At 37.3% G+C, this 144,179-nt stretch overlaps 2 protein-coding genes across 16 annotated transcripts in view; both read left to right on the top strand.

The window, feature by feature from the left end:
• The window catches only part of LOC308551953 (eukaryotic translation initiation factor 2 subunit 3, X-linked-like), a 59,389-nt gene extending 13,560 nt beyond the window's left edge, over positions 1–45,829 (top strand). For 2 of the 4 annotated variants that reach the window (XM_081126872.1, XM_081126870.1), the window contains 8 exons: positions 4,768–4,862; positions 7,098–7,256; positions 8,497–8,631; positions 14,202–14,296; positions 14,650–14,794; positions 18,120–18,289; positions 21,428–21,600; positions 45,414–45,829. In XM_081126872.1, the coding sequence (XP_080982998.1) occupies positions 4,768–4,862; positions 7,098–7,256; positions 8,497–8,631; positions 14,202–14,296; positions 14,650–14,794; positions 18,120–18,289; positions 21,428–21,600; positions 45,414–45,477 (1,036 nt within the window). In that variant the 3' untranslated portion in view covers positions 45,478–45,829. The remainder of the gene's footprint in view (positions 1–4,767; positions 4,863–7,097; positions 7,257–8,496; positions 8,632–14,201; positions 14,297–14,649; positions 14,795–18,119; positions 18,290–21,427; positions 21,601–45,413) is intronic. The other 2 variants (XM_081126871.1, XM_081126873.1) reach the window with 2 other exon arrangements.
• A 31,120-nt stretch (positions 45,830–76,949) lies between these two features.
• LOC308551978 (zinc finger X-chromosomal protein-like) lies at positions 76,950–138,001 on the top strand. Of its 12 annotated transcripts, XM_081126914.1 has the most exons (11): positions 76,951–77,500; positions 79,780–79,910; positions 82,615–82,726; positions 84,464–84,559; positions 111,003–111,096; positions 117,201–117,770; positions 128,663–128,812; positions 129,039–129,179; positions 132,778–132,936; positions 133,415–133,555; positions 134,327–138,000. In XM_081126914.1, the coding sequence occupies exons 5-11, from the start codon at positions 111,036–111,038 to the stop codon at positions 135,508–135,510; spliced, it is 2,406 nt and encodes an 801-aa protein (XP_080983040.1). In that variant the 5' UTR covers positions 76,951–77,500; positions 79,780–79,910; positions 82,615–82,726; positions 84,464–84,559; positions 111,003–111,035; the 3' UTR covers positions 135,511–138,000. The 12 variants fall into 12 exon arrangements, with proteins under 12 accessions (XP_080983038.1, XP_080983040.1, XP_080983044.1 ...); XM_081126918.1 differs by lacking the exon at positions 82,615–82,726 and having other exon boundaries at positions 111,008–111,096; XM_081126913.1 differs by lacking the exon at positions 82,615–82,726.
• The last annotated feature ends 6,178 nt before the right edge of the window (positions 138,002–144,179 follow it).

Here is a 144,179-nt window from a genome sequence, read left to right as displayed (position 1 = left end):
GGAATCTAAAGAACTTAATAAACTGATGAACAGAATAGATTCAATGACATGGAAGCATAGATGAGACTGACGAATGTCAGAGGGATGGAGGAGGGGATGGGTGGAGCGGGAGAGAGTAACCAAAGAATTTATATGCATATATGCACAACCCAAGGACATGGACAATGGTGGGGAGAGGGACTGGGCGGGGAGGGATGGGGTAGAACGGATCATTGGGGAGAAAAAGGGGACATCTGTAATATTTTAAACAAAAATAAAATTTTTAAAAAAGAGAGGAAAAAAAACTACACATGTAATAAATATAAACCCAAAAAATGTCTTATAAAATGTCAGCATATAAAATTTCACAATGTCTAACAGTATTAATATATATATTATGACCACACGGGGATTTATTATAGGGGTACAACAAGGCTGATAAGGCTGACTTAGTGTTTCGTGAAAGGGCTCTGTATGAATATATCCTGACAGTATCAAGTGGATATAAAATGCAAAGTGGTATCCAAATGGCAAAGGAGCCGAGAAGCTAGAGAGTGATGTAGACAAGTTTAGCTTGTCGGTTTAAACAGTTTTAATAGGGAATTTATTTACAGAGACACAGTCCTAGGAGGCAGCAAAACAAAATGGATCCCCCACACATTCCAACCCACAGATCATATGTTGTATATCCTTCTAAGACCTATGTATTCAGAAAGGAATGCAGTGGTATTAAAGGGGACCGAGGAGACCACATACCCCTGGCTTTTGCTCCAGGGTTAAACTCTGAGAGTGCCTTGCCCCCATAGGCCTAAATAGTGGAAGAAGTATTAATGGGAGTTTTTGATTAATCTGAAGCTTCTACACATTCCATAGTCCATGGGGTTGGGGAAATACAGGGGTTCCGGTGGGTTAGTTTTTAAATGGAGTCGGCCTTGCCCGGCTAAGCGTGGCTCAGCAGTTGAGCGTCGACCTAGGATCCAGGCGATCGGGGTTTGATTCCCGGTCAGGGCACATACCTGGGTTACGGGCTCAATCAGTGACTCTCTCATCATTGATGTTTCTATCTCTCTCTCTCCCTCTCCTTTCCTCTCTCTGAAATCAATAAAGATATATTAAAAATAAAAAATAAATGGAGTCAGCCTTTTAAGATGAAGTCAGTTGTACACTTTTAGTATATTTACGTCATTTTTGTTCTATAGTCAGACTAAAGAAAAACATTTACATTTTTATAAACAGGAAAAACCCACTGTGATACCTAGGAATATAGGTGAATTTTTTTTCAACTTGATAAAAAAAACAGTACAACAAACCTTCGCCTAACATCAAATGATGAAAGAAAGAATGAATTCTTTACCCTAAGTTCAGGAATAAGGCAGGAAATAATATCTCTTCTCCCCATTTATTACACATAGTACTAGAAGTTCTGCGATAGGGCAGAAAAGGGTAGTTTTTCCTAAGTAGAAAGAAACTTTTCATTTTTAGATGTATAATTATCTACATAGGAATCTCCAAGGTATCTACTACCATGTTCAGCAAGTTTACCAGGATTGTAGGATACGAGGTCAATGTACAAAAGTTAATTGCATTTCTTTATACTGGCATTGAATGCATACATACCAAATTTTATGTACTCTACTTAAATCTCCTAAAAAGATGAAATACTTAGATATAAAACACATAGAATTTATTCTGTGAAAGTTACACAGCTCTGAAACTCAAAGAAGATCTAAATAGAGATAATGTTCATACATTGGAAAACTCAACACAGTAAAGAGGCTAATTCTGCTCAAATTTATATATAGGTTTAACAAAATACCCATTAAAATCCCAGCAAGGCTTTTGTTGGTATAGATAAAATTATTTTACAATTTACTTGGGAAGAGAAAGGAACTAGAACAATTTTATGTAACAATTTTTTATATATAGCAATTTCATATAAAAAATAAGTGGCAAGAATTGGTTTGCTTGATTTGAAAAATACAGCATTGATGGCTGGTGAAAGGATGGTGGATGAGTGGAACAGAATTAGAGAACCCAGAAATAGACTAGCTTATATATGTCCAACTGAGTTACAGACAAAGGTAACAAATCAGTTTGCAAGGGATGCCTTTTTTTTTTTTTTTAGCAAATGGTACTAGAGCAATTTTTTTATTTTATTTTATTATTGTTTAAAATATTACAGATGTCCCTTTTTCTCCCCAATAACCTGTTCCACCCCGTTCCTTCGCCCTCCCCAGTCCCTCTCCCCACCATTGTCCATGTCCTTGGGTTGTGTATAGATGCATATAAATTCTTTGGTTACTCTCTCCCCTTCCACCCACCCGCCCTCCTCCATCCCTCTGACATTCGTCGGTCTCATCTATTTTTCCATGTCATTGAATCTATTCTGTTCATCAGTTTATTAAGTTCTTTTAGATTCCACGTATAAGCGAGACCATATGATACTTGTCTTTCGCTGCCTGGCTTATTTCACTTAGCATAATATTCTCCAGGTCCATCCATACTGTCCCAAAGGGTACGAGATTCTTCTTTACAGCTGCGTAGTATTCCATACTGTAAATGTCCCACAGCTTTTTTATCCACTCATCTATTGATGGGCACTTGGGCTGTTTCCAGATCTTGGCTATTGTAAACTGTGCTGCTATGAACATCGGGGTACATATATCCTTTCTGATGAATGTTTCAGGATTCTTAGGATACATTCCTAGGAGTGGAATCACTGGGTCAAACTGCAGCTCCATTTTTAATTTTTTGAGGAACCTCCATACTGTTTACCATAGTAGTTGCACCAGTCTGCATTCCCACCAGCAGTGTACTAGGGTTCCCTTGTCTCCACACCCTCGCCAGCACATGTTGTTTGTTGATTTGTTTTTGTTTTTGTTTTTTTTGGTGTGTTTTTTTTTAATATATCTTTATTGACTTCAGAGAGAGGAAAGGAGATGGAGAGAGAGATAGAAACATCAATGATGAGAGTCATTGATCAGCTGCAGCCCGCAACCCGGGCATGTGCCCTGACCGGGAATCAAACCCTGATCTCCTGGATCCTAGGTTGATGCTCAACCGCTGAGCCACGCCCGGCCAGGCTTGTTGATTTGTTGATGGAGCCATTCTGACAGGTGTGAAGTGATACCTCATTGTGGTTTTAATTTGCATCTCTCTGATGATTAGTGAGTTTGAGCATTTTCTCATGTGTCTCTTGGCCATCCGTATGTCCTCTTTGGAGAAGTGTCTATTTAAGTCCTTTGCCCATTTCTTAATTGGGTTGTTTGTCTTCCTCTTGCTGAGTGCTATGAGTTCTTTGTACACGTTGGAAATTAGCCCCCTTATCAGATTCATCCTTGGAAAATATGTTTTCCCAGACCGTGGGGTTCCTTTGTATTTTGAGGCTGTTTTCTTTTGCTGTGCAGAAGCTTTTTAGTTTGATATAGCCCCATATGTTTATTTTTTCCTTTGTTTCTCTTGCCCTAGGAGATGTATCAGTGAAAAGTCCACTACGTGGGATGTCTGTGACTTTACTGCCTATGTTTTCTTCCAGGATTTTTATGGTTTCGTGACTTACACTTAAGTCTTTTATCCATTTTGAGTTTATTTTTGTATATGGTGAAAGTTGGTGGTCTAGTTTCATTCTTTTGCATGTATCTGTCCAATTTTCCCAGCACCACTTATTGAAGAGACTGTCCTTACTCCATTGGATACTCTTGCCTCCTTTGTCAAATATTAACTGACCATAATGGCGTGGGTCTGTTTCTGGGTACTAGAGCAATTGAATGTTCCTAGGGAAAAAAAGAAAAGATTTAAATGTAACACTTTATATTCAAAATGTACCCTTTATACTCAAGATTTGTGTATTCTCGTACATTTTGAATGCATATTCAAAATATACAATCGAATATTAAATGGATCAAATTAACTTTCAGAAGAAAATGCAGGCAAAATTATTTTATGATCTAGGATTTATTGAGGTGTTTTTACATATTATGGTAAAGAGCATTACATTTTTAAAAATGAAAAAGTTGCAGGTCATCAAAATTAAAAATAATTGCTCTGCAGAAGATCTGTTAAGAAAATTAAGGCCTGGCTGGTGTGGCTAAGTGGTTGAGTGTTGTCCAGTGCACCAAGAGGTCACCAGTTCAATTCTCAATCAGGGAACAAGCCTGGGTTGCCAGCTTGATCCCATCTGGGGGCATGCAGAAGGCAGCCAATTGATGTTTCTCTCTCATGGATGTTTCTTTCTCTCCCTCTCTTTCAAATAAATAAAACCATTGTTAAACAAAAAACAAAAAACACAACAGGTCAATAGACAAACTACTGACCCATAGTCAGTATTTTTGAATCATGTCTCCAATAAAGGACTAAAATATAAAGAACACAAAAAAATTCTAACAGCTAAAAAGCAAATGATCAAAAGGAAATGATACAACTAGAACATGGACAAAATACATGAGCATATATGGTAGACAAATAAACATGATTCTTCTCTAATTCATTCGTAATTTCATAAAGTTTATAATTTTACTTTAATTGGAATTGAGTGTTTTCCCAAGCTGATTAGAACCTTGTATTTAGGTAAGCACTATTTGCTCATAGCTCATTTTTATCTGCTTTGTAATGATCTTTGTTTTAATTTTAGCTAGTAATCTCACTTCAGAATTCTGGAAGCTTCAAGCTTTATAGCCACTTCAGAGCAAGATTAATTACTTTTGCGGTGGTTTAACTTTAAGCAGTCTATGGTTTATATATTTAAGTATTAATTGACCTGAAATCTGGTTGTTATGTCTTGATTGTTAGACATGTTTCCTTTGTTGACTGTCCTGGCCATGATATTTTGATGGCTACTATGCTGAATGGTGCAGCAGTGATGGATGCAGCTCTTCTGTTGATAGGTAAATAATATCAGAACTGGTATTACAAATCAATCCAGAATCAATCTAAGATGAAATATTTAAAGGGAACTAGAGTTTTTACTGGACATACTTGGGAAATAACAGGTCATCCAAATTAACATTCATGTCTGCCTATAAATTACCAAGCAAGGTAAACCTGGAGCTGGTATCTTGAGAATTCTTATGGTAGTATACAAGAAAAGAGGAAAGGGGAGAGGAGATATGTCTATGTATATTCAACAGTACATTTTTCCTATTGTTTTCCTTTAGAATTTTTTATATTAGAAGCATGGGAGGGTGGTTAATTTTTAATATCTTTGGGCTGCCCACAGCAATGTCAGTATAATGGTTTTCTTTAGATACAGATCTCATTCATATGAAAATCTGAAATCAAAGCCTGCATGGATGCTTTCAAAGCTAGGGTTATGTTTTCTTCCTTGTGTAAGTTAAGAGATTTTGTTATTGGAGGCCACATGGATTTGGGGGTTAAATGTAGTTGGAGGGCACTGTCTCCAAACAAGATTGCCTTTATCTCTGATACTAGTTGCAAGTTCGGTGAGTTCTCTAAACCATCATTAGCTTTGATAATTTGTTAAGACTCACAGATCTCACTGAAAGCCAAATGGTTACAGTTACAATTTATTGCAGAAAAAGATTGCAGGTTAAAGTCATCTAAAGGAAGAGATGCATAGGGCAGAGTCCAAGAAGGTTCCAAACATATAGTTTTCATTGTCCTCTCTCTGTGGAGACAGGGATTACTCATGGTTTCAGTGTGTAACATTACACATGAAATACTGCCAACCAGGGAATCTCACCTGAGTTTCAGTATTCAGAGTATTTATTGAGGTTGCATTAATAGGCATAAGTGATTCGTTGTCCATGTGGTAGATTTTGATCTCTAAATGACTAAACCTTGGGTTCCCAATCCCTCACCCTACAATCACATTGGTCTTTATGGCTTGGCCAGCCTCTATTGAAAAAGTAGCCCGCCCGGCATGGCTCAGTGGTTAACACCAACCTAGGTTCCAGGAGATCACTGTTCAGTTCCCTGTCAGGGCACATGACCATGTTGCAGGCTCTGTCCCCAGTGAGGATTTGCAGGAGGCAGTCAATCAGTGACTCATCATTGATGTTTCTCTTTCTCTTCCCCCCTCCCTTCCTCTCTCTGAAATCAATAAAGATTTTTTTTTTAAAAGAGTAGTTGCTATTTAGTAGTAGCACTAAAATTATAAAAAAGAAAGATTGGATGATAGCCACACCTGAAATCTGGTGTAGTTAGCCTTGCCCTGAATAAAGACACTCTTATCAAGGATTATATGGTTTATCTTTAAGAAGTCCAAGGCAACTGCTAGACCCTTTTGAAATACTAAACAAAACACTTCTTTACAATACAGTTTTGATTGTTTTTTATAGTGTTTTTCTCTTTTGTTAATAAGTAGCTGTAAAACAAAATATCTTAGAACCTAATAACTTAGAATAACTAACATTTAATCACTATTTCTGTGACTTAGGAGTTTTCTTATCTCTGAAGGTCTTCAGTTACAGAAATTAGACAGAAGTTATGCCAGGATTTATCAAGTTGAAAAACCACTCAAGCCTTGGTTCTTCCTCACATGGGCCTCTCCATAAATTGCCCAACTGCCCTTATAACATAACAACTGTTTTAAGAGCGACAAAGAGCTTTCAAGTTGGAAGCCGAAGTCTAAATAACTTGACAAATGATACCTCATCACTTTTCAGTATTCTCTCAGGAACTGACCTATTACACATTAAAGGGAAGCATTTCGCAACAATGTGAACACCTGAAGATGGGGATCATTGGGAGTTTTTTGCAATCTACATTCTTAGGCTTGAGTAATTATAATTCATAGATTATATTAAGCAGCTTTCCCTCTGAAATATTCTGTTGCAAGACAGGGTCAGAATATCCTAAAGACTGGATAGAACCAGAAGGGTATTTATTATGCCTGAGTAAAAGCTGTGAATAAACTTGAGAGGCCAAATTTCTTAATTACAAGCATTGTGCTTAGGAATAGGAATAGGAGCTAAAAGGCTGAGAAAATCCAATGAAATCAGTCATGGAATTTAAACAAGGGCTTACAAAAAAAAACCACACTTGGCAGTTGGTGCCCAGGAATTTGCTTTGAGTGGGACATCCAAAAGTCTTTTAGGTACCAGCTAATTCTTGTTACTCATCTTATTTGATTTCTTTTTTATTCTTTATCATCATTTTAGCTGGTAATGAATCTTGTCCCCAACCTCAGACTTCTGAACACCTGGCTGCCATAGAAATTATGAAACTGAAACATATTTTGATTCTACAAAATAAAATTGATTTGGTAAAAGAAAGTCAGGCTAAAGAACAGTATGAACAAATCCTTGGGTTTGTACAAGGTAAGAAGCTGTAATATGTAATAAATGTATGCATCACTTTGAGAGGCGTTTAATCCAGATATTTTAATAATGACTTTATGAATTGTAAACCCTATTTCTCTTATCTGTTACTTAACAGCGCTGTTGTTTTTAGACATTTGATAGGAGTGAAATGTGTTTCTGAACAGGAAAGTGCATATTACCTAGAAAAGTTTTTTTCCAAATGTAAAAACATTGCTTTTTAAAAATACAATATAACAACTTTTTTGTTGTTAATTTGCACCCAAGAATATATTTTTCATTCACTTTAGAAAGAGAAGGGAGGAAGTGGGAAAGAGAGGGCCTGGGATTGACCCGCAAACCATTTCCTTGACTGGGAATAGAACCCGAGGCCCTTCAGTTTGTGTTCCTTTGCTCTACCACTGAGCTACACCAGACAGGGCTAACAACTAGGGGTTATTTATTAGATAATAACTATTCAGAAAACTTCTCAGCTGTGCGTGTCATCCTTGCATAGTGGGTATACTAATCTTCTCTGTACTATTTCAATTTTAGTATATGTACTACCAAAGTGAGTGCCAATTAGATGTTTTAAATACGTTTCCAGTGATAGTGTAAGTTAATAACACATCTTTTTTGTTGGTTTGCTTTCTAATTATTTGACTCTTCTCATTGACCACCTATTTCCAGAACTGAAACTGACAATGAATTTAGCTTCCCTTTTTCTAAAATGTACTGTTTTCATTTTGGGTAAGACCTACTGCATATTTTTTTGAAATTTGATTTCTTGTCTTTTTCAGTTAGAAATAATGGCTCTATTCTATATTATCTGGCATAGGAAAGAAAAAGTACACCTATAAAATCTTTTTTCTGTTCAGTCCCTTTGATGGACCAGCTTGTTTGATGTTTAATTAATAAAAGCAAATTTGTGTTCGCCAGCAATTTTTGATTAGCAGTGAGTCTGTGATTTTCTATTGACATGTATTCGGGGGGTAAATACATGTTATTGGAAATCTTTTCAGCTATCAAAGTTTCTTTTTCAGTAATACAAGTATTTATTTCTTTTAACATGCTATTCTTTTTTATTATAGATATTAATCTAACTTTAGAGTATTCAGTTTCAGAAGGATAAAGTATTATAATCTTTCTAAACAGAAGAATTACTTTTTATATGTTGCTGTTTTAATAATCTTATTATTTTACCTAACAGTTGTACAGAACAATTTATAAAATTTTGATCACTCTGAATTTTGTCATATAGGTACAGTAGCAGAAGGAGCTCCCATTATTCCAATTTCCGCTCAGTTGAAATATAATATTGAAGTTGTCTGTGAGTATATTGTGAAGAAAATTCCAGTACCTTTAAGAGACTTTACATCAGAACCCCGACTTATTGGTAAGCTCCCTAACCTATTGACCTTTCTATTTTAAAAAAAATTTATCATAATTGTTGAAAGTATTAACAGATGTCTTCCTTTTTTGCCCCCATTGACACTCTCCCCCCTCTCTCCTCTCCACCAGGCCTTCACCAAACTATCGTCTGTGTCTATGGGATATGCATATAAGTTCTTTGCTTAACTTTTCCTGACACCCCACCCCATGCTCCCAACCCCCACCTCCTTTTTGTCTGAGATTTGTCAACGTGTTCCATATCTCTAGATCTATTTTGTCAGTTTCTTTTGTTCATTATATTCCACATATAAGTAAGATCATTCCTTCCCTTTACTTTCATCCTGTGTGAGTCTTTTGTTCTGAGGTAGATCTCTTGTAGACAGCATATATGGGTCATCTTTTCTTATCCATTCAGCTACCTTATGTCTTTGAATGGAGCATTTAATCCACTTATTTAAATTATTGATACTTAAATTGGTACTTATTGCCATTTTAATTCTTTATGCCTATGTTTATCTCTCTATTTCTACTTATTACAGCAGTCTCTTTAACATTTCTTGCTGCACTGGTTTGGTGGTGATAAACTCTGTTAGCCCTTTTTTTGTCTGGGAAGCTCTTCATTTCACCGTCTATTCTGAATGATAGCCTTGCTGGATAGAGTAGTCTTGGTTTCAGATCCTTGTTTTGCATTACCTTAAATACTTCATGCCATTCCCTTCTAGCCTATAGTGTTTCTGTTGAGAAATCAGCTGACAGCCTCAAGAAAGGCTCCTTTGTAGGTAAGATACTGCTTTTCACTTGCTGCCTTTAAGAGTCTCAGTTTGGCCCAGCCGGACGTGGCTCAGCGGTTGAGTATTGACCTAGGATCCAGGAGATTGGGGTTCGATTCCTGGTCAGGGCACATGCCCAGGTTGTGGGCTGCAGCCGATCAGTGACTCTCTCATCATTGATGTTTCTGTCTGTCTCTCTCCCCCTCCTTTCCTCTCTCTGAAATCAATAAAGATATGTTAAAAAAAAAAAAAAAGATTCTGTTTGTCTTTAATTTTTTGACATTTTACTAATGATGTGTTTTGGTGTAGGCCTCTTTGGGTTCTTTTTGCTTTGGACTCTCTGTGCCTCCTGAACTTATGTGACTTTTCCCTTTACCATATTAGGGAAATTTTCTGCCATTATTTCCTCAAACAAATTCTCTATCCCTTGCTCATTTTCTTCTTTGGCTCTCCTATGGTGCGGATATTGTTACAATTCATGTTGTCCCACAGCTCCCTTAAACTGTCATCCTGTTTTTTAATTGTTTTTTCTTTTGGGTTCTCTGATTTTTTTTTCTACCCTGTCTTTAATTCACTTATCTAGTTCTTAGCTTCCACTAACCTGCTGTTTATTGCTTCCAGTGTATTCTTTATTTCTGCTATGTCATTCTTCATTTCCCACTGATTGTTTTTATAGTTTCTGTGTATTTTTTTGTGCTGTTGTGCATCCTTAAAATCATTACTCTGGGCTCTGTATATGATAAATTGCTTATTTACATTTCATTTATTTCTTGTTTTGGAGAATTCTTTTGTTCCTTCATTTGGGGCCTGTTTCTTTATCTCAGCAGTTTGGCTGCCTGTTTGTGTTTATATCTGTGTATTAGGTAGATCTGCTATGACTCCTAGTCTTGGTAGGGTGGCTTATGTAGTAGGTGACCTGTAGGACCCAGTGGTGCACTCGCCCTGATCACCAGAGCTGGGCGCTCTAATAATGTGCCTTGTTTGCATTGTGTGGGCCTTCCTGTTGTAATTGGGTCTTGATTACCATTGGCTTGTTTGTGCATAGGCTCTACCCTCAGGCTGTCTAACAATGAGGCTCAACCCCCCCCTCATTGTGCAGGCTACCGTGCTGGTGCTGATCACATGAAGCAGAATTCACCTCAGCAAGGTTTAAGCCTGCCAGTATTTACCTGTAGATATACTGCTTAGGAAGCTTATTGTATCCTGCTCTATTGTTTCCTTAAGCTGGCCACTGGATGTATTGGTTTTGGGCCTTTTTGTGGGGTCTCTATGCAGGCCAGTGTCAAACACTGTTTGTGATTGACCCTGAGAAACCTGTCTGGAGCTATCAGTGATCCTCCACTTGTGGCTTCTTCTGCTGTGTCTGGAGACTGTAGAAAGGACCAAGCTGCACACCATGGTTTGCTTTTATTAGCCCTGGGCTAGAAGTAGGTCTGACAAAGACTCAAAACACCCAGAGATCCTCCTCTATCTTTAGGCTGTCTGTTAGTTTCAGTCACTTAATAAGCCTCAGGCTGTGGTCCTCAGTAGGGCATAAGCTCCACAATGGGGTGGCAAGGGGGATTCCAACAGGTGGGGCAATTGCATTGATGGGAAAACTCTGCCTAAGAAAGATAGTTTCTGCAGCATGGGGAAAGGACTTAGCACAGGGATCCTGATGGTTGTGTACTCTTCAGTTCTCCCCAGAGAGACCCAGACCAACCTCAGACTCTCCTTACACAGCCCTAGTCCACTCTTTCCTGCCTCTGCTGGAACCCAAGGTGAGTGGCTCCCAGCGAAATTTAGTGCATTCGCCCTTTAAGAGGGTGCCTGCATTTTCAGCACTCTCCCTGGCAGACAGAAACCCTGCTCCTTTTCATGGCCAGATGTTATGTGGGCACCTTTCTCAGTTCTGGTGTTCTGGTCTAGGAAGCCCAGTTTGGGGTTTAGGTCCCAGAGTCTTCAGTGGGATCCCACTACAGCTGAGATACCCTTCCAGACCCTCTGCTGCTGCCTATGGCAACCCGGCCAGCCTTCTCGTGCCTCCTCACTTCCTTCCAGCCTCTTGTGGTCTCCACTTTTCCTCCTTGGTTATGAGGGTGCCCTCCAACTCATCTTCAGTTGTTTATTGAGGGTGGTTTTTCTATATTTTAGTTGTAATTCTAGTTTGGTCCTGGGAGAAAGTCAGTGTAGCTTTAACTTAACCTGTCTCCATCTTGGAGTCTCTTCAAGGCATTCTGTGAGATTCTTTATTTCTCTCATCCCCCTTCTACAACCACCTTAGAAATCATACTTGTGACAATGCCATCACAAGATAGAAGGAACTCTGATCCATAAGTCAGACTCTGCAACATGCAATTAACTGCCCTGGAGCCACCTCTGCATGCTTGCCCAGAGTTTCTCAGGCCTGACACACAGTGTCAGCCAATCCCAGCTCACTGGGAGCATCCTAGTCTGTCACAGCCTGGGCCTTACTGGCTCATAGATGTACAAGTGCACACAAACGATCTGACAGTGCCCTGCTCATTATTATTTATTCTTTGTGATAATATATTACAATCTTTATATATTTTTTGAATTTAAAAAAGGGAATGAGTTTATGGAAACCAAGGGCAACCAGCCAATTTGAACTTAGTGAAAAATGAAAGTGTACATGTTATATTAAGATACATTAATTCCAAGGTGGTTTTGTCAGTGCAACATTGAATGAGCAACAGAATCCTGAATGAAATACAAATGTTCACCATTTTTGTGCTCGTTGTGGTATACTCTGTGACCAGGATTGGAGCAATAAAGTATTTCTTATGTAGAGATAATGCTTTAATCAGGAATGGAATGATTTTCATGTTTCTTTTACCCTGATTTTATAGTACCAATGTTGATATATTTGATTAAGTTGGGAATTCCTGAAAGCAAGCTTATAGGAGCCTTTCCCAAACATTCAGTCTTTCTAGACCTTCGTTAAGGACTGTGTGTGTTTTAATGGGAAATGTTCTGTTGGGTGATTGGGGAGCACATCTTTTGTTAAGGATCACTGTTTTCCTCAAGGCTTACATAGTCCTAGAATTATTAAATTTTGGGCCCTACCCAGTTTTTCTCAGTGATTAGAGCATTAGCCCGCAGACTGAAGGGTCCCCGATTCAATTCCATCCAAGGGCACATGCCTTGGTTGCAGACTCGATCCCTGGCCCTGATTGGACCGGTGTTGGGGGCAACCAATAGATACGTCTCTCACATCAATGTCTCTCTCTCTCTCTTCCCCTTCTGCTCTTCCTGAAAAGCAGTGGGAAAATATTCTTGGGTGAGGATTTAAAGAAGAAACAAAAACTAAATTTGGGGGGAGGGAGACATCTGTAATACTCTCAACAATAAAATAAGTAACAAAACAAAAAAAACCTAAAATTTTTCTTTTGTCCTCACCCTAGGGTGTTTTTTCCATTGTTTTTCAGAGAGAGTGGGAGAGAGAAACATCGATGCTAGAGAAACATATTGATTGGTTGCCTCCCTCACATGTCCTGATCAGGGCTGGAGTTTGAGCCTGCAACCAAGCTACGTCGTGTCCTTGACTGGAATTGAACCCGGAACCCTTCAGTACGCAGGCCTAGGCCCTAACTACTGAGACAAACCAGCTAGGGCAAAAACCTAAATTTTTAATTACTGAAGTCACATAGAGGTATAGAAATAGAAAGTTCAGTCCTACAACACTGGTGCAAACATGCTTTTCCATAACTCTTTCTGTTCATGTAATCATATAAACATACGTATCTGTACAGTCTATTTTAAGTGAGTACTGTTGTACCTTGGCGAATCATTTTTAGCTACTTTTTTCTTAATAGTATTCAGAGAGTCACTGTATTCATTTGCTATAAAATACCACGTTGTGGGTTGTTTTAAACAACAGAAATTTATTTTTTTACCTTTATGGGAAGCTTGAGATTAGCATGTTGGCAGATTTGGTTTCTTCAGAGGCCTTTCTTTGTCTTGCAGTTTGCGACATGATGCTTTGTCTTCACATATTACCTCTTTGTGTGTGTGTACCTTTGGTATTTCTTGGTGTGTCAAATTTCCTCTTAGAAGGATACCAGTCATGTTGGTGTTGAGCCCATCCAGGGGCCTCAGTTGACATTAAGTACCTCTTATTTATTTGTTTGTTTGTTAATTCTCATCCTAGGATATTTTTTCCATTGATCTTTAGAGAGAGTGGAAGGAAGAGGGAGAGAGAGAGAGATGTGAAACACATCGATTGGTTGCCTCTAACGCACACCTGACAGGAGCCAGGTATGGAACCTGCAACCCAGGTACTTGCCCTTGACCACAATCAAATCTGAGACCCTTGATTTTAGAGGCCAACTCTCTTAACTACTGAGCCACACTGGTCAGGGCTTAATTACCTGTTAAAGGCTCTGTCCTTATATTGTTAGATACTGAGGTACCTGAGTCTATGAGTTAGAATTCAACATTAATGGAGCAGGAATAGTTTGGCCTAGAACAGTCATCCCTTCACGTAATTTTATATATATATAAATACACACACACACACACACACACACACACACAGTGCTTAAGTTCTTTTATAATAGTTGCATTGTATTTCACAGTATAAGTGAAACAACCATGTCACTGATTAGTGTTTTTATTTTTCTACTATAAGTAAGAGTACAGTAAGCACTGGAATAATATTTTCCCAAAACCTCAACTCTAAGGTTACTTAGAAAACTTATATTCTACTCCTGTAGAATATGTAATTTGAAAGAATATTCCTTCTAACTAAAATAACAGGATGAGCTTTATGGTTCCTTCCCTTTTTTCCCTATTCTCTTCCTAGTTATTAGATCTTTTGATGTCAACAAACCTGGCTGTGAGGTTGATGACCTTAAAGGTGGTGTGGCTGGCGGTAGTATTTTAAAAGGAGTATTAAAGGTAAACTGAATTTTATATTTTTTAACCAGGACAAGAGTATGGTAAAATAAGATTAAAAATTCACTTTTATATATATATACACACACATATATGTATAGTTTTATTTATTACTTTGTATTTTAAATATGCCTTATCAAAGTTGTAGATTTCTTACAGTTGATTGCTTAATAATTGAGTAGTTGTTACTTTTTCCTTTCTTCTACGTTTTTAATTTTTATTCTTTTTAAAGTGGTGTTTGAAATTATTCATCCAAGGTATCTTTTCATTTTAACCATCTACCAGTTAGGACTATTTACCCATAAATGGTAATTGTGTTGTTCCAAATATTTTAATTACTTTCTTATATGTTTCAGGTGGGCCAGGAGATAGAAGTCAGACCTGGTATTGTTTCCAAAGATAGTGAAGGAAACCTTATGTGTAAATCAATCTTTTCCAAAATTGTATCACTTTTTGCAGAACACAATGATCTTCAGTATGCTGCTCCAGGGGGTCTTATTGGTATGAAACTTACTTTCATCCATAAGCCTTTATTGGTGTCTAATCATGTCATGTTTTGTTTGAAATGGGTTATCTAAAAGCATATCTCTCTAGTTAGATATTTTAACTCAATATGGAGGAGTGTCATGGGGCAGATACATATACATAGTTCAGTTGTTAATTTTAGAGTACTAAGTAACTAAGTTTTTTTAAGAAATGCTTTTATAAATAAAGGGTATATTTTGGTGACATGCATATGATAAGTTCTGTAATAACAAAGTTTTATGATTTAGCATTTACTATATATCATTGTATTCTTTTTTAAATATGTTTTTATTGATTAAAAATTTTTTTTAATGTAACTTTATCGATTTTAGAGAGAGGAAGGGAGAGGAAGAGAAAGAGATGGAAACATCAGTGATGAGAGAGTCATTGATCAGCTGCCTCCTGCATGCCCCCCCACTGGGGCATGTGCCCTGAAACCCAGGCATGAGCCCTGACTGGGAATTGAACCACGATCTCCTGGATCCTACGTAGATGCTCAGCCACTGAGCCATGCTGGCCGGGCTGTTATTACTGATTTTTTTAGAGAGAGAGAAACATCAATGAGACAGAAACATCAATCTGCTGCCTCCTTCACTCCCACAACTGGTGCCCGGAATGACAATCAGCTGAGCTACACAGGACAGGGCTGTCATTGTACTCATATTTATACTTTTTTTGTTTGCTTTTTATGTAAACTTTTACACATTAAGTTGTCCACAAATACCACTTGTATCAGTATGATAACTTTCATTTTGATGGACTCTTAAGTTATGGCTAATTTCTTACTAAGTTTATTACAAATGTCCAGGAAAAGTTAAAATTTTGTGAGAGGTTCACTAAAGCTTGTTTTTTTTGTTTTATGTTTTAGTTGTATTATTAGGGCATTTTGAAATGTTACCTCGTTTTGTGAGGTGCCCAGTTTCTCATGACAAATCAGTTGTAATTATTATTGAGGCTCCCGTGTGCATTTTGCATTACATCTGTTTTTAACAATTTGGTTGTGACTTCTTTTTATTGTTGACAGTATTAAAGATGCCTCCTATTTTCCTATACTTTACCCCACCTCAGGTCTTCACTTTATTGCCTGCATCCGTGGGCTATGTAAATATGCATATAAGTACTTTGACTAATGTCTTCCCATCCACTTCATCTCCTTTCCCTCTGAAATCTGGCAGTTTCTTCCATGCATCCAAGCCTCTGGACCTATTTTATTACATTCCACATATGAGTGACATCATGTGATAGTTGTCTTTCTCAGACTGGCTTATTTCATTTAGCAGAATCTCCAGATCCATCCATGCTTTTGCAAATAGTAAGAGTTCTTTCTTTTTTACAGCCATGTGGTATTCCATGGACATCCAAAGTTTTTTCCTTTAAGAATTTTGGTTAGTGTCTTATTTTCAGCTTGTTATCCTTCAGCTCTCTGGGTTAAAGACTTCACACTGGGCACCCAGACAGCCTTCAAAGTGGAATCTTCCAGGGAAAGATCAGACAAATCAAATGGTAGTCTTCAGGGAATGAGACTTTAGAAGAGCTTCATCCCTGCTCCCTGTTCTGCTCTCTGTAGTGACTGCCAGCCTATTGGATTTTACCACTAGTTCATGTTGTTTACTGTACTGCCAACTGAGCTGGTGAATGGGGATGGCACTAGGACAAGTTAAAATGTCATATAATTGGTGTTCTTACTGGCGATCCCTGCCTTTTAAAGCGAAATGTCCACAGATTCCTGCAAGCCTTTGGGTAAATTTCTGAGCTTTGAAAGTGATTCTGAGATTTTGACAGTTGGGATTTTTAAAATTGTTTTTGTGGAGAAGAGAGTTATAACAGAGGGCTTTCACTCTATCATTTTACTGACATTTGCTGTGTGTTTTATATGTTCCACTCTACCAATAATACAAGTTTCCTATATATGATTGTGTAATTTTTTTTGGAATCTGATTTTATCTTCACTTGAAGATATATTTATTGACTTGAGAGAGAGAGGGAGGTGGGGGAAAGAGAGAAACATCTGTGTAAGAGACATATCAATCAGTTGCCTTCCCTAAAGACTCTGACTGGGCATCAAACCACACCTAGGTATGTGCCCTTACCAGGAATTTAACCTGCAACTTTTCTGTGTACAGGGTGATGCTCCAACACACGAAACTTGGGTGCTTTTTTTTTTTTTATGAAAAAATTTAGGAAACATTTTTATGTAACTTTTTATTGCACTGTTTTACAAACATGTAAGTAGAATAATATAATGAAAAGATTGTGCCATGATAGTTGTTGGTATCAATTCCACACAAATAGGAATTCCACTTTGGGGTGAGGTGAAAAAGGAAACTTTATTTAGTTGGCTGTGGAATAGGTCAATAATGTTATGGCTCAACTGTGCTGCATGGCTCTACTAGCTTCCTACCTGTGAGGCCCCTCTCTATCTAGACAGCTCTGCCTTGCTGTGCTCTACTCTGCTCTGGTGGTGACACACCTTCATTGTTCCCACCTGGGTAAATGTAGTTTTCAATCTTTCCTGGATATCTGATCCAAAGGGGAGCTGACTTATAGAGAGAAGTCCCCTGGCCTCTCATTTATTTGTCCTCATGCAAATGAGGACTGAAATCCTCAGTTTTATTGCTTCTGAAAACACTATCCTGATCGGTTGAGGAAAATGCCAATGGGGGTATAGTTGTGCTGCTCTAATTGGACAGGGAAAAGACTCAGTTCTAGTGATTGAAACAGGAACTCCTTTATAAGTATTGGCTTAGGTGGCATGAACACAGTGCAGGCAGGCAGTTCAGTTAGGAGGCAGACAATTTAGTTCAAGCTTCTCCTTAAATTGTGGTTTTATGAGAGGCTCCTCTTTAAAATAGCCTTTATTTTTAAATTTGTGCCCAGTTAGCCTCCAGGAAACCTTCTTGGTAGATATCTTGGTCAACACATTGTGTACTGCCAACGAGCAGTAACAATTATCAATTTATTTCTGCAAATTAATTATGAAATTTGTGTCTTTCAGCCTTTATTAAGGTAGACTATCTTATTAAATGAAATTTGTTTTGAGTTAGGGAGGCATCTCATTTGCCCTTATAATTTAATCAAGAGAATCTTTTCTTAAATTTCTAACAACATTTGTTTCCAGTATTCTTATTTTTTGAGCTAAAGCAGGGATTTTATATGAGAATAGTATGTGATTTTAATTATGTAGCTGTTATAACTGGATTAAAATGTATAGATACATGCTGCACTGGTTTGACTGACTTTAACCTTTGCAAAACATTTTAAGAAATAAAAAGATGGAAATATATATCTTATTTATAATCAGGAGTTGGAACAAAAATTGATCCCACTTTGTGCCGTGCTGACAGAATGGTGGGGCAGGTGGTTGGTGCAGTTGGCGCTTTACCAGAGATCTTCACAGAATTGGAAATCTCCTATTTTCTACTTAGACGGCTTCTTGGCGTACGCATAGAAGGAGACAAAAAAGCAGCAAAGGTAACTGCTTTTTGTAATTTAAAAACCCAGACAATGCATGATGTTTCAACAAGTTTTGTTTTCTTTCATAATTAAAATTCCAAAAAAGGACAAGGTGAATAATTCAAAATTTTGTGTATGGCAACCAGCCATAAAGATAGAATTTTCTTACTAAATTTATCAGGATAACATATAAATTTTGGGTGTACAGCTTTATTATACAAAATATCTGTACTATGTTGTGTACTTACAACCCAAAGTATAACCTTCAGTCACTACATATTTGACACCCAATACCCTTTGCTCTCCCCTCACTCCTCTTCATGCTACCCTTCTGGTAACCACCATTTTCTTGTCCGTATCTTGAGTTTATTTATTTGTTCCTTTGTTTCATTTGTTCATTTGTTGCTTTTTGTTTTATATCGCACATGTGAGTGAAATCATAGTTTTTGTCCTTTTTCATCTGACTTACTTCACTTAGCATAATGCTCTCACATAATATCCATGTTGTTGCAAATGGCACTATATCATCTTTTCTTAGGGCTGAGTAGTACAGTATTTCATTATATATAGATACCATGTCATCTTTATTCAGTCCTCTATTGTAGAACACCTAGGTGGTTTCCATGTCTTGGCCACCTTATCAGAGGTATTATTTGCAAATATCTTCTTTCATTTGGTTCGTTGCTGTTTTGTTTGATGTATGCACATTTATTTATTTTTTCCTTTTAATTCCCTTCCTTGGGGAGTCAGATTTATAAAACCCCCTCTAATATCAGTGTCTATAAGTTTATTACCTGTGTTGTTTTCTATGTAATTTATTGTTTGAGGTTGTGTATGTAGGTCTTTGATCTATTTTGAGTTAATTTTTGGACATGGGGACAAACAGTAATCTAGTTTCATCCTTACGCACGTAATTTTCCAACTTTCCCAGCACCATTTATTAAGAGGCTTTCTTTTCTACATTGTGTGTTTTTGGCTCCATTGCCAAAAATTCTTTGTCTGTATAGATGTTGATTTGTTTCTTGGCTATCAGTTCCGTTTCATTCATCTGTGTGTCTTTTTTGCCAGTACCAGGCTATTTTGATTATTGTCACTTTGTAGTGTAATTTGAAGTCAGAGTTTGATACCTCTGGCTTCATTCTTTTTTCCTCAGGATTGCTCTGGCTATTCAGGGTCTTTTATGATTTTGTACAGATTTGAGAATTTTTTGTCAAAAATGAATTAATAAGCGTGGCATATATTAATAAACATTATTTGTGGCATACATGTGAGTTTTAGAAAAGACTTAAGATTTTGTTGACAAAGATACAGGGAAATAAGTATTTATACTATTGACAAAGTATAAATTTATAACATATTTTTATATATCATTTTGGTGACAGGTAACCAAATTTTAAGTGTGCAGACACCCTGCACACTTCAGAGTAGTTTTTTTAAACGGCAGTGGAAAAATGCCATGTAAGAAAGTAGGAGATACAGTATACATATTATAAGTTAAAAGTTCTGAAGTTATAATAAGTCTGGAGAGTAAAATATGTGACAAAACAGCAATGTAGAGTTGTATTTTTTAAACCCTCACTTGAGGTTATTTTTTCCATTGCTTTTCAGAGATAGTGGGAGGGTGGGAGGGGAGAGAGAAACATTGACGTGAGAGAGAGACACCTCTTGATTGCCTCCAGCATGCTCCCCAGTTGGGGCCAGGGATCGAGCCTGCAACTGAGGTATGTGCCTTAGCCAAAATCAAAGGTAGGACCCTTCAGTCCACAGTCCACTGCTCTAGCCACTGAGTCAAACTGGCTAGGGTACAATGTAGAATTTTATATTAACTTTAACAGTGGGCTTTTTTTTTTTTTAATTCTCACCCAAGGATGTTTTAACTTTTAGAGAAAGAGGAAGGGAGAGGCCGAGAGAGAGAGAGACATCAGTGTGAAACAGAAATATCAATGGGTTGCCTCCCTTACACGCCCTGACCAAGAATCAAACCCACAACCTGGGTATGTTCCCTGGTCAGGAATCAAACCCTGACCCTTCAGTGTATAGGATGGTACTCCAGCTAACTTAGCCACACCGCCAGGGCACTAGTAGGCTTTTTATAGTAACAAAAAGTCTTCTTTACCACCATCAAATTCTGTTCTCTAGTTTTTCTTTAGGTTTTACTATAATGATCGGTGTGGGTATTACATTTTTACTTTTCTTTCACTTATGCAACCTTAGATTGAATATATATATTCAGCTTGCAGCACTTCACATTTTGAAAGTCATTTCTTCATGTTAGGAAGAAATTATGTGGATGAAAAAGCAATAGGTCTGCCCTAGCCAGTGTTTCCCACTGGTTAGAGTGTCACAGGGGTCACTGAAGGGTTGTGGGTTCGATTCGCAGTAAAGGGCACATACTTTGGTTGCAGGTTCGATCTCTGGCCTGGATCTAGAAGTGTATGGGAGACAACCAATTGATGTGTCTCACATTGATGTTCCTCTCTGGCGCCCCCTCAAACAACCAGTGAGGAAAAAATATCCTTGGGTGAAGATTAACCAAAAAAAAGCAATAGGAAAGAAATTTTTTGTTTATAAAACTTGTCATTGTTATGCGTTTATCAAACTTACACTTGTCATTTCTGTTGAAGTTCCTTTAATAAAGATTTATTTTTATTCTGACTTTTAGTGAAAACACTGATGTGTATTTGGGCATTGAGGTATAAGTATAGACAACAGCAATAGTGGTATAGCAGTTAACAATTATTTAGTAGTAGGTGTTACCCTATTTTATAGAGGTTAGAAAGTTTAAGTACCTTACTTATGTCACATGAATGGAATTAGATCTCTAAATCCACTTAATTATTTAATTATTGTCTTAATGTGCCTTTGAGGAAATTTTATAAACCCTTCAAATTTTTAGGTTTTATTGATTATTCTATACTTCATAAGCTTATTTTACAGTAATACCATGAGTATATTCATTGAGTGTTAAGTAAACCTTTTGTTTTGATGCCTGCAGGATATTTATACTTCAGATCCCATTACAGTGTAATTAGTGTAGAATTTTATTTTGTTCCTTTATACTTTACTTATTCCCAGTACTATTTGTTAAATGCTCACTGTATATTGGAAAGCATTCTCTCAGTTTTGCGTTTATTTTTTTCTAATTTATTTCTGTAGGTGCAAAAGCTGTCTAGAAATGAAGTGCTTATGGTGAACATAGGATCCCTGTCGACAGGAGGCAGAGTTAGTGCAGTCAAGGCTGATTTGGGCAAAATAGTTCTCACTAATCCTGTGTGCACAGAAATAGGAGAAAAAATTGCACTGAGCCGAAGAGTTGAGAAACACTGGCGGTAAGTTTGTCAGGTTTGCCATTGTTTAATCAAGAAAAAAAGAGCATATGTTCTTGTAGTACCTACAAGGTCTTGTTGGTGTACGTGTATGTGTGCACTCACACACACACTTTCTCTTGAATTTAGTTTTCATGATTTAACTCTCAGTTGTATATTTGGATAACTGAAATCTGTATTTCCACCCCTGATTAAGCTACAGTTTACTTTTCTCCACCTATTGTAGTTGCACTTCCTTTAATCTCAGAAAGTCTATTCAGAATCAGTACTTTAGTTTTCTTTGACTTACTATATATTCATATATATGCACATATCTAAACACATAATTTAGTTTTAATATGGCACTTCCTTAGGTTTTCTTTGTCTTTAATATGAATTGACATTAAAACAATTCAAACCATTTAATTTATGGAACATTCCTCAATTTGAGTTTGTCTGATATTTTCTCTTATTAAGGTGAGGGGTAGAATGCTACCTTGGTGATGGATGTTGTGTTCTTACCTGGAATCACATTCAGAGGCATATAATATCTGGCTGAAACTAATTGTTTAGGTTAATTTTGTTTGTGCAGTCAGTCGGTCTGGTTTCTCTTTTTACACTTAAAACATAAAAGCAATCTGTGGCATTGATATTGTGTAAATATACTGCTCCTCGTCAAACTGCCTCCCTCTTTTACACTTGATTTTTCTTGCCTGAATTGATCTTGAATCAGGATAGCAAACTATTATTTATTTCAAATTCTGACACTTCTCTACATTTACCAATTGGTGTTTTCTTTGTCCTGTTTATTTACTTATTGATATATTTTAAGTGTGGATTCAAAGGTTTTTAGTGGGTTATTTACTGCAGTTTTTATTTTGATGCTTATGATTCACAGTGGCAGTAAGATTCTTTTCCAACTTATTTCTGTGTTCTTTTGAAATGACTGCATCATGTTTTGACCACCTGTTCACATTCTATACAAAATATCAGAGCTCATCTTTTTTTTTTAATTGATAACACTATTACAGATGTCCCCCATTTTCCCATCCTTTGCCTACATCTCCTGTCCTTCATCACACACTTTTCTGTGTCCATGAGCTATAATCTTTTCCAGTCTAGCCTTCCCAGCTCCCTCTGCATTTGTCAGTCTTTTGCATGAATCCATGCCTCTGGTTCTATTTTTATCGTCATTTTATTTTGTTCATTACATTCCACATATATGTGATGTCATATGGTATTTGTCTTTCCTTGACTGACTTATTTCGTTTACCATAATAATCTCCAGGTCCATCCATGCTGCCCCAAAGGGTACAAGATCCTTCTTTTTTACAGCCACATAGTATTACATTGTGTAAAATGTACCACAGATTTTTGATCCACTCATTTACTGATGAGCACTTGGACTGTTTCCAGATATTAGCTATTGTAAATTGCGCTGCTATGAATATAGAGGTGCATATATTCTTTCAGATTGGTGTTTTGGGATTCTTAGGCTATATTCCCAGAAATGGGATCACTGGATCGTAATGCAGTTCCATTTTTAATTTTTTGAGGAACCTCCATACTGTTTTCCGTAATGGATGCACCACTCTGCTTTCCCACCAAGAGTGTATGTACTAGGGTTCCCCTTTCTCCACAGCTTCTCCAGTACATGTCATTTGTTGATTGGTTGATGGTAGCCATTCTGATAGGTGTGAAGTGATACCTCATTGTGGTTTTAATTTGCTTTTTCTGATGATTAGCAACTTTGAGTAAGCATTTTTTCATATATCTCTTGGCCATCTGTATGTCCTTTTTGGAGAAGTGTCTATTCAGGTCCTTTACCTATTTTTTAATTGGATTGTTTTTCTTTCTCTTGCTGAGTGGTATAAGTTCTTTGTACACTTTGGAAATTAGCCCTTTATTAGATACATCCTTGGCAAATATGTTCTCCCAAACGGTGGGGTTCCTTGTATTTTAAGGCTGTTTTTTGTTTGCTGTGCAGAAGCTTTTTTTAAATTTTTTATCTTTATTTTTTTAAACATATATCTTTATTGATTTCAGAGAGAGGAAGGGTGAGGGTGAAAAAGAGATAGAAACATCAATGATGAGAGAGTCACTGATTGGCTGCCTCCTGCACGCCCCATCCTGGAGATCTTACCCGCAACCCCGGCATGTGCCCTGACCAGGAATCAAACCATGATGATCTGGATCCTAGGTTGATGCTCAACTGCTGAGCCACGCTTGGTCGGGATGTGCAGAAGCTTTTTAGTTTGATGTAGTCCCATTTGCTTATATATTTTTTTGTTTTTCTTGCCCTAGGAGATGTAGCAGTGAAAACCCCACTACGTGAGATTTCTGTGACTTTACTGCCTGTTTTCTTTTTTTTCATAGCTACATTTTTTTATTTTTTTATTTTTATTTTTTAATATATCTTTATTGATTTCAGAGAGAGGAAAGGAGAGGGAGAGACAGAGATAGAAACATCAATGATGAGAGTCACTGATCAGCCAGCCCGCAACCCTGGCATGTGCCCTGACCGGGAATCGAACCCTGATCGCCTGGATCCTAGCTCAATGCTCAACCACTGAGCCACCCCCGGCTGGGCTACTGCCTGTTTTCTTACAGAATTTTTATGGTTTCACAACTTACATTTTTAAGTGTTTTATCCATTTTCAATTTATTCTTGTGTATGGAGTAAGTTGGTGATCTAATTTCAAATTTTTGCATATGCCTGTCCAATTTTCCCAGCACTATTTATTAAAAGGACTGTCTTTACACTATTGTATACTCTTGCCTCCTTTATCAAATATTAACTGACCATAATGTTGTGGGTCTGTTTCTGGGATCTGCAGTTCCATTGAGAATTTTCTCCATAAGAAAAATTCTGTTCCATATTTTCTTTGTGTGATCCTTTGTATTTCTGTTGGGTCAGTTGTTATATTGCTGCTTTTATTTCAGATTTATTGATCTATATATCTGGTGTTGTACCAGTAATAGGCTGTTTTGATTACAATGGCTTTGTAGTACATTTGGATATCTGGTAAAGTGATCCCTCCCACTCTTTTCTTTCACAAAATTGCTGAGGCTATTTGGGGTCTTTTTTGGTTCCATATATATTTTTATTTTTTAAATATATCTTTATTGATTTCAGAGAGAGGAAAAGACAGGGGGAGAGAGAGAGAGAGAAACATCAATGATGAGAGAGTCATTGATCGAGCCCACAACCCGGGCATGTGCCCTGACTGGGAATCGAATCACGATCACCTGGATCCCAGGTTGAAGCTCAACTGCTGAGCCATGCCCACCCGGGCTCCATATAAATTTTTAAATATTTGTTCTAACTCTGAGAAATATGCTGTTGGTATTTTAATAGGAATTCAGTTGAATCTATAGATTACTTTGGATAGTGTGGACTTTTTAATGATTCTTAATGTTTCCAATCCATGAGCATGGCATATTCTTCCACTTGTTTATATCTTCCTCTGTTACTTTTTTCAGTGTCCTGTAGTTTTCTGAGTACAGGTCTTTTATATCCTAGGTTAAGTTTATGCCTAGGTATCTTATTTTTCAAGTTGCAATAGTAAATGGTATTTTTTTTTTAGTTTTTCTTTCTGAGACTTCATTGTTGGTATATAAAAATGCCATCGACTTCCATATGTTAATTTTGTATCAAGCTACCTTGTCGAATTCATTTATCAAATATAGTACTACTTTGTTGGAGTCTTGAGGGTTTTCTGTGTGCAATATCATGTCATCTGCAAATAATGACAGTTTTATTTCCTCCTTTCCAGTTTGGATACCCTTTATGTTTTTTTCCTGTCTAATGGCTGTGACAAGGACTTCAGTACTATGTTCTGTAAGAGTGGTGAAAGTGGACATCCCTGTCTTATTCCTTTTTTTAAGGGAAGTGGTTTTAGTTTTTGACCATTGAGTATGATGTTGGCTGTAAGTTTGTCGTATATGACCTTTATTATGTTGAGGTATGTTCTCGCCATTCCCACTTTGCTGAGTTTTTATCAAAAATGGATGGTGGATTTAGTCAAATGCTTTTCTGCATTTACTCATATGATCATATGATTTTTGCACTTCATGTTTATATGAAGTATCACATTTATTGATTTGTGAATATTATACCAGCCCTGCAACTCTGGAATAAATCCCAGTTGGTCGTGATGTATGATCTTTTTAATGTATTGCTTGATCCAGTTTGCTAGTATTTTGTTGAGGATATTAGCATCTATGTTCATCAGGGATATTGGTCTGTAGTTTTCTTTCTTTGTGGTATCTTTATCTGGTTTGGGGGTTATGATGATGATGGCCCCATAAAAAGAACTTGGGAGTATCCCATCGTCTTGAATTTTCTGGAATATTTTGAGTACAATAGGTGTTAATTCTTTGAATGTTTGGTAAAACTTGCCTGTAAATCCTTCTGATTCTGGACTTTTGTTTGCTGGGAGTTTTTTGATTACTGCTTCAATTTCCTTAGTTGTTATCAGCCTATTCAGCTTTTCTGATTCTTCCTGATTTAGCTTTGGGAGATTGTATGTTTCTAGGAATTTGTCCATTTTACCCATATTGTCCAGTTTGTTGGCATATAGTTGCTCATAATATTTTATGATCTTTTGTATTTGTTTGGTCAGTTGTTATATTTCTTCTTTCATTTCAGATTTATTTATTTGGTTCCTCTGTTTTTTGGTGAGTCTGGGTAAAGGTTCATCAATTTTATTTATCTTTTCAAAGAACCAGCTCTTGGTTTCATTGATTTTTTTTTTTTTTTTTTTTAAGTCTCTATGTCATTAATTTCTGCTCTGTTCTATATTATTTCCTTCCTTCTACTTCCCTGGGACTTTTGTTACTGCCCTTGTTCTACTTCTTTTAGTAGTTGTGGTAGATAGTTTATTAGAGTGTTTTCTTGTTTCTTGAAGTATGTCTGTATTGCTGTGAACTTTCAGGACTGCTTTTTCTGTGTCTTACAGATTTTGGGTTGTTTGTTCATTTTCCTTTTTTTCCAGGAAGTGTTTGATTTCTTTCTTGATCTCATTGGTAACCCATTCATTCTTTAATAACATCCTATATTCCTCCATGTATTTGAATATTTTTGAGTTTTTTTATAGTGGTTGATTTCTAGTTTCATGTCACTTTGGTCTGAGAAGATGCTTGATATAATTTTAGCCTTTTCAATTTGTAGAGCTTTGTGTCCTACTATATTGACTGTTTTTGAAAATGCTCCAGGCGCACTTGAGACCAATATGTATTCTGATGCTTTGGGATGAAATGCTCTGTAAATGTCAATTAAATCCATTAGGCTTAGTGTGTTGTTTAAAGTCTGTGTTTCCCTGTTGATTTTGTGTCTTAATGATCTGTCCTATGCTGACAGTGGGGTTTGTTAAAGTCCCCCACTACAATTGTGTTGCTGTCGATCTCCCCCTTAAAGTCCACCAAGAAGTTTTTTATATATTTAGGTGCTCTCCTGTATTGGGTGCATATATATATTTATAACGGTTATTTCCTCCTGTTGGATTGATCCCTTTAGTATTATGTAGTGACCATCTTTGTCTCTTCTAATGGTGTCTATTTTGCCAGAAATCAGTATTGCTACTCCAGTTTTTTTGTTTGTTTCCATTTACATGGAATATTTTTGTCCATCCTTTCACTTTCAGCCTGTGTGATCTTTTGCTCTCAGCTGGGTCTCTTTTAGACATCATATATTTAGGTCCTGTTTTTTTATCTATTCACCTATCCTATGTCTTTTCATTGAAGCACTTATTCTATTTACATTTAAGGTTACTATTGATATATACTTATTTAATGCCATCTTTCCCCTTTGTGACGATGTAGCTTTCTCTTTGTATTTCTTTTTTTCTTTTTCCCCCTGTAATAATTGCCGGTTTTATTCCTCTGGCTAAGAATCCAGAGGTGACTTGAGGTTTACATTTTATAATTTTTTCTTAATCTCTGTTGATTTCAGAGAGAGGAATGGAGAGGGAGAGAGAGAGATAGAAACATAAATGATGAGAGAGTCATTGATCAGCTGCAGCCCACAGCCCAGGCATGTGCCCTGACTGGGATTCTAACCCTGATCTCCCAGATCCTACGTCAATGCTCAACCGCTGAGCCACTCCCGGCTGGGTGAGGTTTACATTTTAATAGTTATTTTATGAAGAGTTTGGATGCCCCCATTGCCATTATAAGCTGGGTTGTAAATTATTTTATTCTCTTACTAAAAAATTTTAATTCTGTCTGTTGACACGAGTTCATTAAAAATACATATAAGCAAAAAGAAAACTCACACCACACAGAAATAAGCACAGTTAAGTTCTTGATGTATGTATACACACGCGCACACACACAATTTGGAATTTTCATCCGACATATGTGAACTGATACTAAATATGTTTTGTAACTTATATTACTTTACAATATGGAATGGACATATTTTCATGCATGTGTGAAACTTCCTAAAAGAAAAATAGACCTGGAGAATGGATCAAAATACAAAATCCAGTAAGATGCTGGTTAACAAGGAAACTATCTAAAACAAAACTCCACCATGTGATTAAAAGTAAATCGAGGTTAAAAGGTATGTCAGAACATGTTAGCATTTTCAGCATTGCAAGAATTGCAGTGCTGGTTTGGTGGTGCTGAACTCCTGTAGCTTTCTTTGGTCTGGGAAGCTCGCTATTTCATGTTTGATTTTAAATGGTAGCCATGCTGGATAAAGCTATCTTGGTGGCAGGTTCTTGCTTTTCACTTTGAGAAGTTCATGTCACTACTTTCTGACCTGAAGTGTTTCTGTTGAGAAATCAGATGTCAGCCTTATGGGGGTTCCCTTGTAGGTCACTGTTTGTCTGTGTCTTGGAGCCCTTAATATCTCTCTTTGTTCTCAACATTTGCCATTTTAATGATGATGTGTTTTGTAGTGGGTCTTCTTGGGTTCCTCTTTTTGGGACCTTCTGTGCTTTCTGAACTTGTGTGGCTTTCTTAATCATCACCTTAGGAAAGTTTTCTGTCATTATTATCTCCATCATGTTCACTGTCCCTTTTTCAGTTTGTCACCCCTACGGTGCATATGTCGTTTCATTTTATATTGTGCCACAGCTCCCTTAGATTGTCTTTATGTCTTTTAAGTATTTTTTCCTTTTGCTGCTCTGGTGGTGTTTTTCTACCTTCTATGTCATTTATTCTATCCTCTGCTTCATTGAACCTGCTTTAATTCCTTTAAGCATTTTCTTGATATCAGATATAGTCTTCATTTCTAACTGGTTCTTATTTAAGATACCTAGCTCTTTTTTTATGTTTTCACTAAGTTACTGGACCTTTCCATTACGAGTCTTGTTGTGGATAATTTCCTTGAGCATCTTTATAACCATTTCTCTGAACTCTATTTCTGATAACTTGCTTAAACTCCATCTCATCAAGGTCTTTTTCTGACGATTTTCCTTTTTATTAATTTAGGACTTGTTTCTTTTTCTCCCCATTTTAGTGGCTCTTAGTGTTTGTATCTGTATAAAAAATACATTTGCTGTCTCCCATTCTTGTGGAGTGACATTTTGTAGTGTATATCCAGAGGTGTCTTTTCCTTATACTTTCGAGGTATTTGCTCCAGGAGTGTCCCTTTTGTGTCTCTTTTGTGGGTTCTTTGGGCTCTTCTCTTGTGATTGGTCTAGATTTTTGTTGACCCATTCTTAGGAGGACTCTCCTCCCAGGTTGGCTTACTATATTGGCTAAGCCCCATCCAGGTCGTGTGAGTGGTTTTACAGGTGCTGGCAAGGGAAATCAAAACACAGCCAAACTGCCAGGAAAAAAGATGTATCTTACAAAATATCCTGACAATCACAATGAAAACATCTGAAGAGAAAGTAGAATTGGGAGAGCAAAGTGAGAACTCAAATGCTAAAGCAAAACAAGAAACAAACCAAAAAAATTGAGAAAAGGATATCATTGCTAATAGGAAAGAAAAATAAAAAGTAGAAAATAGAGCTAGGACATAAAAGGAGCAGAGGAGATTCTGAAAGAAGGGTGGGCAAAAATTAAGGGTAGAGCATAGGAGTAGGATAATTGTTGAATAATAAAAAATAAAAATAAAGAAATAAAATATAAAAAGAGAAAGGAAGACAGAATAAAAGGGGGGAATATGAAAAATAAAGAATAGAAAAAGTTATGCCAGTGGAACAAGAAGAGAGAGAGAGATAAAGCAAGGGCAGGGAGGGATTCCAATAAGAGAGATGGGGGAAACAATAGAGAAAAGCAGTACACTTACTGGTTCTAATGATAAGCAATTAAGCAGAGAATATCAAGAAAATATTGATACTAGGTCAAAAATACAAAGCAAAACAAAGCAAAAAAAAGCAAATTTTAAAAAATTAAAATATTAAAAATAATTTTTTAAAATTTTTTCTTTTCCTTTTTTTTTAAAAAAAAGTCAAGCAGGTGATTTTCGTCTGGGCAGCTTATATTGTAAGAAGCTTACTGTTTTGTATGCTCTTTTTGGTTCTCCTGGGAGGTACTTGTGTATAAGTCAATGTCAGGAGCTTTCTAGGTTTGGCTCTGGTGTCACTAGGTAGTTTGCTGTTCTGAGGCTCTCTTTGGACCACCTCCAGTTGTCAGCTACTTTACCGCCCTGTTGTGGTTGCCTTGTCTTACACCAGGGTTTTCTGAGGTGTCTTTTGGGTGCAGGCCAGGCTAGTGTAGCTTAAGATATTGCTCCCCTTAGAGGTTTTGCATTCAGGCACTCACTGTGGGAAGTAATTCTCTACTTCAAAGCCAACTCCTCAGTCTTTATCCTCTCCTCCAATTCTAGTTCCCCATATAGTGGCCTGCTGTAGGTTCAGATTGACTTCAGTCTGTTGCCTTTTCTGTATGGGCAGTTTCAGGAGCCTGGGCTCAGTGGGTTTGATTATTAAAAATTTCCCTTGAGCACTTTGCCTGCCTAGCCCCTAGAAGGTGTTCTAAGCTTTTCCTCCCTTTCCCAAACAATAGTCCCTTAGTGTCTTATTCTTGTATTGTCTTATGAGTTGTTCTCCCTTCCCTGTCAGGACTGTGCCCTGCAGGGAATATCTGGGGCTTCAGTGAGCTGAACAAGCCTCTTTCCTGTTGTGGGTGGTGCTCCTAGCCAGCAGGAGAGGTAGGCGTGCTCCACCCCCCCTTTCTGGGTTCTGGTTGGCTGATCTCACAGGGTACTTATTTCAAACTCTCCACTGTAAACACACAAATTCCAGCTTTTGCTGGTCTGTCTCCCTAATGCAAGCCAGGAAGGTGCATCCCCATTTAGCAATCAGAAACTCAAAAATGTGCAAAGCAACACACAGGCAGAGAACCCACCCTGTGAGGTTACATAGCCCCGTGCCTCAGTACCAAGCAGGAAGAGTCACAAAGTCAGGCCCATACAGCTCCCCTGCACGGCTGATCTCAGTAAAGCTAGCGCAGCTCTTTGCATGGTATCCTGGCTCCCCTCAGAGGAGGTCAAAAATCTCAGTTTCACCCCAGCAGCAGCTTAATGGCTGGTGACCTGATCCATACCACCAGCAGCTCCGGTCCCTCTCTGGCAGTGGGAGGGCTCTCTTCCTCCCTGCACCACACAGTTCATATGCTTTCTTGGGTTCTACACAGTGCCTTACAGGAAACCAGAGGGTCCCTGTTGGGTGCTTATTGTAGCCTTCTTCCCCTTTATATTGGGAAGCCACACACTGTGGGACAGCCTTTCCCACCATCGGCTTCCAGGGTGAAAGAATCCTGTCCCATCTGCTGCCATTGTTTTGCTGGGAAGGCAGGGTCCCCTCCTCGCAGGCACACTGTTCCCTGTCCCCTTCTGCGCACCCTGAACGAGCTATCCTTCCCTTCTCCTCTGCTACTGGTTTGAGATCCCAGTTTTTGTATACCAGTCCTCTCTCCCAAGTTGAGGGAGCTTTGTATCCTCTAACCCTCAGGCCTCGGAGCCCAGCACTGGCTTTAGGGGGACTCCCCCTTCTTATAGCTCCCCTCTCTTACCAGACTCTGGAGTTTCTTCAGTGCTCCTTACTCGAAATATGTCCACCCAGGTATATTTCTTTGATTTTTCCAAGCTAGTCACGCATTATTTTAGTGGTAAATTGAGTCCATGGCTGGGAGCAAGGGCGCTCTGCTTCTTGTAAGAGTGTCGCCATCTTTCGTCTCTCTGAAGTATTTCTTTTTAGAAATTAGCTGACAATCTAATGGGTTCTCCCTTGTAGGTAACTGTCTCTTTCTGCCTTTAGATTCTTTCTTTGTCTTTAACCTTTGCCATTTTAATTATGAGTATTGGTGTGGGTGTCTTTGTATTGGTCCTTATTGGGACTCTCTGATTTCTTATTTTGTATTGCTTTTTTCTTCACCAGGTTACAGATGTTTTCCGTCATTATTTCTTCAAACAGGTCTCTACCTCTTGCTCACTTTCTTTTCCCTCTTGTATCCCTATCATGTAGATGTTGTCACAAAATTCCCTTAAGTTATCCTCATACTTAATTCTTTTTTTCCCAGCTGCTCTGATGGTGTAAATTTTTCTACGTTGTTTTCTGAATCAGTGATTCAGCCCTCTACTTCATCTAACCAGTTTTTAATTTCTTGCATCATGTTCCTAATACAACATATGGTGTTCTTCATTTCCAACTGGTTCTCGTTTTGGTTTCTAAGTCGTTTTGCATTCTGATGTAATTGGGTTTCTCTTTGTGTTTGTTGCTATGTATTATATAGATCTGCTATCACTTCAAGTCTTCATGGGGTGGCCTTATGTAGTAGATGTCTTGTGGGAACCAGTGGTGCAGTCTTCTTGATCTGAACTGGATGTTCTATAACTGTGCTTTGTGTGGATAATGTGGGCCTTCCTGTTGTAATTGGGTCCTAATTTTTGTTGGCCTGTTTGTTGTTGGTATTTATACTCAGGCTGGTTTTCTTTGAGGCTCAACCCCAACCTTGACTTGCAAGTTGTTCAGGTGTTGGTAACTTTTTTCCAGATCCCCTCAAAGCACAGCCACCACACCAGAGCAGAGAACCCTGAGCTCATCTTATATTCAATTTGTCCTATTCCTAGACCTGGCCATTTATTTCTCCGTGTTTAGAAACTGTCTCTAAGCTTCTGTGTTGTTTCAGTTGAAAGAACTGGGAAACACGTGCACTCATATAGATCCTATATTTTTCATTGTCCTTTTTGCTTCTTCCTAAATTAGTTATTGAATCTTTCCTTTTCATTCTGAATGACATCATCATGATCCAAATCATTAGTCAGCACTTAATTAGTTACTGGCAGAGTCCTCTTTTATGGTTTCCTTTTCTGATGACATTAATGCCTTATCAAATATAATCTTCCTAAAACACTTGTCATACTATTTAATCTCAATAATTTCTCACATTCACCCCATTATTCAGAGCCTTTATACCAGCTTCCTTCATCTAACTCATCTTTTCTCCTGGTTCTTGCATGTAGTGTCTTAACTATAATCTTCTCTGTATTCTTACTGTCCTCATATTTTGGGGATGGGTTATTTATTTATTTATTTATTTATTTATTTTCAATTTATCTTTCTTGTTGAGAATATTACAGGTGTCCCATTTCCCCCCCCCATTGACCCCCTCCACTTTGCTCCCACCCCCTCCCCAGGCCTTCACCCCATTATTGACTGTGTCCATGGGTTATGCATATATGCACGTAACTTTTTTTGTTAATCTCTTCCTACCCTCCACCCCCCTTCCCTCTTTCCTCTGAAATATGATCATCTGTTGCATGCTTCAATGTCTCTGGATCTATTTAGTTCATCAGATTCTTTTGTTCATTAGCTTCTTAAAGAAGACCCTTCAACTTTTCCTGTAGTGCTGGTCTGGTGGTGATGAACTCCTTCAGTTTTTTCTTACCTGTGAAGCTCTTTATCTGACCTTCAATTCTAAATGATAGCTTTGCTGGGTAGAGCAATCTTGGTGTAGTTCCATGTTTTTCATCACTTTGAATATTTCTTGCCACTCCCTTCTGGCCTGCAAGGTTTCTGTTGAGAAATCAGCTGACGGTCGTATGTCAACTTGTAGGTAACTAACTTCTTTTCTCTTGCTGCTTTTAAGATTCTTTGTCTTTAATCTTTGGCATTTTAATTATGATGTGTCTTGCTGTGGACCTCTTTGGGTTCTTCTTGTTTGGGACCCTCTGTGCTTCCTGGACTTGTAAGTCGATTTCTTTCCCCAGTAGGGGAAGTTTTCTGTAATTATTTTTTCAGATGGGCTTTCAATTTCTTGGTCTCTTGCTTCCCCTTCTGGTACCCCAATAATACAAATGTTGGCCTTTTGAAGTTGCCCCAGAGGCTCCTTATACTATCTTCATATTTCTGGATTCTTTTTTCTTTTTGCTCTTCTGGTTGGGTGTTTTTTGTTTCCAAATAGCTGATTTGATTCTCAGCGTCCTCTGCTCTACTGTTGATTCCCTGTAAATTATTCTTCATTTCCGTTCCTATAGCCTTCATTTCAAATTGGTATTTTATTTTGTTATCGATTTTCTCAGTTATTTCCCTAACCATTTGCTTAAACATCCTTATAACCAAAATTCTGAACTCTCTGTTAGCTTGCTTGGATCTATTTCATTTAGTTCCTCTTCTAGAGATTTCTTCTGTTCTTTCCTTTGTGACATGTTTCTTTGCCTCCACATATAGGCTGCTTCCAGGTGTTTGTTTCTATGTATTAGGTAGAGCTGCTATGTCTCCTGGAATTTGTAGAGTGGCTTTGTGTAGTAGGTGTCCTGTTGGGTACAGTGGCTCAGCCTCCCCAGTCACCTGAGCTGGGCCTTCTAGGTGTTCCCCTGTGTGGGCTGTGTGCACTGTCCTGTTATAGTTGAGCCTTGGTTGCTGTTGGTGTCACTGGGAGGAATTGACACCCAGGCCAATCAGCTGTGAGGACCAGCTGCAGCTACAGCCAAAGAGCTGCTGTGCTAGAGGCACCCCTATGGAGCAGGATTTACTTCAGTGGAGCCTTTGGTGTTCACCAGGTGCACCCCTTGAGTGTCACTCATGAATGTGGTAGGGTTGTAATCCAGCATGGTGCACTGTCTCTGGCGCCTCTGGGGAGGTGCAAAGTCAGCCTGTGCCTAAGCCTTGCCCAGGGCCACCCAGCATGAGCTGCTCAGCAAACTGTATTTGGCTGCTACTTGTGCTGGGCTTGGCATTGTCTGGAGAGGCCAAGCTATGAGCCAGTGCAGGCTTCCACTGTTACCAGGCCTGGGGCTGCTTATCAAGCTGTATGGGGCCTGATGCTGCTTGTTTGAGAGATTTTAAGAAAGTCATAAGCATAAGGCTTGAGAGGCCACTTGCACAGAAAAGCCACTGGAAATGGCCTGGATGAGTTTGCAGGTGGGGAAGGGTGGGGTATCTGGGAATCACAGGACGGGGCCAAAGGTGTGAGTCAGGTGGTGGCAATTCAAATATGGCACCTGCCTGCAGGCTGTGTGGGGGAGGACTCGCCAAAGGAGCAATGGCCTCTGCCCCCTCTTCTGCCTAGAAGGAAGCTGCCCTTACACCTCTCGGTCCAATTTCAAGCAGGTTAGTTCCTCCCTGAATGTCCCAGGCTCCTTTCAAGCTGCTTCCCGGTGCTGGGGCTCAGAGGGAGCGCGTCTGAGTGAGTCCGTGTGCGGACCCTTTAAGAGCAGCTACCCGGAGCTCCCGAAGCCTCCTTGACCCTCAGCGACAATCCCTGGTGGTTTCACAGCCTGGAGTTGTGGGGATGTCTCTTCCCGGCCCTGGAACCCTGGGCTGGGGACCTGCTATGGGGCTGGGACCCCTCGCTCCTCCAGGAAACCTCCCCTGCCAAGATTCCCTCCCTGGTTTAAACCACGGCACCGGGTGTGGACCTTCGGCCATGTCTCCAATTCAGTCCCAATCCTCTTTCGTCTCCGCCCCTCCAACCACTCTTGGTGCTTCTTCAGTTCCCTAGTTGTAGGGCTTCTGTGCAGCCACATTTCAGGAGGCTCTTAGTGATGGTGGTTCTGTATTTTAGTTGTAATTTTGATGTGGTTGTGGGAGGAAGCAGGTGCAGCTCTTACCTACACTGCCATCTTGTTTCTCTCTGTTTCTATAATATTAAAGTGACCCTTGGCTCTCTATACTAACCTTCATTATTGAATCTTCCCTGAATACAATGCCCATGATGAGCTCTTAGTATTTTTTTTTAATTTATCATTATTGTTGAAAATATTACTCATATACCCTCTTTTTTCCCCCATTAATCCCCTTCACCCCACATTTGCCCCATGCCATGCCTTCACCACACTATTTTCTGTGTCCATAGGTTATGTATATATATATACGTATAAGTTCTCTGATTATTCTCCTCCTACTACTCTCCCACCCCCTCCTTCCCACAGAGGTTCATCAGTCTGTTCCATGCTTCTACGTCTCTGGATATATTTTGTTACACACTGAATTTTGTTTATTAGATTCCACGTATGAGTGAGATCATGTAAAAGTGAATCAGGAAGAACCAGAAAACCTGAATAGGCTAATAACACCTGATGAAATCAAAGCAATAATAAAAAAAACTCTGAGCAAATGAAAGCCCTGGTCTGAATGGCTTCACAAGGGAGCTTTTTTTTAAAAAAAAAAAATATGTCTTTATTGATTTCAGAGAGAGGAAGGGAGGTAGGGGAGAGAGAGGGAGAGACAGAGACAGAGAAACATCAATGATGAGAGTCATTGATCCACTGCCTCCTGCAAGTTGCCTGCTTGGGGATTGAGCCCGCAACCCTGCCCTGACTGGGAATCGAACCACGATCTCCTGGATCCTAGGTCAATGCTCAACCGCTGAGCCACGCCCAGCTGTGCAAACTTTCCAAATCTTTAAGGTGTAGGGTTAGATAGTTTATTAACAATTTTTCTTGCTTTTTGAAGTAGGCCTGTAGTGCTGTGAACTTCCCTCTTGGGACTGCTTTTGCTGTGTCCCATAGATTTCGAGTTGTTGTGTGTTCATTTTTGTTTCCAGGAAGTTTTTGATTTCTTTCTTGACCTTGTTGGTAAGCCATTCATTGTTTAATTACATGTTATTTAGCCTCCATGTGTTTGAATGTTTTCGAGTGTTTGTACTGTTGTTGATTTCTAATTTCATGCCCTTATGATTTGAGATTCTGAATATGATTTATGGGTTTTGTGTCCTAACATGTGTTCTGTCTTTGAGAATGACCTATGTGCACTTGAGAGGAATGTATAGTTTGCAGCTTTGGGGTGAAATGTTCTCTAAATATCAATTAAACCCATATAATCTTTTTTTAAAAAATATCTTTATTGATTTCAGAGAGAGGAAAGGAGAGGGAGGGAGAGAGAGATAGAAACATCAATGATGAGACAGTAATTGATCGGCTGCCTTCTGCACGCCCCCGACCAGGGACTGAGCCCACAACCCGGGCATGTGCCCTGACCAGGAATCGAACCCCAGTCGCCTGGATCCTAAGTCTACGCTCAACCACTGACCCACCCCCGGCTTGGCTAAACCCATCTGATCTAGTGTGCTATTTAGATTCACCATTTCTGTGTTGACTTTTTGTCTGGAAGATCTATCCAGTGAAGTCAGCAAGGTGTTCAAATCCACAACTATAACTGTATTGCTGTTGATCTCTCCCTTAAAGTCCTTAAGATTATTATTGATAGGTCCTCATTTATTGCCATTTTCATTCTTTATGCCTATGTTTCTCTTCTTCTTATTACAGCAGTCCCTTTAACATTTCCTACAATGCTGGTTTGGTGGTGATAAACTCCTTTAGCCCTTTTTTGGTCTGGGATGCTCTTTATTTCACCATCTATTTTGAATGATAGCCTTGCTGGATAGAGTAATCTTGGTTTCAGATCCTTGAATATTTCATTACCTTGAATATTTCATGCTATTCCCTTCTGGCCTATAGCGTTTCTGATGAGAAGTCACCTGACAGCCTTATGGGGGCTCCTTTGTAGGTTACAGATTCTTTTCTCTTACTGCGTTTAATATTATGTCTTTGACTTGAATTCTTGGCATTTTAATTATGATGTGTCTGGGGATGGGCCTCTTTGGACCTCTTTGCTTGAGACTCTTTGTGCCTCTTGAACTTCTGTGACATTTTCCTTGACTAGGTTAGGGAAGTTTTCTGCCATTATATCTTCAAACAGGTTCTCTAACCCATACTTACTTTCTACCTCCTCTGGCACTCCTATGATGTGAATATTGTTACATTTCATGGTATCCCATAGTTCCCTTAGACCCTCATCCTGTTTTTAATTTTTTTTTTCTTTTTGGGTCTCCAATTGTGTGATTTTTTTTTCTACTCTGCCTTCTAATTCACTGTTCTCATCCTCAGCTTCCTCTAATCTGCTGTTTATTCCTTCCAATGTATTCTTTAATTTCTGCTATGTCATTCTTAATTTCCTTCATAGTTTACATATTTTTTTTTCCTGGTGTTGAGCATCCTTATAATCAATATTCTGAACTCTGTATCTGATAGAATGCTTATCTCCATTTCATGTAGCTCTTTTTCTGGAAACTTCACTTGGTTTTTAATTTGGGGGTTTTTTTGTCTCCAGATTTTGGCTGCCTATTTGGCTTGTTTCTATGTATTAGATAGGCCTGCTAGGACCCTCAGTCTTTTTGGATTGTCGCTGGTACTGGTCAATGTCAGACACTGTGACTGGCCTTGAGTACCCTGTTTGGAGCTGTCAACACTCCATGGCTTGAAGTGCCCTCTGTGGGGGCTGAGTGCATTTATACAGGATCAAGGTGCACACCAAAGTCAGCTTTTCAAAGAAAGGCCCAAGTCCAGAAGCAAATTAGGCAAAAACTCAAAGTGCTCTGAGGTCTGCCTCTGTTTACAGACTGACTAATCTGATTCTCTTAATGAGCCTCAGGTTGTAGAAACTCCATATGGTAGGGCAGCAGGTTTTCCAGCAGGGTGGGGCAGTTGTTTCCCCCTCAGGCAAAAGCTACTTGCAAGGGAAATGTCTGCCTCTGCAGTATGGGGGAATGACTCAGCACAGGAATCTAGAGGGGTGCCATCTGAATTCTGTCTCCAGAATCAACCACCTTAGATTCTCCTCACTCAGCTCCAGCTCACTCTGGTTTACCTCTGCTGAAGCTTAAGGTGTGTGGCTGCACATGAAACTCTGTTTATTGGCCCTTTAAGAGCACCTACATTTCCAGCTGTCTCTCTCAGGCAGACAGAAACCTGGCTGCTTTTCACAGACACATGTTATGTGGGCATGTTTCCCAGTTGTGGTGTCTGGGGTTTAGGCCCCAGAGTCCTCAGTGGGAATCCCCTACAGCCTTTTGTGCCTTCAGCTGCTGCCTGTGGGATCCCAGCCAGCCGTCTCACACCTCTGTACTTCTTACTAGTCTCTGTGTGGTCTCCACTTTTCCTTCTTGATTATGAGGGTGCTCTCCAGCTTGTCTTCAGTTGCATTTGATTATTCAGGATGGTTTTTCTATATTTTAGTTGTAATTCCAGTTTGGTCCTGGGAGTGTGTCAGTGTAGCTTCCACTCATTCTGCTGCCATCTTTAATCTTTCAGCCATTTCCATCTAGAAGATTTATCCAACTTGTAATATTTTAATTTTGTTTATTTTTTTAATGATGTTGTTTATTTTATTATTGATTGAAAGATTGGAAGGGAGAGAGAAAGAGAAACATCGATGGATTGCCTCTCAATCAGCCCTGACTTGGGATTGCACCTGCAATCTTAGTATTTGCCCTGACCAGGAATCACCCCACCACCACCTTTTGGTGTATGCGATAATGCTCCGGTCAACTGATCCTTCAAAAGTGAATGTTTATTTCCTTTTAAGTAACTTCTGCTTGTGGTGGTTTACCCTGATTTGATTTTACTATTTCCTTTATTATAAAAATGATATTTCTCAGTAATAAAATAATTATAAATAATGTAAAATTTTCAAGACCTTTTCCGGGAATATATCATTTAGTTTGAAGTGCACATTGCCTGAATTAGAATTGGTTCTAAAAAGAAAGGATCACTTTGGGTTTGCCCAGTATATTGTAACAGTGCTATCCAAATGAAATTTTACACTTTGCTTCAAAAAAAAATTTTTTTAAACATATCTTTATTGATTTTAGAGAGAAGAAAGGAGAGGGAGAGAGAAAGAGAGAGAAACATCAATGATGAGAGAGTCATTGATTGGCTGCCTAGCCCCCATCCCGGGCATGTGCCCTGACCGGAATTGAACCCCGATCTCCTGGATCTTAGGTCAATGCTCAACCGCTGAGCCACACCCAGCCAGGCTGCTTCAAATTTTTAAAGCATATTTCTTTAAAGAAATAAGGGAATGTCTGAATTATCCCCTTACTTTTAATTGTGTTAAAACACACATAATACAAATAAGCTATATATTGATACTAAGTACATTCACATTGTTGTGCAATCATCACTGCCATTTTTCAGAACTCTTTATCTTACAAAACTGTTTCTCTGTACCCATCAAACAAGAACTCCATTTTTCTGTTACTCAGTCTTGGCAATGACCATCTTAATTTTTGTTTCTTTTTGGTATCTTATAAAAGTAAAGTCATACAATATTTGTCCTTTTTCTTACTAACTTATTTCACTAAGAATAATATTTTTAAGTTTCATGGCTGCTGTAGAATATATACGAGTTACTTCTATTTTCAAGGCTGAAAAGTATTTTATTGTATATATAAACATTGTGTTTATCTGTTTATTTTTCTTTGGACACTTACTGCTTTCAGTTTCTGGCTATTGTGCTTGATTCTGCTATGAACGTGGGTGTATAAATGTCCCTGTTCTCAATATTGTTGGTGGGTATACACCCAGAATTGGTATTGCTGGATAATAGCATAATGCTGTTTATAATTTATTCAGAATCACACATACACTGTTATCCGTACTAGCTATCCATACATTTTGTTGAGTTTTCATTTTCATTTCTCTGAAGATATTTTCTAATTTCTCTGGTGCTGTTTTCTTTGGCCCATTGATTGTTAAAAATTATGTTAAATTCTCACATACAGGCTTACTTTGAAGATATTGAGGGTTCAGTTCCACACCACCACAATAAAGCAAATGTCAGAGTAAAGTGAGTCACTTTAATTTTTTGTGTCTAGTGCATATAAAAGAAATGTTTATACACTCCTGTACTCTAAGTGAATAGCACTGTGTCTTAAATATACATTGTATGTACCTTAATTTAAAGATACTTTATTGATAAAAAAACAATGCTGACCACCATGTGAGCCTTAAGTGAGTTAGAATCTCTTTCGAAGGTAGAGGGTCTTACCTCTTTGTTAGGTCTTCTGACTGATCATGGTGATGTTACTAAGGTTGATGAGCTTGGCAGTTTCTTAACATAAGACAACAATGAAATTTGCCGCATCAGTTTACTCTTTCATTTGAACACCTAAAGGCCATTGTAGAGTTATTAAGTGGCTTGATTTTTTTTTTTTTTTTTAATCCTCACCCTAGGACATTTTCTCCATTGATTTCCAGAAAGAATGGGAAGGAGGGAAAGGGGAAGGAGAGAGAGAAAAACATAGATGTGAGAGAAACACATTGATTGGTTGCCTCTCCCATGTGCCTGGATCCAGGGTGGGTAACCTGTAACCGAGGTACGTGCCCATGACCGGGAATGGAACTCATGACACTTCTGTCCTAGGGCCGACACTAACCACTAAGCCAATTTTGTCAGGGCTAAGTGGCCTAATTTTAATATTGTTGTGTGTTGTGTAATATGGAGGCCTGAAGAGAGAGAGAAAGAGACTGTGGAAGGGTGGGTTGGTGGAATATACACAGCATTTATACAATAAGTTCACTATCTTATGTGGGTGTAGTTTGTGGTGCCCCCAAACAATTACAGTACTAACATTAAAAACCACTGGTCACAGATCACCATAACACATATAATAATTATAAAGAAGTGTGAAATACTGTCAGAATTACCAAAATGGAGGGCTGCCACAGACCGTCAAATTGTGAAAAGCACAGTATCTGAAATAAAATGAGATGTGCCTGTATTTGTAGATTTTTCCAGTTGCCCTACTATTTTTTTCTTTTAGTCTTTACCCAAGGATATGTTTTTTGAGTTTTTCAGAGAGAGTTGGGGGCGGGGGGGGGAGAGAAATAAACATTGATGTGAGAGAGAAACATCGATTGGTTGATTGCCATATGCACCCCGACCAGGAATGGAGTCTGCAACCTAGGTAGTAGTGCCCTGACCAGGAATTGAACTCTCAGCCTTTTTTGTTGTACAGGATGACCCTTCTACCAACTGAGCTACGTGGCCAAGGCTGTCCTGCTGTTGATTTCTAGTTTATTTCATTGTTATCGGAAATGTATGACTTCAGTCTTTTTTAATTTATTGATTTGATTTGTGGACCAGTATTTATGGTCTGTATTGAAAAATATTCCACAGGTACTTGAGAAAAAGATAAACTGTAGTCGTTTGTTAAAGTAATCTCTGTATGCCTGTTAGGTGCAGCTAGTTTATAGTGCTATTTGATTTCTCTGTTTACTTAACAATTTTGTTTCTCCTATTTTATCCATATTGAAAGTGGGTTGTTGAGGTCTCCTTTTAATTAGAGCTATATATTTCTTCTTTCAGTCCTCTCAACATTTTGATGCATATGTTTTAATTATTATATCTTACTGGAGAATTGATTGTTTTATTACCTGATAACAGTTATTGTCTGATAACAGTTTTTCCATTAAATTTTTCTTTTGTCTGATATTAATGATATTAACATAATGATCCCTGCTTTTGTTGTTATTATTTTCATGAAATACCTTTTTCTGTTCTCTTTCAATCCATGCATGTCCTTTGATCTAAAGTGAATCTTGTAGACAGCATGTGATTGGATCCTGTTTTTTACTGCTACTCTGTGTCTCTTTATTGGGGAATTCGATCTGTGTGCAATTGCAGAAGTTATGTATATAGAAAGACCTATTATTTCCATTTTATTGTTTCCTGTATGTAGCATTTTTGTTCCTCATGCCCTCTCTTACTACTGTCCTTTGTATTTACATTGTTTTTTTATAGTGACAGATCTGATTTTAAGATCTGTGCATGCACTTACTATTATTGATATCACAAAAATAAATTACACGTTTACATATTGTATACCCATTAACATAGTTTTATAATTACATTTTATTTGGGTGTTTTTTGTTGTTTTTTTCCATTTAGATTGTGCACCAAAATTAAATAGTACAAGCTACTATATTTGATCGTGTATTTACCAAGTGAACATTATATTTTCTGTATTTTCATAGGTCTTTGTGTTGCTATCATTGTGTTTTATCTTGAAGGAATTCCACTAGCATTTTTTAATGGAGTAGCTCTACTGACAATAATGAATTTACTTAGTTTCCCTTTATCTGTGATAGTCTTCATTTTGCCTTCATTTTTGAAAGTGCTTTTTCTAGATCCAGTGTACTTGGTTGATTTTGTTTGTTTGTTTGTTTCAGCACTTTGAATATGATATCCCATTGTCCTTTGACCAGCAAGGTATCTACTGAGAAATCCATTGAAAATCTTATGGAAACTCCCTTACAGTGTATATTTAGGTTTCTAACCATTGTGAAACACTAGCAATTTTTAAATATTGGATAAAAGTACATTTATCTAAATTGTATGATTTTGGGGGTTGAGGAGAGGTTGCAGGTTCAATTTCCAGTGCGAGAGAAACACATTCATTCGTTGCCTCCTATATACACCCCAGTTGGAGCCAGGAATCAAACCTGCGACCCTTGGGTTCACAGGCCAACTGTAACCAGTGAGCCACTTGATATAGTTCTTTCGGGGGTTTACCCTAGCTGGAGTTTCATGAGCTTCTTGAATTTATGCATTACTTCACTTTGGGGAAATTTTTAGTCATTATTTCTTTAACAGATACCTGCCTTCTCTTTTTTCTTCTGTGACTCTCCAAATTTATGCATTATCCTCTCGGTGGTGTCCATAAGTTTCTCAGTTGATGTTTGCCTTTATTATTCTCTTTTCTTTTGCTTCTAAGAGTCAAGTGATCTGCATTTAAGGTCTTATTTATTTTTCCAATACTCTTTCAATCTGCCATTTTATTCATCTGATAATTTTTTTAAATATCCCTGTATTTTTAGTTCCAGAATCTCTTTAGTTTTTTATAAATTCCATGTTTAATTCTCATTTTGTTCATATATATAATTTTTATCATCTCCTTCAGGTATCTGTGTTCTGCGTTAGCTCTGGCCATATTTAAAGCAGTTGCTTTGGGGTCTTTCTAAAGTGATTCCAAGGCCTGTGCTGCTTTTTTGTAGGATTGGTTTTTAGAGATTTATTGTGTTATTTTGAATGGAGCATACTTCATGTTTCCCTATATCTTTGTATGCCGTATGGTATTTTACTTCAAATTGGGTATTTGTAAAAACAGCTACCTTTTGCAGTCTTTGTAGACTAGCTTCATGCAGGGAAAGAACCTCAACTAATCAACAAAGTATGGAGACTTACAGGTCTTCTCAGGGCAGTTTTGCACATATGTGTTCCCTTCAGCTGTATGTTCTTTTTTTCAATTCTCTCATATATACAGATTCTTTAAATATCTTAATTTCCCCACCTCTCATCCTTCTTTTTGAACCTATACTGTATTTCTCTGTTCATAATCTATCTTGTCCCATGGTCTTCTGTTCCTCTGAAGCTTTTACTCACCCTGGAACCCACCACTGCTTTCAAGGTCTCCAATCTAATATGCATCTATGCTATGGCTCTCTAAGCACTCAAAGTCAGGCAAGACAGAACTAGTCTCTTGAGCAGTCCAGATAGGCCAGAACGTTGAAAATGAGTTGTATTTATTTCCCTCTGTGCCATGGGAGGAATTGGGAATTGATTGGTTTCCTCTTGGGTATGCCACATTGGACATGCAAACTGCCACAAAATTTCCTTCTCTTTTGACTGGCTTTTTCTTAATTGGCATTTGTTTAGTTGCTGCAGATCAACAAAACTTACTTACTTGGTGTTTCTGTGGGAGAACAAGGGCCTATAACCTCGTTTTTGCTACTTTTCCTCCTGTTATATTAAAATTTTTAGGATAGTAATTGTGGTTGACCCCCACCCTCACATATTTAATTGCATTTTGTTAGAGAAGCTGAAGTTGAGGTGAGCTAGCAGTCTAATCTGGTCATCAACTATAGCAGACATTATTACCTAATGTGTTTCTAGTCTATATGCCCCAATTCTTCAGTTATTTCACTTTAAAGTTGTTATAATCTGTGAGATGCTATGAAAGAGGTACTTATCAAGGAAAAAAGGGAATGATAATGAGATTTTATTTTTAAATTGGCTGATCTATTTTTTGTCTTTTGGCGTAGTTTGTTAGGGGGACCTAAAGTGCTCTTATTTGTTGATTCTAAATAGGTAGGTATATTTTTTTAAAAAAAGATGAGCATATTTATGGCTGAACTTTTTGTATGCTTTTTTTTTTTTTAATTTTCTTTTTGTTTAAAATATTATAGATGTCCCTTTTTCTCCCCATGACCCGTTCCACCCCATCCCATCCCCCTCCCATTCCTCTCCTCTGCCATTGTTCCATGTCCTTGGGTTGTACATATATGCATATAAATTCTTTGGTTACTCTCTACCCCTCCACCCACCCACCCTCCTCCATCCCTCTGACATTCGTCAGTCTGATCTATGCTTCCATATCATTGAATCTATTCTTGTCATTCATTCTGGCCAAAACCCATATTATCAAATGAGATAATATGGATTTGTCTTTATATAGAGAAACATGTTATGGGGACAAATTTTAATTTAAAGGATAGCTAAGTAAAACTAGTTATGTCAACATTTTGTGACTAGATGGATTTAAATGCTAACTAGATGGATTTAAAATTCATGACTTCTTTTATTTTCATTTTGCAGTTTAATTGGTTGGGGTCAAATAAGAAGAGGAGTGACCGTGAAGCCAACAAGAGATGATGACTGAAGGATATCAGTTAAAAAATACATTTGGATGAAGTCAGATTTCTCTTACCTACTTTGAGGTGTAATTTCAAAGCAGAGAATACATTTCACAGCTCATCATCTTAGAAATTGTCAGGTTATTCTAATATGTTTTGTGAAGAAAATTTAGTCTCTACTACTAGAATAAGTAATAGGATCTACAGTAAATACCAAAATTGGCATATTGATGGATTTAATCCACATTTTAGCAGAAATTAATCATTGCTAAACTCTCAAATTTGTGCATCAATTCAGGTTTGAAATGAAACCAGCCCTTGTTCATAGCTCACATACCACTCAACCTGTTCGAAATAAAGTTTTTCTTATTTTTTTCATGATTTGTCTTTGAGTTTTTCCAGACCTAAAGGGCTTTTGAACCTGTAAAAACGTGATACAAAATACCCTTGAAAACCAACTCCTTTTTAACCCCATATATTATGTTAGTTTCTCTAAAATCTAGGACAAAAATTGATAGGTTTAAATTAACCCTTTAGAGTGTTCACTTACATGGACAAATCTCTCCCTTTCCTACACTGGAACACAGGGGGCTCAACAGTTTTATTTATCCTGTCCTGATGATGCTTTATAACTTTGTTTTTGTTTTAAACATGTTTTTATTGATTTTAGAGAGGAGAAGGTTGAGGAGGGGGAGAGAGAACCATCCATTGGTTGCCTTGACCCAGGGCTGCGCAACCTGGGCATATGTCCTGACTGGGAATTGAACCAGCAACATTTTTGTGCGTAGAACAAAGCTCAACCAACTGACCCAAACCAGCCAGGGCTGTTTCACTGATTTTCCTGAAACCAACAGTTTTCCCATTGGAAAATACAGTTTTACGAGATAATTCTAGATAAGTAATAAGGGTTTTTCTGGGCCTTATTTTATGTTGTATCTTAACTGTTCAATTGATGTAGATTCTAAAACTGGTCATTTTTTTCCCCTATAAGTTGCAAGTACTTTTGTCTTTGTTCTTAAATACTTGAAGTTATTAATAATAGTGATATTGGCATATTATTTTAATCTACATCTGGAAAAAATAGCTTACAGAAGACAAGGTACTGATAAGCATTTGCAAGGGAAGTACATTGTAATTGTATTTAATGATGTTTTTCTGCCCTCATATATTGAGACTGAATCCACTCATTAATTAGCCAGCCTGTAATAATGTATATTTAAAAACTGATAGACTCAAAGAAATCTTTTGCAGTATGATTCTAAAAAGGCATAAAGACAGTATTACATTTGGGCTTTTGGGGCATGTGGATCATAAATTTAAGAACAAAAGCAGTTTTATTCCAGAAAAATGCAATTAAACAGTTTTGCATATAATACACTGAGTCACTAGAGTACTTTCATGAATTTCATATGAAGAATCCTTGTGCCTAAAAAAAGCTATTTAGCATTTATTGAGACCTTGTGCTTCACACTGTTAAATTTTATTTATATATAATTATTTGTTACAAAATCCCACTGAGCTAGATACCATTATCACTGTTTTACCTTTGAAGAAACTGAGGTACAGAGCAGTTAAATTTGCCCTTGTCTTGCAGCTAATAAGTTAACAACTTGAATTCAAACTTGGGTAAATTTGGCTTCATAGTTTGTACCCTGAACCTTGAAGTTACACTGCCTCTCTTGAAGAGTCTATTTTCCAATTATTTTATGCAGTGGTTTATATTTGCCAATGAAATAAAGCTTCATAAATGTGCCATTCAAAAGCTTTCATTCTTCCGGACCTTTTCTAATTGTTTTAGTACCTGTTGTTATTTTTTCTGCCTGTTGTATTATTATTGTTCGTTATATTACTGTTAAGGTCTTCCTCCATGTTGGAGGACTCTCATCAATTTCCCTGTGTGGTTGTGTCAGTCTTTGCTGTAAAGTTTAGAGTAAGTACAAGATGAGTTGGACAAACTGTCTTTTATCATCATGAAAAAATGTCTAATACTGTTTTGGGCTACTAAAACGTATCTCCTGTTGATATAGCTACACCAGCATTACTGGTTAGTATGTACAAATACATCTTTCCATCTTTAACCTTTGGTTACAACTGTAATCTTAGCCACAATTTATTTTTTTTATTTGTGTGGAAGGTTGTTTGGTTTCTGTAGTTTAACTAGAATAAAGCCTATGATGTGTCATTATTGGTTCTATAAACAAATCAAATATGTTGCTACAGATCATAAATTTTCTATTTAAAGTCTTTATTAGACCACAATAAAGTAATTGGAAGAACATTTAGAACTTTTTAAAAAAATAATCTTTACAAAAAATGTAATAATTCTTCTGAAGTTGGTTTTATATAAAAATCTTTGTCTGGAATATGTAATTGAAGTATGGGGAGTAAAAGTTTTTTTTCTTCACTGATTTTTTTTTTTTAGCCATGTAAATATGGGCCTAAACCTTGAAAAATGGAATGGGTTGGCAGGGCAGAATAATTTCAAAGGATATGCAAATAAGGGGGAAAAAACACTAGCTTTTCTTCCTTAATACTTCCTTACTGAAAAATCACGAGAATTTTTAAAATAGTACTTTGGATGATGTACTGTTCACTATATGTCATTGGTGACCTCTTTCTGACCGAAGAAGTGAACAAAAGATCCCAAAACAAAAGGTTAATAGATACTATTACTGGTAGTGGTAAGAGTGGTGATAATAATTTGGATTCTAAGCATGCAAAATGATAAAATTTCACCAGGGAAGAACTTTTTCATTCTCTTTGAAATGATGCAAGCAAATCTAAAACTAGAATTTAGATATGGTAGTGGAACGAAGTAAAGATAAGAAGTTATATTCTTATTGACCTTCCTCTCTACATTCAGGAGAGGCAATTTAAAATGTGTTTTTTCATATATTATGTGTGCCTAAACTATAGTTAATATTTCTGCTTTTTACAGAAGGGATTTTATTGTCTAAAGAACTGTAACCATCTCTGTTTGTTTATGCAAAGGTATTGAGTGTTCTTTAATTATTCAAAGGACAGGATCTTAGAAATTCTTCCAGGAAAAGGTGGAAAACTAAATTTACTTCGTGTGGAATTTGAAGTATTGAGAGGAGAGGTGTGATTAGGAGTAATGTTTGTAAATCAAATGATTGCTTAAACGGGTTAAGTTTGCTTTAATTTCTAGTTTACTGAGAGTTTTCATCTATTCAGATGATTTTTTTAGTTCATTTTTAATTTTATATTGATTGATTCTTATAATGTTAATTCAGCCCTTGTACTCTTTTTCTTTCTTCTCATATTCCTATTCCTGAAGAGCCCATTTTATGAAATATCTTTTAAATAATTGTTGGCTTTGTTTTGCTAAAACAATTTTTTTGAGGGCCTGTAGTTTGCTTTTTTTATGACAATATTTTTTTTTAAATAAGAGTTATGCTGCCACCTTAGAAAAAGTTGAGGAGTATACCGACTTCAGCATATTAAACGAGTTTGTGTAGAATTGGTAGTATTTCTTGCTTAAATATCTAAAAAATGTCACTGAAAGTCACAGAATTCATCTGAGTACCTCCCCCTTTTGGATTTTTGTGGAAATTTTTTTACCTACAATTTATAGTTTTTTCATACATGTAAAGCTATTCCGTGGGTTTTGTTTTGCAGCTTGTATCTTTCAAAAATATGTCCATATGATACAAGTTATGAATCAGTTATATTTTATTGATATAAAATTATTTATGAAATAATATCATTTGGATGCAGTTTTATTCCTGATATTAGTAACTTGTCTAGAGTTTTATGAATTTATTGATAATAGTTTTGAAGCACAATTGTTTTGATTTGAATGAAATCTAAATACCTATTTTGTTATAACTTACGCTTTTGTTGTTAGATCTAAGAATCCTTTGCCAGATACAAGATCTTGAAGATGTAAGTTTTAGATGTTAAATTTAGGTTGTTGATTCATCTGAATTGATTTTTGTATGTAATGTATGTTTTTCTTATGTCTGCACCACCCTACCTAATTACCATTGCTTGAAATAAGTTTTGAAATCAAGACTGTCCTGCTTTTTTTTTTTTTCAAGATTGTTAGGCACTCTAGGTCCTTGCTGTTCCATGTAAATTTTAGAATACAACTTGTCAATTTCTTCAAAGAAATTGGAATAGGATTGTGATAAGGATTACATTTAGTTTGTAGATCAGTTTACATGTTATCATCTTAACAGTGTTAAGTTACCATTCATGAATATGGTTTTGGTTTGTTTTTTAATTTAGATCTTTAATTTTTTCATAAATGATTTGTAGTTTTCAGAGTATAAGCTTTGTATTTCTTTTGTTAAATTTGTGTAAAATATTTTCCAAGGGTACTGTAAATGGAATTGGTTTTTTAATTTTATATTTGGATTTTTTATTGCTAGTCATTAGAAATACAATTGATTTTCATATATTGATCTTGCTCAACTCACTTCTGAATTATAATAGATTTGTAGAGGATTTCTTAGGATTTTTAAAGTATATGGTTATGGTATCTAATAAAGTTTTAGTTTTTTGTTTTGTTGTTTTAACCCTTGGGGATTCAGGGAGTGAGGATAACTTTTCCACTGAGTTTTAGAAAGAAAGTGGAAGGGAGCGGGGAGAGGAAGAGAGGAGAGAGAGAGAGACATCAATGTCAGAGGGACACATCAGTTGGTTGCCTCTCCCACTCTCCCCTTGGCAGTGAGGGGATCAATCTTACAACCCAGGTACCTGCCCTTAACTGGGACTCAAACCCCAGACACTCTGGTGTGCTCTAACTGCTGAGCCATGCCAGCCAGGACTACTTTTTAACCTAGGAGCCATTTGTTTGCTTGCTTGCCTGCTAGTTTATGGTCTAATTACTAGAACTTTTTCTTGATTAGGTAGGAATTCCAGTACAATGGTAAATAGAAATTGTAAGCGTAAATATTCTTAATCTTAGAATTTTACCCCATTCTTTGCCACTAAATGTTAGTGTTTTGTTTTTGTTTTTAAATATATCTTTATTGATTTCAGAGAGAGGAAAGGAGAGAGGGAGAGAGAGACATCAATGATGAGTCATTGTTCAGCTGCCTCCTGCACGCCCGACTGTGCATCAGCCTCAAAACCCAGGCATGTACCCTGACCGGGAATTGAACACCGATTGCCTGGATCCTAGGTGGATGCTTAACCGCTGAGCCACGCCTGGCCAGGCAATGTTAGTGTTTTTGTTTTGTTTTTGAAAATGTTCTTTATCAGGTGCAAGTCTTTAGTGAATGTTTCTACCATGTTGGATTTTGTTTTTCTGCATCTATTCAGATCACGTAATTTTTGTCTCTTACTCTGTTGATGTTAGTCTAATTCATTTAATATTGTATTACCTTTCTGAGGCTGCCAAATAAAGTACCACAGTGAGGGGGCTTAACAACAGAAATTTATTCCCTTACAGTTCTAGAGGCTGAAAGTCCAAGATCCAGATGTTGGCAGACTTGGTTTCTCCTTAGGCCTTTTTACCCTTCGCTTGCAGATAGTCACATGATGCTTTCTCCTCAGGTCTTTCCTCTGCATGTGCATCTCTTATTTCTGTGTCCATATTTTCTCCTCTTAATATTGACACCAGTCAGATTGGATTGGGGCCCCCAATGGCCTAATTTTGCCTGAATTGCCTTTTTAGAGACTATCAAAATACAGTTGTGTTCTGAGGTTCTGTTATGACTTCAACATGAATTTTTACCTGGAACATATTTCAGACCAGAACTATATGATTTGTTACATTGATTGTTTTTCATATCTTGATTTGTTCTTGGATTCCTCAGATGAATATAATTTGATCATGAGGTTTTTGCTTCTGTTATTCATCAGGGATATTGGTTTGTTTGTTTTTGTTTTTTGTATCTTTTGTATCTTTGGCTTTGGTTTTATGGGATTGTTGGCATTATGGTGTAAAATATGAAGTGTTTCCTTCTCCCATTTTTGGAAAATTTCAAGGAGGGGTTATATGATGTCACCTTTTTTTTTTTTTTTTTTTTTTTGTCTGAGCCTTTCCCTTTTTTTAGTCAGTGTACCTAAAACTTTAAATTTTTTTTTTAATCCTTACCTGAGGATATATTTTTTATTGATCTAGAGACAGGGCGGGAGAGAGAGAGAGACATCAGTGTAAGAGAGAAACATCAGTTGGTTGCTTCCCATACGCACATTGACCTGGGATCAAACCCAAAAGCTAGGTATGTGCCCTGACTGGAAATCAAACCCAACACCTTTTTTGGTGTACCTGACAGTGCTCCAACCGACTAAGCCACTTGGCCAGGACTTTATTTTTTATATCTCAGAGAAGCAACTACAAGAAAAAAATCTAAACACACATGGAGCCTAATATGTTACTATCAATGTTAGGTTAACAATGAAATCAAAGAAGAAATGAAACCGTACTTTGAGACAAGTGATACGTAAAACTGAAAATCTATGAAACAGCAAAAGCAAGTCTAAAAAGGAAATTCATATTACGGATCTTCCAAAAGAAATAAGAAAAATCTCTACACCTAAAAGAACTAGAACAAATTTAAAAGTAATTAGAAGGGAATAATAAAAGAGCAGATATCAGTGTTTTTAAAAATACAGTAAAAATGATCTATGAAACCAACAGCTGGTTCTTTGAAAAAATAAAATTGATAAACCTTTGGCTAGACTCACCAAGAAAAAAAGAGGGCCCAAATAAGTAAAATTAGAAATGAAAGAAGTGCCAGCTGACAGCACAGAAATTAAAAAGTACTGTAAGGAAATACAACAGTTAAGTGCCTATCAATTGGACAACTTGTCAGAAATTGATAAATTTCTAGAATCATACAACCTTCAAAGGGTAAATTGGGAGGACACAAAATTCGACCACAGGTAACTACTAACAATTCAATCGGTAATAATATTAAATATCCCAAGGAAAAAAAAAACTGGACTGCATGGCTTCACAGTTGAGTTTTACCAAACAAAGAATTAACTATCAAAATATTCCAGAGAGTTGGAAGGGAGGGAAGACTCCCAAGGGCTTTTTAGGGAGCCAGTCTTACCCTGATTCCAAAACCAAAGACATAGAAAAAGAAAATCACAGGCCAATATTTCTGATGAAAATAGATGCAAAAATCCTCAAGAAAGTAATTAGCCAAATTGAGCAAAACATTAAAAAGATCACACACCTTCAAGTGGGATTTACCCCTATGCTACAAATCAATTAACATGATATGCCAGAGTGAAAATGAGTAAAAATTACAAGTTCAAATCAATAGATGTAGAAAAAGCATTTGACAAAATCCGGCATCTTTTAATGATAAAAATTCTGAGCAAAGTGGGAAGAAAGGGAACATAAACTTGGGTGTAGGCCAAAGATACAGTGTTCATAGTCTACAGAAGTGTTCAGTAATGTTTAGGCCTTCCCAGTCACACCACTTACTCCCTGCCTCACCCAGAGCAACTTGAAGTCCTGCAAGCTCAATTCATATAAAGTGGCCTGTCTTTATGTACAATTTATTTTTTCTATATTGTATTGTACCTTTATATGCTTAGATATGTTTATATGCTCACATATTGTCACTGTGTTACAACTGCCTACAGTGTCCAGTATAGTAACATGCTGTACAGGTTTGTAGACTAGGAGTAACAGCCCATGCCATGTAACAGCAATTTTCAACATTTTCATCTCATGGCACACAAACTAGTTATTAAAGTTCTGCAGCTCACCAAACAAAATATTCTTTGCTGACCTAACAAAAAATAGGTTTAATTTTGATTCATTCGTACGAGACAGCTATTGTGATGTCTGTTCATTTATTTATTTGAATCTAAGGGAAAAGAGGTTAGTCCCCTGACTAATCAGGTATTGCATGTTTTAAAATTTTGTGTGGTACACCAATGTGCCTGCCACTACACACAAGTTGAAAAGTACTGCCATAAAGCCTAGGTTTGTAGTAGGCAATACCATTAAGGTTTAAGTTCACTCTATGATGTTTGCACAATGATGAAATATGCTAACAATACATTTATCAGAACTTATCCTTGTCATTAAGGGATGCATGACTGTAACAGTGAATATACCTAATATTCACTGCAAACAAACCAGGCTATATAGCAGAGCTTTGCCCAACTTATAAGAAGGCAGTTTTTACCCTAAATTTCCAGAAAACAATTTAAAAAGGAAATGCTACTCAATTCGTTTAATAGGAAATTTAACTGATATCAAAACTAGATACCACATGAAAATTATAAGCAGTCATTACACTAAGAAATCAGAATGTAAGAATTACAGGTGGACTATTGGAACTTTAATATATCTATATGACCGGAAGATTCTAAGATGGCCTCAGAGTAGCCGAAAATCTCCATCCCTTGCTGTCAGCATTGGACTGAACTTGTGGACTTAACTGTGGCAAAACTGCAGAACAATTGGCTTGAAAAAGCAGTTAAAGTGTCGCTGATCTGAAATCCTGAGAGCAATGAAGAAGGAGCAAAGGCAGGAGGAGACGCTGAGAGGGTGAGCTAACTCAGGTACCTACATGGCATGAAAACAGAAGAGATTACAGCAGAAGAACCTCTGCCCACTGGGAGCATGGCGTCTCAGTCCCATGTAGATATCCGCAGTCCAAAGCAAAAGAGCAGGGAAGGGGAGCCCACACAGTATCCGGTGGTGGGCATCAGTGGGTATTATATCCACCTGGGAGACTCAGATTGCACCATCCCAGGCAACAAGCGATTTCTTCGTTACAATACCAGCCTGAAAAGTTTGCTCCAACCTGACTGCGGGATGGGACACACGGCAAAGCTCGGGGCCAGCGGAGGGGTCTGATTGGTACACCCCTACAGTGACTCGTAAGGGCCCTTTTTCTCTGGAAGAACTTTGGGAAGAGCCGGACAGGAGCAGGACTGTATGGCTTAGGAAGGAGGCTCAGTCTTGCCCACCTCAAGTGCCCCCCCACCCCCCCACACACAATCCCCCCCACCACCCCCCCGGTGGAACGGCTAGGTGTGCCTCATCCTGCTGTGATCCAACACAAAGGGGAATGGCGCTGGGCTGGAATTCTGCACCTGTACTGCTAGGTTTGATGGAGCAGGGACATTTAGCAAAATTGCAATCTTGTACAGAGCCTCTCCTTCCGGTGGGTTAGCAACATGGAAAGGTGGGAGTGCCAAGCAGAGCTAATTTTTTTTTTTTTTTTACCCCTTTATATTTGGCGTGTCAGCAAGGGGGTGCCAAAGAGCCAGACAGAGCCGAGGCTTTGCAACTTGTCTTCCAGATTGGCTTGTCTGGGAGTCATGTGGGCATGCGCCGGGTCCCTTGACTGCATTACATGGAACTAGATAAGAGCTCCCCAGCGAAGTAAGCCAGCGCAGTCTTGGGTAGGAAAGGAAGTGCCCACCCCTGTTTCTACAGGTTACAGGCACAACCCCTATCAATACAAGCCTGTTTAAACCACCTGGACACCTCCGGATATCCCGACAGAGTACAGCTCCCTGGAGGGTGGGAGAGCAGCCTAGAGCAGAGCCATTCAAGGTGGAAAACCTGACCCACACCTTGCCTCTGTGCTCGGAGACGTGGCCTGCAGGACAACTTGAGGTTGGCAAGGGCCAGCAAAGGACAGTGAATGACATTAACTTGCACCAGAGAACCTCCTGTGAGGCCTGCGACAAGCCAAATGGCCAGATTCAGAAACACTGGAGCAAAATTCAGTGGTCTCCACAAATAGCTGGTCCAAAAGTTGATTACAGCAGGAATAAAAATCTGTGGAGATGAATGTCACTTTTTTGTTTTCCTTATTTTTTCATTATATATCATATTTTAAAAATGCTTCTCTTTTTCTTTCATAGATCTTTTTTCTTTTTTTGGTATTCCTTTTCTCTTTTACTTTTTTATTTGTATTTTTTCCCCCAGTTTTTATTTTCCCATTCTATATCTTATTCATTATTATTACTTTTTGTAATTATTATATTATCAATTTTTTCTTTTATTTTTTATCTTCCTTTCATATTCTCCTTTTTCTTCTGTAATCCTTTTGGTATCTTGGTTTTTTTATAGTTTTTGTTCCTATTCTTCGGTGGTGGTGATAATGTTGGGGTTTTTTGTTATGTGTTGTTTTTGTTTGCTGTTTTTTTGTTAGCAGCTGTATAACAGTTGGCATGACTGGAGCAAGGTAGAGCCTCAGAATCAGCCAGCCTACTGGCTGAGCACACCCAACAATGAGAAAAGAGCAGTCAAGCCTAATTACCATAGGAAGGCCCACATAACTGACACAAGGGACATTCCTCAGGCATCCAGCTCAGAAGATCAAGAAGACTGCACCGCTGGGTCTCACAAGACACGCACTACAGAAATCGACCCCACCAAAGCCTGAGTCATAGATTTATCTTATATGTAGAAACAAAGACAGAGACAGCCAAAATGGGGGGGAAAAGAAGCCCCAAATGAAAGAACAGGACAAATCTAAAAAAGAGCTAAATGAAATGGAAGTAAGCAATTTACCAGAAACAGTATAAAGAAATGGTTTTAAGAATACGCAATAGCACTCATGATATAGAAACCACGAAAAACAACCAGTCAGAAATAAAGAATGACATATCCAAAATAAAGAATACACTGGAAGGAATAAACAGGTTAGGGGAAGCTGAGGTTTGAATCAGTGAATTAGAAGACAAGGTAGCTATGGCCAGTATGGATTAGTTGGTTGCGTGTTGTCGTGTATACCAGGAGGTTGCCGGTTTGTTTCCAGTCCAAAGACACATTCCTGGGTTGTGGGGTGGATCCCTCGTAGAGGGCATGCAGAGACAGCCATTTGATGTTACTCTCCTCCTCTTCAGCTCTCTCTAAAAAACGTTAATAAACTATTCCTAAAAGAAAAGGAAAAAAAAAAATACAAGGAAGAAAAAACTCAATCGAAGTAGCTAAAAGGAAAAAGACTTCAAGAGCATAAGGAAAAAGGTCACACAATTTCAGGAAAAACAGTGAGTCCCAGTCAGGGTGGCCCCAAAGAGACCCATACCAACATATTTTAATTAAAATGGCAGAAGTTAAAGACAGAGAATCTTAAAGGCAGCAAGTGAGACACAGTTAACTAAAAGGAGTTTCCATAAGGCTGTCAGCAGATTTTTCAACAGAAACACTATAGACTAGAAGGGAATGGCATGAAATATTCAAAGTAATGAAAAGCAAAGATCTGAAAATAAGACTATTTACCAACTATGCCATCCAAAATTAAAGGTGAAAAATATAGTTTCCCAATGGGGGGGATAAAAGGCTAAAAGAGTTCATTACCACCAAACCAGCTGCTAAAGGGACTGCTATAAGAAGAGCTATACATAGAGAAGAACATATGCATAAATAATAAAAAGGGCAATAAATAAGTACCTGTCAATAACAACCATAAGTGTGACACATATCTATAAGAGACCCACCTGAGAACAAAAGAATCACACAGTATGAAAGTGAAGAAATGGAAAAAAATTTCCTTGCAAATGAAAACAAAAAGTTGGGGAAGTGATACTTGTATGTGGCAAAATTTATTTCAAAACAAAGCCCCAACAAGAGAAATAGAAGGACACTATATAATGCTAAAGTAATACATCCAAAACCAGGATATAACCCTGGTAAGCATATATACACCCAATATAAAGGTACCTAAATATATTTTAAAAAAAAAACACAAAACACTATTGGTGGATTTTAAAGGAGACATAAACAACAATACAGTCATATTAGGGGACTTTTAACACCCCATTGAAATCACTAGATGGATCTTCTAGACAAAATACCAACAAGCAAACAGCTACCTTAAACAACACACTAGACTGGATAAATTTATATTTACATACCATTTCAACATAAAGCAGTAGAATATACATTCTTCTCAAGTGTATATGAAACATTCTCAGAGATAGCCCACATGTTAGGACACAAAATAAGACAAATTCAAGAAGATTAATATATCAAGCATATTCTCAGGTCATACTGCCATTTAACTAAAATCAACTAAAATAAAAATACTACAAGATATTCAAAAACATGGAGAAATAACATGTTGTTAAGCAATGAATGGGTTAACAATATCAATGGAGCCCGGCATGGCGTGGCTCAGCAGTTGAGCGTCGACCTAGGATCCAGGTGATCAGGGTTCGATTCCCGGTCAGGGCACATGCCCAGGTTGTGGGCTTGATCAACGACTCTCTCATCAATGATGTTTCTATCTCTCTCCCTCTCCTTTCCTCTCTCTGAAATCAATAAAGATATATTTAAAAAAAGAAAAAGAAAACAGCATCAATGGAGAAATCAAAAGTCACCTGGAATCAAATGAGAATGAACACACAACAATTCAAAATCTATGTGATACACAGAGCAGTCCTGAGAGGGAAGTTCATAGCATTATAGGCATACTTAAAGAAAACAAAAGAAATCTCAAAGAATCTAACCCTACATGTAAAACAACTAGAGAAAAAACAACAAGAAAAGCTCAGAGTACACAGAAGAAAGGAAATATTAAAGATATAAGTGAAATAAATGACAGAAACTAAAAAAGCAATAGAAAAGATCTATGAAACCAAGAGCTGGTTCTAAGGATAAAATAATATTGATTTACCCTTAGCCAGGCTCATCAAGGAACAGAGAGGACCCAAACAAAATCAGAAATGAAAGAGGAGAAGTAACAGCTGACATCATAAATATACAAATAATTGTAAGAAAATAGCATGAACAACTATATGCCAACTAATTTAACAACCTGGGTGAAATGGACAGATTCCTAGAAACACACAATATTTAAAAATTTACTCAGAAAGAATCAGAAAACCTCACAGACCAATAACAACTAATGAAATTGAAGCAGTCATTAAGAACTCCCTGCCTGGCCGGGTGTGGCTCAGTGGTTGAGCATTGCCCTAGGATCCAGGAGATCAGGGTTCCATTCCCAGTCAGAGCACATGCCTGGGTTATGGGCTAGGTAGCCTATCAATGACTCTCTCATCATTGATGTTTCTATCTCTCCCTCTATTGCTCCTTTCTGAAATCAATAAAGATATGTTTAAAAAAAAAAACAAAAACTCCCAACAAACAAAAGTCCTGAACTGAATCTCTTCACAGTCAAATTTTACGAAACATTCATTGAAGAACATCTATCCTCCTCAAACTATTCCATATAATACAAAAGGTGATTAGACTCCCAAGTTCTTTTTATGAGGAGAGCATTATTCTAATTCCAAAACTACATAAAGACAACTATACAGAGAGAAAATTTTAGGCCAATATCCCTGGTGAACATAGATGCTAAAAGCCTCAACAAAATATTTGTAAATTTGATAGAGCAATACATGAAAAGGATCATACAGCATGACCACGTGGAATGCAAGGCTGGTACAATATTCACAAATCAATAAGTGTGATACATCACATAAACAAAATGAAAGATAAAAATCATATAATCATATCAGTAGACACAGAGAAAGTATTTCAACAAAATCCAACACCCATTTATAATAAAAACAGTAAAGTGGGAATGGAGGGATCATACCTCAATATAATAAAGGACATATATGGAAAACCTAGAGTCAACATCATACTTAATGTGCAAAAACTAAAAGCGCTTCCCTTAAGAACAGGAACAAGACAGGGATATCCACTTTCACCACTCTTATTCAAAAAAATAAGGAAGTGAAACTTATTACTTTCAGATGACATGATATTGTACATAGAAAACCCTAAAGATTGGCAAAAAACACACACTACTAGATCTAAGAAATGAATTTGGCAAAGTAGCAGAATACAAAATTAACATCCAGAAATTGATGCCATTTTTATGCACCAATACTTAAGTCTCAGAAAGAGAAACTAAAAATACAATCCCATTTACCATTGAAACACAAAAATAAGATACCTAGTAATAAACTTGACCAAGAAGATAAAAGACCTATACTTGGAAAATTACAAAATGTTGAAAAAAGAGATAGAAGAAGATATAAACAAGTGAAAGGATACATCATGTTCATGGATTGGTAGGTCAACATCATTAAAATATCTATACTACTCAAAGGAAACTATAGCTTCATACAATCCCTATTAAAATACCAATGGCACATTTCACAGACCTAGAACAAAAGCTCCAAAAATTTATATGGAACCAAAAAAGCCCCCAAATATCCACACAAATCTTGAGAAAGAAGAACAAAGTTGAAGAGATCACAAGCTATACTACAAAGCCACTGTAATCAACACAGCCTGGTATGGGCACAAGAACAGGCATATAGACCAATGGAACAGAACAGAGAACCCAGAAATCTACCAAAACCATTATGCTCTATATTTAGTAAAGACAATGGCGTAAAGACAGTCTCTTCAATAAATGGTGTTGGAAAAATTGGATAGGCATATGTAAAATAGTGAAACTACATCACCACCTTACACCATACAGCAGAATAAATTCAAAATGGATAAAAAATTATATGTAATTTGCAAAAATATAAATATCCTAGAAGAATAGAATATTTATTAGGCAGTCAAATCTCACACAGTTCACATAGCAGTCTTTTGCTGATACATTTCCTAGAGCAAGAGAAATTAAAGGGAAAAAGCAAAAACAAATGGGACTACATAAAACTAAAAAGCTTCTTCACAGAAAAAGAAATTGCCAACAAAAAGTAAAGGGAACACACTGTATGGGAGAACATAGTTACCAATGATACATCTGATAAGGGGATAATATCCAAAATACATAAAGAGCTTACACAACTCAACATTAGGAAGACAGACAATCCAATTAGAAAATGGGCAAAGAACCTGAATAGATATTTTTCTAAAGAGGACATACACATGGCCAAGAGACATGAAAAAATGCTCAGTTCTTGGATGGCAGAGCAATAGCAGTGTGAGAGATACCCTTGGCCTCTCCCCCTGAAATCTCAACAAGTTAACCAACTATAATTTAACAAGGTATTCCCTACTCAATACAGAGGCATGCCTGAGAGACACACACTAAAACATCTAAGCATGGGCAACTGGGAATAAGCAGGAAGATGAAAAGGGAGGAAAGCTCAGATGGTCCTCAGACAGCCCTGCATCCTGGAGCTCACAGTGCTGCCAGGAGAGGGGAGGAAGCCAGCAGCAGCAGGGTTTGGGCAGCCCAGCAGGGTGAGCAGAGTGAACAGTGACTGAGCCAGCAGATATCTAATAGAGCTAGGAGTTCTGCCACTATCCACTGTCAGCAGTGGTGTTTTTGACAAAGAAATGGAAACACAGAGCCCTGCCATAGCTTGGATTCCAAAAACTTGCCTCCTGTTACCCTTAGTGTTGGGTTGAGGAACATTACCTGTGAAATAAGAGCTATGGCAGTGGAACTGCCGTCTCCCTCTAACAGATCCTTGGGTTTGGTGCTTGAGGCAGGGCCCCATGGAGGTTCAGGGCAGCCAGTAAAGTGAGGGCAAAACAAACCCCTGCCGCAAGTAGGGAGGAAGTTCTGGCATATGGAAGCCATGAAGGTCAAGTCTGGGAGATCACAGAGGTAAAAAATTTCTTGTGATTCAGCACCATTTACTGCAAAATTGTAAAAAGACCTCTTTAGAGAATGCTGCCATAGGAGGGATAGTTATGTCTAGACAAAGGAGAGGAGCAAATACTATGGATAACAAGGTAACAAGGATGATCAGAAAGAAAATTAAAAATCCCCAGAAATACATGGAAATACAGAGATTTCAAGATTGCAGTACTGAAAATACTTAATGATATGTGAGGAAATACAGAAAGGCAATTCAGTGCACTCTGAAAACAAATCAATGACCAAAACAAGTACTTTACCAAAGAGATTGAAACTTTAAAAAATAACCAATCAGAAACCCTGGAAATGAATGTGCCATTAAAGAGATTAGGAATGAGATACTAAGCATAGAAAACAGAGCCAACCTGTTGGAGGAAAGAATTAGCGATAGTGAATATAGGAATCTAGAAATGACACAGAGGGAAGAAGAGAGAGAGCTGAGCATAAAGAAAAATTAAAGATCTCTAAGAGAAATACCTGACTCCATCAGAAAAAGCAATATTAGAATAAAAGCATTCCATAAGAAGAAGAGAGTGAGAAGGGAGTGGAGAGTCTGTTCAAACAAATAATGGATGAGAACTTCCAAACCTGTGGAAAGAACTAGGTCCTTGAATCCAAGAACTGAACAGAACACCTAGTTACTTCAATCCAAAGAGGCCCTCCAAGGCACACTGTATTAAAACTCTCAAAAATTAATGACAAAAAAACAATTCCCAAAGTAGCAGGAAAAAGAAAGAAATGACCTACAAAGCAAAACCCATCAGAATTTCATCTGACTACTCAGCAGAAATTCTACAGGCCCGAAGAGAGTGGAACCAAATAGTCAAACAAGAGAGAAATTACCAGCACAAATAATATATCCAGCAAAATTATTCTTAAATATGAAGGAGAAATAAAGACTTTCTCAGACATACAGAAGCAGAGAGATTTTATCACAGAAAACCTCCATTGCAGGAAATACTCAAGGGAGTTATTCTACCTGAAAAAAAGAGCATAAGGTCACAACACTAGGAGTACAATCACCAAAACACTTTGAGCATAAACATGGATAATTTGTGATAACAATAGCATAAAAGGGAAGAAGGTAAAAGTCTGAACTGGCAAAGAAGGATGGAGATGAGAAGCACTCAAAAGAAAAAAAATTATTGTATATATGAAGCTTTATTTTTTTTTAATCCTAATGGTAACCACACACAAAAATCCCCACCCAGGACACAGCTTAGAAAAAGAGGACACAGAGGAAATAAGTAGGAAACATTACCAAAGAAAAACAACATATAGGAGTACAAAGGAAAAGAACCAATGGAGGCACAGAGCTACCAGAAAACACAAATTAAAATGGCTATAGGAAATCCTCATACCTCAATAATTACCCTAAATGTAAAATGTCTGAATTCACCAATAAAGAGGCACAGAGTACCAGAGTGGATCAAAAAAATAAAACCCAATCATGTGCTGCCTACAAGAGACACATCTGAGCTGCAAAGACAAAGGTAGATTCAAAAGAAAAGGGTGGAAAATGATTCTCCAAGCAAACATCCACTGAAAAGCAGGTGTAGCCATACTTATATCTGACGAAACAGATTTCAAGACAACAAAGATAATAAGAGTCAAAGATGGACTCTTTATAATGACAAAGGAGACACTACATCAAGAAAAAAATAACACTTCTTAATATATATGCACCCAACCAGGGAGCACTGAAATATATAAAGCAACTACTCACAGAACAAAAGAGAAAAACACATCGAAACACAATCATAGTTGGGGACCTTAATACTCCATTGATGGCTCTAGACACCTCAACAAAACAGAAAATCAATAAAGAAATATTGAACTTAAATGAAATGCTAGACCAAATGGACATAATTGACATTCACAGAGCCTTTCATCCCAGAACATCAGCTATACATTCTTCTCCAGTGCACATGGAACATTCTCAAGGGACAGACCATATGTTGGGTCCCAAAACTAGCATCAACAAATTCAAGACTGAAATTATACCAAGCACATTCTCTGACCACGATGCCTTGAAATTAGAAATCAACTGCAAAAAGGAAGTCAAGAAACCCAAAAGTAAATGAAAATTAAACAACATACTACTTAAAAAATGACTGGGTCAAAGAGGAAATAAAAGATGAGATCAAAAGATATACAGAGGCAAATGAGAATGACAATACTACATATCAAAACTTCTGGGATGAAAAGCAGTAGTAAGAGGGAAGCTTATATCATTACAGGCCTATCTTAAGAAACAAGAGAAATCCCAAGTAAAAACCTAACATCACATCTTAAAGAACTAGAAGAACAAAAGCAACCCAAAGCCAGCAGAAGAAAGGAAATCATAAAAATTAGAGGGGTATTGAATAAAATAGAGACCAAAAAGACTATGCAAAAAATTAATAAAACAAAGAGCTAGTTCTTTGAAAAGATTCATAAAATTGAAACCCCCTGGCTAGGCTCACTAAGGAAAAAAGAAAAAAGACCCATATAAACAAAATCAGAAATAAGAGAGAAATCACCACAGACATCATAGATATACAAAGGACCATACTAGAATATTATGAAAGACTATATGCCACTAAATTCAATAACTAAAAGAAATGGATAAGTTCCTTTAAATATATATTCTTCCTAGACCTAATCATCAAGAACTTGAAAATCTAAATAGAGCAACCAGCAGTGAGGAAATTGAGACAACCATCAAAAACCTCCCAATAAATAAAAGTACAGGACGAGATGGCTTTACCAGTGAATTCTACCAGACCTTCAATGAAGATTTTATACCAAATCTTCTCAAACTTTTCCAAAAAATTGAAGAAGAGGCAATATTTACTAACACATTTTATGAGGCCAATATAACCCCAATACCAAAACCTGGCAAGAATAACACCAAAAAAACAAAACAAACTACACACCAATATCTCTGAGGAATATAGACACAAAAATCCTAACCTAAATACTAGTAAATACAGCAGTACATCAAAAAAAATAGTACACCACAATCAAGTGGGGTTCATCCCAGGGGCACAAGGATGGGTCAACAGATGTAAATCAATCAATGTAATAGACCATATTAACAAAGGAAAGGGTAAAAATCATATGATCTTATTGAGATGTAGAAAAGAATTTGATAAGTGCAACATCCATTTATGATTAAAACACTCAATAAAAAGGAATAGAAGTAAAGTACCTCCACATAATATAGGCCATATATGATAAACCCTCAGCTAATATCATACCCAATGGTGAAAAACTGAAAGTTTTTCCTCTAAGATCAGGAACAAGACAAGGATATCCACTCTTAACACTATTTTTCTTTTATGTTATTATTTTTTTAATTATTAATTTCAGAGACAGGAAAGGAGAGGGAGAGAGAGATAGAAACATCAATTATGAGAGAGAACCATTGATTGGCTGTCTCCTGCATGCCCCCTACAGGGGATTGGTCCCTTAACCTGATTATGTGCCCTGACCAGGAACTGAACAATTCCCTCTTGGTTCACAGGATGACACTCAACCACTGACCCACCCACTCCAGGCTCACCACTTTTTTTAACATAGTTCTGGAAGTCCTAGCCAGAGCAATAAGGCAAGAAAAAGAAATAAAAGGCGCCCAGCCAGGCATGGCGCAGCAGTTGAGCCTTGGCCTAGGACCCAGGAGATCACGGTTTGATTCCCAGTCTGGGCACATGCCCAGGTTGTGGGCTGGACCCCCAATGGGGGTGTGCAGGAGGCAGCTGATCAATGACTCTCTCATCACTGATGTTTCTATCTCTCTCTCTCTCCTCCCTTCCTCTCTCTGAAATCAATAAAGATATATATTTTTTTAAAAAAAGAAAAAGAAATAAAAGGCATCCAAATAGGAAAGGAAGATGTAAAACTGTCACTTTTTGCAGATGACATGATTCTGTACATTGAAAACTTTAGACACACCATCAAAAAACTATTAGAAACAATAAACAAATACAGTAAAGTTAAAGAACACAAAATAGATGTACAAATCCACTGCCTTCCTGCATACTAACAACAAAACTTCAGAAAAAGAAATGAACAAGAAACAAATTACTTTTGTAATTGCAACCAAAAGAATAATATACCTAGGAATAAACTTAACAGAGGATGTGAAAGATCTATATCCAGAAAACTACAAAGCCTTATTAAAACATTGAAAAAGACACAACAAAATGGAAAAATATCCCATGTTCATGGATTGGGAAAATCAACATAGTTAAAATGGCCATATTACCCAAAGCAATATATAGATTTAATGCAATACCCATCAAAATACTAATGTCACTTTTTTAAAAAAATCAGAACAGAAATGGAACCACCAAAGACCCAGAATAGCCAAAGTAGTCCTGAGAAAAAGGAACAAAGCTGGAGGTATCACGCTACCTGACTTCAAATTGTGCTACAGAGCTACAATAATCAAAACAGCATGGTACTGACACAGAAACAACAGATACACAGATCAATGGAACAGAATAGAGGGCCCAGATATAAAACCACATGTATATGGGCAGATCATTTTTGACAAAGAAGCCAGAAACACACAATGGAGTAAAGATAGTCTCTTCAATAAGTGGTGCAGGGAAAACTGGAAGGCCACATGCAAAATAATGACACTGGATTACAGTTTTCCCCATATATAAAAATTAACTCACAATGGATCAAAGACCTAAATGTGAGACCCCAAACCATAAGTCCCATAGAAGAAAACATAGGCACCAAACTTATGGACCTTGGTTGTAGAGAATACTTTATGAACTTGACCCCAAAGGCAAGGGAAGTAAAGGCAAAAACAAATGAATGGGACTATATACAACTAAAAAGCTTCTGCACAGCAAAAGAAACTGACAACAAAACAAAGAGGTAGAAACCAGATGGGAGATGATATTTGCAAACAGCTCCGACAAAGGTTTAATTTCCAAAATATATAAAGAACTCATAAAACTTTACACCAAACAAACCCAATCAAAAAGTGGACCTGAGCCCAGCCGGGCGTGGCTCAGCGGTTGAGCGTCGACCTAGGATCTAGGCAATCAGGGTTTGATTGCCGGTCAGGGCACATGCCCCGGTTGTGGGTTCGATCAATGACTCTCTCATCATTGATGTTTCTATCTCTCTCTCCCTCTTCTTTCCTCTCTCTGAAGTCAATAAAGATATATTTAAAATTAAAAAAAAAAAAAAAGTGGACCTGAACAGACACCTCTCCCAAGAAGACTTATGAACAGCCAATAGATATGAAAAGGTGATCAGCCTCGCTAGCAATTAGGGAATGCAAATCAAAACCAATGAGATACCATCTCACACCTGTTGGAGTGGCTTTTATCAAGAAGACAAGCAATAACAAGTGTTGGAGAGGTTGTGGAGAGAAGGGAACCCTCATTCACTGCTGGTGGGAATGTAGATTGGTACAACCAGTATGGAAAGCAGTCTGGAGGTTCCTCAAAAAGTTAAGAATAGAGCTACTATATGACCCAACAATCGCTCTCCTGCGTACATACCCCCAAAACTCAAAAACATGTATTTGAAAAGATATATGCACCCCTATGTTCACTGCAGCATTATTCACAGAGGCCAAGACATGAAACAACCCAAGTGTTCTGTGAAAGAGGACTGGATAAAGATGATGTGGTACATGTACACAGTGGAATACTATTCAGCCATAAGAAAGGATGAAATACTGCCATTTGGAGCAACATGAATGGACCTTGAGAACATTATGCTAAATGAAATCAGTCAGTCAGAAAAAGCTAAGAACCATATGATTTCATTCATGTGGGGTATAAAAATGAAACTCGTGGACACAAACAGCAGTGTGATGGTTGCCAGAAGGAAGGGGTTGTGAAGTCAAGGGGCCCTAATAAATGGTGACAGGAGAAGATATGACTTTGACTGGGGGGAATACAGATCTTATAATATAGGAACCCACACCTGAAACCTACATGTACATATTAACCATTGTTACCCCAATAAATTTAATTTTAAAAAGAATGAAAAAATGCTCAACTTCACTAATCATCATAGAGATGCAAATTCAAATGACAATGAGGTATCACCTTGAATCTTCGAGAATTGCTACCATCAACAAATCAGCAAACAGCAAGTGCTGTAGATGATGTGGAGAAAGGGGAACCCTGGTACACTGCTGGTGGGAATGCAGATTGGTGCAGTCACTATGGAAAACAATATGGAGGTTCTTCAATAAATTAGAAATGAAACTGCCTTTTGACCTAGTGACCCCACTTCTAGGAATATATGCTAAGCATCTTGAAACACCAATCAGAAAATAAACACACCCCAATGTAAATAGTAGTGTTATTTACAGTAGGCAAGATCTGGAAACAGCCCAAGTGCCCATCAGTAGATGAGTGGATAAAAAAGCTGTGGTACATTACCACATTACCATGGAATACTATACAGCTATAAAAAAGAAGGATCTCTTACCCTTGAGACAGCATGGATGGACCTGGAGAATATTATGTTAAGTGAAATAAGCCAGGAGGAGAAAGACTAATATAACATGACCTCACTTATATGTAGAATCTAATGAACAGAATAAAGTGACCACCAAATTGGTTCAGAATCTTGTAAGCATGGAACAGATCTCAGAGGGCAGAGGTTTGGGGGTGACGGGGAAGAGATTAACCAAAGAACATATATGTCTATATGCACAGTCCATGGACACAGACATTAGTGTGGTTAATGCCTGGGATAGGGTGGGTGTTGGGCCAAAGCTGGGGAAAATGAGGGAGGTCTGCAATACTCTTAACAATAAAAAAAGGTGGCTGCAGGGCATGTCTCAGCGGTTGAGTGTTGACCTAGGATCCAGGCGATCTGGGTTCCATTCCCAGTCAGGGCACTGTCCAGGTTGAGGGCTCGATCTCCAGTCAGGAGCATTCAGGAGGCAGCTGATCAATGACTTTCTCATCATTGATGTTTCTCTCTCTCTCTCTCCCTCTCTTTTCCTCTCTCTGAAATCAATAAAGATACATTTTTTTAAAAAAAGGAATTATGACTAAGAATTTCTCAGTGAAATAGCTCAACTTTAGTAAAAATTAATAGCGGAAATATACGTCCAGATTATAGAAGAAAATGTTCAATTGTGTCAATTCAGTATACACTCCTAATATAAGGAAATTAGGAATGGAGAAAATTTCTTGTCTTTTTATTGATTACTAAAAACCTACTTTAAAAACTATAAATTCCAATTTCATTTATTTTATATGGATTAATTTTTTAAAATATAGCTTCAAAACCACCTGAATCATAACAGCAACATCATTAGGCAACTGGGAATAAATTTAAAGATAGTGGTCATTTTTTTTCCTCACCTGAGGATATGTTTATTGATTTTAGTGAGGGAGGAAAAGGGAGAGAAACATCTAAGTAAGAGAGAAACATCAATGTGTTACCTTCTGTACATGCTCTGATGGGATCAAAGAGCAACCTAGGTATGTGCCCTGACTAGGAATCTGTCAACCTTTTTGGTGTATAGGATGCTCCAACCAACTGAACCACCCAACTGGGGCAAGATAGTGATAATTTTTACAAAAAAGTTACAAAGTATTTTTGACGTATATGTAAGAAAAACAATTTAGAATTTTATACCAAGCTCATATAAAAAGATCATTAAAGCCCTAGTTACACCCTTGTAAATTTATGTAATTAAATCCCATTAGGATATCTTGTGATTCTGAAATTTTTATTTTAGATTTATGTTCACATTTCTAAGGCTAATCAAAACATTTTAAAAATAGATATTAAAATTGAGGTGGGGAAGCAATTTGCCTAACAAAAGAAAACTTTATAATAAAACTATGGTGATTTTTAAAATATAGCTTTTTTGTAGGAACAGGTTAGTGTGCCATAGAAAAAGCACTGAAACATTTTTATGAAAATATAAAAACATAGTATGTGACAGAGTTGACACCACAAATAGATAAAGGGTTCGTAGTATTCAACAAATGATGTTAAAACAAGTGGCTTTCCACATGGGAAGAAACAAAATTAAATGCTTAAAATGATATCCAAGAAAATAAATTCAAGACAGATTAAACAACCAAGTGGCAAAAATATTAAAAGAACTACAAGATCAGAGAGTTGATTGATTATATGAAATGTCAAGATGGCACAAACCACCATAGGCCAATAGCTTTCAAAAGTTTGACTCTAATAAGAGAAATATTATATATGTTTTAATGTATTTAGATGCCTTTGAAAATATGAAATCAACAGAAACTACATAAAAAACTATACCCTTACTAATTGCAATGTATTTTTGTTTGAGTAGGCATCTAGAAAGATGTCAGCTGGGACAGGTAGCTGGGGCTTGGAGGAAATGGGTGTGAGATGTGACAAACTGAAAATAGACAATGGAGGTGGCTGTCTCCTATGTGAGCAGGAGAGATTCTGAGCTCTCCAGGATGTGGTCTAACTAGTCCCATAACACCTAAATGAAAGAGACTTATAGTTTAAAGATGCTTTTTTTATTTTTAGAAATAAGGGAGGGGGGAGAGTTACTGAGAGACACTCCAGTCTAGGGATATAAATATCCCAAACGCACCCAAGCAGAGCTCTCAGTTCAGTCTCTGCCAGCTGAGTTGCCCACTCAGTTTCTATCTGAGTGTATTTCTTTCCTACAAATAAACCCTCACCTCTTTTTGCTGCAATTTGTACTCTCTTGTTTGAATTCATCCCTGCAAACCAGACAAGAACTGGGGGCGCAGAGTACTGGCCAGAGACCCTAACCCTCTTGACCACCACTGACAATTCAGTATGTTTTAAACACTTTCAATGGCAACTCATTAGATTTGTGATTCTTTACAATACAGTACTATCACTAGATTGAGGAACTTTTAAAAAATCTAGCTAGGCCGAGGTTACACTCCAATAAAATAAAATTAGAATTTCTGGAACTTGGATGTGGACAATAATTTTTAAAAAGGCCCCAGGTAATTCTTTAAAAATAAAAAAAATCTTTATCGATTTCAGAGAGAGGAAGGGAAAGGAAGAGAGAGAGAGAGATAGAAACACCAATAATGAGAGTCATTGGCCGTCTGCCTCCTACATACCCCTGATTGGAGATTGAGCCGCAACCCAGGCATGTGCCCCGATCAGGAATTGAACCTCGATCTCCTAGATACTAGGTTGACTCTCAACCGCTGAGCCATGCCCAGCTGGGCGGCCCCAGGTAGTTTTGATTTCACTTTAAACAACTATACCATAGACAGAGTAAAAAAAACAATTGTCCCAACTGTCACTGGGACCAATTGTCATCCATTGTTTTGAGAGTGAAGTTCTCAGGTGCAAGAGTTGCAGTTTTAAAATTCCTGAGGAAATGTGAGGACTTGGTTTACATAAAAGGAAAAAGATATTTGTAACATATATACAAAGAAGGGATTAACAAAAGTAGTATATAAAATATTTCTAATGTAATAAGAAAAGAAAAACTCAAGAGATAAAAAGAACAACATTTATTCCAAGGTAACTTCTAGAAGAGGGAAACTATATAGCTAATGATAACACAAAAATTACACAATTAAAATAACAAAATTAAAATGTTAGTATTTCACCCTTATCAGGTTGATTTTTCTTTTTTTTTTTTTTTAAGTATGAGCACATCAAGTATTGGCCAAGGAGGCTGCCACAAAAATGTAAGATGGCCATAATTTTAATGCTGCCTCCATCCGTTTAGCTCATACACCAAGTATGCCATCATGAAAAATTAGGATACACCCTACAACTATGCAGTGGCCCACCACAATGATAGGAACATGCCTGAGGTGCACAACCACCCCCACTATTTCCAGGGCCCAATCTTGGAGTGGCTGAACAAACTGTTAACACCTTCATTGACAGGCACAAAGTCTTCTGCCCTAGAGCCCCCAATAAAAATGTGAACCTACCTTATACTGCAGGAAATGAATATTATTTTTGTTATATTAGTACACTGTAGTCAAATGCACCAAACCCAGCAATTTTATATTCAAGCAAAAATCATAAATGTGCACCAAAAAATGCATTAGTATTTTTCACTGCTTTTGGTATTTGTGTCACTTGCTACTGTATTATCTGAGCTTGTTCATTCTTGGCCCTAGGGTTGAGGCCTAGGAATCTGCATCTTTACCACCATGGTTCCCTTGACAATATGAAAGAGCAATTGCTGTTCTCTTAATTATAAGTAATGTTTTTTGTTTATAGGTTTAGTTAAGCTACTTGTTTTCAAAATGTGTCATTATGTAGCTCTGTCAGAGGTAACTTTCATGGACACTAGAGAGGTGTTATTGGACAGCCCCCAGAGCCAATGGGAGAGGGCTGTCCCCAACTTCAATCCTTGTCTTCTCATACAAAAAAACTCAGGTATAGAGACTCACCAAGGCAGAAAGCCCAGACGCCTAGCAAGGGGCAAAACTGGAAAAACAAGAACCTTGTTCCCAGGATAACCTAACCTCCCCCAGCAAGTCAATGGTCATGTGATTTAGACCCCCTGAGTATTCATTTCCTCCCTAAAGATGACATCTAGGCCTCAGCTGTATTTCAGCTCCAGGACCAGAAAAGCAGCAAAATCAGACAGGTGCTGCCTCAGGACCAGAAACATTTGACTAATGACCCCCTGCCCTGGCACAGAGCAATCAGTGGAGACCACGACCCTGAAAGAGCACAGCTGGAAAGCTGATGAATATTCTATTGAAACACTCCCTTGAAACCTCCCCTAAGATTTCCACCTGCAGGAAAGAGAAATACACTAAGGACAAAGGACCCAGTGCACGCTCCCCACCAGGGAGTACACCTGTGCCATTGCCTTCCCCCTTCTTCACTCTGAGGGTACCCCGTGAGACTTGCAACCAGGAGAGCAATGGGCTGTAGCAGCTTGTCCTGGGCTGATCCCTAACCTGACTCTAAGGCCCCCTTCTCTCTCTGACTTCTCAGTGAACTAAAGCAGCCCAGCCTAGACTCTCCTGCTGCTGCTTCTATGCACCATCCTTGTTCACTGTCCCAAGTATATTTTTGCTGCCATCATGGACCCAATACCCTTTACCTCAGTGCTATGTAACCCTTCCCTTTGGATATCCCCAACCCCCTCTCATTTTCCTTAAATAAAGTCAATTTATCTTTATTCACTGTGTGAGATGGCTGTTTAACCTGCCCAACCACCACCGACTTTAACATTTCACTTAAAATACATTACCCTCTATTTCTATACCTGTACACCTTTATCTCTCTCTCTCCTTTTTTGGAGTATCTTGACTAATACCTTTTTTTTTTTTTTTTTTTTACTAATACAGTTTGGATACTGAGAAGTGTGGGGCTGCTATAACAGATGGTTAAAAATAGGGAAACTGCTTTGAAACTGGGTAAGCAGAGGCTGGAAAAGCTTCAAGGTACATGTAGGAGTCTAGATTGCCTTGAAGATAGACTGTTGGTAGAAATATGGATATAAAAGTTGTCTTAGCCTAGTCTGGCTCATTGGTTAGAGCATCTGCTTGAGGACTATAGAGTCTCAGGCTCAATCCCTGGCCCCAGTCGAGGAGCATGCATGAGGTGACCAATCGATGTGTCTCTTTCACATCTATTTTCTCTCTCTCTCTGTCTCTCCCTTCCATTCTCCCTGAAAAAGCAATGGAAAAAGTTTCCTAGGTGAAGATTAAAAAATAAAAAAATTGTCCTAATGAGGTCTTACATGGAAATGACAGCGGAAACCAGAGGAAAAGCTATTTTTGCTATAAAATGGTAAAAAATTTGGCTGAATTGTTTGTGTTTTAGTGTTCTGTGGGACAGTTTGTGAGTGATGAACTTAGATATTTAACTGAAGAGGCTTCTAAACAAAATATAGATGTGGCCTGGTATCTTCTGAAAAAGATGGAAAGGCCTTGTACTGTTTCCTACAGTATCAAAAAATTAATTTTTGTAAGTTTGTAACTACCTACTACACATTAACTGCTCTGAAGAACAAATACATTTTAGTACTATAGTGGACCCTGAAAAAACTCAAGTGCTAGTATAACTTTTGACTCCCCCAAAAGTTAACTGCAGACCCTTGGTATCTGTGGGAGATTGGTTTCTGGACATCCCCTCCCGACACACACACACACACACACACACACGCCCCCACTCTCCACAGATATCCAAATTCATGGCTGCTCGTCTCTTATAAAAAATGGCATAGATGAATGAATAGCATCAGCCCTCTGCATTCAAGGATTCCCCATGGTGGATGGGAAATACTGTTTTCATTCCATGGTTGGTTCAACCAGATGATGCAAAACCCAGGGATAAAGAGGGCTCCCTGTGTATTTACTGGGGGAAAAATTGTGTAAGTGGATACACACAGTACAAACTTGTGCTGTGCAAGGGTCAACTATGATAATGTAAAAAAATATAACAGAATGAGCATTGCTAAGAGTCAGAGTCAGGAGGCTTTTGAAGATGTGGTGTCTATGCACATCTTTCGCCGCAGTTCTCAGCACAGCTATTAAGTTGCTAAACTGTTGCTAAACTTGACTCAAGGCCAAGCCCTTTCTGGACATTTATGGACTTTGTCTTATTTTGTCGCCTCTTGTTTACACCAATTCCTGTTAACCTAGCCAGAATCCTTCTTTTGAATGAAAGAATTGCCATTTGTGTTTTTGCCTTTATTCTCACCAGAAAGCAGATGAATTGCTATCTTTGTCTCTTGGGTTGCAAATTCTTTTGTTTAAAGAAATACTTTAAAAAAAAAAAAATCTTTATTGACTTTAGAGAAAGGGAGGGAGAGGGAGAGAGAGAGAAACACCAATGATGAGAGAGCTGTCACCAATCGGCTGCCTCCAGCATGCCCCTGACTGGGGACCAAGCCCCCGACCAGGGCATGTGCCCTGACTGGGAATCAAACCTTGATCTCCTGGGTCCTAGGTCAATGCTTAACAACTGAGCCATGCCTGGCTGGGCTAAAGAAATACTTTTTGATTTATATTATAGCCTGAACCCTTCCTTAATAATTGTAGTAAAAATTCCTTTGACTACTTTGAAAGCAAGTATTTTGTATTCATGTAATATGTTTTTGAAATATTCTGCTCTCATCTGTTATTTTTTTGTGTTTCTCTGAGAAAATGAAAGTGCTAGGTTTTTACTCTGCCTTATATTGAGTTCCCCAAGAGCAAGCATCAAGAACATCTTGGTTACCCTCTGTGTCTAGAATTTTATACACCCCTCTAATGATAAAATAATGAATAATTTCAACACAACCTATTATGTAGGTTCCTTAAATGCAAGATATAGGATATCTAATTACCCAGAGCTTTCAGTAAATTTAGGTGTACTGAAGGTCTTATTTTAACTACTGTACTTTCATAAATTATATTTTATAACACCAAACAATTTGATATCTGCTGTTCATACTTTGTTTCTGAATTTTATCATGAATATTCCATTAGTAATTATTTCTGGTTAAATGATTTATCATATACTGTTATTTCTTTATTACCATCCATAACTGCATTTGAAATACAAATGACTTTCCAAAAAAAATTAATACAGTTGACTTGTTATCTACAGAATTGTTTGAGTTTAATAAAAAAGTTTATCTAATGAATATAATTAGGCCATTTCTTCCATTTCCTGTCAAAATTTAGTCTTTTACATATGAAAAATAATGTCAAAATGCTATTTTTAAAAATATTACTCTGAACTACTTCTGACCTTTCAAATCAGGAAACATCTTTTTCTTTTATGCTGCATGGCCACTCTTCTTAAGTGCTGTTTACTAATGGTCTTAACTAGTGTTTTTTTTATAATTATGGAAGATATAACAATAATATCAACATTGTTTTTGTGTTCCTACCATGGTGCTTACAGTTGAATGGATGAGGCCCTGTTCTTAAAATATTGTAACATTAAATGGAGGCCTTTGGAAAATGTTTAAACAGTGGTTATTGCTTTGAAATTATGTTAATTATACTTCAAATTGAGCTAGCATTTGTTTTATTTATCTTTCTGTGGAATACAGTCTATCATAGCCCATTATAATTTTATGTAAACAAAAAACACATGCTGCTGTCTTTTGTAATTTTTTAAACAAAATTTAATCACTTTAAGAAAATAAATCAAAGCTAAGGTCTTATGAGGAACTTGTAAGGACTATCCAGAACTTTATGATGTTTCTTCTAACTGTACCTTTTCCCCCTTTTCTAAGGAATTTCATGATTTATATATATAAGGGGAGAACAAGATGAACTATGGGAGTTTTGAGAATACAAGTTACTTATTGAACTCACGGTGTTCCCTGGGTGGGTATTCAATGTGATATGGTTGTCAGCTAGGTAGTTTTTTCACTCCAGCAAGTTAAGAAGATGAGGGGTTCACATCCAAAGCTTAGTGTCCCTGAAGGAAGGCTTAGCCATTGCTTACACACACTATTTGGTCAATTGTATGTTATTTTCTTCTTTGCAGTTGGCTATACTTTGAGGTTGGATTCCTGCCAGGCTCATTCTGTTTCTAGACTTCTGGGTCTGCAAAATACTATGCTACATTTTAACATTTAGCCAGAATAGCATTTAGTAATGATATTTAGAACTGCTCAGACCTTGAACCCCTGTCATACCTAATACATAAAAAACCAAAAAAGGCAAAACCTGGCCTCTACATTTCGTTTTCTCACCAGTGTTATTATGAAAAGATACCATAGAAACGTAAAGTATTGAAAATGCAAAATACTTCTTTTTGTAGTTTATAAATGTCTGCTTAATCAAATACATTTTTCCCTTTCTGTCTGAAGTGTCTTTAAATTTTAAGTACTTAAGCAGTTGTTAAAGACACACAGACACACACATCCATACCCAATTCTGTCTACATTAAATATGGAATATAAAAATTAACTATTTATGAAACAATTACATGACACATTTCATAGGCTCCCAAATCCTGAAACACAAGCTACATAGAATATAACTATACATCAAAATTTTTTTACAGTGAAATGTGTGAAAGCACCCTTAAAGTGTAGTTGTTTTTCATATTCAAATAGTTTGGTTCTCTGACATTAAAATACTTCACAGAAGATATGAGCACTGTATACAGTAATTCACCTGTGTATTACTTCAAAGTTTGAAACATTTTCCAAAGAGGTGTAATGTATAAATTAGTCTGTGAAATAACCCAAAATTAATAAATTTATAATGCTACTTCCCAAGTCTATTGAGAAAAGTCTAGTTTTAGTGTTTAAGTGAGTTTTACGTTGTTTAAACCTCCAGCAACGTTTATGTACAGTCTTAGAATATTATATACATAGAGTATTTGGAAACAGATTTAGCACAAACTGTATCTAGTACATGAAAAGGCAAACTATGTAATGTGCTCAAAAATGCTCTTCCAGGAAATTGCTTTACATGATAATACTCAACAGAAGATATGAGTATTTTACAGAGTAATTCACATATGTACTATCATAGATTTATTTGAATATGTTCGATAGTTAATGCATCAATTCGTTCATGTCATAACATGAACTCAATACATTTGTACAAGCTCATAGCAAAGACTGTGTAGAAGAGTGTAGTTTTTGTTTCAATTCGCCTAGAATTGTTTAAAGCTGGAGCCAAGGTTCTGAACATACCTAGGAAGATGTATACAATACAGAGGTGAATCAGTTTTTAGCACAGTTATGATTACTAAATAAAACACCTACTATGTAAACAATGTAATAAAATGCACCTTCTGTAAATATCTTTATAATACTTCTCAGAAGACGCAGGGATTTTCTCGTGTATTTCTTCAAAGATGGAGACATACTCCAAATGGAGTATTAGAATCGCCTGGTTTGGTAGTTCCTCTAAGATCCCTCCTCTTGCTCACGTATCTGTTTTGACTAGCAAGCCTATTTCATTTTATTTCGTATATATACATATAATCATACATAATTTTTTTTTCTTTGGAAAGGGACCTGCAGGTGTTGCTAAATTTATCTTCAATTCCAGCCGGTGGATGCAGGAAAACATTTAGTGTAGGCAGCGGAGTCAGGGCCTGTGAACAACTGAAGCAGGCGCCTCAGCCGGGAAGGGAGCCTTGGGTCTCCGGGGAGGGCCCGGGGTGCCGGTCGCGGCCCACGGAAGATGATGGAGGGCAGCCGTGCAGGGTCGGACCTGCGAGGGTTTTATGCCAAGGCAGCAGCTGTGGGGCCCATAAGGCAGGTGCGGGAACTCCGAAGAGAAGGAAAGAACTTTCTGACAAAGATTCCAGCAGCCGGAAACTCCGTCGCAGCTAGGCCACTGGGCTCGGAGTCGCGAGACCCTAGAGGTGCCCTAGAACTCGCTAGGCGGAAGGGGCCCATCTACCCTTCCGCATTTTCCTAGGTCTATGTCCCCGGCGGTGACGTGACGTGCTGACGGCAGGTCCGTGCCGGGAAGCTGGGCCGTTTTTTTGTCAGCTTTAAACTCGGCCCCTCCTTCCTCCTCCCGCCCTACCAGCCGAAATTCGGCCCAGTGCTCCAGAGAAAGCCCGGCCTGCTGTAGTCGCCCCTGACGCCGACCAACGGTATCCGGGTTTGGTGAGTTCTGGGTGCCGCCGCGGCCGCGGGGCCTAGCGTGAGTGCAGCGGCCTGGTCCCGGCCTGGTCGGCGGCCCGCAAGGCGCCCATAGGCGCTGGGCCTAACGGCGAGGCCCACGACGCCAAGCGGGCCCGAGGAGGCCGCGGTTAGGCCAGGGGAGAAATCCGGCTGCCCCGAGTTGCGGCAGAGGTGCGCACCGTAACGAGCGGTGGATGGGAGGGTGGCCCGGGGGCGGGCGGGCGGGGGTGGTGGTGCGGCCAGCCACTGGTCGGCGCTACGGGTCGCTCGCAGTACTGCAGTGGGGAAGGATTAGCCTGGAGGCGAAGACGGCGGGAGTGAGGTGAAGGCCGCAGGCCTGCCTGGCGGAAATTCGCTATGTAAATTTCGGCTTGGGTGGGGGGATGGGGAGGTCGAGGACGACAAGATGGTGGCGGCTCCTCGCTTGCTGCAGGAACGATTGAAGGGGTTGGCGGGAGGGAGGGGAGCGCCATCTTGAAGAATGTGTCGGAAGAGAAAATTATGCAGCCGGTTGCGGCGGGGCTGGAGCGCGGGCGGAGGCTTCGGTGACGGGTCCCGAAGGCTCCGTACGGCAGCATGGGCGCGCGGAGGGGGCGTGACTCGCTCCCTACCACAGCCTTTGCGCTCACCGTTGCGTTGGGCTACGGGGCTGGGAGGCAGCGCCACCTTCCTTCCCCTCCTCGCCCAGGGGGACGACGCCCTGTTGCTGCCGCTGCGTTTTAACGACTGCCGCAACACTCCGGACTCTGTGCTTTTCCCCTGCGCGAGCTGCGTTGGAATTCGTGGCAGACCAGAAAGCTGGGCTCACGAAGGCAATGGGACCTTAAAATTTTTTTTCTTAAGCGGAGTGAATCGTGCCTATTAGGGCGCCCTACGTGGCGGTTGTTTTCCAGCAGTTGCCTCCCATGTATCTGAATAAAAACAACGGATAAAAGTTACCACCACTGTTGTTTAATAGGGGGTAAATTGCATATTGCAAGCTCGAAAGCGGAGTAATATTTAAGTACTTTTTTCTTTCTTAATTAGAAAACTTTTTGAAAACCTGTGTTTAAGTTAGTGATTATCTTATAAGAGATATGTAAAGGGACTTTTCTTAACTGCAACAAAATATACCTTATTTACCGGTTGATGAATCTTCGTACTGTTTAGATTTTCTCTTATTTGAAAAATGTGAAGGTACAGTTCCATTCATTAGGGTAGTTTAGATTGCGTACTGTTTCAACTTTCTTGGTTAACTCCGAAGCTAGAACCGCGGATGCACTGTGTTACGAGAGAGAAGAGGTTTTTAAAATCTACACCAAGTGGCCGCAATTTGGAGCATCAGGAAAGGGTTAAAGTGTTCCTGAGTTATGTCGCCAATTTGGGAAGCTACCTGAAAGGTGGTGTTAGGACTTTGTTACACGGAGGTGTGAATGGGGAAAGGGCATTGTTGAGATAAAGCTTCGTCAGAACACAGAACATATTTACTTTCGCTGGAGTATATTGGTAGAGGAGGGGTAGAAATTTGGCTAGAAAAGGTACGTGGTGAAAGTAGCAAGTGATGGAACGCCTGAGCTGGGCTTCAAATTAATTGAACAGTCCTGGCTCCAACCGTTGGAAAAGTTTCAAAGTTCACAACTAATGACAATGACTAGTGTGTTTAGTTTTATATTACTAGAAAAATACCAAGAATGTTGCTGCTTTTTGAATGACTCCTGTTTCCTCAGCTACTCCTTTATTCTATCCTAAATACAAACACCAAATAAACTTGATCAGAACTATTGTTTCTCATAGTGAACAAAATTTTATTTACCCTGTTTCAAAATTACAGGGATAATTTAGAAAGCCATGTTGAAAAATAGGTTGCAAAAATAATTCCTAAAAACACAATGGCCTTCATATGGCCTTATGCAACCCTTCTCCTTTCCCTTGGTGAAAATTTCTCATGAAAAAAATCTTATTACTCATCACTAAGCCAAGCTTTAAAACTCATGTTTTGATTATTATATGAATGTCCTAGATACAGAAGTTCCAGAAAATGCACACAACACTTGTTTCCTAGGATTTTACAATACAAAAGTCTCCATTTTCCTAAACTTGCAGCAGGTTAAGAGCAGTGAAGCTCCCTGAGAGATCTCATGTTTATACAAAGAGCCATGACTAGAAAACTTTAAGAATCCACATTGCAGAAAAGACTACAAGGAAGTTGCTAATGCAGTCTAGTTGTTGAGGTATTAAGGGTAAACATAAACTGTAGAAGTAGTTGCTTTATATCTTGACAGCTGAGAAAGACATAGAAGAGCTGTGAAGAAGATAGAATTGTATGCTGCACAGTAGAGCAGCAGCAGATGTTCCAGTATAGCAACAATGGATGTTCAAGATTAAATTAGACTCAAGTACATAAGTAAGACAGGTAAGTGTATAATTTATAGAATTTCTGTAGAATACAGTTAAATATAAAATGTCTTTCCCTGAGGAGTAGACCTTGATGACCGGGAAAACCAATAGGTAGACTATTTTATAAATAAATGAGGTGTTCTTAATTCATGTGTTTTTTTTAAATAGATGCAACTTTTTTTTTTTTAAACGTAGCAGTGTTTTTTTAATGCTTACTCTTTGACCCTATTCACACTTGTATTTTCACTAGTCATAACATTTGTAATTGTTGCACACTGGCAGTTAGCAAACATTATTAGTCTCTTAAACTCAACCCCATTCTTTGAAGCTCTTCAACCTCATAGGTGATTATTTTACTTAACTGGGAAAGATAAATGGCCACCTGATAAAACATTTACCGCTATGCTTTTCCTCTATTTCTGGGCTATTTTTCTTTTGCTGCAAGAAGAATGGCCTTCTTCCAACCCAAGCCGCTCTGCTTTACTCTTCCCTAACACTCTGACTCAGTTCTTTCCCCTTCTAATTATTCATTGCTAATCTAATAAGAATCTCATCTATTTTGTCTTTCTTTTCATCTTTTTTAAATTTCTTTGTATCCCATTTATTTCTAAATTCATCATTTTGTCTTTTTCTAAATTTTGAAGGTTCTAATTGTAGAGACAGTTTACCATTTCACTTAGAAAAGTGATCTGGCACATGGACACTGTTTAATGTGTGTATATATATATATATGTGTGTGTATATATATTTTTTGAATGATTGAGTATATAGATTTATGTGGAGTTTTGAATAGCTTTCCAATTGAAATTGAGTACCTAAACAGATACTGTGTTTTGGTAGAGGATATAAATATCAAAGCACACTACCTATACTTATGAAGGCACCATGTAAAAATGGAAGTTCAGGAATAACTCTCTTCCATAAACCTCAGCTGATAAAAATCTGGGCAGCTCATTATCCTTACCAAGTTGTTTTTAAAACCCAGCATTTTATGAAATACAGGTCTCTCTATTACTATACAGCGTAACATAAAGGGTTATTAGATTACAGTGTGCTTCATTGAAAGAAGAATTTTAATTAAGGAGAAGTACATACCAAAGAATCTATGACATCTTGAAGGCTTTTAAAAAATAGAGTAATATAGTTAACAATAAGTTAGAACTTAAATTGTAAAATGTTTCAGAATTACTGAAAAAGTAAATACCTCCTAGATATGACAAATTACAATATTTTATTTCATATATTCTTCATCTCTTTTTTATTTAAAGAAATTAAATCCTGCAGGTACAGTTAAAGGGTGTCCCTCCAATTCTCTTTTTCCCCCAGAAGTAACCAGTGTCAAGTTTGTGTACCCAAAACAATCTCTTTGTGTTTTATCTTTGTAGAAAAGGTATTGCATTAGATGTGTCATTTTATATATTTTATACTCAACAGTGGGATTTGAGATATATCCATGTTACATGTGAATCTAGTGATTCTTAAAATGTGGCTCAGGAATCCCTAGGGATCTCTGATACCTTTTCAGGATGCCTGTAAAGGGAAAACTTTTCATAATGCTAAAAAGTTACCCTTTTTACCTTCATTCTTTCATAAGTGAAGTATACAGTTCAGTTTTACATAGGGTAATGTGACATGCTTTACAGAATTGAACGAGGAAGCACATGAATGAATGACGCGCTTCCAGCTATCTTCTTTTAAGCTAGACATTAGATTTGCAAAAAAAGTAATTTTTAATTCTGAAAACATTTAATACTGGGTTATGTTAATTATTTAAAATGAATAAACATAAATGTTGTTAAATTACCAAGCTTTAACTTTTTTTTTAAATTCTCACCCAAGGTTATGTTTTTATATATTTATTTTCTTGAGAAATAGAAACATTGATGTGATGTGAAAGAGAAACATTGATTGGTTGCCTCCTGTATATGCCTTGCACCAGGGATTGGTGTACTGGATGACCCTCCAACCAACTGAACTACCTGGTTTGCACTCAGCTTTTTTTTTAGTTATGTTTTATTATACACACATATGTTAATTATATCTATGTTCTGTGCCATGATATAAAACGTATTGTTGTCTGGCTGGGCGTGACTCAGCAGTTGAGCATCAACCCAGGATGCAGGGGATTGGGGTTCGATTCCCAATAGGACACATGCCTGGATTGCTGGCTTGATCTCCATTAAGGGGGCGTGCAGGAGACAAGCCGATCAATGACTCTCTCATCATTGATGTTTCTAGCTCTCTCTCTCCCCTTTCCTCTCTCTGAAATAAAGATTTTTTTTTTTAAAAAAGTATTGCTTCTCCTGGGTCCTCAGGGTCAGAAAAAGTTAGACCCTCTGCACTACAGTGTGCTCCTTGTCTATAGATAATATTCAGAATGGTAGTGTTAACAGTTTAACTTACATAATTAAAAGCTCTTTGATGCTCTCAAAATTTTAAATTATAAAGGACTACTGAGCTGTATTTCTAGTGTTTCTGTTTTGGTTCTATTGGTCTCTTGCCTATTTGTATATCCTTTTTATAAAGCTTGTTTTATAATGAATTATCTTTGTTAGAATTGTTTTAGCTATTTGACTCCTTTAGTTTATTCTAGGGTAGTTTTCTTCCAATTGGGAAAATCGTTAGATTTTTGTATTTGGATGTATTCGAATAGAATATATAGACACAGATATATACTTAAAAAAATTTCATCTGAGGATGTTTTTTGATATTTTTTTTAGAGAGCAAAGGAGGGATGGAGGGAGAGAAAGAATGAGAGGGGAAAGAAAGAGAAAGAAACATCAATCAGTTGCCTCCAGTACACGCCCTGATGGGATTGAACCCGAAACCTAGGTATGTGCCCTGATGGTGAATTGAACTGTGACCTTTTGGTGTGCTGGATGACGCTGCGGCCAACTGATCCACACCAGCCAGAGCCAGCTGTATGCTTTTAATGCACAAAACATGTCTGTTGGCTTTTTTGTCTACTCTTGTTTATTGTATTGTGCTGTATGTTGTGTAATTTTTGTTAACGTAGTGAATAGCAATTTTTAAAAATTATAATTTCCAGTTAAAAGTTGAACAGATTCTGTTGACTTTTATATAGTGGTCATGCAACACCATATTTTATGCATTCAGACATGCAGTTTCCTCATGTTTTTACATTTCTGAAATCTCTATGTTTTTTACAATTAATAGGTCCTACAAGCACTGCTGTCCAGGCGGCAGTCATGATATTTATCATTGTCTGCAGTATTCATGAACTGTTGATTTTATATCACTTCATTTTGAATTACATTCATTATTGGATTACTACTACGTGGGTTGTTGCTAATATATGTTAAACAGTATATTGGAAGAATAAACTGCCCTTGGAAAAGTTCAAAGAAGTTCGAAGAACTTTCAGAGGCTATGGAGAATTATTAACCATCATGAAATAAATGCTTGCTGTTACTCAACTTTTCACCAGTTTTAGTGTCCTTCTATTAAGAAGTCTGTTACAAATTTACTTCTTGTTAATCTCTAGCAACTTGAGACATTCTATCTACTTTGTATAATATAAATTATTTTGTTTTCTGAGCATGACTTGAGGAGAACTTACTAAAGTTATATTAAAAGGCCTTACTATATGTTTGGGAGACCAGAATCAGAAAGTTGATTTTGCCTACATATTGGCAAGCATATACTTTATTAAAAAATGTGAACAAGTACTATGTTGAAACTTGCCCAGAAGAGAGAATATAAAACTAGGAACCAAGATCTATGAAATATAAATAAATGTAAAGTGATGTAGGTATTAGGCCTTATGAAATATATTCATTAGTATTTTAACATTGATGAAATACTGTTAAACTCTTAAATGTGTGGTGGTGATATTGTTTTTAAAAATGGAAAAATATTTTTGTGTATTTGCCAGATTTCTACTACTTTATTTTCCTTATAACTAAATTTTTACAACTGTGAATTTCTCAGGAAGTCATGTTCTTAATTTTCAGAGTCCGTTATAATTTCAAGATGATGATTCTTCCGAGTTAGAGGTAATAGTAGGTTTGAGGTAAAGTATTTTCAGGGCTTTTTAAACAAATAACAATAGGGCTGCTTCATCTAATCTTGAGACTTTGTTTCCAGGTTTTTCTGCTTATTTGACTTCACAATGCTATATAGATATGGACAATTGCAGTTAAATCAGCAGACTATATACTTGCACCATTACTTTATCACAGTTGAGGGGGCCTCTTTGGAGTATAGTCTATTTAGGAACATGGTTGTATTTTAATTGTTGCAGGGAATTAGGGTAAAAAAGATTTGTAAAGTAAGGTGGTCATCTTTGAAGCACAAAAAATTTCTTTTGCCTATTCAGGGGAAAATTATTTGTTGAATACATTGTTGAACAGTGGTTGCGCTGGTAAAAGTAGTATAGGCATTCCTTCAAGGCAAGACTGGGTGTTGGTAAAGCATATGATGTGAAATTGAAGTTGACTCTTAAAGGTTTTGAATTAGTAGCTGACGGAAGAAAAAGTCCTAGAGCACAATGGCAGTTAGCTGTTAATGGTAGTATTTCACTTGAGCTCTTATTTTCTTTGTTGCCAGGATTTAGCTCTCTGTGGCATATTCGGCTGGCTGTATAACCTGGTTGCTCTAATCAAACCCCTAAGTCCTTGACATTACTAGCATCTTCCTGCATATGTAAGTATCTGTGCAGTTATTGACTGTGTTTATTGACTTTATTTATGACATGAATAGCCATAACTTTGTTTTAGAAACCTCACCTTCCAGAAGATTCCAGGATGTGAAATGCCAAAGGAGAAGTGTTAAGGAAACACAAAGTCTTGTTTGAAGAATGATATGTAGCCATTTAGGTTGCACAGTTGGGTAATAACAAAATAAGTCTGTTATGCTGGTTTGGGGGTTCATATCGTAGAGCACCCTGAGTAATGGGGAAGCGATGAAATTATCTCAGCAGGATGTGTCATGATCAAAGTAGTGCTTCAGGAGGATTAGTCTTCCTGCAGATTGCAGGAGTGCTTCTGTACTTTGGCATCAGTCCTTTCTCGTAATAGGGTTTCTAGTTTTTTTTAATGTGTCTGTGGGAATGGCAGAAAGAAGCAAGCTATTTGAGGGACTGTTTTCATTGTCAGGGGTCAGGAAATAATGAAGCTGGGATTAAATGGTGATTATGGGAATAAAAGAAAGGAACAGATAATTATGAAGTTGGGAAGAAAGAATGGTAAGACTGACATTGCATGGACAGGGATAAAGAAAAAGCCGTTAGTGATTTTTTCAAGAGACGTTGGGTTTTAGTCAGATGAAAGTAATCAGCAGACAGCCTGGTGGAAGGGCTGCGTCCTACTCTGAGTTTGTGGATTTATCTTTTTGTAAATGGTAGTTGAAACCATGGGGATAAAGACAAGCAGAAGATGGCTGAATGCACAATTCTTTGCAAGGCTGCAGTAAGGGGTATATATGGAGTGGTAAAGTACCCTACACAGTTGGAGGAAGGTGGAAAAGAAAATTAGAATGTTAATTAAAAAAACAAAAACAGAAGGAGAGAATTTCAAAATTATCTGTAAACTAAAAGAAAAGCAGATGAAGATGAAGAAAAGGTCATTCTACATGGTTAAACCCTACCCCCTTGCTTTATTGAAATTTGAATGACATAATATTATGTAAGTTAAAGTGTACAATGAAATTACTTAATACTGCAATATATTGTGACATGATCACCACAATAATGGTAGTTAGCACTTCCTTCTCATCACATAATTATCTTTTCAAAAAAAATATTTTTATTGATTTTAGGAAGAGGAAGGGAGAGGGGAGAGAGACATAGGAAACACCAGTGATGAGAGAGTGATTGATCGGCTGCCTCCTCTACCTGGGCATGTGACCTCACCAGGAGTTGAACCTCCATCTCCTGGATCATAGGTCAATGCTCAACAGTTGAACCATGCCGGCCAGGCAGTTATCATTTTTTTATTTGTGGTAAGAACATTAAGATTTAATACGCAGCAATTTTCTAATATATAATATGGTATTGATAACTGTAGTGATCATTCTATACCTTAGATTCCCAGAATTTACTCATCTTTTAACTTGAAGTTTGTACTCTTTGACCAGTAGCTTCATATTTTCCGAAACCCTCTCCCTCACAATTACTATTCTTACTCTCTCTTTCTGTGACTTTGGGCTTTGTTTTTTTGTGTGTTTTTTTTGTTGTTTGTTTTTAAATATATCTTTATTGATTTCAGAGAGAGGACAGGAGAGGGGGAGAGAGAGAGAAACATCAGTCATGAGAGAGTGAATTATCGGCTGCCTCCTGCACACCCCCTATGGGATCAAGCCCGCAACCCGGGCATGTGCCCTGACGGGGAATTGAACCCCGATCGCCTGGATCCTAGGTCGATGCTCAACCGCTGAGCCACGCCTGGCCCGGCTGGGCTTTGTTTTTTAAAGAAAAGAAATTAAGATTCTGTATGTAAATAAGATTGTAAAGTGTTTATCTTTCTCAGTCTGACTTACTTTACTTAGCATAATGACCTTTCAAGGTCCATTCATGTTCAAGTGGCAGTACTTCCTTTTGATGGTTGAATACTATCCCATTTTCTACCTGCCTACCTACTATATATACAGGGTATCTGCCGAAATGTGTACACACTTTGAATAATAATTCCAATGGGTTAAATCTGAAAAGAAACATTAATTGAGCTATCAAAAATGTGTGTGTGTATATATATTTTATTGATGGACACTTAGGTATTTCCATGTCCGGGCTATTCTGACTGATTCAGTAAACTTAAGAGTGCAGATATTTCCTTGATACAGTGATTTCATTTCTTTTGATATATACCCAGAACTGGGATTGCTGGATTATACCATAGTTGTATTTTTGATTTTTTGAAGAACCTCTATACTGTTTTCCGTAGAATCTGCATCTGTTTACAATCCTACAGAGTGCAAGGGTTTTAATTTTCTCCATTTTTGCCAGCACTTAGCATTTCTTGTCTATTTGATTTCAGCCATTTTAATAAATACAGTGTGATAACTTAACTTTGGTATTTTGATTTGTATTTCCCTAATTAATGAGATTGACATTTCACATACCTAATAGCCAATTGTATGTCCTAGTTGATAAAGTTCATGTCCTTTGTCCATTTTTCAGTTTGATTGTTTGTTTTTTTCTGTTGAGTTACATGAGTTCATTATATATTTTGGATATTAATATATCAGATATATTACACAAATGTTTTCTTGGATTATGTAGGTTTGCCTTTTCCACTTTGTTGGTTTCCTTTGCTGGTAGAGAAGCCTTTTTCCCCATGTTTTTATTTTTCATTTTCTTGTGCTTTTTATGTCGGCTCCAAAGAATCATTGCTAAGAGCCATGTTAAGGGACTTTGTTTTCTTTTAGGAGCTTTAAGGGTTCAGGTCTTATATTTAAGTCTTTAGTCATTTCAGGTTAATTTCTTGAATGGTTTAAAATAGTTGAGTTTCATTCTTTACATGTCATCGTCCAGTTTTCTCAACACTGTTAAAGAGTCTGTTCTTTCCCCACTGGGTATTTCTGGCTCCCCTGTAAAATCTTATTTGCTGGTATATATGTGGCCTTTTTCTGAGCTCCTGATTCTTTTGTGATTCCATATAAATTTTAGGATTGTTTTTACTATTACTGTAAAAATTATCACTAGAATTTTAATTGGGATTGCATTGAATTTGTAGATGGCCTTGGGCAGTACAAATATTTTACAATATTTTTCCTACCCATGAACACAGGATATCTTTCCATTTATTTGTGTCATCTTCAATTTCTTTCATCAGATCCTTGCCGTTTTCAGTGGACCAATTGATCTTTTACTTCCTTGGTTAAATTTATTCCTAAGTATTTTATTATTTTTAAAACTACTGTGAATAGGATTATTTTTTAAGTAGTACATTGTTATGTATAGAAATCCAGCTGTTTTTTTTATGTTAATAGTGTTTCCTGCAACTTTCCTCAATTCATTGATTAGATCTAACAGTTCTTTTGGTGAAGTTTTTAGGATTTTAAAATATAAAATTTCTATATCTCTGGATCCACTTTGTTCATCAGTTTATTTTGTTTATTATATTTTACATATAAGTGAGGTCATTTGGTATTTGTCTTTCTCTGACTGGCTTATTTCACTTAGCATAATACTCTCTAGTTCCCTCCAAGCTGTGCCAAAGGCTAAAAGGTCCTTCCTCTTTATAGCTGCATAGTATTCCATGGTGTAAATGTGCCACAGCTTTTTTATCCACTCATCTACAGATAGGCACTTGGGCTGTTTCCATATCTTAGCTATTGTAAATTGCGCTGCTATGAACATGGGGTGCATAAGTTCTTTGCGATTGGTGTTTGGGGTTCCTCAGGATATATTCCTAGAAGTGGGATCACTGAGGGATCGCAGAGGGAAGGCGGGGAGGGGTGTGTGGGTGGGAGAGATTAATCAGGGAACTTGTATGTTTATGGGCATGACCTATGGACACAGACATTGGTGTGGGGTGGGATGGATGTGGGGTGAAGGGGATCAGTGGGGTTAAAAAGGGGACATCTGTAATGGTCTCAACAGTAAAGATAAATATTAAAAAAATATATATATATATATACACACTCACACACACATCTATATAAAATTGTGTGGCCAGTTGTCATGGCTCAGTGGTTGAGCATCAACCTATGATCTAGGAGATCGAGGTTCGATTCGCAATCAGGGCACATGCCCGGAGTTTGGGCTTGATCCCCAGTGGGGGCCATACAGGAGGCAGCTGATCAATGACTGTCATCATTGATGTTTCTATCTCTTTCCCTCTCCCTTCTTTTATCTGAAATCAATAAAAGATATATATATATATTTGTTTAAAAATTTTTTTTTAAATATATCTTTATTGATTTCAGAGAGAGGAAAGGAGAGGGAGAAAGAGAGATAGAAACATCAATGATGAGAAAGTCATTGATCGAGCCCGCAACCCGGGCATGTGCCCTGACCGGGAATTGAACCCCAATTGCCTGGATCTAGGTCAACGCTCAACCGCTGAGCCACGCCCGGCCGGGCAATAAAAGATATATTTTAAAAATATGTGTACATATGTATGTAATTGTGTTACCTACAAATACTGGCAGTTTTCCCTTTTCTAATTCTGACACCTTTTATTTCTTTTTTTTTGCCGAACTGAATGATTGATCTTTCACTTATCCTTTTAATATGCTGTTGGATAAATGTGCTGTTGAATTTACTTTGCTAAAATTTTCTTGAGAAATTTTGCATCTATATTGGAGATAAAGGCCTGTAATTTTTCTGTCCTGTGCTTTACTTATTTAGCTTTAATATCAGGATAATGTTAGCCTTTAAGATGAGTTTGGGTGTGTTCTCTTCACTTTTGGAAGAGTTTGAAAAGAATTGGAATTATTTTTTAAATGTTTGCTATTATTTAACCAGACCATCTGGTCCTGGGTTTTTTTCTGTCTTGGGAGGATTTATTCTCCTTACTCATTGGTCTGTTCAAATCTTCTATTTCATCATGACTTACTTTGGCTAGGATGTATATTATTAGGGCTATTTATATTCATTAATTTTAGGTCGTTGCTCTCATAGTAGTCTCTTATTTGCATTTCTTCAGATCAGTTTTCAAGTTTCCTCATTTACTCAGATTTAATTGAGTCTTTATTAGTCTAGCTAAAGGTTTGTCAATTTTGTTTTTTTCCAGAAAACAGCTTTTATGTTTGTTGATCTTTTCTCGTCTTTATTTATTTCTGCTTTGATCTTTATTATTTCTTCTGCTAACAGGTTTGTTTTTATTTTAGTTCCTTAAGGGGTAAAGTTGCTTATTTGAGATCATTCTTTTCCTTAATATAGATGTTTATCATTACTTCCCTCTTAGAATTGCCTCTTGCTGCATCCAATAAAGTTTCGGTGGTTGTTTTTTTGTTTCTTTCAAAATAATTTGAACTTCTTTTTGATTTCTTTGACCCATTGATTGTTTAGGAGTGTGTAGTTTCCACTATATTTAAAGTTTTCAGCTTTCTTCCCATTACTGATTTATTTCGTACCATGTTTCCAGAGAAGATAGTTGGTATGATTTCATCTTCTTAAATTTGCTTAGACTTATTTTCTGACCTGTGAAATGTTCTATGTTCTAATTGGGAAATGTCTTTCACCTATGCTAGATGTTGGATAGTCTGTTAGGTTCATTTAGTCTAACATAGTTCAAGTCCAATGTTTTCTTGTACATAACCTGCCTATGGATGATCTGTCCATTTTTGAAAGTAGGGTAGTGAAGCCCCCTACTGTTGGATTGTTATTTCTGCTTTCATATTTGTTAGTATTTGCTTAATACATTTAGGGGTCCAGTGTTGAGCATAAAGTTTGATGTTGGGTTCTTACATATTCATGATTTGTATTTTTTTGTGATTTGATGGTTTATCATTATATAATGACCTTCTTGTTTCTTGACCACTTTTGGCATACAGCTGATTTTGTCTGATAAATATAGCTACGCCTGCCCTCTTTTTGGTTTCCACTTTAAAAAGTACATTTTTCCATCCTTTCATTTTGAGTCTTTATGTAGGCATCCTTACAGCTGAAGTAAGTTTCTTTAAGAAGTATAGTTAGGTGGTATTGTTTTTAATCATCCATCCTGCCACTTTTATGTCTTTTGATTGAAAAATTTAATCCATTTACAACGTATAGTAATTATTGACACATATGGACTTACTAATGCCATCTTACTATTACTTATATTTTTGATAATTCCCTAGTTTTCCCCTCTTTTGCTGCTTTCCTGTGGGAATTGTTATTTTTATTACTACTGTTATTGTATGTTTTGATTCTCTTTTTTGTATCTACTGTAGGTTTTTGCTTTCCAGTTACCATGAGACTTAGAAATAATTTTATACATGTAATTGTATTAAGCTGATAATAACTATGATTACATACACTTCATTTTACATTTTAGACCCAATTTACGTTTTGTATGTTGTGTATCCACTAACAAATTGTAGCTCTAGTCATTTTTAAGTGCTTTTGTTCTTTAACATACTAGAGTTAACATTATAGTATTGGACCTAGATTATATACTTAACTTTTACCACTATGCTTTAAATTTTCATGTTTGCATGTTACTAATTTAGCTATTTTAAATTTCATCATCTTTGTAAGGCAGGTCTAGTCGTGATTAACTCCCTCAGCTTTTATTTGGTGTTTCCTTTTTTTTTTTTTGTTCAAAATAATTATAGATATCCCTTTTTCTCCCCACTGACCCATTCCACGCCACCCACCCACCACCCCAGTCCCTCACCACACCATTGTCTGTGTCCTTGGGTTATGCATATATACATATAAATTCTTTGATTAATCTCTGCCCTTCTATCCGCGTGTCCCCCCTCCATCCCTCTGAGATTTGTCAGTCTGATCCAAGCTTCCATGTTGTTGAATCATTTCTGTTCATCAGTTTATTATGTTGTTTAGATTCTACATATAAGTGAGATCATGTGATGTTTGGCTTTCTCTGCCTGGCTTATTTCACTTAGCATAATATTTTCCAGGTCCTTCCATACTGTCCGAAATGGTACGAGACCCTTCTTTACAGCTGCATATTATTCCATGCTGTAAATGTCCCACAGCTTTATTTTTTAAAATTTTTTAATTTTTAAAAAATACATCTTTATTGATTTCAGAGAGAGGAAAGGCGAGGGGAAGAGAGAGAAACTTCAATGATGAGAGAGTCATTGATCAGCTTGCCTTCTGCATGCCCCCAACTGGGGATCGAGCCCGCAACCCGGCATGTGCCCTGACCAGGAATTGAACCCCTATCACCTGGATCCTAGGTTGACTCTCAACCGCTGAGCCATGCCCGGCTGGGCCCACAGCTTTATTATCCACTCATCTACTAATGGACACTTGGGCTGGTTCTAGATCTTAGCTATTGTAAATTTTGCTGCCAAGAATATAGGGTGCATAAGTTCTTTCTGATTAGTGTTTCAAGATTCTTAGGATATATTCCTAGAAGTGGGATCACTGGGTCAAAAGGCAGCTCCATTTTTAATTTTTTGAGCAACCTCTGTACTGGTTTCCATAGGGGATGCACCAGTCTGCATTCCCACCAGCAGTGTACTAGGGTTTCCCTTTCTCCACATCTTTGCCAGGACATGTCATTTGTTGATGGGTTGATGGTAGCCATTCTTACAGGTGTGAAGTGATACCTTATTGTGATTTTAATTTGCATCTCTGATGATTATTGAGTGATCATTTTTTCATATGTCTCTTGTCCATCTGTATGTCCTCTTTGGAGAAGTGTCTATTTAGGTCCTTTGCTCATTTCTTAATTGGATTGTTTGTCTCCTTCTTGCTGAGTAGTATGACTTCCAGTACTATGTTGCATAAGAGTGGTGAAAGTGGACATCCTTGTCTTGCTCTTGTTTTTAAGGGAAATGGTTTTAGTTTTTGACCATTGAGTATGATGTTGGCTGTAGGTCTGTCATATATGGCCTTTATTATTTGAAGTATGATCCCTCTTTTCCCAATTTGCTGAGAGTTTTTATCAGAGATGGGTGCTGGATTTTGTCGAATGCTTTTTCTGCATGTGTTTATACGTGATAAGATTTTTGTCCTTCATTTTGTTTTTATGGTGTACCACATTTATGGATTTGCGAATGTTGTGCCAGCCTTGCATCCCCAGAGTAAATCCCAATTGGTCGTGGTTTATGATATTTTTAATGTATTCCTCGATCCGGCTTGCTAGTATTTTAGTGAGGATTTTAGCATCTATATTAATCAGGGATATTGGCCTGTAATTTTCTTTCTTTGTGGTGTCTTTACCTAATTTCGGGATTAGGATGATGCTGGCTTCATAAAAAGAGTTTGGGAGTTTTCCCTCCTCTTGAATTTTCTGGAGTAGTTTGAATAGAATAGGTGTTAATTCTTTTTTGAATGTATGGTAAAACTCGCCTGTAAATCCATCTGATCCAGAGCTTTTGTTTGCTGGAGTTTTTTGATTATTGCTTCAGTTTCATTAGTTGTTATCAGCCTATTCAGGTTTTCTGACTCTTCCTGATTCAGCTTGGGAAGATTGTATGCTTCTAGAAATTTATCAATTTCACCCATGTTGTCCAGTTTGTTGGCATATAGTTGTTCATGGTATTTTCTTATAATCCTTTGTATTTCTGTTCAGTCTGTTGTTATGTCACCTCTTTCATTTCAGATTTTATTTATTTGGGTCCTCTCTCTTTGTTCTTTGGGGAGTCTGGCAAAAGGTGCATCAATCTTTTTTATTTTTTCAAAGAACCAGCTCTTCATTTCATTATTTTTATTTAAAAAAATTTTTTTTTTAGTCTCTGTCATTAATTTCTTCTGTTTTTTTATTCCCTTCCTTCTACTTCCTTGGGGCTTTTCTTGCCTTTCTCCTTCTAGTTCTTTTTTTGTTTGTTTTTGACAAGAAAGGAGTGGGAGAGAGAGAGATAGAAACATCAATGATGAGAGAGTCATTGATTGGCTGCCTCCTGCACTCCCCTGACTGGGGATCAAGCCTGCAACCTGGGCATGTGCCCTGACTGGGAATTGAACCTGGGTCGCCTGGATCATAGGTAGACACTCAACTGCTGAGCCACACCCTGCCGGGCTCTCCTTCTAGTTCTTTTAGTTGTTGTGTTAGATGGGTTAGTAGAGCTTTTTCTTGTCTCTTGAGTTATGCCAGTAATGCTATGAACTTTCCTCTTAGGACTACTTTTGCCCTGTCCCATAGATTTTGGGTTGTTTGTTCATTTTCCTTTTTTCCAAGAAGTGTTTGATTTCTTTCTTGATTTCATTGGTAATCCATTCATTGTTTCATAACATGCTATTTAGCCTCCATATGTTTGAATGTTTTTGAGTTTTTTCATAGTGGTTGATTTCTAGCTTCATGGCATTGTGATCCGAGAAGATGCTTGATAGAGTTTCAGTCTTTTTGAATTGGTAGAGACTTGCCTTGTGCCCTCACATGTGGTCTGTTTTTGATAATGTTCCATGTGCACTTGAAAAGAATGTGTATTTTGCCGCTTTGGGATGAAATGTTCTGTACATGTCAATGAAATCAGTAGATCTAGTGTGTCATTTAAGGTGTGCGTTTTCCTGTTGACTTTTTATTTTGCTCTGTCCAATGCTGACAGTGGGGTGTTAAAGTCCCATACTATGAATTTGTTGCTGTCGTTCTCCCCCTTTAAAGTCCACGAAGAAATTTTTTATATATTTAGCTGCTCTATTATATTGGGTGTGTATGTATTTATAAGGGTAATCTCCTTCTGTTGAATTGATCCCTTTAGTATTATGTAGTGATTATCTTTGTCTCTTTTTATGGTGTTAATTTTGAAGTCTGTTTTGTCAGAAATAAGTATTATTACTCCAGATTCTTTTTCATTTTTACTTGCATGGAATATTTTATTCCATCCCTTCACTGTTAGTCTGTGTGAATCTTTTGTTCTCAGTATGGTCTCCTGGGGAAAGGATATATCTGGGTCCTGTTTTCTTATCCATTCAGCTACCCTGAGTGTTTTGATTGGACCACTTATTCCATTTACATTTAAGGTTTACTATTGATAGATAACTTTTTTCACTTTTTTTTAATTTTTAAATTTTAGTTTTGTTTAAAATATTACAGATGTCCCTTTATCTCCACAGCGACCCGTCTCACCCCATCCCATCCCATCCCCCTCCCCAGTCCCTCTCCCCACCTTTGTCCGTGTCTTTGGGTTGTGCATATACATACGCATATAAATTCTTTGGTTACTCTCTCCTCCTCCACCCACCCGCCCTCCTCCATCCCTCTGACATTTGTCAGTCTGATCTATGCTTCCATGTCATTGAATCTATTCTGTTCTTCAGCTTATTAAGTTCTTTAGATTCCACGTATAAGGGAGATCAAGCGATGTTTGTCTTTTTCTGCCTGGCTTATTTCACCTAGCATAATTTTCTCCAGGTCCATCCATACTGTCCCAAAGGGTATGAGATTCTGCTTCTTTACAGCTGCGTAGTATTCCATGGTGTATATATCCCATAGCTTTTTTATCCACTCATCTATTGATGGGCACTTAGGCTGTTTCCAGATCTTGGTTATTGTAAACTGTGCTGCTATGATCATCGGAGTACATATATTCTTTCTGATTAATGTTTCAGGATTCTTAGGATACATTCCTAGGAGTGGAATCACTGGGTCAAAAGGCAACTCCATTTTTAATTTTTTGAGGAACCTCCATACTGTTTTCCATAGTGGTTGCACCAGTCTGCAGTCCTACCAGCAGTGTACTACTAGGGTTCTCCTTTCTCTATATCCTCACCAGCAGGAGTTGTTTATTGATTTGTTGATGGCAGCCATTCTGACAGGTGTGAAGTGATACCTCATTGTGGTTTTAATTTGCATCTCTCTGATGATTAGTGAGTTTGAGCATTTTCTCATGTGTCTCTTGGCCATCTGTATGTCCTCTTTGGAGAAGTGTCTATTCAGGTCCTTTGCCCATTTCTTAATTGGGTTGTTTGTCTTCCTCTTGCTGAGTGCTATGAGTTCTTTGTACACTTTGGAAATTAGCCCCTTATCAGATACATCCTTGGCAAATATGTTTTCCCAGACCGTGGGGTTCCTTTGTATTTTGAGGCTGTTTTCTTTTGCCGTGCAGAAGCTTTTTAGTTTGATGTAGTCCCATATGTTTATTTTTTCTTTTGTTTCTCTTGCCCTAGGAGATGTATCAGTGAAAACACCACTTCGTGGGATGTCTGTGACTCTCCTGCCTATGTTTTCTTCAAGGATTTTTATGGTTTTGTGATTTACATTTAAGTCTTCTATCCATTTTGAGTTTATTTTTGTGTATGGTGAAAGTTGGTGGTCTAGTTTCATTCTTTTGCATGTATCTGTCCAATTTTCCCAGCATCACTTATTGAAGAGATGGTCTTTACTCTATTGGATACTCTCTCCTCCTTTGTCAAATATTAACTGACCATAATTGCATGAGTCTATTCCTGGCGTCTCTGTTCTGTTCCATTGATCTATATGCCTGTTGTTGTACCAGTACCAGGTCGTTTTGATTACAATGGCTTTGGAATACAGTTTGAAATCAGGTAATGTGATCCCTCCCACTCTGTTCTTTTTTCTCAAGATGGCTGTAGCTATTCGGGGTCTTTTTTGGTTCCATATAAATTTTCGAAATGTTTGTTCTAGGTCTGTGAAATATGCTGTTGGTGTTTTAATAGGAATTGCATTGAATTTATAAATTGCTTTGGGTAGTATGGACATTTTAATGATATTATTTCTTCCAGTCCATGAGCATGGTATATTTTTCCACTTGTTTAAATCTTCCTCTATTTCCTTTTTCAGTGTCACGTAGTTTTACAAATACAGGTATTTTACATCCTTGGTTAAGTTTATACCTAGGTATCTTGTTTTTTGAGTTGCAATGGTAAATGCTATTTTCTTTTAGTTTTTCTCTCTGAAAGTTCATTATTGGTGTATAAGAATGTCATTGATTTCTGGATGTTGATTTTGTGTCCTGCTACCTGGCCAAATTCGTTTATCAAATCTAGTAGTACTTTGATGGAGTCTTTCTGGTTTTCACGATAAGATCATGTCATTGCAAATAATGACAGTTTTACTTCTTCCTTTCCAATTTGGATATCTTTTATGTTTTCTTCCTGTCTGATGCTATGTTCAGTACTTTGTTGAATAAGAGTGGTGAAAGTGGACATCTCTGCCTTGTTCCTGTTTTTTATGGAAATGGCTTTAGTTTTTGCCCATTGAGTATGTTAGCTGTCATATATCGCCTTTATTATGTTGAGGTATGAACCCTCTGTTCCCACTTTGCTGAGAGCTTATATCAGAAATGGGTGCTGGATTTTGTCGAATGCTTTTTCTACGTCTGTTGATACGATCATACGATTTTTGTCTTTCATTTTGTTTGTATAATGTGTCACATTTATTGATTTGCCAATGTTGTACCAGCCTTGTATGCCCGGAATAAATCCCACTTAGTTATGCCGTATGATCTTTTTAATGTATTGCTGGATCTGGTTTGCAGTATTTTAGTGAGGATTTTAGTATCTATGTTCATCGGGGATATTGGCCTGTAATTTTCTTTCTTTGTAGTATTGTTATCTGGTTTTGGTATTAGGATGATGCTGGCCTCATAAAAAGTTTGGGAGTTTCCCTCCTCTTGAATTTTCTGGAGTAGTTTGAATAGAATAGGTGTTAATTCTTTTTTGAATGTTTGGTCAATCTCGCCTGTAAATCCATCTGGTCCAGGACTTTTGTTTGCTGGGGTTTTTTTTATTACTGCTTTGATTTCATTAGTTGTTATTGGCCTATTCAGGTTTTCTGCCTCTTCTTGATTCAGCTTTGGAAGGTTGTATGCTTCTAGGAATTTGTCCATTTCCCCCATGTTGTCCAATTTGTTGGCATATAGTTGCTCATAATATTTTCTTACAATCTTTTGTATTTCTGTTGGGTCAGTTGTTATCTTGCCTCTTTTATTTCTGATTTTATTTATTTGGGTCCTCTCTGTTTGTTTCTCAGTGAGTCTGGCTAAAGTTGAATCAATCTTATTTACCTTTTCAAAGCACCAGCTCTTGGTTTCATTTATTTTTTGTATTGTGTTTTTAGTCTCTGTGTCATTAGTTTCTGCTCTGATCTTTCTTATTTCCTTCCTTGTACTTCCTCGGGACTTTTCTTGCTATTGTTGTTCTAGTTCTTTTAGTTGCTGTGTTAGGTGGTTCATTAGATCTTTTTCTTATTTCTTGAGATGGGCGTGTAATGCTATGAATTTTCCTCTCAGGACTGTTTTGCTGTGTCCCATAGATTTTGGGTTGTTGTCTGTTCATTTTTGTTACTTTCCGTGAAGTGTTTGATTTCTTCCTTGATCTGTTTGGTAACCTGTTCATTGTATCCATACTACTTAGCCTCCATGTGTTTGAATATTTTTGAGTTTTATTATAGTGGTTGATTTGTAGTTTCATGGAATTGTGATCCGAGAAGATGCTTGATATGATTTCAGCCTTATATTTGCAGAGACTTGACTTGTGCCCTGCCATGTGGTCTGTTTTAAAGAATGTTCCGTTTCAACTTGAGAAGATTGTGTATTCTGCTCCTTTGTGATGAAATGTTCTGTAAATGTCAGTTAAATTCATTAGGTCTAGCGAGTCATTTAAGGTCTGTGTTTCCCTGTTGATTTTTTGTCTTCATCTTTCCAATGTTGACAGTGGGGTGTTAAAGTCCCCCACTGATGATTTTGTTGCTGTCAATCTCCCCCTTAAATTCTCCCAAGAAATTTTTTATATATTTAGGTGCTCCTGTATTGGGTGCATAAATGTTTATAAGGGTTATTTCCTCCTGTTGGATTGATCCCTTTAATATTATGTAGTGACCATCTTTGTCTCTTGTTACGGTGTTTATTTTGAAGTCTATTTTGTCAGAAAGAAAAATTGCTACTCTAGCTTACTTTTCCTTTCCATTTTGATGGCATATTTTACTCCATCCCTTCACTTTTAGCCTGTGTGAGTCTTTTGCTCTCATGTGTGTCTCTTGTAGACAGCACATATTTGGGTCCTGTTTTCTTATCCTTTCAGCTACCCTGTGTCTTTTTATTGGACCATTTATTCCGTTTACATTTAAGGTTACTATTGATATAAACTTATATAGTGCCATTTTCCCTCTTTATGCTGATGTACCTTTCTCTCACTATTCGTTCTTTTTCTTAAAGCAGTCCTTTAGCATTTCTTGCAGTGCTGGTTTGGTGGTTCTGAACTCCTTTAACCGTTTTTTGTCTGGGAAGCTCTTTATTTCACCTTAAATTTTGAATGATAGCCTTGCTGGTTAAAGTCATCTTGGTTGCATGTTATCCTTTTCATTACTTTGAGAACTTCATGCCACTCCCTTCTGGCCTGAAGAGTTTCTGTTGAGAAATCAGCTGTCTGCCTTATGGGGCTTCCTGTGTAGGTCACTGCTTATGTCTCTCTTGCAGTCCTTAATATTTTCTCTTTGCCTTTGATATTTGCCACTTTAATTATGATGTGTCTTGGAGTGGGTCTCTTTGGGTCCCTCTTTTTTGGGACCCTTTGTGGTTCCTGAACTTGGGTGGCTTTCTCCTTCGCCAGTGTAGGGAAGTTTTCTATCATCATTTCCTCCACCAAGTTTTCTATGCCTTGCTTTCTTTCCTCCTCTTCTGGCACTCCTATAATGTGAATATTGTTTTGCTCAATGTTGTCCCAAAGCTTCCTTAGACTGTCCTCATACTTTTTAAGTGTTTTTTCTTTTTGCTGCTCTGATTGAGTAATTTTTTTCTGCCTTATCTTCTCAGTTACTTATTCTATCCTCTGCTTTTAATAAGTTACTTATTCTATCCTCTGCTGATTGAGTCTGCTTTTAATTCCTTCCACTGCATTCCTGATATCAGATACTGCATTCTTTATCTCTTTCTGAGTTTTGTTTATGGTATGTATCTCTTTTTTCATGGTTTCACTAAGGTCCTCGAAGTCATCTAGTGTTTTCTTAAGTTCCTTGAACAGCGTCATAATCAATACTCTGAACTCTGTTTCTGATAACTTGCTTGACTCCATCTCACCAAAGTCTTTTTCTTGTGATTTTTCCTTTTCTTTAATTTAGGGGTTGTTTTTTTGTCTCCCTGTTTTGGTAGTTCTTAGTGTTTGTATCTGTATATTAGATGTATTTGCTGTCTCCCAGTCGTGTGGGATGGGATTTTGTCTTGTGGGTCCAGTGGAGCCCAAAGGTGTGTTTTCCTTATAGTTATAAGCTCTTTGCTCTAGGCGTGTTCCTCTTGTGGGTGTCCCTTTTGTGGTTTCTTTATGTTCTCCTGTTGTGGTTGGGTGTGGGTTGTCATTGATCAGTCCTTGGGAAGACCCTCTTCTCAGGTTGGCTGTGTCTCAGCCCCAATCTCGTCGTGTAAGCTATTGTACGGGTGCTAGTAAGGCAGGACAATACACAATTAAATTTCCAGGAAACAAGAGGTATCTTACAAAATATACTGACAGTCACAATGAAAACAACCAACGTGAAAATAGAACTGGGAGAGTGAAAGGAGAACACACACACATAAAAATTCTTAAAAATAAGAAAGAGAGAAAGAAAAGTAACGCTTAGAAACTGAGAATGTATATTGTTTTTAATAGTGGTGAAAATTTAGAAAATAATAAGAATCTAAATTTTTAAAAATAGAGAAACTCCTGGGAGATAACAGAATCAGAGAAAAGATTCTGAAAGAACCAGCAAAAAATTAAGGGTGAGAATAGGAATAGGTTAATAGTTGAAAATGAGAAAACAAAAATTCAATAAAGAGAATAAAAGAAACTAACAATCGAACAAAAAGACTGGAAGACAGAAGGGAGGATAACAAAAGAATGAAGGGAAAAAAACGAAAAAAGAAAAAGAAAAAAAAGTTACGCCAATGGATCGAGAGGAGAGAGAGATATAGGTCAGGCAGGGAGGGAGTCCGCTAAGAAATTTGGTGGAAACTGTAGAGGAAAGCAGTAAACTTGGTTATAATGATAAAGTCCCAGTTATTAAGCAGGGGTATCAAAAAAGTCTTGATAGCAGAAGCAAGGACAAAATAAAACAAGCTTAAAAACAAGCTAAGCAAGACAAAATTTTTTTTATAAAAAAGAAAAAGATTTAGTTAAAAAATGTGTTTAAAAAAATGTAAAAAAATTATTATAAAATTTAAAAAAGAGAAAAACAGATTTTCTCCCCTTTGTCTTCTTCCTAAGGAAAAAGAAAAAAACCAAAGACACACACACAAAAGAAACAAATAAAAAACAAAACCAGACCAAACAAACAAACAAAACAGAAGGAAAAATACAATGAGTTGAATCTCTTCTTGACAGCTTATGTTGTCTGAGGCTTGCAGTTCCCAAACAATAGTCCCTGAGAGTCTTATTCTTTTAATGTCCTTCCGTGAGCTGCTCTCCCTTCCCCGACAGGAGTGTGCCCTGCAGGTGTCTCTGGGGCTTCAGAGCTGGTCCTGCCCCTTTCCTTTTGGGGGCAGTGTTCCTGGCTGCAGGAGAGGTAGGCGGGCTCCGCCCATCCCTGCTCAGCTCTGCTTGGCTGGTTGCACCAGGCCCTCCTGGTAGTCTACTGTGTATACCCCAATTGCAGCCTCTGCTGGTGTGTCTGCGCAGTGCATGCTGGGGAGGTGGGAGCCAGTTCCACAATCAAACTCAGAAACGCACAAGCAACACACAGGCAGAAAGTCTGCCCCTCAAAGTCACGCTGCCGGCTCTCCAAGATACCCAGCAGAAGGGGACCCAAAGTCAGCTCCACGCAGCTCCCTGCACCGCTGGTCTCAGCAAAGCTAGGGCAGCTTCACGCCCCAGCCACTATGGTGCCCCTCAGGGCTTGTCACAGATCCTGGCCTCTCCACAGTGGGAGCTCAGGGCGGGATGGCACCCTCAGGGCTGGTCGAAGATCCCAGCCTCTCCGCTCGAGGAGCTCAGGTCCGGGAGGGCTTCTCTCCTCCCCTGCACCACGCAGATTCAGTGCTTTCTGGGACTCAGCACATGGAGGCAGAGGGAGGTCCCCCTGTGCAGCTGTTCAGCACAGTCCTCTGGTTCCTTAACACTCTGGTCCCTCACACTTTGGGACAGCCTTCCCTATGGTCGACGCCGGTTGAAGCGTCCACTAGAGGCTTTGTTTCCTAGTAAGGCACCATCCCCTCCTCTTGGACTCACTGCTTCCCTGGGTCCCTCTGCCCTTTGCGTGGGGCGCTGCTTCCCCTCTCTTCGCTCCGGGTGTGAGATCCCCGCTTTTGGATGCCAGTCCACACTCCCGAGGGGAGGGAGTTTTGCAGCCTCCAAGCCTCTGGACTCGGAGCCCAGCACAGGCTTCAGGGGGTCTGCCCTTTCCTACGCCCCCCCCCCCCCCACCGGACTCCGTGATGTTTCTTCAGTGCTCCCCACTCGCACTCGGTCTGCTCAGTTAAGTTTCTCTGGTTTTTCCAAGCTGGATAGGTAGGACTTTAGGAATAAATTGAGTCCGTGGCTGAGAGCGGGGATGCTCTGTTGCTTCTCATAGTTCTGCTACCTTCCCCTCACTGGAAGTTTCTTATGTTCAGTATATACTTATTTTATGCCATTTTCCCCTTTCGTGCTGATGTACCATTCTCTCATTATTCTTTCTTTTTCTTAAAGCAGTCCTTTTAGCATTTCTTGCAATGGTGGTTTCATGTTACTGAATTCCTTTTGCCTTTTTTTGTCTGGGAAGCTATTTCACCTCCAAGTTTAAATGATTGCTTTGCTGGTTAAAGCTATCTTGGTGGCAAGTTCTTCCTTTTCATTACTTTGAGAAGTTCATCCCATTCTCTTTTGGCCTGTAGAGTTTCTGTTGAGAAACCTATCAGCCTTATGGGGTCTCCCTTGTAGATGACTGCTTGTCTTTCTCTTGCAGCCCTTAATATTGTGTCTTTGTCTTTTACATTTGCCAGCTTAATTATGATGTGTCTTGGAAATGGGTCTCTTTGGGTCCCTTTTGTTTAGAACCCTTTGTGCTTCCTGAACTTGAGTTGCTTTCTCCCTTCCCAGTTTATCGCAGTTTTCTGTCATTTCCTCCACCAAGTTCTCTATCCCTTGCTCTCTTTCCTCCCCCTCTGTTTCTACTATAATGCGAATTTTATTTCGCTTCATGTTGTCCCAAGCTCCCTTAGATTGCCCCTGTGCTTTTTAAGTATTTTTTCTTTTTGCTGCTCTGTTTTTTTCTGCCTTATCTTCTGTCCTCTGCTTCATTGAGCCTGCTTTTAATTCCAGCGTAATCTTGATATCAGATATAGTATTCTTCATTTGTGCCTATTCTTATTTATGATGTCTCTTTTTTCATGTTTTCACTAAGTTCCTTGACTGTACCTTTAAGTGTCTAATTGTTCTCATTAATTTCCCTGAGCATTTTTATAACCATTACTCTGAACTCTACTGCTTCTAACTTGCTTAACTCCATCTCATCAAGGTTTTTTTCTGGTGAGTTTTCCTTTCCTTTAAATTGGGAGTTCTTTGTCTCCCCATTTTGGTTGCTCTTAGTGTTTGTATCTGTATATTAGGTATATTTGCTGTCTCCCAGTCTTTGGGGTGGGATTTTGTAGTGTGTGTCCAGTGGAATGCAGAGGTGTGTTTTCCTTATACTTCCGTGCTCTTTGCTCTAGGTGTGTCCCTTTTGTGTGTCTTTGAGCACTCCTGTTGTGATTGGGTGATTGGGTCTAGATTGTTGTTGATCCGTCCTTTAGAGGACTCTCTTCTCAGGTTGGCTAACTGTGTCTCTGAGCCTCCACCACATTGTGTGAGCTGTTTTACATTCTGGCAAGGCTGGACAGTATATAACTAAACTTCCAGGAAGCAAGGGGTATCTTATAAAATATCTTGACAGTCACAGTGAAAACAACTCAAGTGGAAATAGAACTGGGAGAGTGAAGAGTGAACACAAAAGCTAAAGTACAAAAAACCCCCACAAAAAAACAAAAAAAATGAGAAAGAGAAAAAGCGAGAGAGAGAGAAATATATTGTTATAGTAACAAAAGTTTTTAAAAAATAATAAACTAAACTAAAATGTCCAAAAAAGGGACACTACTGGGAGATAAAATGGGCAAAGAAGAGATTCTGAAAGAACGGCCAACAAAAAATTAAGGGAGAGAATAGGAATAGGATAATAGTTGAAAATGAAAAAATAGAAATATAATAAAGAGACTAACAGGAACTAACAATGAAAAAGACAGTAAGAAGAGAAAAATGAAAGAAGAAAAAAAAAATTATGCCAGTGGATTGAGGGGGAAGAGAGAGAGTTAAAGCAAGGACGGGGAGGGAGTCCATTAAGAGACATGGGGGAAACTATTGAGAAACGCAGCAGACTTACTGGTTGTAATGATAATGTCCCAGCAATTAAGCATAGAATATCAAGAAAATCTTGATAGTAGAACAAAAAATAAAAAAGGAAAAAACAAAACAAAACCCTAAAAATAAAAAGCAAGCTAAGCAAAACAAAATTCTTTTTAAAAAATAAGAATAGCCCAGCTGGGTGTGGCTCAGTGGTTGAGCGTTGACCTAGGATCAAGATGATTTGGGTTTGATTCCCGGTCAGGGCACGTGCCCAGGTTGCGGGCTTGAGGCAGCCGATCAATGACTCTCTCAGACTCTCTCATCATTCATGTTTCTGTCTATCTCTCCATCTCCTTTCCTCTCTCTGAAATCAATAAAGATAAGTTTAAAAAATAAAAAATAAAAACAAGAAAATTTAGAAATTAAAAAAATTACAATATTTAAAAAGAAATTTTTTTTGTTTTTCCTAAGGAAAAAAAAAGTCAATCAGGTGGGTTTCTTCTGGGTTTCTTATGTTGTCTGTGGCTTGTAGTTTTGTATGCTGATTTTAATTTTCCTGGGAGGTGCTTACGTATTAGCCAGGGTGAGAAGCTGTCTAGGTTTGACTCTGGTGTTCTTAGGTAGTTGGCTGATCTGAGGCTCTCTGTGGACCACCTCCTCTTGTCAGCTATTTTGCAGCCTTGTGGTGCAGGAGAGCTAGTGCAGCTCAGGATATCACTTCCTTCCTTAGAGGTTTCACTGTCAAGCACTCACTGCGAGGGAGTTAGTCTCTGCTTCTCAGCCAACTCCTCAGTCTCTATCCTATCCTCCAATTCTAGTTCCACATACAATGGCCTGCTGCAGTTTCAGATTCACTTCAGTCTGTTGCCTTTTCTGTGTGGGCAGTTTCAACAGCCTGGGCTTAGTGGGTTCGATTTAAAAACATTCCAATGAGCAACTTGCCTGCCCAGCCCCCAGCAGGGGTTTTAAGTTTTTCTTCCTGTTCCCAAATAATAGTCCCTGAGAGTCGTATTCTTGTAATTTCCTCCTGTGAGCTGTTCTCCCTTCCCCCTCAGGATTATGCCCTGTGGGAGATATCTGTGGCTTCAGTGAGCTGAACCAGGCCCCTTCTTGTTAAGGGTAGTGCTCCTAACCTGTAGGTGAGGTAGGCATGCTCTGCCCCTTGTTTCCCAGATCTGGTTGGCTGGTTGCACGGGGTTTCAAATACTTTCCTATGCAGACACAAATCCCAGCTTTCATTGGTCTGTCCCCCTAGGGCAAGCCAGGAAGATGAAAGCCATTTTAGCAATCAAAAACTCAAAAATGCACAAAGAAACACACAAGCAGACAATCTGCCCTGCAAGGTCCTGCTGTCCCTGCGCCATGGCACCCAGCAGGAGGGGACACCAAGTCAGCCCTGCTCCGATGATCTCAGAAAAGCTGGGGTGGCGCCATTGTTGCCACCACAGCACCCCTCAGGGCAAGTCAGAAATCCTGGAATCTCCCCAAGAGAGTTCACGTGGCTGAAGGAAAACTTACTCCTACATGTATCTCTAGTCTGTCTCTGGTGATGGGAGGGTTCTTTTCCCCTTCTCCACGCCAGACAGATTAAATGTTTTCTGGGGCTCAATACAGTGCCTTACAGGAAAGCAGAGGTTCCTGTAAGCAGAGGTTCTACTCGGGTGCCACAGACTTTGGGACTGCCTTTCCTATGGTCAGCACCCTGTGCAAAAGACGCCTGTCGCAGCTGCCTTTAGAAGTTTGTTTCACTGGGAAGCCATGGTCCCCTCTTCTCAGGCACACTGTTCCCTGGCTCCCTCTGCTCTCTGTGTGGGGCACACCTTCCCTTCTCCTCAGTTCAGGGTTTGAGATCCCCACTTTTGGATGCCAGTCCACACTCCCAAGGGGAAGGAACTTTGTAGCCTCTAAGCCTTGGGTCTCAGAGCCCAGCATAGGCTTCAGGGGGGACTCCCCCTTTCTACATCCTTCCTACCTTAACAGACTCTGTGATGTTTCTTTAGCGCTCTCTACTCAAAATATGTCCACTCAAGTATATTTTTCAGGTTTTTCCAAGCTGGTTACACAGTATGTTAAGAGTAAATCGAGCCCTCCGTGGTTGGGAGCAAGGGTGCTCTGCTTCTCACAGTTACGCCATCTTCTGAGAAAGACCACTCTCTTATCTTCTCCCCTGGGCAGTGATGGAGGAAAAAGGGGTGGGGAGAAGTTTAAGCTTGGGTTAAATCCTCCCAAGCTCTGCTTCAGAGATCCATAGGTGAGAGAACTGCACAGACACTATCTTTCCTTCTCTCCCCCGAGATGCCTGTGGGAAGAGGCCTTCCAATGATTATATTTTGGTGAGTATCATGGAAAACCTGTTGGTACAAGCTCACAGTATGTGTTCCAAAATTGTTACTGTTTCCAGATTTGGAGAGTGTGACCTTCTCACACAGGGAGGTTTTAGCCCGAGAACCCTCACGTGTGTGTGTCCACAGGAATTTGGGTGGCTGGGGGACCTACGGGAGCCGGGCAGCCCTGGTAGAATGGGACTGAGGGATGGGACAGAGAGGTGCAGGAGGGCCAGGGTGTGAGGGCAAGTGGAATGAGGAAGGCGCAGAGCGAGTTGTGCAGGTATGCCAGCCTGGCTCCTCTGACCAGCTTGCCTCTCCGTGTGCCTGTCTTCAGCTTTTATTTGGACAGCTTTACTGGTGTGGTATTCCTGGTTGGCACTGTTTTTCTTTCAGCACTTTGTGTCTCTCCTATATTGCAGTTTCTGCTGAGAAATCTGCTGAGAGCCTGATGGTCGGTTCCCCTTGTATATGAGAATTTTTTTTCTTTTGCTGCTTTTGAAATTCTTTTTCTTTAATTTTGATAATTTTATTATAATGAGTCTGGAAAAGATTGTTTTGGGTTTAAATTTTTTGGAGATTTATGATTCATAAACTTGGCTGTCTAAATCTTCATAGTTTTGGGAAGTTCTCAGCCATTATTTCTTTAAGTAAGCTTTCTGCCCCTTCCTCTATCTCGTTTCTTTTTGTGACTCCAATGATGTTTAGATTGTTCTCCCCCTTTTCTTCTTAATTTTTCTTAATCCGTCCCTGAGGATATGTTTTCATTGAAATTAAATCAAAGGACCTGTTTCTGCTTCATAGTTGATTTTACTTGTTGTGGTTTGTTATTGAAACTTGTATTGCATTGTTAAAATTGTATTTCTTGTATTCTTTAGCTCCAGAATTTTGTTTGCTGCTGCTTTATGATCTTTTCTTTGTTTTAAACGTCTCATTTTGTTCATGTTTTGTTTTCCTGATTTCATTGAATTGTCTTTGTGTTGTCGGTAACTTACTAATCTTCCTTTAAACAACTACTTCATATTTATGGCAAATTACAGAATCTCCATTTCTTTAGGGTCCTTTACTAGGAAATTGTGTTCTTTTGCTGATGTCATTTGCCCTTGATTTTTCATTTTCTTTGAAGTCTTATGTTGTTGTCTTCACATTTGAAGAATCAGTTATCTTCTAGTCTTTACTTTTTGGCTTCTGGAGAGAAATGTTTCCTGTCAGCCCTGCTAGGGATTCTGATTTCTCAGACCTTCATATCTGTTATGCCTGTTCCACATATCTTACTCCCGCTTTGGGGGAATTCTTAAAATGGCATGTCTTCTTTCAATTCTGCAGAGCTAGACTGGGCCTGCCTCATGTTTGCTTTCCTAGGGCAGTGCTTAATGCTCAAGTTTGTGTGGTTTCACCCAATCCCAGAGTCAGTCCTGCTGTCAGCAGTGCACCCATGGAATAAGCCATGGGGGGGTGTGCCTGAGTAAGCCATATGGAGCACTGGGGGTGGCCATTGACCAGCTGGGGTGATTATAGGTTAGGCATCCCCAGCAGCAGTGGGTGGGTTTCCTGATGGAGTCAAGCAGCAGTTAATAGGGTTACATCCAATTGATGTCATCCAAGAAATCAGGCTACTGTTACCTGTCCCCTTTTTCTGTACACTTGGTATTTTGGATGGGGTAAAAAAAAAGACTGCCTCTTTGACAGTGTTCTGCGTATATGGGGAAGCTGGAAGATCACTGATAGTCTCATTTTTCCCATGGGAGAAATCACAACCAAGAAGGCTCTCTTGGCATAGCTGTGTCTAGGGCAGGGAGGAGTGATGTGAATAAAGTAAAATTATTCCTCTTTACCTATAATGTGTCCAGTCTCGGGGTTTTTTCTTTTCTGCTTAACAAGTGCTGGAACTTCTCCACTGGACTCTTGGACTTCCACAATGCTAGAATCTGTGGGTGATAGTCTCAGTCCTTTTAAAAAGCTAAGAAGGTTGGTTTTTTGGGGGGGGGGGGGTAGGGAATTTGAAGAAACCTTAAATGACAGATGACTTTTTTTCTATTCTTAGTTGGGTTAATTTTATGTTTCATTTATTTACTTATTTATTCAAAATAGTATTTTAAAGAGTTAAAAGAAATATAAAGCCAGAGTTTTGGGGGGATGAAGTACTGACACCTTATTTAGAGCAAGTACGCTTTCCATTTTCTTGTGGTTGAAAAAAATATTAATCATCATGGTAATACTGGTCATCAAACAAGTGCTCTTTATTTGAAGTATTTTGAACAATGTAAAATATACTATTTTTTTTTTAAGATTTAAAAAAAAATATATCTTTATTGATTTCAGAGAGAGGAAGGGAGAGGGAGAGAGAGAGAGAAACATCAATGATGAGAGAGTCATTGATCAGTTGCCTCCTGCACCTCCCCCCCCCTCCGATTGGGGATCAAGCCTGCAACCCGGGCATGTGTCCTGACCGGGAATCGAACCCCGATCACCTGGATCCTAGGTTGACGCTCAACTGCTGAGCCACACCCGTCTGGTCTATACTATTTCTTGAAAGTGGATATGTCTCAGGTGATACGTAGTAAAGCCATTTCTTTATGATATAAATTACAATTGAGTTTCTCATTTGCGTATTTCCGTAAGTATTATAAAGTTTCATATCTGTACATTAAGGCATAAGTAATCATGGCATACGCTAAAAAATATAAGGAAAGAAAGAAAAAGTGCTATAGAAATTCAGATGTGGGAGGGATTGTTTCTAGCATTTTCTTTTTGTGTGTGCATAGGGGAAGGAGAGATGTAGGGGATAAATCAAAGATGATACAGAAGAAGACACCCAGGTAGAAAAAACCCATACAGAGTTTTAATCTTATGGAAACAATGGGTATTTTTGTTTTGCTTAAGAGAGACACAGAAACATTAGATTGGGGTAAGAGAGGCAGTGAAGAGGAGAAGATGAGTAAAGGGAAATGATGAGAATAATGTAAAGGTAGTTAGGACCAGATCTTATAGGATTGTAGGCCAAGAGCATGAATTTTATTTGGTATCATCAGGGAACCACTAAAACATTTTAAAAATTTTATTTTATTTAAAAATTTTTTTTAATCCTCACCCGTGGATATTTTTTCTGTTGCTTTTCGGGTTAGGAGGTAGAGAGGAGAGAGAGAGAAACCTCCATATGAGAGAGAGACATTGATTGGTTGCCTTCCACATATGCCCCGATTGGGGACAGGGATGGGGACGGGGATTGAGCCTGCAACATGTCGCCTTGGCTAGAACAGGACCTGGGACCTTCTTCGCAGGCTAACTCTCTAACCACTGAGCCAGACCGGTTAGGGCAACATTTTGAACTGAGGTCTGACATTTAGTATATGTGCTGCCGAAGCGAGCACAAGAGGTCCGACATTTAAATCATGTTTTAGAAATACACTCATTTGTTGCATGTGGTAAAATGTACTGGAGGTTTGTTTTAATTAGCTATGGTAAAATATCAGATACAAAAATGATTATCAGTGAATGAAGATAAACTGTAGAGGAGAAAAAGGAGAGAGGCAACCATTTCAATGAAGGGCACCTAGGGGAAAGACCAGGGTTGGTAAAAAGGCAAAGGAGGAGAGGGGAAATAGCACGGCCCATAGCCCAGCAGGAAAGGATGGGCAGGCTGGGGCATGTATGCTAAATTTAGAATTAGGATATAGCTATAGGAGATGTACCTAGTTGTTTGGTACCTAGCCCCTGGGATATTTTAGGGTTGGGGGGGATGTTAACTTGGACATAAGTTTGCTGGGAATGGGGACTCTGGTTTGTTTATCAAAGAAGTACTCACAGAGGAAGACATTCTATCTATAGAATTTAGATAGCCCCTCTGGGAGGGGCTGTGTCTTCAGGATCAAGGCCCCAAATCAGGAGCATGTACAATGTGGAGAGTAAGAAAATATACTCAGTATGCTGCATTACTTGAAGATTTAACAAGAACACATTTGAGTATTGTCAGCAAAAATGATAAACATTTAAGATTCTGAATCTAATAGCACTGTTGAAATATAATTAAAAAGTGAGAAAGTAGATGAAAAGCCAATTAGGAAGTTTGTTTGGTACTTATAACATGAGTCAGTCATGGATTTTTGCTCCCTCTGTCTACTCACACGCTTTTTAGGCATATACTTGGGTTTTTGTATTCTTTGGATTTTAACCTTTTTTTTTTTAAAACTACTGTTTCTTCTGTTACTCTTAGCCATATTTGGTAAATAACCTTCAGTGGTCATGGGCATTATTATATTTTTATCCACTGGGGGAGTGGAAGAGCACATCTGCATTTGCAGTTCTTGCTTAAGGTTTTAGGTATCTTATAGATGGGACTTTGATTTTATTGTGTTCATAGATGAATTTATTTTTTACCTTTTTATAGCTGGTACCAATTCAGCTGTGGCATGGAGAATATAAGTATACTTTGAGAATTATTTCTACAATTCGAAGGTCAGTTAAGAAAGGTCATTATAAACTGCAGAAATCTAAAAAGTATTTACCAGTGTTATGAATTTTTTGCCATTTTGTAATTTATTGCTAGGGAGATTGCAGACTACATTTACTAAAGGTGTTAAAGGTCAACCTCCAGGAGTCTTTGGGCTCATGACGGAAAGAACACAAGAGGGAGTGGGAGTCTTTTGGGGTGCAAAAAGTGTTCTTTATCTTAATCTTAATCTGAATGATGGTAATACAAATTTACATATATAAATTAAGCTAAATATTTCAGATTTATGTACTTTGTGTAAGTAGTACTATGATACAGCGATTAAACGAACCAAAAAATCCCATTGTCAACCTACTTCTTTAACTTCCATCTTATAATATAGCTGTCCATATGTCACTGGAAATCAGTATGTTCCCATTGATAGGTTTTGATGAATCAAGAAATTAGAGCATTTCAGAAATGTACATAATCAAATATTTTAAACATGTGACATAAAGTTAATGTTTGGTATGCTTTATTCCCTAGTATAGGAGCTGTGACTAATGAGAATCAAAGACCATGGATGAAGATGAAATCGAATTGCAGCCCCAAGAACCAAACTCATTTTTTGATGGAATAGGTATATCTATTTCTTGGATTGTTCTGCTTTCCACCTGCCAAATAAGGACTTGCTCATTAACAGCATGAATTGCGAGATCTTTTATTGTCTCATACTTACGTGTCTTTTTTTATCTTGTTAATATCTTATAGCCAAAATAATCATCAGTATCAAAATCTTAAGTTATCTTTCGTAATTTCATCTTCAGTTATACCACTAAGTCCAGAGAACATTAATAACATTACACTTTGAAAATGTTTTTTACTTAGTTCTGTTTGTATAAGTTTTCCATTATTGCCATAATACATTACCATGAATTTAGTAATCTAATACAACACGACACCAGTTTCTTACCTTATAGTTTTGTAGTTCAGAAGTCCAGATATAGTATGATTCAACTGAGTTCTATGTGTATAGTTTTACAGTCAGAATCAAGGTGTTGATTCTGTATTCCTTTTTGGAGCCTCTGAGGGAGAATCCTCATTTTAGACATTCAGATTTTTGACCAAACTTAATTCCTTGTGGCTGTAAAGTGGAGATTCTTACTTCGTTACTATTACAAGTGCCATTTTTTGCTTCTAGAGACTACCCATATTTCCTCTCTTGCTTTGCATGTGGTTCCCTGAGACAAAAGTGAGTAGAATCCTCATCTTTTGAATTTTTTGGACATTCCCTTCTATCACATCTTGACTCCAGCCAGAAGCTCACCCAAGATAATCTACCTATCTTACATCCATAACTTTAATCACATCTGCAGGGCCTTTTTGTTTGTTGGTGGTGTTTTTTAGCCCTTGCCCAAGGATACATTTCCATTGATTTTTACAGACAAGGAAATGGGGGAGAAAAAAACATTGAGAAAGAAACCTTAATCTGTTGCTTCCCATATGCGCGCCTACCAGGGATCAAACCTGAAATCCAGGCATGTGTCCTGACCTAGAATCAAACCCACTACTTTGCTGTAAGGGATGATGCTCCAACCCAGCCACCAGGCCAGGGCTGCAGATTTTTTTTTATTATGTTACCTAATGTTTAAGATCTAGGAATTAGGGTTTAGATATCTTTGAAGACCATTCTTTCTACCACTGTCTGCATCTGATGCCCAAGCATTTATGGCTTTCCCAAATGGAAAACCCATTCAGTTTCCTGAGGTTCTCAGATTGAACATCCAGAATTTTTATCTGAAATTAAGCAGCTCAAAAATTCCAGATATTTAAGTTTTGTGCTCTTACTACCCTGGTCTCTCGTTCATTAAATAAAATTCATGCACAAATCTTCATATGTGGACCTATTATAAAACCAAAGAAACATCTCCCAACAGAAATAGTAGGGCAGTTTTTGAATATCCTGGTTCAAACAGGATGAAAATGAAGGTCAAGTGGAGTCACTAGTCTAAAGAAACACTGAAAACCAGCCAGGAACATTTCATTATATTTCAGTCCTGAGAATAATCCTTTATGGTTCAGGGTTCCCCTCTGTAAGTCATCCTTGTTTTCTTTCATCTTAAGATAGCAAGTGTTTATAGCTGTGAAGTTTTTCTTTCCTTTTTTTTTTAAAATACATTTTTGATTTCAGAGAGAGGAAGGGAAGAGGGAGACAGAAACATCAATGATGAGAGTCATTGATCGGCTGCCTCCTTCATGCCCCCTACTGGGGTTTGAGCCTGCAGCCTGGGCATGTGCCCCGACTGGGAATTAAACCTTGACCTTTTGGTTCACAGTTTGACTCTCAACCACTGAGCTACACTGACTGGGTTATAGCTGTGTAGTTTTTTTTTTATTAAAAAATTTTTTTAAAACATATTTATTGATTTCAGAGAGAGGAAAGGAGGGGGAGAGAGAAAGATAGAAACATCAATGATGAGAGAGTTATTGATTGGCTGCCTCGAGCCCACAACCTGTGCATGTGCCCTGACCGGGAATTAACCCCGATCTCCGGGATCCTAGGTCAATGCTCAACTGGTGAGCCATGCCCGGCCGGGCTAGCTGTGTAGTTTTTATCAGCCTGCTCCCTGCCTCTAGAATCTAGGAGTCCAAAAGTATTCTTTGTATTGTACTCTCTCTGCCTTTTTCAGTGCAAGTTGGCATTTTTTCTGATAGTTTAAATTTTTAGAGAATTCTATGTATCTCCTGTATATGACATGAGAATGTACTTTATTAGACAGAGGCTTACATAGCTCAGAGATAATACCTCTCTTTCAGACTTCTGAGATGGCTGAGGGACAGTGCCCTTAAGCTCCTTTGAAGCACCCAAGTTTGATTGCCTAAGGCACTCTCTTAATGACCTAAAAGGACATCATATTTTGTTCTTTGAGAAATCTGGAAAAAGTTTTAGTGTCTCACATACTGCTTTTTCTCTAGAACATTTTTTCGCCTCACAAATCTTCCTAATTTTAACTTATCTTTCCCCCAACTGTATAGTCTGAGAACTTTATGGTTGTTAAATCCTGCTATTATTATTATTAATTATTATTATTATTATTATTATTATTATTATTATTGGGGTCTTTTTAAATTAGCTTTTTGTGAGTTTTTTTTGGATTTTACTTAAGCAGCAAGAAGAAACTGGGCCACATCTTCAGTGCTTTGCTAAAATCTCCTAGTTCATTGTTACACTTTATGCCTTCTGCATAAATACAGGATACAGTTTTGCTAAGACATCTGCCGCAACATAACAAGGATATTTTTTCCTTCAGTTTCTAATAACATGTTTCTAATTTGCTGTTAAGCCCTGACTAACATTGTTTTTAAAGACAAGATTTCTATTAACAGTCTGTATGGCAGTTTAGGTATTCTATTAAGTCCATGTAGGATATATCTACCTTGGTCATTTTTTCTGAGTTCTCACTGGCCTGAGTTAACATCCATATTTCTACTAGTGGTCTATTTAAGGGATTATCAGAGTCCAAAGCTACTTCACATTTTTAAGTAATCGTCCATCAGTACTCTCTTATACTCTATGGTATTCTATTCTGTGGTACCAAAATCTATATTCATTTCTATTACTGCACCAAAAATTAAACAAACTTAGCAGTTTAAAACAAGAGTTTATTGTCAGTTTGTATAGGTGAGAAAACTACCATGAGATAATGGGGCTATTTTCTGTGAATTTTATATGGCTGAATTCAAGGTGTCAGTAGGATGTTGTTCCTTTCTGGGACTCTAAGGATTAATCTGAGTCCAAGCTATTTCAGATAGTTGCTGAATTCACTTCATATTAGACCAAGATCCTCTTTTTCTTTTTGTCAGCTGCAGTTCTGGTCATTGTCCTTGTGCTCCTTCTCATGCTTTCCATGATTCCCCTTCCAGCAATAGTGAATTCAGTCTCTCTCAGACTTAAAATTGTGCTTCACCTCTGATGCCAGGTGGGGAAAGTTCTCTGCTTTAGGGGTTCATTTGATCAGATTAGGTTCACCCAGATTATCCAATATAATCACTTTATCTTAAGGTTCATAATGTTCCTAATACCTGCAAGTCCTCATGGCATAAGCCATATGTGACATATTCACAGTTCTAATGATTAGGGTATGGATACCTTTACAGGGTGGATATAGTGATGTGGATGGGTTAGTGAGTCTGCTTACCTTACAGCTCTTTATGCCAGTTCCTACTATTTGCACAAGCACTATCATCACATTCTTAATCCATAATATTAAGCTATTTTCCTTACTGTTAGTTTCTTTTATCTATCACACCAGTAGAATACTAATCCTAAAATAACACATGGATGTCATTTCTCTATTCTCCATTGTCCAGGAGATAAAAGTATAAACCCAAGGTCCTTCACTTTTTACAACCTTGTTTTTCAAAAGGCTTCCCACAGTTAGCTTTCTGTATCAGGCAAATGGGATATGGCCTCATTCCCTCAACTGCATAAGGGAAATTATATTTATAAACGTCTAACAATGGAAAAAAAGAATTATTCACAATTCCTTAATCCTACATACGTAATACCATAAAATGATTGTACTAGATTTTTATATGAAATTGCTATTACATAGGTAATCTTATAATTTTAAAATTTAATGATTTTATTCATTTAGTTTTATGTGATCATATTGCCACATACTAAAGCATAGTTACTAACTTTTACCAAGAAACATGAGGATTATCAGTATGCCTTCTAAATCCTGTGTTATGTGTATGTACTAGTGTATGTCTTGGGGATAGTCTCTTATTGACTCATGTTTGAATATAAGGGTAAATGCAGAGTTACTCTTTCTTCACTTGAACATAATGAAGTATAATTAATGTGCTTGACACAGTGTCTATAAATTCTTTCAAGAAAAACTCAAAATACTTATTTGCTTCATCTTGCCACAGATAAGCCTAGGTCATGGTTGAAGTAGTGCTAATGCTAAGTTATTTCATTTTTGCCCTGATCGTTAACACTTAATGATGTTTGTTCACCATTGAGCAAGTCAGTTAATCTGCCAAGGACTTTGTTTTTAAATGTCCTATTAATACTGAAACCTCTCATTATAGTTTTTCAGAACACTTCTCATACATTCCCATTTGATCATCACAACAGTCCAGTGAGGTATGCATGGCAGATATTACTGTCCTCAGTTTACTGACCAGGAAACAAACTCAGAGGTTAAATGACTTGCCCAAGGTCACAAAACAAATAACTGTCTAAACCCTTGTCAGATTTAGATTTTTTAAGTCAGTGCTCTTGTCATTAAATGCTTTCACATTTATGTAAGATAAACATTAAAAATGATCTATTTCTTGATGTGAATTATTATAGACATTGAAAACAAGTGATTATAAAGCATTTTGTAGTTCTAGAGAGGTAAAAGAAAACATTCTATATATAATTTAAGTGGGTATTAACTAACAGTAAAGATTTTCTGCTGTTTTTATTATTCTTTGACCCTTGTCATTTTTCCTTATTGAAGAATCTGTTTTTCTTTGATGGACCAGCCAGTGACACACAGTGATTGAGTTAGGCACCTGCTTAAACTCAGCTACTCTTGAGTCACAACCAGGAGCACTAATCAACTGAATAGCTTTTTAAGTGAGACTTCCATGTTTGCTTTTCTCTAGATCAGTAACCAAGATACCAGACTTGTTTTATCTTATGTTTTTTGGTAAGGCTTTCTTATTTTTGTTTCCACTTATGGCATTCATTCAGAGCAGTGTTTACAGAGTGCCATATGCTGTGCAAACAACCGTGTGATCTTAGTGAAGTCATTTAATCTCACTGGGCTGCTACTGATTCACCACTCTACCTTTATTCCTAGCTGAAGAGTGGACTAGAATAGGGTTTCTTATATTGTAAGGAACTGCCTGGGCAGTTAGAGTCTGGTAGGATGGAAGGAGGCTGGATGGAAGCAGAGTGTTCTATTCTGGTGAAGTTAGGGCATGCCCTGCTCCAACTAACTCCATCTTCCATCACTTTTTAGCAGCTGTACTTCTATTGTTTTATCCATAGAGGTCCTAACCACTTGCATTTCCTCTTTCTTCTTTAATTGTAGCCTTTTGTCCCTTTTTAAATTTGTCTCAATCCTTTTATATCCTAAATTCAGAGGATAACTTCTAAATTCCTTGTCATATTTATGCCCCAATCATTGTATAGCCCAAGGTCAGAGGGTAATTTCTAAATTTCCAGTCATAGATGGAGAATACTGGTATAATATACCAGAATAGAATGGTAAAATTATAAAGGCTGAAAGAAAAAAGAAGGAAAGAAGAATTCTAAGGGATGAAAAAAAGAAAACTCATGTGTTGAAGGAGTTTGGTAAAAAGGAAAATAAGTCAAATATGAAGGGAAATGGTTTAATAGTTTTTTTAAAATTTGTGTTACTTGTTTTATTCTTAAGATTTTATTCTAGTTGCCTGGGAACTTTCAATGTTCTAAAAATTTTTTTCATGAATAATTTTCTGTAACTGTTCTACATTTTTTAACCTCTCAATTGATTAGGGTTGAATAAAAAAACAGTTCTTGTGTTTAAAATTTCTATTTCTTTTATGAATCAAAAATAGACTCCCTTTTTCTTTAATCTATTTTAATGCTTGAGAAAATAGAGTATGGCCTATATTCCGGTGCAAATTAAACATTTACATCATTTTAGATAGTCATGCATGCCTACCTTAAATTTGTCATTTAATTTTTGTTTCTTTAAGGAACTGATGCTACACACATGGATGGTGATCAAATTGTTGTGGAAGTTCAAGAAACTGTTTTTGTTTCAGATGTTGTGGATTCAGATATAACTGTACATAACTTTGTTCCTGATGACCCAGACTCAGTTGTAATTCAAGATGTTATTGAGGATGTTGTAATTGAGGATGTTCAGTGCTCAGATATCTTAGAAGAACCAGATATATCTGAAAATGTCATCATTCCTGAGCAAGTGCTTTATTCAGATGTAACCGAAGAAGTTTCTTTAGCACATTGCACAGTCCCAGATGATGTTTTAGCTTCCGACATTACTTCAGCCTCAATGTCTATGCCAGAACACGTCTTGACAAGTGAATCTATACATGTGTCTGACATTGGACATATTGAACACGTTGTTCATGATAGTGTAGTAGAAGCAGAAATCGTGACTGATCCTCTGACAACTGATGTAGTTTCAGAAGAAGTATTGGTAGCAGATTGTGCCTCTGAAGCAGTCATAGATGCCAACGGGATCCCTGTGGACCAGCACGATGGTGATAAAAGCAACTGTGAGGACTACCTAATGATATCCTGTAAGTCTTGGGGTATAGCGGTTTAAGGTATTTCTAAAGGCTGTCTATATCACATCAGTGTTATTTTCATGACTTTATTAAGAGAAATCTTATAAGCCTATGAGCATTTTCATTTTAGTTTGTATCCTGTAAGATGAGCCATAATTAAGAAAAGTAAAATGGTATAAAGGAAAGAGTTATTACTATATAAAAATGGAGTAGATGATTTAGAAACATAAAAAAGAATAGAAATCATGAAAGATGTGATTAGGATGTTACCAAATCAGAATTGCCACTGAAACTTGAAAGGATTTCAGCTTGGTAAAAGATCTTTTGTCTTTATTATACAGTCAACTCTGTATTTACTGTCTTTCTTCCACAACAGTTTCTCTTTTCTTCAAAATAATAATTTAAAAAAAAAGTTCACTGTTGGCTTTGGAATTATATTATTTTAATACCTTCAAATAAAGTAGTTCTCTACAAGACCATAAACTATATAGGTGTATGATTGATTAGAAATTTAATATAATGGTTCTATACTGTGTTCACTGCTCCTTATAGCATGCTGGCTTTCCTGACTGTGTTGAGTTCTTTATCAGTTAGGTCAATTAGAATTTTGCTTAAGTAGGCAGGTGTCATAATACTTCTGTTAGTAAATCCCAATATGTGTCTCTGATCTTTCTAACAGCTATTTTTAGATATGCTCTCCACATTAATGAGGTTTCAGTTTGTTAATTGGTCCTATCATCTACCTCCTGGTTTAAATAACTTGATTATCCTAAATTACCAACTCATGGGACTACTAAGTTCTTTGCAATCAAGTTTTATAGTGTAGAGTTCAGATATTCTTATTAACACCAGAAAGAAATCTTTCCTCCTTGTGTTTTTGAACATAGCACAGCAAGGCTATTACAGACATTTTGTGGCAAAGAACAGGCTTTTATTTACCCCTTAATATGATCAAAGTATGTCATGTCCCAAATTGTGATCATGGTAATTTTCTGCATCCAGCTGAACTTACTTTATAACTGTCAAGAGCCTGATTGTGCTGACTTAATAAACATTCAATGAATTTCTTCTCTGTAAAACCTTGTTCTAGATAAAGTGTTTAGTATTACTAAACATAGTAATAATGTACAGTTTTTGACCTAGAGCTTATAACTTAGTTTGAAAGAAAAAGGGGTAGGGGTTGCATTTATTATAACTAGGATTTAATTTTAATATTATCTAATACATATAAAATGCAATTTTTAAGAATATGGCTTTGTTTAGAAATATTTGTTTTCTTGGTATCCTCTTGTTCTAGGAAAAAGTCACATTCATTCTCTAATTTAAAACTCTATTTGGGAAGGGGATGGGGGGGCGTTTATTTAGGGTTGGCAGGTAGACTTCATGTAGAGAAATTATGGCCTATCTAATTTATATATGATAGAGAAAATGGAGAAGCTGTTAGTGAGTTCATTTTAATGCTTTTCATAGCCTGAGAAATGGAAGTACCTCAGTTTCTATGGTATCTTTATTCAACATATATAGATTAAAGAATCATGTTTATTCTCTTTAGATATTTTAGTAATTTATTTGATCTATATGTATACCTAATAGTTTTTAGAGAGTCCATATTGGTAAATTTCTTCCCTTTAAAGATCTTACTTAAAATGATGATAAAAAGTTTATTTTTAAGTTGCTGTTGTAGTGTATCTGGACACAGATGTTTGCTGTTACAGCCTAACTGCTATATACAGAATTGATTATGTCTTTCTTGAGGACAGATTCTATTGCATCTTGTCCACTTAGGTATCTTTTTCATCAAACTAGACGTATTTGGTATGAAATATTTGTTGAATTAGCAAATATATTAACTTGATAACTGAAATTCTGTGGATATCATTCCTCCTCCTAACCAGTAGTTTAGGTGTTTTGTTCAGTTGACTTAGTTTCTAGTTAATTAGGGCTTTATTATGAATATATAATAAAAAGAGGTTCAGTGAATGAATAAATAAATGAAGCTGAAATTGTCATATCTGATACATGAACCCTGATATCAATATAATTTATGGTTTGTTGGCATAGAGATGGTAAAATGCATATTTTACAACTTTTATATGTTAAATATATTTACTTATTTCTCTATAGCTAATAATTCAGTATGTATGTATCTTACCATTGACGTTCCCTCCAGGTTTTTTGGGTGGGGAGGGTTGACTGGTAAACCACAATAAAATTTTGGATTTTCACAATAAATATAAACAAGGAAGAGTAAGTAAGGATATTTTAGCAAAGATATTTTGATCATTTTTTAAAACTTTGAGAAAATTTGGAGAAATTTTTGTTTATTAAAGGTTTTCTTCATGACTAAAAAGTATTTAGACTATATTGCAGTAGATACATAGTTTCACAGGGGATAATACATGGCAATAAAAGGAGATGGAAGTTACACTGTTAGAGTATAGGATAGAAACTGAATAGAAAAATAAAAATGTTGTCAAGGTAAAAAGCACTGTAGCAACAATAATGTAACTGACTATAATCCAAGGCCCTTTGGATCAGGCTTTAAAAATTGCAAAATGAAGTGGTTGAAAGAAAGATGTAGACATAATTATGGAGAAAATTTAGGAGTCAGAAACAGGAGATGAATAGGAGGCAGAAACAAAAGATGAAACCCACATGCAGAAAACTACTAACATGACAAAGAGAGTTTTAACTAACAATTACTAAAAATCTTCTCCTATGCAGGCAAAATCAGAACTTTGGTAGAAATGGCCAAAAGTAAACTTTAGAACTTTGGAAACTAACTTGCAGCATTTCAGTAAGTTATTTATTCAAGAAAAAAGGCTAAATCTTGGTAATAACATTGAGTTTTGTGTCCTTTTAGTTTGCAGTCTTCACATCCAGTTCTCCCAAAGTTTTGTGTGAGTTAACTTCAAAAACCAAAAACCAACATCCCTTTTTTTTTTTAATCCTCACTCAAGTATGTTTTTTTCCATTGATTTTTAGAGAGAGTGGAAAGGAGGGAGGAAGGTAGAAAAAGAAAGAAACATCAGTGTGAGAGAGACACATTGGTTGCCTCCCACACGTGTACCTACTGGGGCCGAGAGATTGAACTGCAAACCAGGTATATGCCCTTGACCAGGAATCAAACCCACAGCCCTTTGGTGTGGGAGCTCATGCTGTAACCACTGGCCAGGGTGAACATCTTTTTCCCCCCATGATAAATAAAAATCAGTAACCTGGGCGCTTACTAGAGAAGGCAGAAAGTTGTCAGAGCTCCTTCAAACCCCATTTCAAGAGAATTGTTACTATCTAATCTGTCTAATGGTTACCTAGAAAGACTCCATTTGTATGGAAATTTTAATGGAAATTAAAATTTTAACGGAAATTCCATCTCCATTTTAATGGAAATTCTGAGCTTGCTAGTAAGCAGCCTTTTCTCTGGAGTTTTCCAAAAAGGTTATTGAACATCACTCTAAGGCAATAGATACAGTTAGGGCAACCAATAGGTGTTACAACTGTAAAGCTTAGGAAAATCTTTGGAATGAGATGTCCATGAGAACTTTGGGAAGCTGGGATATATTCCTGGGAACTTGAATATGAGAATGTAAGGGTGTACTTCTGGTAGGGAGAAACCTGGCAAGGTCCAAACCTTGGATTAACCTTGAAGTTCTACCCAAGCAGGAAGTAAAAGCCAGGGTGGCGTATAAATTACCTGGCTAAATGTTAAATATATATTGCAACGTGCACACAGAGCTCCTTGGCAAAATTGTGAGAATTACTGGTTGTATGGAAATCTTAGTCCATTCTATAGTTGACCACTTAATTAGTTCTTCAGTGGCCACACAAACAATACAAGCTATGGAATTGGTTCACAAAAGTTACTACACAAGAAGCAGAAAACCATGGGAATGCAAGAATCTGATTTCAAGCATTGCCACTTTATATGTAAAATCTTTGATTTTCAACAAGAGTTATGAGACATGCAAAGACTCAAGGTAACATGGCTTAACCGTAGAAAAAATACAGTAAATGGGAACTCATCCTGAGGAATCCCAGACAGTGAACTTACTGATAAAGACTTTAAAGCATCTGTTGTAAGTTTTTTTAAAAGGACTAAAAGAAATCATATGTAAACAACTAAAGGAAAGTATAAGAATGATGTCTTAAAATGAAAGAATATCAATAATAAGAATCAAACAAAAACTCTGGACTTGAAAGTTCTTTAAATGAAGTCAGAATTTTATCAAAGGAGCGCAACAGTAGATTGATCCAAGCAAAAGAAAGAATCTGTGAACTTGAAGGTACATCAAATAATATTACCCAGTGTGAGAATGGGAAAGGAATAAAGAAAAATTAATAGGTATATTAACCTATAAAACACTGGTAGGCATGTGAACATACATTGTCCCAGGAAAGGAAAGGAAGAAATGGGCCAAAAGAGTATTTCAAGGAAGAAAAAAAAACTTAAAGGAGCAATAACTGAAAACTGCAAATTTGACAAGCAGTATTCATCTATACATATCTACTAAAGTTCAGGGAACTTGTTAAATTGTCAAAATACAGAGAAAATCTTGAAATCAGTTACACAGAAGTGAATCATCACATAGAAGTAACCCTCAAAAAGTAATAGCTGTTTTATCATTAGGTAACAGGAGGTGAGAAGACAGTGGGGTGATACATTAACATGTTGAAGGAAAAAAGACTGTCACCAAGAATTCTATATCTACCTAAAGTTTAAAAAACGAAGGAAAAACTTGACATTCCCAGGTAAAGAAAAATGCAGCGATCCAGACTGCAGTATTTATTATACAGTGGAATAGAATAAAGAGTCCAGAAATAAATCCATTCATCTATGGTTCAATTGATTTTTCACAAGGCTGTCAAGACATGCCACTGGATAAAAGAATAGTCTCCTCAACACATGATGCTGGAATTACTATATACACAATAAGTGAAGTTGGTTTGCTACCTCAAACACAAAAAACAGATTAAAGACTGAAACATGGGAGCTAAAATTAGAAGAAAAACTTTGGTTTAAGTATTGTTAATGTAGGACTAGGCAGTTGATTTTATGGCATGGTAACTAAAGGCCCATGCGACAAAAGGAAAACATGCAGATAGCCAAATTTGAAAATGTTTTTGTTTCAAAGACACTGTCAAAGTGTAAAGGTAACTTAGAATGGGAGAAAATATTTGTAAAGCATATATCTATGCTTTAGGTGGATCTAAGGGCCTGGGAAATAATATATGAAGAACCACAACTGGACGATAAAAAGGCAAACAATGCTATTAAAAGATGGGCAGAGAACTTGAGTAGACATTTTTCCAAAGACACAAGTAGGCACATAAAAGATACACAGCATCATTAGTTAATATGGGGACGTAAGTCAAAACTATAATGAGGTATGACTTTTACACTGAAATGGGATTTTTTAAACTGGAAAATAACAATTATTGGCACAGTCATAAATTGCTGACAGAATTAGAAAATTGTAGTCACATTAGAAAAATTTGGCAGTTCCTCAAAAAGTTAAACAGAATTACCATGTGACCCAACTATTCTAAGTATATATCTAGGAGAATTGAAAACATGTTTACATAATAGTTTTTACGCAAATGGTCATGTTAATCTTTTTTCTTTTTTAAGTATATCTTTATTGATTTCAGAAAGGGGAAAGAAGAGGGGCAGAGACAGTAGATACTGTCTTTAAATATGATTCCAAACTCTTATTTGTATTTTTTTCTTAGATGGGCATGTATTTTAAAATCTATTTTATTTGAATTCATAGACATTGACTTTAATATCAGTACTTAAAACATTTAACAAATGAATGTTGAATAGTTTCTATATGCCTGGCAATGTTGTGTGTTCTTGGAATTCCTAAACAAAACATGAAAGTTTCTTTCAAGATGGCCAAGGTTTAAACTCTGAGGTTTGCTCCAAAAAGGGGTAGGGGAAAAGAAGCACTGTCAAAGGAATGAAGAGGCATGGCTAGTAGGATAGGAGGAAAAACTAAGATGTTGAGTTATAGAACCCAAGTGAAGAAAGTGAAGCACAGAGGACAGTGAACATCTGTCAAATGCTGTTGCTTACTGCAAGTTAAATGTGTCCTGAGAGTTGGTCATGAGTGATGGTTTTGAACACTTTGGGTGAAGTCATGGGCAAAAGCCTAATGAAGAGTTTACAGAAATTGGAATGAGAATTGGAGAAATGAAGCAGTAGCCTGCAGGAGATATGAGTTCAAGAGAGAGTAGTTTTATTTTAAGAGAGTAGGGAGAAAAAGCTTCTTTGGTTCTTATAGAGGATGATAGGTAAAGTAATAGTGTAAAAGATAGTTGGTGAAAGGTAGAAGAGGTATTTTAGTGCTTAAGCGGAGGGATAGGTTTTAAATGACAGGGAACACAATTAAATTTGTAGAAACACGCAGTGAAGACAAAATTTATGGATTTAGTTGTTCCCAGGCAGGTAGAGTAAATTTCAGTGGATTATCTCTTACGATGTTTCAGTAGTTTTCAGGGAGAGTAGCTGGTGTTGGGAGCTTTAAGGAAAAAGAGTGAAATAGAATCTTTTCAAGTATTTAGAAATTGACCATTAGCATTGTGGGCTTTTTTCCTTAATCCAGACTTAGTTGCATAGAAGCAGATGTAAAAAACTTGCCTTAACTAGGTTTGTGGTTCGCAAATCAAGTGTGATAAAATGAGAGAGGAGCATAGGAATTGGAAGAATATGCAAGGAAATAGAATGATCAACCTTGCAATTGAACTGGTTTTGTGGTTGTATTTTTGTTGTTAATCCTCACCTGAGTATATTTTTCCCATTGATTTTTCAGAGAGTGAGAGGAAGAGAGGGAGGGAGGGGGAAAGAAGGAAACATTGATGTGAGAGAGACACGTCTATTATTATTTGCCTCCCGCTTGGCTCCCTGGCTGGAGCCTGGTGAGGGATACTGGGCCTGGTGGGGGATATGTGCCCTTGACTAGAAGTTGAACCTACAATTTAGATGCATGGGATTACACTCTAACCACGGAGCCACATTGGCGAGGGCTAGTCTTTTAAAGTGAAGTTGAAGCATAAAGGAATGAAGACTTGCTTAAACATAGGGCACATGGGGTATTTTGGTGGGGGTAGGTGTTTGGGAAAGAACACTAAAAGCAAAAGGCAGTTAGGGCAGTTACTAGAATTTGTTTTACATGGTAGGAAAAGAAGAATGGGTAAGGCAACTGACTGGATCTTTGTTTTGGGAAATTTGATTGTAGTAGTGATTTAGGGGCATTTGGTGAGAAACCTGGGGAGAAGGAAATCAAAATGACATTTGTTATGTTCCTGGGATATGTAGTGATTGATAAACTAACAGTAATCTGATCTTCAGAGATTAGACAGTTTAAGTAAATGGAGAAGAAAGCCATATATATACTTGAGTAGGAACACTGAGAATTAGAAGATTTTTGTGTTTTCATGAGATTAAATTAGACAAAATGTAGTTCCTGTGCAAATCCAGTGTCATTCTTTTTTCTTGCAAAATTATGTTTTCTCTAGAAGCTGAGAGAAGTTAGATAACAGTGAGATGAAAATAAAACTATGAGTACGAAAGACATACGTCTTTCTCATTACCTCCCCTAAACACTTACATGGAGCTCACTGGGTAGATGCTAAATTTCAGTGTGTTTCTATTACATAGTTTAAAAACAGAAGTAACCAGGAAGGTCTTTTATAGACTGTAGGTAAATATGTGACATTGTGCAAGTTCTAAAATTATTAGATTTTCCATCCTCAGGAATTCAATTTTATGGTTACCTACAGACATTTCTAACAATATTTAGTGTGTAGACGTAGCACTTCAGATTTTTCAGTACTTGTTTAGAATCACTGCTTACAAATTTGCCAAGGGAGGCCAGCTTTATCATCATAGAGCATCAGACTCTTCCGAGATAAATTCTCTAAAGAAGTTACAGATTTGTTCATGGTTCTCCTATCTAGTTTGCTAAGATCTTCATCCTGTAATGCAAAGTCTGACATTCCAATGCCAGCTTTAGGAGAATACCCCAGTCAGTTGGATATGTCTTAAAAATATTCATCTTTGAAAAAAAGGCAAAATACACATCAGACCAGAATTAAGGATTTGATGCCTATTTGTGCTCAAAAACTATATTTATAAAACACAGTCAAAATACTTTAATTTAGGTAGTTATGGTGAAGGTTTAGGAAAGGTGCATGTATTTATGAATGTATGCATGTATTTATCATTGTAAAGAGTTTAAATTTATCATTGACTAAATTGTTAGAACCTTGGTATCATTAAACATTTTTCTATCAGTTTGTTCTCACTTCAGAAGTTACAAACCCAATCTACTGTTCTCTTGCTATTTACCAAAGTCCTTGCCTTCTTTTGTTGTATATACAGTTGAAAGCACCAGTCAGGATTTCTTCCTACTTTTTGCATTGCAGGCTTATGTCCAGTCTTCTCCTTTAGAACAGTACAGCTACATTCCTATTGATATATAATTTCTGTACTCAGGTTTCAAAAGAAATAGTGCTTTTCCTTTAAGGGAAGTTTCATCCTTTTTCCTAGTTTCATCTTTTCTTCTTTCTCTCTAGATCTTGATCCAACTGTTCACCATGTCTTCTAATTCTCTTTATTACTCATGTAAATCATGAACATGCATATTTTTATACATTGAACAATAACCTCCTTGCTCTGCAATCCATTCTGATTATTGCTCCTTTCTTCTTTTAAAAAGTAAACTTCTTAAAGAAATGGGTACCTTACATAGAATTTTTAACCCACTTTAGTCTGACCCCATATAGCATTCACTAAAAACACTTTTCATCAAGAACATCAGTGTTACTGCAAGCCAGTGCATGTGTTTCTCCTTGACTGTACATGGTTATGTTATTGTCGTTCATGTCTGTAAGAAAAATTTCAGGATCCTGTTTAAAAATAATTTTGTGCAAGTAATTTATTTGGCATGGGGTTGGTCTTGATTTCTGATAAGCAAGAAATTATATTAAATAAAATGTCATTGTTTTCACTTTTTAATGTCAGTTTTTGAAGTCCTAAATTCATTTTAATATTCTACATAAAAATATTCTATGTAATGTTCTATGTAATTATACATAAGAATGTTGATTTAGGCAAATGCAGTTTTTGACTTCTTGTGGAACATGATGAGGAATTTGCAGAATTATTTTAAAGATGTAAACATCTAATAAATTCCATGTTTATAATCAAGAATTTAAGAAAATTAAGTAGTAGTTAAAACTATTCCCACGGCTTAGCTGAGTTGTGCTTGAATCGTGAACATAGTCATCTGATTCCATTAGTAGTTACTTATACCATTTGTTGCCTACAGCAGCTTAAATCTCTTAAGAATCTATGTTAACATACCAAAAGTTGATTGTTTGAATCAACATGGATTAAGTTTTGAATTCTGGCTGTGCCAGTTACTAGTTTTGTGACCTCAGATTAAGTCAGTCAACTTTCCTAAACTTTAGTTGGGTCTCTGTATAAAATGTTGGCAGTATTTTAACACCTTTTTCATAGGCTTAGTATAAGTAGTAAGTAGTACTTACAGTAATCAATAAATGTTAGCTATATTATTGTTATCACATTTAAAAATAATCAGAATTATCTGCTTTTCTACTGGGTTATAAACTTACTGAATCCATGACTTCTCATATGTTTTATCTCACTACCTAGCCCAAAGTCTGATTTATAGTCGTGATTCTTTGTTAAATTGAAAAAATGTATAACCAAAAGGATAACAAAATCCACCTATTCACGGGAACTTGAAAGGGAACTACAAGGAAAATGAAAAGGCTTGATGAGTGTATTCAGTCTTGTTTTGTTTTCTTTGGTTCTGCTCTCTACTGTGTTTTTGCTTTTGTCAGGCCACTTGTGTCTAGAGCAGAGAGAACATTCCTTCACTGTTTGTCTAATGCATTCAACATCAGTAAATCTAACTTTTTTGGTGAGTTAAATCATATTGGTATGTTTTCATCACTTTATTAAACTTTATTTTGTGCCAGTGGAGGACCATAAGTGGACAGCAGTGAATGAAAAAAGTTACATTATGTGGAAATATTATTTTTGGTATTCATTTCAATCCAGAGTCTGTTTCTGTTGGACATTATTTTTCACTTGTTAATTTTCCAAATCCCAAGCATAATTTTACATTATTTCTGCTATATTGATAAAGTTTAAAATATGAAATATTCTATATTGTTTGAATCTCTACTGTTGGGACTGATAGGCGCCTTTGTAGGTAAGTAAGGGTAGTTTTTTCCCCCTAAACATAAAGTTGTCAGCCTTCATTAAGATATGTGAGAATGTTTGTAAATATACATTGGCTGCATTTCTCAGCAGTGATGCAGACTATTTTTTAAAAATCGTATGTGTTCTGTGTAGTTTTATGTTTAAATAACTTCATAGTAGAATTTATATTCACCATTGCAGTGTACCTTTCTGAAAATCATATTTTAAAATATTTACAATTCTAATAGAAATGGATAAGAACAAATAATATTAAGGAGTAATGAACCTTAGGTAGTACTGATAAAAATACAGTAAGGCCAGTGTTTGATGATTGTGCTACTAAGATATTCTTCCCAAGATTTTGGAGAATATAATAAGGCTTATACCTAATGGATATAATTACATCCAGGGATGAAGTATATCATTTCATTACTTTCGTTAGTTTTCAAGGCTATCAGGTGTTTGTTTTAAGTAAAGTATTTTTTACCTTAATATCTCCTCCCACTTTGATAAGACTTTAAAAATTTATTGATTGATTCTTCTGCTTTCTATATTGTCCTCTTTGATGTGAGTCAAATTAAAGATTATATTTTTAAAAAGGACATTTGAAAATGGTAATATTTTATTTTAGTATTTGCTGTTATTTATGGTGAATTTCTTCATTTTTCAGTGGATGATGCTGGCAAAATAGAACAGAATGGTTCCTCTGGAGTGACCATGGACACAGAATCAGAAATCAGTTCTTTGAAAGTAGATGGCACTTGTCCTGAAGTCATTAAAGTTTACATTTTTAAAGCTGACCCTGGAGAGGATGACTTGGGTAAGAGGAAATCTTTAGTATGTTACATATCCTAATCAAACATGTCAACCTGATTACTTTTGGTTGGTTTAGATGAGGACATAAACATTTTTTTTAGGATAACTTTTTAAAACAGATTTTCACTATACTAACATAGAAGTGTTTGAAGAGGTAATTATTTGTTAAAGTGAAGCAGGTAAAATTAAGTTTTCACATAAGTTCTTGGGGCTGTCATCTTTCCTGCTAGGTGGCACTGTAGACATTGTGGAGAGTGAACCGGAGAATGATCGTGGGGAACTGCTTGACCAGAATAGCAGTATTCGTGTGCCGAGGGAAAAGATGGTTTATATGACTGTCAATGACTCTAAGCAAGAAGAAGATGATTTAAGTAAGTAGGTGGCCTTTTTATGGGAGATTGTTTTGTGTTTCTATATGCTTTTAATTTAAAATGCAACCATACTTGCAGAAAATAAGCAGTACTATTACGGGCATATTTCATATTCCATATGTCATATTTCAGAGAATAACAGCCATTCATAATGTATGTTTAGGATTTTACTTGAAAAGGAAATTATGGTGAAGGCAAAACAAGAAATTATTCATTCACCAAATATATATTTACTATATGAAAAGTGTTCTGTGGGTGTAACTTTTAAAAATAATTTATCATTATTGTTGAAAGTATTACACAGATATACTTTTTTTCCACCATTGATCTCCTCCACCCCACATACGCACCCCTCAAGCCTTCACCACACTATTGTCTGTGTCCATGGGTTATGCATATAAGTTTTTTGATTAATCTCTCCCCAACCACTTTCCCACCCCTACCTTCCCACTGAGATTCATCACTCTGTTCCATGCTTTTATCTCTCTGTATTTATTTTGTTCCTCAGTCTATTTTGTTTATTAGATTCCACTTATGAGTGAGATCATGTAAAACTGAAGCAGGAAGAATAAGAAAACCTGAATAGGCTAATAACAATTGATGAAATCAAAGCAGTAATAAAAAAACTCCCAGCAAACAATATCCCTGGTCTGGATGGCTTCACAGGGGAGCTTTCTAATTCTTTAAGGTGTAGAGTTAGAGATAGTTTAATAAAATTTTTTTCTTTTCTTTTTGAGGTAGGCCTATAATGCTATGAATTTCCCTCTTAGGACTGCATTTGCTGTGTCCCATAGATTTTGGATTGTTGTGTGTTCATTTTCATTTGTGTCCAGGAAGTTTTATATTTCTTTCTTGATCTTGTTGGTAAGCCATTCATTGTATAATGACACGTTATTTAGCCTCCATGTGTTTGAATGTTTTTGAGGGCTTTTACTGTGGTTGATACTAATTTCATGCCTCTGTGATCTGAGATGCTTGATATGATCAGTCTTCTTGAACTTGTAGAGACTTGTTCTGTGTCCTAACATGTGCTCTGTCTGAGAATGACCCATGTGCACTTGAGAGTAATGTATATGCTGCAGTTTTGGGGTGAGATGTTCTATAAATATGAATTAAATCCATCTGATCTAGTGTGCCATTTATAGTCTCTGTTTCTGTGTTGACTTTTTGTCTGGAAGATCTATCCAGTGAAGTCAGTGAGGTGTTAAGGTCCATGACTATGACTGTATTGCTATTGATCTCTCCCTTACAGTCCTTAAGGTTATTTTTGATAGTTCCTTATTTATTGCCATTTTAATTCTTTATGCCTGTGTTTCTGTCTCTTCTCCTTTTTTAAAAAATATCTTTATTGATTTTAGAGAGAGGAAAGGAGAGAGAGAGACAGAAACATCAGTGATGAAAGAGTCATTGATTGGCTGCCTCCTGCATACCCCTGACTGGGGAGCGAGCCTGCAACCCGGGCATGTGCCCGGACTGGGAATCGAACCCCAATTGCCTGGATCCTAGGTCGATGCTCAACCGCTGATCCATGCCCGCCAGGCTCTGTCTCTTCTTATTACAGCAGTCCCTTTAACATTTTTTGCATTGCTTCTGTTTCAGTTTTGAATTATAGCAGGTCCTTTAACGTTTCCTACAGTGCTGGTTTGGTGGTGATAAACTTTTTTAGTCCCCCCTCCCCCTTTTTTTTTTGGTCTGGGAAGCTCTTTATTTCACCATCTATTTTGAATGATAGTCTTGCTGGATAAAAAGTAGCCTTGGTTTCAGATTCTTGTTTTGCATTACCTTAAATACTTCATGCCATTCCTTTCTAGCCTGTAGAATTTCTGACCAGAAGTCATCTGACAGCCTTATGGGAGCTTCTTTGTGGGTGACAGATTGCTTTTCTCTTGCTGTGTTTAATACTATGTCTGACTTGAATTTTTGGCATTTTAATTATGATATGTCTGGGCATGGGCCTCTTTGGATTCTTCTTGCTTGAGACTCTCTGTGCCTCCTGATCCTGAGTGACTTTTTCCTTGACTAGGTTAGGGAAGTTTTCTGCCATTATTTCTTCAAACAGGTTCTCTATCCCTTGCTTACTTTCTACCTCCTCTGGCACTCCTATGATGTGAATACTGTCACATTTTATGTTATCCCATAGCTCCCTTAAACCCTTGTCCTGTTTTTTAATTGTTTTTTCTTTTTGGGTCTCTTGATTTTTTTTCTACCCTGTCTTCTAATTCACTGATCCAGTCCCCTGTTTCTCTAATTGGCTGTTTACTCCTTCCAATATATTCTTTATTTCTGCTATGTCATTCTTAATTTCCTTCATAATTTCCGTATCTTTTTTCTTGAGCATCCTTAATTCAGTATTCTGAACTCCGTATCTGACAGATTGCTTATCTCCAATTCACGTAGCTTTTTTTTCTGGAGACTTCTCTTGTCCTTTCACTTTGCGCTTGTTTTTTTGTCTCCCCATTTTGACTGTCTATTTGGGTTTGTTTCTATGTATTAGATAGGCCTGCTAGGACTCTAATTCCTATTGGAGGGTCTCTGGTGCAGGCCAGTGAGAGACACTGTTTGTGACTGGCCTTCAGTACAGTACCCTGTTTGGAACTGTGAACACTTTATGGCTTGAGGTGTCCTCTGTGGGGCTGGGTGCATTGGACAGGACCAAGGTGCACACCAAAGTCTGCTTTTCCAAGGCCTGGGTCCAGGCAAAGACTCAAAGCACCCTGAGGTCTGCCTCTGCCTACAGGCTGATTCATCTGATTCTTTTAATGAGCCTGAGCCGTAGCAACTCCACTGGGTAGAATGAGAGGTTTTTTAGCAGGATGGGGCAGTTGCTTTCCCGTCAGGCAAAAGCTGCTTGCAAAGGAAATATCTGCCTGTGAAGGACGTCCTCTGCAGTGTGTGGGAATGACAGCACAGGAATCCAGAGGGGTGCCCTCTGAGTTCTATATCCAGAGCCCATAACCCTAGATTCTCCTCACACAGCTCCATTCTTCTTTGCCCTCCCTCTGCTGGACCTCAGGGTGAGTGGCTGCACATGAAATTTTGTGTGTTGGCTCTTTAATAGAGTGCCTGCCTTTCCAGCCATTTGTCTCTGGCAGAGAGAAACCCAGCTGCTTTTCATAGCCAGATATTATGTGGGCACATTTGTCAGTTCTGGTGCTCTGGCTGGGAAACCCAGCCTGGGGTTTAGACCCAGAGTTCTCAGTGGAAACCCCTCAAGCTGAGATATCCCTGGGGACCTTCAGCTGCTACCTGTGGGAGCCCAGGTAGCCCTCTGGAGCCTCTGTACTTGCTACCAGTCTCTGTGTGGTCTCCACTTTTCCCCCTTGGTTATTAGGGTGCTCTCCAGCTCATCTTCAGTTGAAGTCTATTATTCAGGATGGTTTTTCCATATTTTAGTTGTAATTCCTGTTTGGTCCTGTAGAGTCAGTGTAACTTTCATTCTGTCACCATCTTTAATCTCCCGGATGTAACATTTGAATCTTTCTGTTTGTAATATTTGAATCTTTTTCTACTTATCTGTATTAACTGAAATAAAATTATAGATTGTGCCTGATCTCTTATAAACCTGATCCGAAAAGTGCTCTGTTAACTTTCTATTTAGATGTTGCAGAAATCTCTGATGAAGTTTATATGGAAGTGATTGTAGGAGAGGAAGATGCTGCTGTTGCAGCCGCTGCTGCCGCCGCAGCTGTGCATGAACAACAAATTGGTGACAATGAAATAAAAACGTTCATGCCAATAGCATGGGCAGCAGCTTATGGTAAGTGACACAGCAGCTAAAAACACTTATGTTGCTTAAACATAAATTGTTGTTGAAAATTGTTTCTATGGGCTTAGTTTTCAAAAAGGTGAAGTACCAGTATAGTGATTTAAGGAAAAGTAGAGGAAGCTTATATATTTTACATTTTTTCCTTTAATTTTAATAGGAATTTTCTTCATGTCTATCTTTTGTGAGAGGTACATAGGCTTTCAGCCTGAAATTTTTTATCTTGATTATAGCTGGGCCTTAACTTCACAGTTCTGAGTCACAATTAGGTATGTTCATGGAGAATGATGCTAGATTTGGAAGTTAGGTATCCAGTCATATATAAATATGCCCATAAAACTCACTTTAACTAGTTAGGGAATTTTGTCATTCATGAGTATCATGGCTTTTCATTCCTGTATTAATAAAGAATCCCTATTTTGTTATAATTAAAGAACACTGTATAATTTTGTTTTTTAATACACATTGTTAGGTAATAATTCTGATGGAATTGAAAACCGGAATGGCACTGCAAGTGCCCTCTTGCACATAGATGAGTCTGCTGGACTCGGCAGGCTGGCTAAACAAAAACCAAAGAAAAGGAGAAGACCTGATTCCAGGCAGTACCAAACAGGTGAGGGCACATGAGTTCCACAGCACAGTGTGCTTTGTGAACTCTCAGATGAAATTAATATGTATCCACTGAGGTGTTGTGATGGCATTTTAGATGCTAGACCACACATAGCTTTTGTGTATTGAATTGACAAATATAATTTTAAGAACTTGGTGATATTCATGAATGATTTCCTTGGATAAAAAGAAATTGTGTTTGGATCAGACATTCAGGAAAAAATTAAAATCTCAGCTTATTTTAGTGGAAATAAAAATATGGTAGTTAACTTTCAATGAATAAGTTTAAAGAATCTGTTAATGTTAGCATAAAGCAAGCATCATTTACAAGAGAGTAAGACAGATACTTTGATTGTTTATTGGGTGTATTTCTTTCCTGTATTGTCTTGTATACTGATTTGCATATTAAAATATTCTTTATAGTTGTAGTTGAAATGTAATTTAGCCTAAATTTATGTTGGAGTAAGCAAGGTTGCAATGTTGAACTGCATTACTATGAATGATTTGCAGTAGAGATCTAAATTTTTATAGCTTAAAATTGGTACTTTATTTATTTTGACCTAGGAGTGAGATTGGTATAGTCCTACTGAATGAAGTTTCTGAACAGATTCTCTTTATTCCTAGGTTGCTATATCTCTTTTGTTGACTCAGTTAAGAAATGTTAATGTAATTTAGGAGTGCTTGTCCAATAATGTTTAGAATATATTTACATTCTTGAAGAAATTAAAACAGAACTTGGTTTGATTTCTCATGTGTCTTTCTTTTCCTTTCTTAGCAATAATAATTGGCCCTGATGGACACCCCTTAACTGTCTATCCTTGTATGATTTGTGGGAAAAAATTTAAGTCCAGAGGTTTTTTGAAAAGACACATGAAAAATCATCCTGAACACCTTGCCAAGAAGAAATACTGCTGTACTGACTGTGATTACACTACTAACAAGAAGATAAGTTTACACAACCACCTAGAGAGCCACAAACTGACCAGCAAGACAGAGAAGGCCATTGAATGTGATGAATGTGGGAAGCATTTCTCTCACACTGGGGCTTTGTTTACTCACAAAATGGTGCATAAGGAAAAAGGAGCCAACAAAGTGCACAAGTGTAAATTTTGTGAATATGAAACAGCTGAACAAGGGTTATTGAATCGCCACCTTTTGGCAGCCCACAGCAAGAATTTTCCTCATATTTGCGTGGAGTGCGGTAAAGGTTTCCGTCACCCATCAGAGCTCAAAAAGCACATGAGAATCCATACTGGGGAGAAGCCATATCAATGCCAGTACTGTGAATATAGGTCTGCAGACTCTTCTAACTTGAAAACGCATGTAAAAACTAAGCATAGTAAAGAGACACCATTCAAGTGTGACATTTGTCTCCTGACTTTCTCAGATACCAAAGAGGTGCAGCAACATGCTCTTATTCACCAAGAAAGCAAAACACACCAGTGTTTGCACTGCGATCACAAGAGTTCAAACTCAAGTGATTTGAAACGACACATAATTTCAGTTCACACGAAGGACTACCCTCATAAGTGTGACATGTGTGATAAAGGCTTTCACAGGCCTTCAGAACTCAAGAAACACGTGGCTGCCCACAAGGGTAAAAAAATGCACCAGTGTAGGCATTGTGACTTTAAGATTGCAGATCCATTTGTTCTAAGTCGCCATATTCTCTCAATTCACACAAAAGATCTTCCATTTAGGTGTAAGAGATGCAGAAAGGGATTTAGGCAACAGAGTGAGCTTAAAAAGCATATGAAGACACATGGTGGCAGGAAAGTGTATCAGTGTGAGTACTGTGTATATAGCACTACAGATGCCTCAGGCTTTAAACGACATGTTATTTCCATTCATACGAAAGATTACCCTCACCGTTGTGAGTATTGCAAGAAAGGGTTTCGAAGACCTTCAGAAAAGAACCAGCACATAATGCGGCATCATAAAGAAGTGGGCTTGCCCTAACGATACTTGTATAGATGTTTGTGGAGATGCTGGCCTCGAAGCAGAAAAACTCACTTAAAAGCCAGTCAGTCTCCACATACAGAACTATACACTGATTTATGGTGTGTACAAATAGTATATTGCTTCTAGTTGACTTTTTTTTTACATTTAATTCCATAGGGTGTTCTGTATCCTATTTAGTTTGTTTAATGAGAGAAAAGTAGCAACAATCAAGTTGCTTTTATTTAAATAACCCCTGATTCTGTTTTTAAGTCTTAGAATTTTTATTATTTATTTATTTACTTTATTCTCTTCGATGGTACTCTTCTAAGACTCCTTAAAGGTGAGAATGCATAAGATTGGTAACTCTAAAAATAAGTCATTTTTATATTTTCCCCATGAATTTTTTATATTAAATAGAAACATCTGCTAATATGAATGGGAGATACTACTATCAAGTCTAAGATGAAAGTTATTTCCTTGTCTTAGTGTTTTCGTATCACATGACAATGAAACTCCCCTTATGAGAATTTTGGTAGGTTTGTACTTAATTGTTATTTGGTTGAGGACAAAGTATGGTTTCTTTGACTTCTTTTGTAGTGTTTACATCTTGTCAGTACAACACACTTTTAGAAAGTCTTACTAAAAAGTTTTGATTATTCCTGTTTTAGAATGGTGGCGTTCTATAAATGAAACTGTGAACTGAGTTTTGAGATAAGTTGTGGTTCATAGGACTTTTGCAGTGTATGTGTAAAAATTTTATATGTGCTTCTGTGTTGCTTATTTTACATATGTATACACAATTCCAAATTTAAGTCTAGTGAATAGTATTAAACATAAAGTAAACTGATCCAGGGTTGTACGAAAGAGCATTTTGCAAACTTGCTACTATTCAGAGAGATTAAAATTCAGCTGAATCATAACTAGGGAAATAATGACACTAATATTTGTAAAGACTGAACTTATTTTTCTTTTAACTATCTTTGGTAATTGGAAAACAGAGTTAAGGAATTTCTAAATAGAATGTATTCTTAAAATTTCAGCTTCATAACTTGATTTTTGAAAGGCTAATGACTCTCCAAACAAATCTCTTGGTTCTCACTCAGAAGCCTATAAAAGAAATGTCTTTTCATTAAGTAAAGAGAACTTAGGGAGCAATGGCTTCATATACCAGAGAATGTGTACTAATTATACTTGGCTAGTTCAGCCTTCCTTTTTTTTTGTAAACAGCAGAGTTCCAAAGACTTAACATTCAGTGATAAACATGTAACATACATAATGAAATGTTAGGCTTTATTTGGAATTGCCAAATCTTTCACAGTTTTGTTTTTTGAGTTGACATCGAAAGGGTCAGTGAGTCATAAACGTAGATATAAAATTAATTCAAATAGTTAATTAGAATTTGATTTTATGAATATATGTTTTCAAAAACAGATTTTTTAGGTAACTTAAATTGGCTGTGGCACATAATAGGAGATTAGAAATTTTTATTCCTACTGATAGCTACCATGCAAATTCATTATGGTGCTTCCTTCTACTCTTGCTGAAAAGTTTTTACCTTTTGCCTTTCTATATGCCACTAATAGCCATACTCAGAAGTTATATTGGTAGGGTTAGAAATCTAAATATGTGGGGGTTTTAAGAGTCTTTGAAGGCCAGATTAACTTAGTTCTAAATCAAATACTTTAGATACGTAGTAATTTAAACCTAATTCCAACCTAAGTCACAAGAAGGATTTTGGTACCTTTTATGCTTTCTTGGCCCTCATATATGTCACCACCCATTTTTTAGTGTTCTTCCTGTTCTTGAAAACTCTTATATTTTGTTTGAGAATATAAAAATTTCCCTTGAATTTGTTTCCCCCCGAAGTAATATAAAAGGAAGTGTTTAAATGAAAGTTTACATTAACAAATTTTAAAACAAGATAGCTATTTATATTTTTAAAATAAACTTAACAGAACACTTTACATTATTTTCTCACATAGCCTGAAGTCACACAATTGTTTTGTTTTTAACACAGTATTGAAACCTTTAAAAGGTAATTTGGTCAAGTGAATATGATAAAACATTTGTCTTTATAAAGAAAAAGTGAAATTGTACTTATTGTTATATACTGATATTAGTTGCAGGCTATTTTAATTTTAAAAAAAATTTGATTAGCAAAGCTAAAGAACTGATGTTTTTGTTTAATGTTTAAAGAGGTACAGATTTTTACAAGAACATAAGTTATTTTATTGAAATAGCCTATTAAGTATTATGTCTTCTTCTGTACACATTGTAAAATACTTAAAGTAAAATATGAAATTCATATAAAAAAGTGTGACACTATTGTAAATGTGTACTTGAGAATAACATGCAAAAATAAAATTAGAGTATTTTTCTGCTAATCAGTGTTTAGTGTATTTGATTGATACCAGTACTAAGTTAACACTTTTTCTTAAGGAAAAAACAACAACATGTGCAGTTTTGTTAAATCTAATAAACATAGAACAGTGGACTATTTTTGTTTTCCCATTTCTTAATTCATTTTATACAGCAATGGAATGGAAAATGCTTAATTTTGATTTTGTGTCTTGGATGTAAATGTTAACCCCATGATTTTGCAAGTTAGAATAGTTGAAAGCTAATCAGCCCGGCCGGGCGTGGCTCAGCGGTTAAACGTCGACCTAGGATCCAGGTGATCAGGATTCGAGTTCCGGTCAGGGCACATGCCCAGGTTGCGGGCTGCAGCCCATCAGTGACTCTCTCATCATTGATGTTTCTGTCTCTCTCTCTCGCTCTTCTTTCTTCTCTCTGAAATCAATAAAGATATATATTTTTTTTTTTAAAAAAAGCTCCTTAATTCAATTCTCCTTAATCAGTGTATCCTTGAAATTCATTTTTATTTTTATCTTCACTAAAGATAGGTTATTTAGTATCTATAGTTTTTGAGATAAACTTCCCATGATAAAGTTTTTTATATATTTTTTAATCTACTGGGTTCACATTGGCTAATAACATAAAAGTTTCAGTGTACATTTATGATACGTCATCTGTATATTGCATTGTGTGTCCACTATCCATAGTGTAGTCACCTTCCGTCAATCACCTTCACCCCCTTCATCCTTTCCCCAGCTTCCCTCCCTCTAGTAACCACCATACTATTGTCTATGAGTTTTTGTTTATTTTTCTGATTTGTTCATTTGTTGCTTTCAGTTTTATATACTATATGGCTTTTGTGTTTTGTTTTGTTTTTTAATCGTTTCAGAGAGAGGAAGGGAGAGGGAAAGAGAGAGATAGAAACATTAACGATGAGAGAGTTGTCATTAATCAGCTACTTCCTGCATGCCGCCCGACTGGGGATTGAGCCCGCAACCTGGGCATGTGCCCTGACTGGGAATCGAACCACAGTCTCTTGGATCCTAGGGTGATGCTCAACCACTGAGCCACACCCGGCCAGGCTGGGTCTTTTTAAATCTCACGTATTTCACTTTGCATAGTATTCTCAAGATCCACCCGTGTTGTTGCAAATGGCAGTATTTTATCCATTTTCAATATGTATATGTACCACATCATCTTTATATAATCACCTGTTGAAGGAATATTAGGTTGTTTTCATGTCTTGGCAGCCATGAATAATGCTTCAGTGAACGTGGCAATGCATGTTTGTTTATGCATGTAGTGTTTTCAGATTTTTTGGGTTCATACCCAGAAGAGGGATTGCAGGGTCATAAGGTAGATAAAGTGGATTTTTCAAGCAATTAATGTTCATTTCATATACAGCACTAAGTCAGCAGTCCATGATGATTATTACTATCTCCATAGCAAAATGTCCTTTCCTAGAGTTACCTCTTTGCCCAGTTGGGAGGACTATTGTTTACACTAACATACTGTACAATGAGTTATTGTCATAGTAAAAATCAGAAGCTAGGTAAAAGTTAAGAGGAGTTGTCTTAGTTCATTTGGGCTACTATAACAGTACCATGTTCTGGCAAACATGTCTCAGTTCTGGAGCTGGAAAGTCCAAGATTAAACCATCATCAGCAGATTCATTGCCTGGTAAGGGCCCACTTTTTAGTTCATGGACTACCTTCTTTTTGTGGAGTTGTTTCTGGGGTCTATTTTATGAGGTCTATTTTACTAGTTTCATTCATGAGGACTCCATCTCCCAGACCTAATTAAAAGGCCCACCTCCTAAAACCATCATTTTGGGATTAGGTTTGTACATACGAATTTTAGGGGAACACAAACATTCAACCTATATTAAGATTTAAAAAGAAAAATTGAGGCATTTTGATATTTATTGAGTTAAAATTTAGGAAACAAGCCCTGACCAGTGTGGTTCAGTGGTTAGAGTGTTGGCCAGCACACCGAAGGGTTGTGGGTTTGATTCCTGGTCAATTGTATGTATCTGGGTTGCTGTTTTGATCCCAGCCCCATTTGGGGCTTGTGTGGGAAGCAACCAGACGATGTTGACTCATGCTGATGTTTTGCTCTCCTCCCTGTCTTTTTCTCTCCTTCCAAACCCCTCCTCCTTTTCTGTTCTCTAAAAAAGCAATGGAAAAAACATCCTCAGGTGAGGATTTCAAAAATTTAAGAAATGTAACTGTCACGATCTTTAAGTATAGTTAGTGGCATTTAGTACATTGACAGTGGTCTGTAGTAATAACCTCTGTTTAGTTCTCAAATATCTTTGATTTTAAAGGTAAAGATTCTGCAGTTCTTCACCTCTAAGAACATGTGTTTGCCTAGTTTAAGTAGTAAATAATAGAAATTTGAGTTCAATATTAAGAGAAAAATACAATTTTTTCACTTATGTGGAATCTAAAGAACAATGTAAGCAAAACAGACTTAGACACAGAAAACAGACTGATGTAGAGGAGATGGGGTCTGGATAAAAGGATTGAGAAGTATAGATTGATAATTACAGAATGGTCCCAGGGATGTAAAGTAGTAAAGAATAGGGAACGTAGTACTGTAATAAATGCATGGTGCCAGATTGGTCCTGGAAATACTGGGGGGACACTGTAAATTATATAAATGTTTAAATCGTATGCTTTACACCTGAAAGTAATACAAAATAATATTGAAAGTCAACTGTAATTGAAAATTAAAACTTAAAAAAGGAGTAAGGTTAATGTTGCTGGTCGGTGAAGTTAGACAACACCACAACTGACTAATTTAGTTATAATAGAACACTGAAACACCTAGTAAGTAAAACCTAATAGGTCTGTAATTACTTAATTTACTGGTTTGTCTGGTATATTAATTTTATAATTTTCAAAAATATTTCCAACAAATTCTAAGATTTGTGTAAGGAAAATAATTATGACTAGGTTCCTGCCAACATCAGCATTGCTTGGAAACTTGTTAGAAATGCAAAATGTTGGGTGCAATCTGTACTTACTACATCAAAAATTGCATATGACGCAGCAGTCTCTTTATTGTGGTAAGAAACACATAACACAAAATTTGCCGTCTTGTTCATTTTTAAGTGACTACTTTAGTACTGTTAAGGATATTCATACTGCTGTGAAACATCTCCATAATTTTTCATTTTGCAAATCTGAAATACCTATTAAACAACCTCCTTTTGCCCATCCCCCAGTCCTGGTAACCAGCATTGTACTTTTTCTATGAATTTGATAACTTTAGAGGAAAAGCTTTCAGTTATTCACTGAATATGATATTCATATGGGGCTTTTACATATCGCCTTTGTTATGTTGAGGTACTTTCCTTCTGTGTCTACTGTGAATTGTGAAAGAATGTAGAATATTGTGTTGTGATTTTTCTGTATCAGTTGAGGTCATCATAGTGTTGTCATTCATCCTTGATAATGTGGCATGTTACAGTGATTATTTTCTAAAGAAATCCTGTTTAATCATGGTGTATAAGTCTTTTAATAGTCTACTGAATTAGATTTGCTAATATTTTGTTAAGGATTTTTGCATCAGTATTCATCTAGTTTTCTTTGAATGTCTTTCTAGCTTTGAAGTCCGGTAATGCTGTTTCATAGAATTAGGAAGTATTCTATTTCCTGTTTTTGGAAAACTTTGAGAATGCTTAGTGTTAATTCTTCCTTAATGTTTGGGAAAATCATCTTACTCTGAGCTTCTCTTGGATGGGAGGTTTTTTGTTACTACTTAAAAATGTCTTTGCTTGTTGCAGTTATTATTGAATGTAGGATTGAAATCTATATTATTATAGAACTATTTCTTGCCTCAGTTTTATCAGTATTTTTTTAAATATATATAACTGCGTAACTTATTGAAAAAGCCTTCTATCTTCCATTTGTTTTTGGCTATTTTGTTGAAAATTATTTGCCCACATATATATGGCTTTATTTCTGGGCTCTCTGTTCTGTTCCTTGTTCTCTATGTCTGTTTTTCTGCTGGTTTTGTTCATTCCCCCCCGCCCCCCACTCCCACCTCCTGAGGTTGCCTTGAGTATTTGGGATCTTTTATGGTTCCGTACAAATCTGGTAATTTTTGTTCTGTTTATCTGTCATTGGGTTATTGATGGGGATTGCATTTAATTGCTGTATTGCTTTGGGTAATACGGACATTTAAAATATGATGATTCTTGGCCCGGCCAGGCGCTGCTCAGCGGTTGAGCATCGACCTAGGATCAAGGCGTTCAGGGTTCGATTCCTGGTCAGGGCACAAGCCTGGGTTGCGGGCGAGGCAGCGGACCAATGACTCTCATCATTGATGTTTCTCCCTCCCTCCCTTCCTCTTTTCCTCTCTCTGAAATCAATAAAGATATATTTTAAAAATAAAATAAAATATGATCTTTCCAATCCATAAACACAGAATATCTTTCCATTTATTGTATCTTTTGAAATCTTTTATTAATACTTTATAATATTAATTGAATAGGTCCTTTGTTAAATTTATTCCTACGTATTTGATTTTTTTGTTGCAGTTGCAAAAGGGATTTTTTTCCATATCTTTTTCCAAAATGTCATTTTTAGTACACAGAAATACTATGGATTTTTGTAGGTTGATTTTGTATGATGACACATTACTGTATTTGTTCATTGTTTCTAATAGTTTTTTGGTGGAGTGTTGAGGAATTTCTGTATGAAGAATCATGTAATCTGCAAAAAGCAACAGTTTTACTTCTTCCTTCTATATTTCGATGCCTTTTATTTCTTTTTCCTGCCTGATTGCTCTGCCTAAGGCTTCCAGTGTTATGTTGAATAAGAGTGCTGAAAGTGGACATCCTTATTTCTGATTTTAGAGGAAAAGCTTTCAGTTTTTTACCCTTGGGTATGATGTTAGCTGAGGGTTTGTCATATATGGCCTTTATTATGTTAAGGTACTTTCCTTCTGTACTCATTTTACTGAGGATTTTAATCATAAATAGATGTTGTATCTTACCATGTTTTTCGTGTATCTGTTGATACGGTCATATGGTTTTTATCCTTTATTTTTTAATGTGTGTTATATTCATCGATTTGCATATGTTGAACCAGACTTGCACCCCTGAAAGGGACCCCACTTGATCGTGGTGTATTATTATTATTTTAATTCTAACCCGAGGATATTTTTTCCATTGCTTTTCCGAGAGTCAAAGGCAGGGTAGGGGGAGAGAGCAAGAGCGAGAGGCAGTGAGAGAAACACACCCATTGGTTGCCTCCTGCAGGCATTGCTGACCCAGGGCCTGGGATCAAACCTGCAGTTGAGGTACTTGCCCTTGACTGGAATTGAACCCGAGACCCTTCAGTCCAAGGGCCAATGCTTTAACCACTGAGCAAAACCTGCCAGGGCTGTATTATTATTTTTAATGTATTGTATTTGATTTGCTACTATTTTGTGCAGGATTTTTGCGTCTGTATTCATCGTAGGTATTAGTCTGTAGTTTTCTTTTTTTGTGTTATACTTGCCAGGTGTTGGTATCAGGGTTATGCTGGCCTCATAAAAAGTGTTAGGAAGTATTGTCTCTAATTTTTTGGACAACCACTTTCCTTTGAGAAGGAAAACCCTTAAATCTTTGAAGGTTTGTTAGAATTCACTAGTGAAGCCATCTTGTCCTGGACTTCTACTTTTTATGAGGTTTTTGATGGTTTCAGTTTCCTCACTGCTGATTGGTCTATTTAGATTTTTCAGTCCATGATTTAGTCTAGGAAAGTTACATATTCCTAGGAACTTACACATTTCTTCTAGGTTACTGAATTTGGTGGCATATAGTCTTTCATAGTGTTCTAGTAAGGTCCTTTCTATATCTGTGATGTCTGTGGTAACATACCCTCTTTCATACCTCATTTTGTTTATTTGAGTCTTTTATCTTTTTCCCTTACTGAACGTAGGAGGAGATTTGTCAATTTTATTAATCTTTTCAGAGGAGCAGCTCTTTGTTGTATTAATTTTTTATATAGTCTTTTTGATCTACATTTTATTTAATCCTCTAATTTTTTAAATTTTTTTTCTACTGACTTTGCACTGCTTTTGTTCTCATTTTTCTAGTTCTTTAACATATGATGTTAGGTCTTGTAATTAAGATTTTTCTTGTTTCTTGAGATAGCCTGTAATGATATAAGCTTCCCTCTTACTAGTGCTTTTCATCCCAGAAGTTTTGATATGTAGTATTGTCATTCTCATTTGCCTCTGTATATCTTTTGATCTCATCTTTTATTTCCTCTTTGACCCAGTCATTTTTTAAGTAGTATGTTGTTTAATCTCCATGACTTCCTTTTTGCTATTGATTT

This window comes from Miniopterus schreibersii (genome assembly GCF_964146895.1).
Source record: "Miniopterus schreibersii genome assembly, chromosome: Y".
NCBI lineage: Eukaryota > Metazoa > Chordata > Mammalia > Chiroptera > Miniopteridae > Miniopterus > Miniopterus schreibersii.
Note: the sequence above shows the minus strand (reverse complement) of the source record. Positions and strands in the feature narration are given on the sequence as shown.

What these genes read in the sequence shown, in the direction of transcription:
- LOC308551978 (XM_081126910.1), top strand. Translation starts at nt 111,036, where the DNA reads ATGGATGAAGATGAAATCGAATTGCAGCCCCAAGAACCAAACTCATTT. An exon ending in GGACTACCTAATGATATCCT is followed by an intron (nt 117,771 to 128,662) that starts GTAAGTCTTGGG and finishes TTCATTTTTCAG; the next exon opens with TGGATGATGCTGGCAAAATA. An exon ending in CCCTGGAGAGGATGACTTGG is followed by an intron (nt 128,813 to 129,038) that starts GTAAGAGGAAAT and finishes CTTTCCTGCTAG; the next exon opens with GTGGCACTGTAGACATTGTG.